We start from the raw sequence: 121896 nt of genomic DNA on the forward strand, positions 1-121896 counted from the left end.
CGCTCCTGCGCTCTGGCCACGATCCTGCGCTCTGGCCACGCTCCTGCGCTCTGGCCACGCTCCTGCACTCTGGCATGAGGGGAGAAATTCCATGGCATTAGGCCACCAGTGTTTATCTTAATGAATCGAAGCGCATCTCCCTGACTGACCACCTGCATCTCCCCTCCTGACGCTCCTGACGCTCTCCATGAGGGAAATTAAAGTTTGGTAATTATATTATAATAAAATCTAGGGTTTATGTGACCAACAAAAAGGTGTTTGTATGAGATATTACATCAGTCTCTCTGGCTGTTAGTTGTGCGTACTAATAATACAAGTATACATACTGTATACATCGCAATGCAAGGTCCCAGCTCATTGGCAGTAATCCTGAGACACCTGTTGGCACTACGGAGGGTCATTGATGGACAATGCTTCTCTACCACCGATGGTTTCAAAACGATGAAGATGTCATTCAATGGCATAATGGAGAGTTTTGATCGACAGAACCGTTAATCTGGGATCCCAGCAAAAAGTAACATGAATGACACGGGCCATAGTAATGTATTGGCACACTAGGCAACTACCCAGGGGCCCACAATTGTAGGGGTCTTTGAGCAGGAGAAGTCGGTTCTCACACAGTCAGCATTGGCAGCATGTTCCCAGCCTGCAGCCAGACAGTGACATGCTGTCAACATGCTGATTGGTGGATGACTGGGGCTATCCACCAATCAGAATGCATAGCTGCAGCCATTAAAGCACATAGAGAGATGGGGCAGGACAAGAGGAGGGGCATGGGGCCAGGGGTGAATTGGCAATGGAAGTAACAGGGAAGCTCCCCATTGGGCCAGGAGATGGTACAGGGTGACAGACTGGTGCCGTGGTGTATTAGAGGGTAGTGTCAGGTTGATGATGTGGGTGTTTAAGGTGGACACTTTTGGGATTTTTTTCCTAGTCATTTAAAATTCCCAATCCACCCATGACAGGGAAGAGCATTGCAGGAAAAGTCTTAAGGACGACTGCCACTGGGCCCACTCAGAATGAGGCCCTATGAGGAGGGATCACGCCCCATGAGGGCTGCTTCCGCCCACTCCACCCCTGGTGCTTTCTCTGGTAATAAGGTGTCATCTATCTTGTCACCTAGAAGAATATCTGCTGTCTCTGTGCTACTTAGGAATCAAGCTAGTGCTGTCACTGTGCTCTAGGTGGGGCCCCAGTGACATCACTGGGCAGGGTTACAGTATCCCCTGCACATCCCCCTCCCCCTTCACAAGTATATGCAGACCTGCACACATGGCCCATTTCCGCTGCACACGCACACGCACAAACACACACGCTCACTAATTTCCCAGTTGCAGTGAGGAGAGGCTGCAGTGGGCTTGCTGGGACTTCTGGTTTCACAACAGCTTGCCTATCTCTGGTAGATGCAGATTAATTACCATTAACTCTAAGAATCCCGGAGAGATCCAGATGGGGTAACAAAGAGCGTCAGTTGCCACAGTAACGCATGTCATCACTTTCAGCTGCTGCTTTACACGAGGTAATTGCTGCGCGCCGACAGCGGCTGACAATGAAGAGCTTATTATGAAGTCTCTCATACATGATGTTCTCATTCAATGTCAAGTTCCTGAAGTCAGAGAGAAATATACTGAATAAAGGCTCAAATAGAAACTCAAATGAGAGCTCATGGTGTGTTCTATATCTATATATGCTCCTCTTAGTCACAGCCTGTTACTGCAGCACATCTGGCGGCCTGTTACGGCAGCACATCTGGCGGCCTGTTACTGCAGCCCATCTGGCGGCCTGTTACTGCAGCACATCTGACGGCCTGTTACTGCAGCACATCTGACAGCCTGTTACTGCAGCACATCTGACGGCCTGTTACTGCAGCACATCTGACGGCCTGTTACTGCAGCACATATGACGGCCTGTTACTGCAGCACATATGACGGCCTGTTACTGCAGCACATATGACGGCCTGTTACTGCAGCACATCTGTTACTGCAGCACATCTGACGGCCTGTTACTGCAGCACATCTGGCAGCCTGTTACTGCAGCACATCTGACGGCCTGTTACTGCAGCACATCTGACAGCCTGTCTGACAAGCAGTAATTGTGTCAATATAATACAATCACACTACTGTTGTAAAGCTTGTGTAATAAAGTGTTTGCACCTAATGGTGCATTGTACAAACAAGCTACCGGTTGGGGAAATAACAACTGGGGTAATGAACAATGTTGAAGCGAAATGCGTTGCTGCTTAGCTGTGTGTGCATTACAGGAAATACACACCTGTCGTGGGGTGTAGTGTCACACACAGCCACTATTGGTCAGTCACAAGTGGTGCTAGACAGAGACAGCAAATGACAAGATGCATAAAAATAAAATCAAAACATTTGATATAACAAAAACACGATTGTATCAAACAATTGAATAATATATCCCTTAAGGCAGGGGTGGCAAAAACTGTTCTCAAGATCTACCAACAGTTCCTGTGTCTCACGCCACCTGTGTATATATATATAGTAAGAATGAATGCAGCATGTTGGAAAAGTGACAGTTAGTAATGATTGCACCTGTGCACCAGCTACGTGATCTGGAAAACGTGGACCGTTGGTAGATCTTGAGGACCGGCTTGGCCACCCCTGTGGGTGTCGGGGTAACCAGGATTGAAGACAATGCATAATCCTTGTGATGCCACTGACATATAATGCACCTACACTTGCGGATGAAGGGGTATAACTGTACAGTAATGGGACACTTACACGTAGGCGAAGAGAGGATGGGTGTAGGGATTGTCTACACAGCTTTGGCCAAGCAGAGCTGACGATGCCAATGGAATTGCAAGCAACTTGTGTTCAGTCTGCGCTGGCACCAACATGTTCTCTCGTATTTATAGCTGTAGGTTCATTCCATTCTACAAATCGTCCAACTCGCAGTCACTGGGGGAAGCTTTGGTCTACAAGTTTCTTCTTACTACTCACAGCCAACATATCTTCAACTCTGCAAAGCCAACAGGTTCATCAACCAGCCCTACGCCCACCCTCTCTAAATTGTGCCTATGTGCAAATGTTCTATACTAAGTAATACATTATCAGTCCTTATAAGCTACCACTCAGCTGCAGGAAGGGCTGGGTGACTGAAGCCTGAGATATTCTGTAGCATCCTGCAGTGAAGACGCGGACATTGAGGTCCAAGAGGTAGAGATTTATCAAAGCTTGGAGAGAGATAAAGGGGGTCATTCTGGTTGACTTGCAAAGCTGCCCACAGGAACGCCCGCCCCCCACTTCCACGACAATTTTCCAAAATGATTTGATGGTCGCCAACCCAATGATAGCTTCAGTAGAAGCTGATGGGTTGCTATGGGCAACTTCTCCACCTGTCCTCTTTGGAAGGTCTGATACATCTCCCCCATAATTACAAATATCTACCTATCACTGTGTCTCGGCCGCTGACCCCCACGGATGGCAGCCACCTGGGAAACTGCTGGCTGCAGCCCCTCCATGTAATGGGCTGGGAACCTGGCACTGGGCTCTGTATCATAGTTGCCTACCATCCAGGATTCTGCAGGGGGCTCCCATTCCAGTCATACATCTCCTGCTGCCCTGCATTGTACTTTTAGTCTCCTGGATTCTTCAGATTCTGCCAGTGATGCCACTAAGGAGTTTCTTTGCAACAACAGTAATTTTCTGTAATCCCTGTGGTTTGCTGTAATCCCTGTGGTTTGCTGTGATCCCTGTGATTTGCTGTAATCCCTGTGATTTGCTGTAATCCCTGTGATTTTCTGTAGCTGCTCAGGAGTCCCTGCTGATAACTATCATTATTTCTTCTTGTGGGAACCCCTGACGGGCAATAGAGAGAGAAGCACATGATCACACAGGGTCTTCTTATCTGTGCTGGTGTGCAAGAGAGTGACTTAGGGCAGTGGTTCCCAAACTGTGTGACTGGGCACCCTGGAGTGCTGCAATGCTGGCGTGCCTCTCGTAGGTGGTCCATGACCAAGTCAAATTATTGATAGTCATAGTATTAGGTAAAAGCAGAACTAGTGGCTGCCAATCATAAACGTTGACAATCAGAAGCATCTGTACATCAACACATAACTGACCCAACGTATGACAGGTAGGGACAATTTTATTATTACTTTTTCCAAATATATCAATAAAAACTTTCATCCTGGGGGTGCCACAAAAAAATGCTAATGCTCCAGGGCACCGCCTTGCAAGAAAGTTTGGGAACCATTGACATTCAATACACTGAAACCATATTTATATTCTTACGGATGAATTCACACAAGGTCCAATTGCATTTGCATTATTGCATAGACATCACATTAATCATGTATATTGTACTGAGCAAATAGAAAATAAATATCTCAGCGAATATATAATTGCAAACAAGAAACCCCATATTCAGGATCGCCATCAGGGGAGTCCTGTCCAGGGGGTAGGGGGCAGCTCACTCCTATTGCCTGCCGACCATTATTCCCGCAACTTCTGTAATGTGAAACAGGATGCTGTGTGTCCATGGCTGCAGAGTGTGTGTTGTGTGTGTGTCCATGGCTGCAGAGTGCGTGTTGTGTGTGTGTCCATGGTTGCAGAGTGCGTGTTGTGTGTGTGTGTCTATGGCTGCAGAGTGCATGTTGTGTGTGTGTCCATGGCTGCAGAGTGCGTGTTGTGTGTGTGTCCATGGCTGCAGAGTGCGTGTTGTGTGTGTGTCCATGGCTGCAGAGTGCGTGTTGTGTGTGTGTGTCTATGGCTGCAGAGTGCGTGTTGTGTGTGTGTCCATGGCTGCAGAGTGCGTGTTGTGTGTGTGTCCATGGCTGCAGAGTGCGTGTTGTGTGTGTGTCCATGGCTGCAGAGTGCGTGTTGTGTGTGTGTCCATGGCTGCAGAGTGCGTGTTGTGTGTGTGTCCATGGCTGCAGAGTGCGTGTTGTGTGTGTGTCCATGGCTGCAGAGTGCGTGTTGTGTGTGTGTCCATGGCTGCAGAGTGCGTGTTGTGTGTGTGTCCATGGCTGCAGAGTGCGTGTTGTGTGTGTGTCCATGGCTGCAGAGTGTGTGTTGTGTGTGTGTCCATGGCTGCAGAGTGCGTGTTGTGTGTGTGTGTCCATGGCTGCAGAGTGCGTGTTGTGTGTGTGTCCATGGCTGCAGAGTGCGTGTTGTGTGTGTGTCCATGGCTGCAGAGTGCGTGTTGTGTGTGTGTTGTTAATGGCGATTAAATATGACCAAAGAAACAATAAGTGAAAAGCGTAGGTTACGTATTATGTCCGTAACCTGCGTACCCTTTATACCTAGCTACGTGCGAACAAAACGTAGCGCAGCGTAGCGTACCTTTATTGTGTATTATACACAAAAGAACCAATACCTTAATGAGAGATCCTTTCGCAGTAATCTTACTCTAATTTGCGAATATACCTTTAAGGACAGTGTCCGTAATATACCTTATCGCTATATGCGAATAAACAGACACAACCACAGTATTAAAGTAAGGAGATAAGAACTCCGTAAAAAGATGTATTTAAGTCCCTAATGGACAAAAGGGGGTTACAGAAATAGAAAATACAGGTATAACAGGTAATACAATAGACTAACAATGAATACAATAATCAGGCTCTACTGTACTTAGGGGAAGAAAACAGATACAGGATACAATCAGCCAACAATACGATAAGAATAAGTACCGTGAATGCAACCGTTTACCGTCTCATCAAATATGCGAAGCACAGTCCGGTCAGAGCTCGCTATCGTTCAGGGTTGAACTATAGCCCGGTCGAAGGTCAGGGAAAGGAAGATGTGCCGAAGTGACCAAGGCCGCCCTGGGTCACCTATCTTATAGGGTCAGAAGGGGGAGGTCAAAGGCCATTCCTATTGGTCAGAGATCGTATGTCAGGTCCACTGTGATTGGGGGTAAGATGATGCACCTGGTTTGAATAGGTGCAGGGGAGTGAACTTTTGGAGTCCTTTGTTTGTTAGTATCGTCGTCAGGGGTTGTAAATAGCAGTCAGAACCGGTTTTAAGATTCCTTTGTTATACACTTTTCAACAGAAACTGTCTTAGGAATATGGATTTTGTCCATAACTATCGGACCGTATGTATTGCGAAATATTCGCAATGACCGGAATACTGCGCATATGAAACGGAACGGAACGGTACTAAACATAATACAGACGGATGTATGCAAATGTTAACTAAGCTATGTGTGGCGTTCTAAACCTTTAACTATATTTTATTTAGTGTCAGTATGTTCTTATGAATTTATGTGTGATAGTATGGCTACGCTTCTGGTCCACTTTGTCACACAGACTCGGGTATGGAAACTTTATTTGCGCAACTCTGCGAACCAAAATGGCGGCCATACTATCCAAAAATGGCGTGTATGCAACTTGACTTTAACAGTCCACCCTTTAACAGTAAATATGAAACTGTTACAATACAAAACATTTTAAACAACAATACAGAAATTCATAATCCTAACAGAGAAATTGGGATCCATGAATTGAACATATAAGGGGAGTAAACCATCTGCTCTTGGCCGATCCAGGATCATGGATAAACGATGGGCCGCATTTATCGAACAATCTACTCAGGGTGACGAAGGATAATGTACAATTTTTGGGATAAAAATAAAAACAAGGGAGGTTACAACATATACACGTTCACAAATATGGTTTCTTTAAAGGGAGGTGGTTTCGATTCTAGGGTCATATACCAAACCCTGGTCTTCCTCTGCATCTCTCGTTCTTACACTCATGATTTCAGTACGTTTTGTCTTTCCCCGGGTCACCACCTTTAAACATTTGAACAATAGCACAAAGACTATGATGGCACCACCGATACAGAGAAGGAGTTTTCCTATGCTAGCTATGATCCCTTGCGCCCATTCTCCTAAACCAGAGAACCAGTGCATTGGATTCAACCAGGAGGTCCATTCGCTAACTTTGTTACCTATTTCTGCCAGGCTGATATTGTGTTCCCTTCTAAATTCCCATTTAAGCTGAAGAATCTCATCCATCCGATGATCGATGATTTCTTCTGGGTCTTCAGTATTGTTGGTGATATATGTACAACATTTCACCCCAAACTGTGTAGAGAGGGTGACACAATATCCTCCTGTCATAGCTGTCAGATAGTTCAACACCATCCGATGTTGGACTAGCTCTCTTTTATACGCTTGCAACTCCTTCCCAGTGTATCTAAAAGTGTCATCATAAATCTCAGTGATGTTATCTACCAAGCTGGCTAATGCTTGTATATACTTAAAATGTATGACTCCTCTGGCGGTATGGGTGATATCTAATGCAATGAGGAGTTGGATACCGAACGACTCGTGTATCATTTCAGACTGAGGAAGCCGCTGACCCTGAGGCGGAGAAACGCGTTTTGTTGCTGACCACTGACCTTTGACTACCAGGTTTACTCACCGCAGATATCGCTGCCACTACCATCCGGAGCAGCTGTTGCATGTATTGGTGTTGCAGAGCTACTACCATCTCTCCATACTGAACAGGAGAGCTCCTCTAATTCCACAGAGGCAATTGTGCACCTATAACATGGACACTTATTGAGCCGGACACACCATCTTTGAGAATTGTCTCTAACAACTATGCGGGACTGGTAACTATATAAAAAGCCTTGCCTAAAAACCATTGCCTTGAATGACTTTCTAAAATATCCAGCCTCATATTAGTTGAATATGCTTCAAAAAGCCTCTATATGTTAAATGTTGTTAGTCTTGTTTGTTTTGTCTTGCAATTGCAGAAATTCATGAAGTGCACATAAATGTATTGAAATTATTGCCTTTTATTTATTTTAAATACATTTTTTACATTGATATAAAAAAGTGTTGATTATTATAGTGCACACCATTGCGCTCCCTGATAGTACATGACAGTGTAAACTGCATGTTCTTGCCCTTTTTTTATCTCTACCAGGGGACTTTTATTTGCTCTGCTCTTGGACCTTTGCTCGCTCAGGTTGCTCGACCTTGGCTGCCTTTCAGTCTTCCCGGAACAATGCTTCTAGCGACACTTCTTCTCTTTCGCTCTCTGCACTCGGGAACTCTGGGTTACTGGCTTTCTTGCAGTGGGACGAATGTATCCAAGTCTCTCTCTCTGCGACTTTAATTGATGTAGTGCTGGTCAACAAAACTTGGTATGGTCCTTCCCAACGGTCTATCAAACAACCTGAGCGTAAAAAATTTCGGATCATAACAAAGTCTCCTGGTTTAAGATTATGACAATTCTCGGTAGGCATATCAGGGTTCAGTAAATTCAGCTCCTTTTGTTGTTTCCTTAGCTGTTTGTTTAGCTTTAGGATATACTGTACAGTTAGCTCATTGTTACATTTGAGATCATCCTGTGGGTCTATCATGACGTGTGGCTGCCGACCAAACAATATCTCGAAGGGGGACATGTTGAGCGGAGCCCTGGGAGTGGTCCTAATGCTATACAGCACAATAGGCAGTGCCTCTGGCCATAACAACCCTGTTTCAGCCATAACTTTACCCAATTTGTTCTTAATAGTACCATTCATTCTCTCAACTTTGGCGCTCGCCTGGGGACGATATGGAGTATGAAGTTTACTATTAATCCCCAGGAGTTTACACATGATTTGGAAGACCTCTCCTGTGAAATGAGTGCCTCTGTCACTCTCAATGACCTTTTGGATACCATATCTACAGACAAACTCTTGACATATTTTCTTTGCTGTAAAGGTAGCAGTGTTGGAGGCAGCGGGGAAAGCCTCCACCCAGCTGGAAAACATGTCAACACACACTAATACATATTTCAAATTTCTACAGGGTGGTAACTGTATGAAGTCGATTTGTATTACCTGGAAAGGGCCTTCTGTAGGAGGGATGTGGGATGGCTCTGTTGGGATGGCTTTTCCAACGTTCTTCCTCAAACAGGTGAGGCATGACATTGCCACTCTACCTGCTTGAGAAGCGAACCCTGGTGCACACCAGTAGGCCTTTACCAGCTTGCACATACAGTACCTTCCTTCCCAAGATGTGTCAGCCCATGGGCCGCCTCGGCTAGACTAGGAAGGTATGCCCTGGGGGCCACTGGTTTCCCGTGTCCATCTCTCCAAAGTCCGGTGGACTCTTGGCCACATCCCTTCGACTTCCATACTGCTCTTTCCTGTGGGGAACACAAATTCTGCATGTCTATCAGTTTGGATGTGGATACCATGTTCAGTGTACAAAGGTTTGTAGGATGGGTGAAAATATTTACAGGGCATGCGGCCCTTTTCGCTGCCTCATCAGCACGGCTGTTACCAAGTGACACCGGGTCCTTCTCTGATGTATGAGCTTTGCATTTGATAACAGCCACTCTGTCTGGAAGCTGGATAGCTCCCAGAAGTCTCCTAATGTATGTCGCATGCGCCACTGGTGTGCCAGCCGCCGTCATGAAATTTCGGAGGCGCCATAGGGCTCCAAAATCATGCACTACTCCGAAAGCATATCTGGAGTCGGTATATATGTTAACTGATTTTCCTTTGGCCAGTTCACATGCTCTGGTCAGGGCCACCAGTTCCGCTACTTGTGCTGAGTGAGGTGGTCCCAAGGGTTCAGCTTCCACAATACCTTCTCCATCTACTACCGCGTAGCCTGTGCACAGCTCTCCCGTCTCCGTCTGTCTATGACAGCTACCATCAGTGAATAAGGTTATGTCTACCTCACTTAATGGGCTGTCGCTTATGTCAGGACGTGCTGTAAAGGTCTGATTCAGGTAGGTCATGCAATCATGCTTGTCCTCACCCTAACTAAACTCTGCTTTACCATTTTCAGCAACATTCCCATCACCCTCCACCCTTTGTGCCTTGGAGGGCACATGAGGAAGGAATGTGGCTGGGTTTAGTGTGTTGCATCTTTTGATGGTAATATTTACTGGGGCCATCAGCGCCAGTTCCCACTTGGTGAACCGTGCTGAGGACACATGACGTGTTTGGGCAGAATTTAGGAGGGCAGAGACAGCATGGGGAGCATGAACAGTTAAATCGTGTCCCAACACCACGTCCTCACTCTTGCTTACTAGTTGTGCTATTGCGGCCACACTTCGTAAGCAAGTTGGGAGTGAGCGTGCTACTGTGTCCAGCTGGCCACTGTAGTACGCTACTGGTCGGTTGGCATCACCATGTTTTTGGACAAGTACTCCTGCCGCACACCCAGCTGATTCCGTTCCGTACAGTTCAAAGGGTTTCCCATAATCTGGCATTCCCAGTGCTGGGGCTTTTGTTAGGCTCACCTTTAGTTCCTCGAAAGCCAGCTCAGATTCCTCAGTGTGAGAGACCCGGTCTGGCTTAGTTGAGGAAACCATCTCTTGTAGTGGTAATGCCAGAATAGAGAATCCTGGGATCCAATTGCGACAGTATCCACACATGCCTAGGAACGTACGGATCTGGTGCTGGGTCTGTGGCAGTACCATGTTCTGAATCGCTTGGAGTCGGTCGTCGGTGAGGTGTCTCAGCCCTTGGGTAAGGCAGTGGCCCAGATACTTAACCCTGGTCTGGCATAATTGCAGCTTATCCTTTGATACTTTATGTCCTGTCTCTGAGAGATGCATCAGCAGCTGTCTAGTGTCATCCACTGATGACTCCAGTGACTCAGAACACAACAATAATCATCGACATATTGTATTAGTATCGAACCACTCATGGGTTGAAAGGATTGTAAACAATCATGCAAGGCCTGGGAGAAGATGCTGGGGCTGTCTATGAATCCCTGGGGGAGTCGTGTCCAGGTATACTGTACTCCTCTGTATGTAAAGGCGAACAGATACTGGCTGTCAGGGTGTAAAGGGACAGAGAAGAATGCAGAACACAAATCAATGACTGTGAAATGAGTACAGTGAGGTGGGATTTGCATTAGGATGACAGCTGGGTTTGGCACTACGGGGAATTGGCTCTCAACTACTTTGTTTACCCCTCTTAAATCCTGCACTAGTCTGTAGCCCCTCCCCCGCTCTTTTTCACAGGAAAGATGGGACTATTGGCCGTGCTGGAAGTTCTAACTAGGATTTCCTGTTGGAGCAATCGCTGGATTACTGGGTATACTCCTAGCTCAACTTCAGGTTTTAAAGGGTATTGCGGTATTTTTGGGGCTATCCTGCCTTCTTTTATGCGGATCTCTACTGGAGCTACATTTGCCATCAGCCCAGCATCCTGTCCATCTTTAGTCCAAAGGGAACTCTGTATTTGTGCTGTAATTTCAGCTACCCTAGATGGATTTGATTCTACAACAGTGGAATACAACATTAGCCTCTGAGGACTGTCCAGCATATCTTGCACTTCTTGTGTAAGATTTCTAGGAGTGTCCAGAAATACCCCATCGGGGGTGCAATAGATGACACATCCCATTTTACATAGTAAATCTCTGCCCAGGAGGTTAGTCGGGGCCGATGCAGCCAACAGGAAAGAATGTTTGGTATGCAGAGGCCCGATTGTAACCTCCGCTGGTTTCGTCAGTGGGTAATGTTGTATTTTTCCTGTTACCCCAATTGCTGCTACTGATTGGTCAGTGAAACCCAAGTGAAGAGGAGTGTTGAGAACAGATCCGCCCCCGTATCAACCAAAAAGGTTTGCCTTACTCCAGCTATATCAACCTTCACCTGAGGTTCCTCTCTAAGGTGTTGTGTCAATCTAACTGGCTGTAGGATACAGGTATGACCTGTTTCCTATTGTCTTACCTGGGTTGCCCTTAGTACAGTGTCAGCCATCAGATGGGGAGGAGGCATGTTGCGTGACCTGTCTGTCTCCTCCCATTGTCTAGGGGCTGGGTATCTCCGTGTCTCACCCTGGTGAGATCCCCAGTCTCGCTTATGTGTTTAGTGACTCCTGGGAAACACTGGGAAATTCTAACTTGCTGCCTTGTGTCATTTTTCTCCATTTCTTTTGGTAAACAACTGCTCGTTCGCCGTGCTTACAGCACATAATGAAAGCCGCCGATCCTTTTGGTCGACTCGCTTCCTCCCTAACTGGCACGTTATCACAGCGTGACCCGTTATTACCCATAATTACAGGAATAGACGTTCACAGCTAGTAGATACCGGTGGGTTATTACTTGTCTGAGAGCTCCCCAAACACTCACTTCTCAGCTTCCTAGAACAGTCCCACAATCAAGCAGGTGCGAAGGCTACGAGGTATGATACTCAATCACCAAGCTCTCAACTAGCAGCGAACTTCTAGTTGACCTACACGGTGCGGCCTAATTTTTCCAGGGCACAACAAACTTGTTTTCCTGTACCCCCAAAAATCGGATTTTCTAAAGTAGCCAATCGGATCACTGGGTTCCGATTTAGCTTCTTGTACCCTCCTAGTGGATCAAAATAGGTAGTTCCAAGGAAGGGGCAGTTCCTATGGGCACGTCGTCACGTGCACCCTGGTCCTACACTGGACTGTCCTACACTGGACTACACTGCGCTTGAGTCGTGCCGTCACACACCCGTTCGCCTCAGTTTTGTTTCACACTGGGCGCTAGTTACACCTTGGTCTTATGCTTATACTTGAAATATTTCTGTACAGAAAATCTTCCCAGGCTGGTAGCTTCTCACTAGATACTTATGCAGGTATAAATCCCTTTTAAATGGCTATAGGAATCTATTAAAATAATGCTTGAGTTGCTTGTTTTTTTTTTTGGAAAATGAACAAAAAGTAAAAAACTTATTTTCTTTTATTAATCACCGCCTTATCCACAGTATATTACTATACTGTTTTAAATAAAGCTAGTGGTTTAATACTGTTCACCTTAGAGTTCCTATGTGTGCTGCATGTGCAGTGCCAATGAACAGCCACGTGTGTACGTGCGTTGTTCACAGGCCGCCGATGAATCGGCCACCCACGTGGTCTATAGTGTATTTTCAAGGTTGCGCTCGAGTTTCGCTATACGCAGTAATTGCGCCTAAATGTGGAATAAATCCCTTAACTTCGTCCGAAAGTTACGTATCAAGATGCGAAATAAATCCCGCACTTAATCCGTAAATCACGTACAAAGATGCGAAAATTTTCCCGATATGGGCACGTGCGCGCGCACCTTGCGTAATACACAATAGACACTTTACGTTACTGTAAAAGGCTCAGAACTTATCGCCACGTGGCGGGGTCCCTGGCCCTGCAGTAACTAACACTAAAAGTTATAGTTTTGCACAGAGGGGATCCTCTATGTACTATAATAAAACACAGGCCTTTGTCTCCACATGTGCGAGCTTTATCGCACGTGGCACATATACTGTAATAAACAAGCAACTCAGGACACTATACCCCGTTAAACTACTTGTGGCAGGCAGAAGTACAGTTTACTAAACACTTAATATATGCTTTAAAACACGTGGCTTAATGTTTCACTTATTGTACTTCGGGTTCAACGCTAGCACTTCTTGAACCCCGCACCGCCGCGGACCTGGCCTATCCAGCAATGGATAATAAATACTTCCACCCTTTTGCTAGTATAGGTCAAGCCGCGCGCCTGGTACTGAGCTCCAGAATGTGAAACGGTCGGACGATGCCCCCAATTGTTAATAGCGATTAAATATGACCAAAGAAACAATAAGTGAAAAGCGTAGGTTACGTATTATGTCCGTAACCTGCGTACCCTTTATACCTAGCTACGTGCGAACAAAATGTAGCGCAGCGTAGCGTACCTTTATTGTGTATTATACACAAAAGAACCAATACCTTAATGAGAGATCCTTTCGCAGTAATCTGACTCTAATTTGCGAATATACCTTTAAGGACAGTGTCCGTAATATACCTTATCGCTATATGCGAATAAACAGACACAACCACAGTATTAACCCCTTCCCGACATTTGACGTACATTTACGTCATGATCGGGAAGTACTTCCCGACACATGGCATAAATGTACGTCATGCCATTTAACTGCCACCGCGTCTATAGACGCGGTGACAGTTTAAACATGTCTGCTGTCCCTGACAGCAGACATGTCCCTACATGCCCAGGGGGGGCTGCGATGCCGCCCCCCCCCCCCCCCCCCCCCCGTCGGCGATCGCTGTGATTGGCTGTTCAGTGTGAACAGCCATTCACAGCGTTTTCTGTGTCACCGGCGAATAACGTTCGCCGGTGACACAGGGAACGGAGGTGATTGGTGCTGTAAAGTACAGCAACAATCACCGCGGGGTGTAAGGGTGACACTGGTGTCACCCCACCTCACCCCGCCCGCCCCCAAAGGCCGTGATTGGTTCGTCGGACCGACGAACCAATCACAGCCATGGAGGGGGGTTTAAACTAACGGTGACTGCACTGCAGACACCATTCCGGTCTGGAATTGCGTGCAGTGCGGTCACCGTGCCTAGCTGCCGCAGTATACTGACCTGAACCTTGCAAAATACTTACCTGATCACTGCCTGGATCTTGCTACTTCTTTTGACTTCCTGTGCTGTGTTGTGCTGTGTTGTGCTGCTGCAGTGTCATCGAGTTATAGATAGAGAGATAGAGAGAGAGAGATAGAGAGAGATAGAGAGGGCTAGTGACAGAGAGTGCTATATTTTGTGCTGCTGCAGTGTGATAGAGTTATAGATAGAGAGATAGAGAGAGATAGAGAGAGATAGAGAGATAGTGACAGATTGTGCTATATATTTTTTATATAACTGACTGCTGCCCCCCCTTTTGTGCTGATCAGTATAAATTAACTGATCAGCAACTTTTTGGGGGCGCAGGTTTTTTTTTTATATATATATACCTGTCAGTGCTGCTGCTGCAGTGTCATAGAGTGAGAGATAGAGAGATAGAGAGAGATAGTGACAGAGAGTGATAGAGACTGCTATATTTTGTGTCTGCTGCCCCCCTTTTGTGCACCCCCAGCAACTTTTTGGGGGTGCAGGGGTTATTTTTCATATATATAACTGTCAGTGCTGCTGCTGCAGTGTCATAGAGTGATAGATAGTGAGAGATAGGCCCTTATTCTGGTCTGTGCGGCCGGAGCCGCATACGTTGCTCCGGCCGCACAAACCAATCCCCGCCTCCAATACGGATCGCCACGGCCGTCCGTACGCGGACGGCTGGCAATCCGCATGAAAATGGTGGGGCGTACGCCTCCACCATGGTGGGAGCTGCCCCCTGCATTCGATGGTCGGCGACCATCGAAGGCAGGGCCGCACGCTCCAGCAGCTCCCGCAAGCTTAGACCACACGGACAATCGTCCGTGTGAAAGCTTGTATGGGGGCTGAGAGCTGACATCCGGCGATGTCAGCTTTCCGCCCCCATCACTGGCGTCATAGCCTCATTACCATGCATACGCCCCGCGTTTGCATGGGAACGCCCATGAAACGCTGGGCGTATTCATAGGTAAATGAGGCTATTAAGCCCCTCACGCCCCTATACGCCCCCTTTGCGGCGTATAAAATTTTTGTGCGGCGATTTCCCCTGCACATGCGCAGAGTGACCTCTGCGCATGTGCAGAGCGAAAACATCGGCGGTACGGCCGCACGCGGGCCGTACCGCCCACATCAGAATAAGGGCCATAGAGAGATAGTGACAGAGAGTGATAGAGAGTGCTATATTTTGTGTCTGCTGCCCCCGCCTTTTGTGCTGATCACTATATCTGAGGTGATCAGCAACTTTTTGGGGGTGCAGAGTTTTTTTTTTTTATATATACCTGTCAGTTGCTGCCAGTTGCACTGTCAGTTGCACCAAAGGTTGTGCACCTGCTGCCCCTCACTGGTAATCAGTGTCGCATCACTGATCACCTTTTTTTTTTTTGAGGGTGCTGTGGGGTCTTTTTTTAATTTTTTTTTTACACACACTGTGATTTTGTGGGTGTCCTGTGGCCACTGTGCGCTGATCAGTGACGTACATCACTGATCAGCTTTTTCGGCACAGGGTTGATCTATTTTTCTTTTTTTTTGATCAAATTCCTGTTGCCTTTGAGCGCTGTTCAGTGACGGACGTTACTGACCAACATCTGTGCACAATTTTTGGCGCAGGACCTTTTTTTTTTTTTTTAACCCCTTCAATTTTTTTTTTTTTAACCCCTTCAATTTTTTATTTTTTTTTATTGGGATCAAATTCCTGTATAAAGTATTTTTTTTTCTGCACTACATACACACTACACACCCCCCGGGTTGAAATAAAGTTTGTACCCCCCCCCCCCTACACTATACACGTGTTGAAACATTTCACTACCAGTAACACAAAAATAAAAATGGCATCCCAAATGTCATCCCAAATGTCATCCCAAATGTCATCCCAGTCATCCAGAATAATGTATTCAGCGGAGGAGGCATATGCCATGCTTGCCTCTGACTCTGACACAGCCAGTGAGGCAAGCGGGGAATTTGAAGGATTCATCTTAAGCTCCTCTTCCTCCTCTGGTGATGAGGGACCCCCTCAAAGACGCCCCCGTAGAGCAGCTGAGACCCCCCCCCAATAATTGATCTCGTATGGACCCCACCACCAGACAATTTTGAGCCCCAGGTTCCTGAGTTTTTGGCCATGCCAGGAATCCAATTTGATTCCACAGGTCTCAGAGAAATTGACTTTTTCAAATTATTTTTCTCTGATGATTTTATAAATTTAATGGTGGACCAAACTAATTTATATGCCCAGCAGTTTATTGCTCAAAACCCCACGTCATCATTTGCTAGGTGGACCCCTGTAGATGCAGTAGAGATGATGACGTTTTGGGGTCTGGTGTTTCATATGGGCATAGTAAAAAAGCCAGAAATTAGGCAATATTGGAGTACAGATGTTCTGTACAGCACCCCATTTTACCGTATGGCCATGACTCGGGCTCGTTTTGAGATGATCCTTAAATTTTTGCATTACAACGATAATGCACAGTGCCCACCCAGAGATGATCCCACCTTTGACCGGCTATTCAAAGTCAGGCCGGTCATTGATCATTTCAGTGCCAAATTTGCTGAGATGTACATCCCTGAAAAATTTATTTGTATCGACGAGTCCCTTATACATTTTAAAGGAAGGGTTAAATTCCGCCAGTACCTTCCCAGTAAGAGGGCAAGGTATGGCATTAAAATGTATAAGCTGTGTGAAAGCACCTCAGGGTACACCCACATGTTTAGGGTATATGAAGGGAAGGATTCAAGAATTGAACCGCCAGAATGCCCCCCCTCCCTCGTAGGTGTTAGTGGAAAAATTGTCTGGGATTTAGTGCACCCCTTCCTGGATAAAGGTTATCACCTCTATGTGGATAACTTTTACACTAGCATCCCCCTGTTTAAGGCCCTTGGTTCAAGAGGTACAGCAGCTTGCGGTACTGTGCGCAAGAACCAAAGAGGCCTCCCAAAAACGCACATTGCCCAAGTAATGAGAAGGGGTGAAAGCAGGGGAATATGCACCGAAAATATGTTGTTGGTCAAATATAAGGACAAGAGGGATGTCCTTATACTGACAACAATTCACGGAGACAGTACCACCTCCGTCCCTGTACGAGGTACCAGTACCCACACCTCAAAACCTAATTGTATCCTGGATTACAATAGGTACATGGGCGGAGTGGATCTTTCAGATCAGGTACTGAAGCCGTACAGTGCCCTGCCGAAAACAAAAATCTGGTACAAGAAGCTGGCCGTGTATATCATCCAGATGGCACTGTATAACGCTTACGTGCTATTCCGTTCTACCGGCCAGAGGGGGACATTTATGCACTTTCAAGAGGAAGTCATAAAGGGCCTAATATTTGGGAACCAGCAGGCAGAGGGCCCCAGTACTTCTAGTACTGGCCCCCGTATTGTACCAGGGCAGCATTTTCCTGATGAAATCCCCTCCACTGGAAAAAAAGGGCAGGACACAAAAAAGGTGCAAAGTTTGCTATAAAAAGGGAATAAGAAAGCAAACTATTTTCCAGTGTGACACTTGCCCCGACAAACCCGGCCTATGTATAAAGGAGTGTTTTAAAATATACCACACATCTATGGATTATTAGGTTCATAATTTCACCGTGCTTCGGGGGTCTTGCTAATGCCACATAGCACCCACCATTCATTCCACCAGAATCTGAGCCGCAAAATCCAAAAATCACTCCTTCCCTTCTGAGTCCTGCCATGCACCCAACTGGTATTTTTTGGTCACATGTGAGGCATTGCCGTACTCGGGAGAAATTGGGGCACAGATTTTGGGGTGCTTTGTCTCCTTCATTCCTTGTGAAAATGAAAAATTTTGAGCCAGAACTGCATTTTTGTGTAAAAAAATTCAATTTTTCATTTTCACTGCCCAGTTGTACCACAATTGGTGAAACCCCTGGGGGTTTGAAATGTACACTATACCCCTAGATGAATTCCCTGAGGGGTGTAGTTTGCAAAATGGGGTCACTTGTGGGGGGGTTCCACTGTATTGGTGCTTTGGGGGTCTTGCTAATGCGACATAGCACCCACCAACATTCCACCAGAATTTGTGCTGCAAAATCCAAATATCACTCCTTCCCTTCTGAGTCCTGCCACTTTTTGGTCACACATGAGGCATTGCCGTACTCGGGAGAAATTGGGGCACAGATTTTGGGGTGCTTTTTCTCCTTCATACCTTCTGAAAATGAAAATTTTGAGCCAGAACTGTATTTTTGTGTAAAAAAATTTAATTTTTCATTTTCACTGCCCAGTTGTATCAAAATTGGTGAAACCCCTGGGGGTTTGAAATGTATACTATATCCCTAGATAATTTCCCTGAGGGGTGTAGTTTGCAAAATGGGGTCACTTGTGGGGGGGTTCCACTGTATTGGTGCTTTGGGGGTCTTGCTAATGCGACATAGCACCCACCAACATTCCACCAGAATTTGTGCTGCAAAATCCAAATATCACTCCTTCCCTTCTGAGTCCTGCCACTTTTTGGTCACACATGAGGCATTGCCGTACTCGGGAGAAATTGGGGCACAGATTTTGGGGTGCTTTGTCTCCTTCATTCCTTGTGAAAATGAAAAATTTTGAGCCAGAACTGCATTTTTGTGTTAAAAAATGTAATTTTTCATTTGCACAGCCCAGTTGTATCAAAATTGGTGAAACCCCTGGGGGTATGAAATGTACACTATACCCCTAGATGAATTCCCTGAGGGGTGTAGTTTGCAAAATGGGGTCACTTGTGGGGGGGTTCCACTGTATTGGTGCTTGGGGGGTCTTGCTAATGCGACATAGCACCCACCAACATTCCACCAGAATCTGAGCTGCAAAATCCCCAAATCACTCCTTCCCTTCTGAGTCCTGCCATGCACCCAAATGGTATTTTTTGGTCACATGTGAGGCATTGCCGTACTCGGGAGAAATTGGGGCACAGATTTTGGGGTGCTTTGTCTCCTTCATTCCTTGTGAAAATTAAAAATTTTGAGCCAGAACTGCATTTTTGTGTAAAAAATGTAATTTTTCATTTGCACAGCCCAGTTGTATCAAAATTGGTGAAACCCCTGGGGGTATGAAATGTACACTATACCCCTAGATGAATTCCCTGAGGGGTGTAGTTTGCAAAATGGGGTCACTTGTGGGGGGGGTTCCACTGTATTGGTGCTTGGGGGGTCTTGCTAATGCAACATAGCACCCACCAACATTCCACCAGAATCTGAGTTGCAAAATCCCAAAATCACTCCTTCCCTTCTGAGTCCTGCCATGCACCCAAATGGTATTTTTTGGTCACATGTGAGGCATTGCCGTACTCGGGAGAAATTGGGGCACAGATTTTGGGGTGCTTTGTCTCCTTCATTCCTTGTGAAAATGAAAAATTTTGAGCCAGAACTGCATTTTTGTGTTAAAAAATGTAATTTTTCATTTGCACAGCCCAGTTGTATCAAAATTGGTGAAACCCCTGGGGGTATGAAATGTACACTATACCCCTAGATGAATTCCCTGAGGGGTGTAGTTTGCAAAATGGGGTCACTTGTGGGGGGGTTCCACTGTATTGGTGCTTGGGGGGTCTTGCTAATGCGACATAGCACCCACCAACATTCCACCAGAATCTGAGCTGCAAAATCCCAAAATCACTCCTTCCCTTCTGAGTCCTGCCATGCACCCAAATGGTATTTTTTGGTCACATGTGAGGCATTGCCGTACTCGGGAGAAATTGGGGCACAGATTTTGGGGTGCTTTGTCTCCTTCATTCCTTGTGAAAATTAAAAATTTTGAGCCAGAACTGCATTTTTGTGTAAAAAATGTAATTTTTCATTTGCACAGCCCAGTTGTATCAAAATTGGTGAAACCCCTGGGGGTATGAAATGTACACTATACCCCTAGATGAATTCCCTGAGGGGTGTAGTTTGCAAAATGGGGTCACTTGTGGGGGGGTTCCACTGTATTGGTGCTTGGGGGGTCTTGCTAATGCAACATAGCACCCACCAACATTCCACCAGAATCTGAGCTGCAAAATCCCAAAATCACTCCTTCCCTTCTGAGTCCTGCCATGCACCCAAATGGTATTTTTTGGTCACATGTGAGGCATTGCCGTACTCGGGAGAAATTGGGGCACAGATTTTGAGGTGCTTTGTCTCCTTCATTCCTTGTGAAAATGAAAAATTTTGAGCCAGAACTGCATTTTTGTGTAAAAAATGTAATTTTTCATTTGCACAGCCCAGTTGTATCAAAATTGGTGAAACCCCTGGGGGTATGAAATGTACACTATACCCCTAGATAAATTCCCTGAGGGGTGTAGTTTGCAAAATGGGGTCACTTGTGGGGGGGTTCCACTGTATTGGTGCTTGGGGGGTCTTGCTAATGCGACATAGCACCCACCAACATTCCACCAGAATCTGAGCTGCAAAATCCCAAAATCACTCCTTCCCTTCTGAGTCCTGCCATGCACCCAAATGGTATTTTTTGGTCACATGTGAGGCATTGCCGTACTCGGAAGAAATTGGGGCACAGATTTTGAGGTGCTTTGTCTCCTTCATTCCTTGTGAAAATGAAAAATTTTGAGCCAGAACTGCATTTTTGTGTAAAAAATGTAATTTTTCATTTGCACAGCCCAGTTGTATCAAAATTGGTGAAACCCCTGGGGGTATGAAATGTACACTATACCCCTAGATGAATTCCCTGAGGGGTGTAGTTTGCAAAATAGGGTCACTTGTGGGGGGGTTCCACTGTATTGGTGCTTGGGGGGTCTTGCTAATGTGACATAGCACCCACCAACATTCCACCAGAATCTGAGCTGCAAAATCCCCAAATCACTCCTTCCCTTCTGAGTCCTGCCATGCACCCAAATGGTATTTTTTGGGCACATGTGAGGCATTGCCGTACTCGGGAGAAATTGGGGCACAGATTTTGGGGTGCTTTGTCTCCTTCATTCCTTGTGAAAATTAAAAATTTTGAGCCAGAACTGCATTTTTGTGTAAAAAATGTAATTTTTCATTTGCACAGCCCAGTTGTATCAAAATTGGTGAAACCCCTGGGGGTATGAAATGTACACTATACCCCTAGATGAATTCCCTGAGGGGTGTAGTTTGCAAAATGGGGTCACTTGTGGGGGGGTTCCACTGTATTGGTGCTTGGGGGGTCTTGCTAATGCAACATAGCACCCACCAACATTCCACCAGAATCTGAGCTGCAAAATCCCAAAATCACTCCTTCCCTTCTGAGTCCTGCCATGCACCCAAATGGTATTTTTTGGTCACATGTGAGGCATTGCCGTACTCGGGAGAAATTGGGGCACAGATTTTGGGGTGCTTTGTCTCCTTCATTCCTTGTGAAAATGAAAAATTTTGAGCCAGAACTGCATTTTTGTGTTAAAAAATTTAATTTTTCATTTGCACAGCCCAGTTGTATCAAAATTGGTGAAACCCCTGGGGGTATGAAATGTACACTATACCCCTAGATGAATTCCCTTAGGGGTGTAGTTTGCAAAATGGGGTCACTTGTGGGGGAGTTCCACTGTATTGGTGCTTGGGGGGTCTTGCTAATGCGACATAGCACCCACCAACATTCCACCAGAATCTGAGCTGCAAAATCCCAAAATCACTCCTTCCCTTCTGAGTCCTGCCATGCACCCAAATGGTATTTTTTGGTCACATGTGAGGCATTGCCGTACTCAGGAGAAATTGGGGCACAGATTTTGGGGTGCTTTGTCTCCTTCATTCCTTGTGAAAATGAAAAATTTTGAGCCAGAACTGCATTTTTGTGTAAAAAATGTAATTTTTCATTTGCACAGCCCAGTTGTATCAAAATTGGTGAAACCCCTGGGGGTATGAAATGTACACTATACCCCTAGATGAATTCCCTGAGGGGTGTAGTTTGCAAAATGGGGTCACTTGTGGGGGGGTTCCACTGTATTGGTGCTTGGGGGGTCTTGCTAATGCAACATAGCACCCACCAACATTCCACCAGAATCTGAGCTGCAAAATCCCAAAATCACTCCTTCCCTTCTGAGTCCTGCCATGCACCCAAATGGTATTTTTTGGTCACATGTGAGGCATTGCCGTACTCGGGAGAAATTGGGGCACAGATTTTGAGGTGCTTTGTCTCCTTCATTCCTTGTGAAAATGAAAAATTTTGAGCCAGAACTGCATTTTTGTGTAAAAAATGTAATTTTTCATTTGCACAGCCCAGTTGTATCAAAATTGGTGAAACCCCTGGGGGTATGAAATGTACACTATACCCCTAGATAAATTCCCTGAGGGGTGTAGTTTGCAAAATGGGGTCACTTGTGGGGGGGTTCCACTGTATTGGTGCTTGGGGGGTCTTGCTAATGCGACATAGCACCCACCAACATTCCACCAGAATCTGAGCTGCAAAATCCCAAAATCACTCCTTCCCTTCTGAGTCCTGCCATGCACCCAAATGGTATTTTTTGGTCACATGTGAGGCATTGCCGTACTCGGAAGAAATTGGGGCACAGATTTTGAGGTGCTTTGTCTCCTTCATTCCTTGTGAAAATGAAAAATTTTGAGCCAGAACTGCATTTTTGTGTAAAAAATGTAATTTTTCATTTGCACAGCCCAGTTGTATCAAAATTGGTGAAACCCCTGGGGGTATGAAATGTACACTATACCCCTAGATGAATTCCCTGAGGGGTGTAGTTTGCAAAATAGGGTCACTTGTGGGGGGGTTCCACTGTATTGGTGCTTGGGGGGTCTTGCTAATGCGACATAGCACCCACCAACATTCCACCAGAATCTGAGCTGCAAAATCCCAAAATCACTCCTTCCCTTCTGAGTCCTGCCATGCACCCAAATGGTATTTTTTGGTCACATGTGAGGCATTGCCGTACTCGGGAGAAATTGGGGCACAGATTTTGGGGTGCTTTGTCTCCTTCATTCCTTGTGAAAATGAAAAATTTTGAGCCAGAACTGCATTTTTGTGTAAAAAATTTAATTTTTCATTTTCACTGCCCAGTTGTACCACAATTGGTGAAACCCCTGGGGGTTTGAAATGTACACTATACCCCTAGATGAATTCCCTGAGGGGTGTAGTTTGCAAAATGGGGTCACTTGTGGGGGGGTTCCTAAATTTTAGCATCTTATGGTGCCTAGAAACCTACATGGTGCCTAAAAAATAATCTCATAAAAAGGAGGCTCCAAAATCAAGTAGGTGCTCCTTCTATTATGAAGCCTGTAGTTTGGTCAACGTGCACACTAGGGCCACATATAGGATATTTATGAAAACAAAAGAATTGGGGGAATCAATTTTTAGTCACATTTCTCTAGTAAAATCTACGGTGTTCCTTAGAAAAATGTATTAAAATTGCAAATCTGCAAAAAAAATGAAATTTTGAAATTTCACCTACACTTTGTATTAATTCCTGTGAAACACCTAAAGGGTTAACAAACTTCCAAAATGCTGTTTTGAATACTGTGAGGGGTGCAGTTTTTGAAATGGCATCATTTATGGGGGTGTCTCACATACAAGTCCCTCAAAGTCACATCAGAACTGAACTGGTCCCTAAAAAAATCAGTGTTTGAAATTTTCTTGAAAATTTGAGAATTTGCTATTCATATTGTAAGCCTCCTAGTGTCCAAAAAAATTAAAAGGAAGTTGAAATAATGATGGAAACATAAAGTAGACATATGGTCTATGTTAGTTATTAACTATTTTGAGTGGTATGATTATTTGTCTCACAAGCAGAAAATTTAACATTTTGCAAATTGCTAAATTTTCCATTTTTTTACGACATTTTGGTATTTTTCACAAAAAAACACAGACTGTATCGACCCAAATTTACCACTAATTTGAAGTACAATGTGTCACGAGAAAACAATCTCAAAATCACTGGGATAAGTAAAAGCAAAAAAAAGTTATCCCCACTTAAGTGATACATGTCAGATTTGAAAAAAAGGGCTCTGTCAGGAAGGCAAAAACATGCTGTGTCAGGAAGGGGTTAAAGTAAGGAGATAAGAACTCCGTAAAAAGATGTATTTAAGTCCCTAATGGACAAAAGGGGGTTACAGAAATAGAAAATACAGGTATAACAGGTAATACAATAGACTAACAATGAATACAATAATCAGGCTCTACTTAGGGGAAGAAAACAGATACAGGATACAATCAGCCAACAATACGATAAGAATAAGTACTGTGAATGCAACCGTTTACCGTCTCATCAAATATGCGAAGCACAGTCCGGTCAGAGCTCGCTATCGTTCAGGGTTGAACTATAGCCTGGTCGAAGGTCAGGGAAAGGAAGATGTGCCGAAGTGACCAAGGCCGCCCTGGGTCACCTATCTTATAGGGTCAGAAGGGGGAGGTCAAAGGCCATTCCTATTGGTCAGAGATCGTATGTCAGGTCCACTGTGATTGGGGGTAAGATGATGCACCTGGTTTGAATAGGTGCAGGGGAGTGAACTTTTGGAGTCCTTTGTTTGTTAGTATCGTCGTCAGGGGTTGTAAATAGCAGTCAGAACCGGTTTTAATAGATTCCTTTGTTATACACTTTTCAACAGAAACTGTCTTAGGAATATGGATTTTGTCCATAACTATCGGACCGTATGTATTGCGAAATATTCGCAATGACCGGAATACTGCGCATATGAAACGGAACGGAACGGTACTAAACATGACACAGACGGATGTATGCAAATGCTAACTAAGCTATGTGTGGCGTTCTAAACCTTTAACTATATTTTATTTAGTGTCAGTGTGTTCTTATGAATTTATGTGTGATAGTATGGCTACGCTTCTGGTCCACTTTTTCACACAGACTCGGGTATGGAAACTTTATTTGCGCAACTCTGCGAACCAAAATGGCGGCCATACTATCCAAAAATGGCGTGTATGCAACTCGACTTTAACAGTGTCCATGGCTGCAGAGTGCGTGTTGTGTGTGTGTCCATGGCTGCAGAGTGCGTGTTGTGTGTGTGTCCATGGCTGCAGAGTGCGTGTTGTGTGTGTGTCCATGGCTGCAGAGTGCGTGTTGTGTGTGTGTGTCCATGGCTGCAGAGTGCGTGTTGTGTGTGTGTCCATGGCTGCAGAGTGCGTGTTGTGTGTGTGTCCATGGCTGCAGAGTGCGTGTTGTGTGTGTGTCCATGGCTGCAGAGTGCGTGTTGTGTGTGTGTGTGTGCCCATGGCTGCAGAGTGCGTGTTGTGTGTGTGCCCATGGCTGCAGAGTGCGTGTTGTGTGTGTGCCCATGGCTGCAGAGTGCGTGTTGTGTGTGTGTCCATGGCTGCAGAGTGCGTGTTGTGTGTGTGTCCATGGCTGCAGAGTGCGTGTTGTGTGTGTGTCCATGGCTGCAGAGTGCGTGTTGTGTGTGTGTCCATGGCTGCAGAGTGCGTGTTGTGTGTGTGTCCATGGCTGCAGAGTGCGTGTTGTGTGTGTGTCCATGGCTGCAGAGTGCGTGTTGTGTGTGTGTCCATGGCTGCAGAGTGTGTGTTGTGTGTGTGTGTCCATGGCTGCAGAGTGTGTGTTGTGTGTGTGTGTGTCCATGGCTGCAGAGTGCGTGTTGTGTGTGTCCATGGCTGCAGAGTGCATGTTGTGTGTGTGTCCATGGCTGCAGAGTGCGTGTTGCGTTTGTGTGTCCATGGCTGCAGAGTGCGTGTTGTGTGTGTGTCCATTGCTGCAGAGTGCGTGTTGTGTGTGTGTCCATTGCTGCAGAGTGCGTGTTGTGTGTGTGTCCATGGCTGCAGAGTGCGTGTTGTGTGTGTGTCCATAGCTGCAGAGTGCGTGTTGTGTGTGTGTCCATGGCTGCAGAGTGTGTGTGTGTCCATGGCTGCAGAGTGCGTGTTGTGTGTGTGTCCATGGCTGCAGAGTGCGTGTTGTGTGCATGTCCATGGCTGCAGAGTGCGTGTTGTGTGTGTGTCCATGGCTGCAGAGTGCGTGTTGTGTGTGTGTCCATGGCTGCAGAGTGTGTGTTGTGTGTGTGTCCATGGCTGCAGAGTGCGTGTTGTGTGTGTGTGTCCATGGCTGCAGAGTGCGTGTTGTGTGTGTGTGTGTGTGTCCATGGCTGTAGAGTGCGTGTTGTGTGCGTGTCCATGGCTGCAGAGTGCGTGTTGTGTGTGTGTCCATGGCTGCAGAGTGCGTGTTGTGTGTGTGTCCATGGCTGCAGAGTGCGTGTAGTGTGTGTCCATGGCTGCAGAGTGCGTGTTGTGTGTGTGTCCATGGCTGCAGAGTGCGTGTTGTGTGTGTGTCCATGGCTGCAGAGTGCGTGTTGTGTGTGTCCATGGCTGCAGAGTGCGTGTTGTGTGTGTGTATCCTTGGCTGCAGAGTGCGTGTTGTGTGTGTGTGTCCATTGCTGCAGAGTGCATGTTGTGTGTGTGTCCATGGCTGCAGAGTGCGTGTTGTGTGTGTGTCCATGGCTGCAGAGTGCGTGTTGTGTGTGTGTCCATGGCTGCAGAGTGCGTGTTGTGTGTGTGTCCATGGCTGCAGAGTGCGTGTTGTGTGTGTGTCCATGGCTGCAGAGTGCGTGTTGTGTGTGTGTCCATGGCTGCAGAGTGCGTGTTGTGTGTGTGTCCATGGCTGCAGAGTGTGTGTTGTGTGTGTGTGTCCATGGCTGCAGAGTGTGTGTTGTGTGTGTGTGTGTCCATGGCTGCAGAGTGCGTGTTGTGTGTGCATGTCCATGGCTGCAGAGTGCGTGTTGTGTGTGTGTCCATGGCTGCAGAGTGCGTGTTGTGTGCATGTCCATGGCTGCAGAGTGCGTGTTGTGTGTGTGTGTCCATGGCTGCAGAGTGCGTGTTGTGTGTGTCCATGGCTGCAGCGTGCGTGTTGTGTGCATGTCCATGGCTGCAGAGTGTGTGTTGTGTGTGTGTCCATGGCTGCAGAGTGCGTGTTGTGTGTGTGTCCATGGCTGCAGAGTGTGTGTTGTGTGTGTGTCCATGGCTGCAGAGTGCGTGTTGTGTGTGTGTCCATGGCTGCAGAGTGCGTGTTGTGTGTGTGTGTCTATGGCTGTAGAGTGCGTGTTGTGTGCATGTCCATGGCTGCAGAGTGCGTGTTGTGTGCATGTCCATGGCTGCAGAGTGCGTGTTGTGTGTGTGTCCATGGCTGCAGAGTGCGTGTTGTGTGTGTGTCCATGGCTGCAGAGTGCGTGTTGTGTGTGTGTCCATGGCTGCAGAGTGCGTGTTGTGTGTGTGTCCATGGCTGCAGAGTGCGTGTTGTGTGTGTGTGTGTGCCCATGGCTGCAGAGTGCGTGTTGTGTGTGTGCCCATGGCTGCAGAGTGCGTGTTGTGTGTGTGTGTGTCCATGGCTGCAGAGTGCGTGTTGTGTGTGTGTGCCCATGGCTGCAGAGTGCATGTTGTGTGTGTGTCCATGGCTGCAGAGTGCGTGGTGTGTGTGTGTCCATGGCTGCACAGTGCGTGTTGTGTGTGTGTCCATGGCTGCAGAGTGCGTGTTGTGTGTGTGTCCATGGCTGCAGAGTGCGTGTTGTGTGCATGTCCATGGCTGCAGAGTGCGTGTTGTGTGTGTGTGTGTGTGTCCATGGCTGTAGAGTGCGTGTTGTGTGCATGTCCATGGCTGCAGAGTGCGTGTTGTGTGTGTGTCCATGGCTGCAGAGTGCGTGTTGTGTGTGTCCATGGCTGCAGAGTGCGTGTTGTGTGTGTGTCCATGGCTGCAGAGTGCGTGTTGTGTGTGTGTCCATGGCTGCAGACTGCGTGTTGTGTGTGTGTCCATGGCTGCAGAGTGCGTGTTGTGTGTGTGTCCATGGCTGCAGAGTGCGTGTTGTGTGTGTCCATGGCTGCAGAGTGTGTGTTGTGTGTGTGTCCATGGCTGCAGAGTGCGTGTTGTGTGTGTGTATCCATGGCTGCAGAGTGTGTGTTGTGTGTGTGTCCATGGCTGCAGAGTGCGTGTTGTGTGTGTGTCCATGGCTGCAGAGTGCGTGTTGTGTGTGTGTCCATAGCTGCAGAGTGCGTGTTGTGTGTGTCCATGGCTGCAGAGTGTGTGCTGTGTGTGCATGCCCATGGCTGTAGAGTGCGTGTTGTGTGTGTGTCCATGGCTGCAGAGTGCGTGTTGCGTGTGTGCCCATGGCTGCAGAGTGCGTGTTGTGTGCATGTCCATGGCTGCAGAGTGCGTGTTGTGTGCGTGTCCATGGCTGCAGAGTGCGTGTTGTGTGTGTGTCCATGGCTGCAGAGTGCGTGTTGTGTGTGTGTCCATGGCTCCAGAGTGCGTGTTGTGTGTGTGTCCATGGCTGCAGAGTGCGTGTTGTGTGCATGTCCATGGCTGCAGAGTGCGTGTTGTGTGTGTGTGTGTCCATGGCTGTAGAGTGCGTGTTGTGTGCATGTCCATGGCTGCAGAGTGCGTGTTGTGTGTGTGTCCATGGCTGCAGAGTGCGTGTTGTGTGTGTCCATGGCTGCAGAGTGCGTGTTGTGTGTGTGTCCATGGCTGCAGAGTGCGTGTTGTGTGTGTGTCCATGGCTGCAGAGTGCGTGTTGTGTGTGTGTGTCCATGGCTGCAGAGTGCGTGTTGTGTGTGTATCCATGGCTGCAGAGTGCGTGTTGTGTGTGTGTGTCCATGGCTGCAGAGTGCGTGTTGTGTGTGTGTGTCCATGGCTGCAGAGTGCGTGTTGTGTGTGTGTCCATGGCTGCAGAGTGCGTGTTGTGTGTGTGTCCATGGCTGCAGAGTGCGTGTTGTGTGTGTGTCCATGGCTGCAGAGTGCGTGTTGTGTGTGTGTCCATGGCTGCAGAGTGCGTGTTGTGTGTGTGTCCATGGCTGCAGAGTGCGTGTTGTGTGTGTCCATGGCTGCAGAGTGTGTGTTGTGTGTGTGTCCATGGCTGCAGAGTGCGTGTTGTGTGTGTGTATCCATGGCTGCAGAGTGCGTGTTGTGTGTGTGTGTCCATGGCTGCAGAGTGCGTGTTGTGTGTGTATCCATGGCTGCAGAGTGCGTGTTGTGTGTGTGTGTCCATGGCTGCAGAGTGCGTGTTGTGTGTGTGTCCATGGCTGCAGAGTGCGTGTTGTGTGTGTGTCCATGGCTGCAGAGTGCGTGTTGTGTGTGTGTCCATGGCTGCAGAGTGCGTGTTGTGTGCGTGTCCATGGCTGCAGAGTGCGTGTTGTGTGTGTGTCCATGGCTGCAGAGTGCGTGTTGTGTGTGTGTCCATGGCTGCAGAGTGCGTGTTGTGTGTGTGTCCATGGCTGCAGAGTGCGTGTTGTGTGTGTGTCCATGGCTGCAGAGTGTGTGTTGTGTGTGTGTCCATGGCTGCAGAGTGCGTGTTGTGTGTGTGTATCCATGGCTGCAGAGTGTGTGTTGTGTGTGTGTCCATGGCTGCAGAGTGCGTGTTGTGTGTGTGTCCATGGCTGCAGAGTGCGTGTTGTGTGTGTGTCCATGGCTGCAGAGTGCGTGTTGTGTGTGTGTCCATGGCTGCAGAGTGCGTGTTGTGTGTGTGTCCATGGCTGCAGAGTGCGTGTTGTGTGTGTCCATGGCTGCAGAGTGTGTGTTGTGTGTGTGTCCATGGCTGCAGAGTGCGTGTTGTGTGTGTGTATCCATGGCTGCAGAGTGTGTGTTGTGTGTGTGTCCATGGCTGCAGAGTGCGTGTTGTGTGTGTGTCCATGGCTGCAGAGTGCGTGTTGTGTATGTGTCCATGGCTGCAGAGTGCGTGTTGTGTGTGTGTCCATGGCTGCAGAGTGCGTGTTGTGTGCATGTCCATGGCTGCAGAGTGCGTGTTGTGTGTGTGTGTGTCCATGGCTGTAGAGTGCGTGTTGTGTGCATGTCCATGGCTGCAGAGTGCGTGTTGTGTGTGTGTCCATGGCTGCAGAGTGCGTGTTGTGTGCGTGTCCATGGCTGTAGAGTGCGTGTTGTGTGCGTGTCCATGGCTGCAGAGTGCGTGTTGTGTGTGTGTCCATGGCTGCAGAGTGCGTGTTGTGTGTGTCCATGGCTGCAGTGTGCGTGTTGTGTGTGTGTCCATGGCTGCAGAGTGCGTGTTGTGTGTGTGTCCATGGCTGCAGAGTGCGCGTTGTGTGTGTGTGTCCATGGCTGCAGAGTGCGTGTTGTGTGTGTATCCATGGCTGCAGAGTGCGTGTTGTGTGTGTGTGTCCATGGCTGCAGAGTGCGTGTTGTGTGTGTGTCCATGGCTGCAGAGTGCGTGTTGTGTGTGTGTCCATGGCTGCAGAGTGCGTGTTGTGTGTGTGTCCATGGCTGCAGAGTGTGTGTTGTGTGTGTGTCCATGGCTGCAGAGTGCGTGTTGTGTGTGTGTATCCATGGCTGCAGAGTGTGTGTTGTGTGTGTGTCCATGGCTGCAGAGTGCGTGTTGTGTGTGTGTCCATGGCTGCAGAGTGCGTGTTGTGTGTGTGTCCATGGCTGCAGAGTGCGTGTTGTGTGTGTGTGTCCATGGCTGCAGAGTGTGTGTTGTGTGTGTGTGTCCATGGCTGCAGAGTGTGTGTTGTGTGTGTGTCCATGGCTGCAGAGTGCGTGTTGTGTGTGTATCCATGGCTGCAGAGTGTGTGTTGTGTGTGTGTCCATGGCTGCAGAGTGCGTGTTGTGTGTGTGTCCATGGCTGCAGAGTGCGTGTTGTGTGTGTGTCCATAGCTGCAGAGTGCGTGTTGTGTGTGTGTGTCCATGGCTGCAGAGTGTGTGTGTGTGTCCATGGCTGTAGAGTGCGTGTTGTGTGCGTGTCTATGGCTGTAGAGTGCGTGTTGTGTGCGTGTCCATGGCTGCAGAGTGCGTGTTGTGTGTGTGTCCATGGCTGCAGAGTGCGTGTTGTGTGTGTCCATGGCTGCAGAGTGCGTGTTGTGTGTGTGTCCATGGCTGCAGAGTGCGTGTTGTGTGTGTGTCCATGGCTGCAGAGTGCGTGTTGTGTGTGTGTGTCCATGGCTGCAGAGTGCGTGTTGTGTGTGTATCCATGGCTGCAGAGTGCGTGTTGTGTGTGTGTGTCCATGGCTGCAGAGTGCGTGTTGTGTGTGTGTCCATGGCTGCAGAGTGCGTGTTGAGTGTGTGTCCATAGCTGCAGAGTGCGTGTTGTGTGTGTGTGTCCATGGCTGCAGAGTGCGTGTTGTGTGTGTGTCCATGGCTGCAGAGTGCGTGTTGTGTGTGTGTCCATGGCTGCAGAGTGCGTGTTGTGTGTGTGTCCATGGCTGCAGAGTGCGTGTTGTGTGTGTGTCCATGGCTGCAGAGTGCGTGTTGTGTGTGTGTCCATGGCTGCAGAGTGCGTGTTGTGTGTGTCCATGTCTGCAGAGTGCGTGTTGTGTGTGTGTGTGTCCATGGCTGCAGAGTGTGTGTTGTGTGTGTGTCCATGGCTGCAGAGTGCGTGTTGTGTGTGTGTCCATGGCTGCAGAGTGCGTGTTGTGTGTGTGTCCATGGCTGCAGAGTGCGTGTTGTGTGTGTGTCCATGGCTGCAGAGTGCGTGTTGTGTGTGTGTCCATGGCTGCAGAGTGCGTGTTGTGTGTGTGTCCATGGCTGCAGAGTGCGTGTTGTGTGTGTGTCCATGGCTGCAGAGTGCGTGTTGTGTGTGTGTCCATGGCTGCAGAGTGCGTGTTGTGTGCATGTCCATGGCTGCAGAGTGCGTGTTGTGTGTGTCCATGGCTGCAGAGTGTGTGTTGTGTGTGTGTGTGTGTCCATGGCTGCAGAGTGCGTGTTGTGTGTGTGTGTGTGTCCATGGCTGCAGAGTGTGTGTTGTGTGTGTGTCCATGGCTGCAGAGTGCGTGTTGTGTGTGTGTCCATGGCTGCAGAGTGCGTGTTGTGTGTGTGTCCATGGCTGCAGAGTGCGTGTTGTGTGCATGTCCATGGCTGCAGAGTGCGTGTTGTGTGCATGTCCATGGCTGCAGAGTGCGTGTTGTGTGTGTGTCCATGGCTGTAGAGTGCGTGTTGTGTGTGTGTCCATGGCTGTAGAGTGCAGATAAAAAAAACAGAGGTTGTGATGGAAGTCCACGCAATGTCCATCCTAGGCCATGCCCACCCCATTCGAGCCCGCAGATCTTTATCGGATGTGGTCACACCTCCGGTGCTGCAGAACTTAATTCTACACAGGGAAACGTTGGGAGGCATGAGAGTGATCACACAGTAGTGCCGCTTACACGGCATGCACACAGTAGTGCCGCTTACACGGCATGCACACAGTAGTGCCACTTACATACAATGCACACAGTCGTGCCACTTACATGCAATGCACACAGTAGTGCCACTTACATGCAATGCACATAGTAGTGCTGCTAACATGCAATGCACACAGGAGTGCCGCTTACACACAAGTGCTGCTTACACACAATGCACACAGGAGTGCCGCTTACACACAATGCACATAGTAGTGATGCTAACATGCAATGCACACAGGAGTGCCGCTTACACACAAGTGCTGCTTACACACAATGCACACAGGAGTGCCACTTACATGCAATGCACATAGTAGTGCTGCTTACATGCAATGCACACAGGAGTGCCGCTTACACACAAGTGCTGCTTACACACAATGCACACAGTAGTGCCGCTTACTCACAATGCACATAGTAGTGATGCTAACATATAGTGCTCCTGCTGCGCTGCATCCCACAAAATGTTAAGAATCCTTATTTATCTGGAGTAGAGCTAATAATTTTAATAGCATATTTACTAAATAATAAAGTCCCGTTCCTCAAAAAGCAGCAATGAGCAGAGGCCTAAAACTGTCTCACGCAGCGCAAACTCATCCAAAAACAACCTTCATACACTTACTGTACATATAGTCCTTCCTCTTCCACACACGTCTGCGCCACGGTTCCCACATATAGTAAGTGGAAGTGAAAGCAATCCTGTTGTTTAAGCATAACACAGGAGGTGTAACATGTGCTTTTAGGAATGGTGCGGGGGGAACCATGAATACATAATCTACATTGTCTCATCCCCCCGACCTTATTATTCCTGCTGTTTCGTGCAGCCTATTTAATGCTGTTAATTACATTGTTATTACATGACATACATTGTACTGTGCTTGTGGCAGTGCGTGGTCTGCAGAGAGATGCTGGCGGTTCATATCTAGCAATGACAGTGACTAATGAGCGCTGATAGGAGGGTGCATAGACTTAGACATTTCCCCTTTTATCTTACAGAAATCCACGTGCCGGCTCACGTGGGATAACATGTTTTCTGTATTTGCTTATTGTGGCACATCAGCTGTTGATCTAAAGCCTTTTCATCTTAATGAATTTGTCGATCTCACATTCGGTGCATGGGGGAATAGTCACCCGTCTGGACTGGTAATACTGACAATGTGATTTACTGTACACATGCAGAATGATGCCAGTTAGTCGCGGACAGGACATGGCTCCTAATCCTCACCGTAACATGTTCCACGCAGTTTGGGGGTCATTCTGGTTGATTTATTCGGATGCGAATTTGCATCCTTGTGAGTCAAGCAGGACCCGCCCTGCGAATGGTGGTACACCGGCCCACCAGTCACAGGGCGCATACATCCGCATGCCAGTGGGAACCTCCCGCATCTTTCACCGACCATTGAAAGATGTGGTGCGCACACGCATATATATAAAGTGACTCTCAGCTGCCCACCCACGTCACCGGGGGAGTACCATCGTTTTCACGGGAATGCCAATGAAACGCTGGGTGTTCCCATGGGCGAGTACCCCTACCAGCCCCCTCCCCCGCCCACCAGCTGCGTGATTGGTTGCGAACCCAGTGAACAATCTGTTCGCAGTGTCCGCACGCATATTGATATTGGAAAGAAAAGCAGGTGACCAATGGAGGGACTGATAGGACGGATCACCAGACGATTGGTCGGTGAGGACGATCGGCCTCACAGCTGCCTTCAGAATGGATTGTAATGGCGAGAGACTGAGTGCGGTAGCAAAGATCTACAGTAACTAGACAGTCATTAGGTATAGTAGTCCCCATATAAGGACAACAGGGTCAGAAGGTCGGTGAGTAAAAGGCAGACTGGGTACGTCCGACAGGTACAATAAAATTGACATAGTCAAATAGTTGACATTTCAATGGTCGAAACCAAAAAGTTGACACTTTTTTGTTTTTTTTTGGTGTCATTTTGGGCACAAATTCCCAAAGTCCATGTTGATGGAAGATCAGAAGTTGAAATATATGTGGATATGAATAATTGTCAGCAATGTAGACCACCGCAGATGGTGACTCATTGATGGAGGATGGGTAGACTTAAATATCATTTGTGTACCTATGATACTGAAATCCAAAAGAGCTGATTAGTTTGCCAAGAGATGAGGTATAGATTGATAAATGCTAAGACTGAGCCCAGTGGCATAGCTACGTTTTGGGCGCCGTTAGGGGGGGGGGGGCGCCCATACCCACACCCGCCCCGTCAAGCACCCCCCCGCCCCGTCGCCGTCATTTTAGCTCCGCCCCCTCCTCTGAGACCCGCGGATTGCGACATTTAATTGCCGCGATGGAGGGGAGGGGGGGGGGGGCTCCCCCTGATTCCGGGAGGGTTGCCCACCCTTCCGGGGGGCCGGGAGGGGGACCCGATTTTCAGGAGACTCCCACAAATTTCCGGGAGGGTCGGCAACCCTGATATATTATAACCATTGCTGCTTTTTATGTAGTGTGTGCTAGGGTCCATTCACCTGTCTGTGTTTAATGTTTCTGTAGGTTTAAGGAGGCTTGCTACACTAAGGGGTTTATTCTGTTTGGTACGGTGGGACCGTATATGGGCGGATCTGGTTTTTTTTTTATCTGCGCATGCGTAGCTTTCGAAATGCGCATGTGCGGGGACCTCGCACCGCTCACGGACGGGTCTCTCCGTGCGAAAAAACCTGTCTGCAAGAGTACGGTCATTGTGGGCGGCATGTGGGTGTTTTTATGGGAGCGACCGGAATAATGAGGAAAACTGGGTGTAACCATGGGCGTATACGGGGGTGTGCACACAAAATGCACGGTGCCACAGCCGCCTCTATCTGCGAATGCACCGTGCATTTTGGACCAAAAACAGGCGGACGCCAAAGACAGCTCCAGACCACCCCTAGAGATACCGTATGAGAGGCGCGGACGCCTGGGTCTGCTAATTAACGCTGATTACTACACCTGAATGTAATAAGCAATGCTGCAGCTTATTAAGTGAAAACCATGATTTCACTACCTGCAAGCCACACACAGCCCTCAAACACATTGGAAGCTTATCTTTCTACACTTCTCTACATGTAAAGGTTGGTTTCATTTTAGGTAAGATTCATTCTAAGACCTGCTTATATATGACAAGGTAGTTATTTTATAACCATCTACACACATTCAGAAAGTGTTTTTGTATACTTTAAAAAGCAGGACACTCAATTCACAGAAGTCGACATGTGTCAACTTTTTCACTGTAACACAAACATACCAGTTTTTCCTTGGAAAAATACACATAAACCACTTCTTAAGGTGGCCATACACACGCAGATTTATCTGCAGATCTGTCTGGTTGGAACAAAAACATGGTTATGGATGAGAGCAAATGACAGTTGACCATTTGCTTGGAAATGCTGGAAAACTGATAAACTATCACTCATCCATAACCATGTTTTTGTTCCAACCAGCCAGATCTGCAGATAAATCTTCCTAGTGTATGGGCACCTTAAGAGGAACAATGATGTTTTTGGACTCAATTTCTACTTGCACTGTGGCTTACGCGCAGATATACGGAAGGTGTCGGTGTGAAAACGGACGAGATCCATCTGTGCACTTTGGCGTACGCTCTGATGTACGCCAGGTATCGGTGGCTAAGAGGGTGATCCGTCCGTACACGGTGGCGTACACTCAAGTGTACGCCACTCCCCATTGTCAGTGTTTGTGACCGTCCGTGTGCAGCTGTTCTGTGGGCGGACTTTCGCTCACCTTGAGCGTACGGGAAACGTACGGTGAGATGGACCGTACGTACGTTTCACCGACCTAACCAGAATAAGGCCCTAAGTCCAGTATCACTAATTTTAAAGTAAAGGATGAGAATGGGGGAAAATCCTTATAAAATATACTTTAAAAGATGAAAATGTGAATGATGGACCCTATGGTAGAACTGTGAATGTGCATTACTCAGACAGCAAAATTCCAACCTCACTTCATTTCCTATTTCCAAGCCTGGATATGTGCGTGAAGTGGAGACCACCATGTGAAAGTGCTGTATGGGTAGCAGTGTCTATCTGTGTGAGCCATGTTATTTTTATTGCCAGAAGGTTGAGGTTGTTTGAGATAACGATGACATGGACGGATGCTACAAACAAATTGAGTGTATACATGACCAGCTAATGAATGCAGAAGGAGAGAGATAATTATAGTTGTAGGAGGTGTGTGAAAGTTCTCATGGTGATATGTTGGGGATGTTGCAGCCAATGTATAAATATAATAAAAAGCTCATGGGTGTTAATTAGGGGGGGAGTGGATTACTGAGGCTACAATGTGCACAGAGAAGTTAGATGCATGGAGAATAATGGACGTTATAGCCTTAAGGTGCCCATACACTTGTCCGATTTGTCCTATTCCGACAGATGGGGGACAAATCAGCCCAAATCAGATGTGTTTGACATCCCCTCCGACCCAATGCGGGTCCATGGCAACGGGTCCTTGCAGTGAGGGGCTGGCAGCAGGGTCCATTTGGTGGCTGGTAAGTAAGTTATGCTATTTGCCACCGGGTGGCGTGACGGGAAGCGGCTGCTGAATATGGAAACATATTTTGAAAAAACTGTCCGGATGGTGATTGGCTGAGATAATTCTCTCAGCCAATCTGATGGGAAGCCAGTCAGTGGCTTCCCATCTGATTGGCTGAGAGAATTCTCTCAGCCAATAAATGGCCGGCCAGTCTTTGAAAATATGTGTTCACATTCAGCAGCTGCTTCCCGTCCCGCCAGCCGGCGGCAAATAGCGCTACTTAGTTCCCAGCCACCAAACGGACCCCGCTGACTGACTGCCCAGCGCCGCAGGGACCCCCCCTGCCCGCCCCACGCTGCACAGACCCCGCTTCCCACCCCCACCCCCCCAACGCTGTCAGGGATATACATCCAATAAATCGCATGCAATTTGTGCTACAAGTTGATTTATAATGAAATGTAAATATACAATTTGAAGTTGAAATGACCTCGTCCCAGATGTTGTGAACTCTCTATCTGTTCTGTTATACACTTATCGATTTAAACATTTTGTGTATTATAAGTGCAAAGCTGATCCAACACAGATGCCCCTTTGTATTAGTGGTGAGTGGATTTGGTTATACTTGGATTTACTCGGTTCCTTTTACCAAGTTATCACAAATGCTGACTTTTATGATTGGCTATCGGCTGTCACGGGTTTTGGATAGCCAATAAGATACCATTTTGAGACCAGAGTAAAACCAAACTCACTCACCCCTAAGGCCCCCATACACTATGCCAACTTGTCCTAAGGACAAGTCGGCCTAATGTTGGCCCGACTTCCCCTGAGCTCCCCCGGCAGCTCCTGATAAGATTTGGCACTTGTTGTGCCATTTTTTACATGTGATAAATCGGATCGATTTATCACATGTAAATCCGGGGGAGCTGTGGGAGAACAGGGTCTGGGGGAGCTTGCAGGCGGGGGGGGGGGGGGCGTCAGGGTCCGTCTGGGGGAGCGGGGACCAGAGACCGGAGAGCAGGGTCTGGTCTGGTCCATGTGTGATGAGAGAGGGTAGTCACCTAGCGGCAGGAGAGGTGGCGGGGAGCGGGGTCCAGTCCAGCTGCAGGAGGGGAGCACGTCCAGCTGAGACTAGGTAGCGGCAGCTGCAGGCGGGGAGCACGGAGCGCACGGTGCATAATAACAGGGCAGGGCGGATGCTGATTGGCTGAGCTCTCGGCCAATCAGCGTCCGCCCAGTCTTTTGAATACCCGGACTCTGTTATTATGCGCCGTGCGCTCCGTGCTCCCCGCCTGCAGCTGCCGCTGCCTAGTCTCCAGTCCACACACTAGCTCACTACCCCTCCTGCAGCTGGACCGGACCCCGCTCCCCACCACCTCTCCTGCCGCTAGGTGACTACCCTCTCTCATCACACATGGACCGGACCCTGCTCTCCGGTCCCCACGCCCACAGACCAGCTCAATGCCGGCTGCACATAAAATTTATCTTATGTGCAGACCGTCCGACATCCAGATCTGATCCGATGCTCACGGGACCGCGCATCGGATCAGATTGGATGTCATACCCTACACGATTTGGGCAATTTCACCTGATTTCTCAGCCCGATCCTCCAGAATCGGGTGAAATCAGGCCCAAATCGTGTAGTGTATGGGGGCATTTACTTTGACTAATTGTTAAGTTAGTTATACTATTGGACAATTGATTTATTGGTCACCTGATCAAAGGAGATAAATTGTGTATGGTATAAACACTGTGCACACTATACACTTATACCCATGACAGGTACAAATGTGGTCAGGGGAAAATGGTGGAATTACTACAGTACAGTATATACAGTATATACAGATCCCAACTGGTGGTGGTACATGTAATAGAATGAGAATATGTGAGTTATTTTGTTTCTGTGCAGGGTAAATACTGGCTGCATTATTTTTACGCTGCAATTTAGATGTCAGTTTCACCACACCCCACCCAAATCTAACTCTCTTTGCACCTGTTACATCTGCCCCACCTGCAGTGAACATGGTTTTGCCCATTTTGAGAACAAATTTGTACTGTGATCAGATCTGAATAAGGGCCGGTGTGCTTGTTCCCTGTGGTGTTACCTGGAATAAAGCAGCCAGTATTTACTCTGCACATAAACAAAATAATTCACCCAAATGTAACTCTCTCTGCACATGTTACATTTGCCCCACCTGCAGGCCAGCATGTTTTTTTCCATTAAAGAAGTTTACTTTTGCAAACCAACCAGAATCACCTCCTTCTGTTGGTAAGCAGCACTACTACTGTGGGTATTATGTCACAAAGCCCTGCCCCCAATCCACACAAACTCGCAATTGGGTGCGTGGGGAGGGCAAAAATGTCATGAAATGCCGCAATTCACATCATTTTAGTCCCGCCACTTCCCCATGCATCCGCAAATTCAGGAATTTGTTTCAGCGGCTCCAGGGAGTGCGGGGGCTTTGGGGAGTATGCGGGAGACTTGCCCACCTTCCTGGGGGGGGGGAGGGGGGATGGTGCTAGGAGGGGGACACAATTTCTTCCAGGACCCTCCCAGCCATTTCGGGAGGATAGGCAAGGATGATGTTTTATTGTTAAAAAAAAAATTATAATTTAGCCCTCTTTAATACCAATATTACCAGGTTGTGGGACTAAGCAGCACTCCTGGGACACACAATGTGCTACAAATATAAAGTCAGTTTTATGCTTATTACAGCAGTTTTTTATTTTGTTCCTAAATGAACCCCCCCGCCCCATACACACACACACACACACACACACACCCTGTACAAATCCTGCATTTGCACAAGTTCCAGAGACAAACAAACTCAGTGACCTCCTCACTGCACGAATGGCGGCAATCAGATATATCCTGGCTCACAGCAAATATAGCTCACAGCAGCGTGGATATCCATTAAGGCTCTTCAAACACCAGCATTCAATAAACATTTAAACTGGAAGTGTGATTACTTTTTTAGCACTTGAAAAACTCCTTGACCTGTTGGTAGATGAAATGTATGTATCCTATATCTGGCAGCAATCTGTTCTAGATTGAATGTGTGCGCATGCTTACGAATTATTAGACATTAGACATGCCAGCATTGTACAGATTACGCGCCAGCAATGTTCTGTCAAAACCCCGTCGACGCACCTCCTCAGACTGTGGTCGCATTTATTGCAATGCAATTTTCGGTTAAGCTGAATCCGTGCAAAGTCTTCCTCCGGGTACTGCAGATAGCGGAGCAAAAATAGCTTACAATGGTCGTGATGTCAATTACACAGCAATTCGCCCCTTAGCCTTGGTCACTCCTGGGTACTTTGCGAAACTTCAGTACGACTAGTTCGGGACGACTAGCAGTTTACTAACCATTGATAGTCAATATTGATAGTAATATCAGTGACATGAAATTAAACCATCAGTACTTGTGTATTATCATGGCGCCCACTAAGCTATTTGCTTAGTGGGCTATTCTGCGTCCGCTCGCCACACTATATAAAATCAACTCCACGCCGACGTTGAAGGTCGGAGGACGCGTTCCGCCGCCCCTCGCTGTGCTTGCCACGCTTCGGGGTGGCATGGATAGTGGGGGGGAGCCTAAAACCTCATTGTATGTCATAGAATGATATAATTGTATAGGTAATGTAATGGCATCGTACACCCTATATATGTGGGAGGTGCAATGCGATGCGATCCCCCGGGGCTAAGACAGCAGTGAAATTACATAGGAATATCGGATCGTATGGTACTTGTTTCCTAGCAGGGCGCCCACTACTCTATTTACGTAGTAGGCTATTCAGGGTAAGGAAATTGGATCGCATCGCATCGTATGCCCTTAATGGCATCCAATCAGATGAGATCCAATTTATTATCTTATCCTATCTTTTTAATGGGCTAAGTCAGAGAATACATTAAAAAGATAGGATAAGATTAAAAAATCGTATGGCCTAAATACATGTGAAAGATAGGATGCCCCCCACTATCCACGCCACCCCGTAGCGTGGCGAGCACGGTTGACGCCACCCCGCCATCAACGTGAACCCGAAGCGTGGTGAGCGCAGCGAGCCCGCGAGGGGTGGCGGTACGCGTCCTCCGACCTTTTCATGCCCTACTATCCACTAGGGCGTGGAGTGAGAATAGAATAGTGTGGCGAGCGCAGCGAGCCACCGAGCCCGAAGCGTGGCGAGCGCAGCGAGCCCCGCGAGGGGACGCGGATACCTTCACAGGTAAACGCGTCCCTTCGCGGGCTTCCCAGGTGTCCGCGTCGCCATGGACACCTGGGAAGCCCGCGAGGGGACGCGTATAACTGTGAAGGTATCCGCTGCGCTCGCCACGCTTCGGGCTCGGTGGCTCGCTGCGCTCGCCACACTATTCTATTCTCACTCCACGCCCTAGTGGATAGTAGGGCATGAAAAGGTCGGAGGACGCGTACCGCCGCCCCTCGCGGGCTCGCTGCGCTCGCCACGCTTCGGGTTCACGTTGATGGCGGGGTGGCGTCAACCGTGCTCGCCACGCTACGGGGTGGCGTGGATAGTGGGGGGCATCCTATCTTTCACATGTATTTAGGCGCTTTCACCATTAAAAAGATAGGATAAGATAAAAAAAATTGGATCCCATTTCATTGTATGCCATACGATTTTTTTATCTTATCCTATCTTTTTAATGTATTCTCTGACTTAGCCCATTAAAAAGATAGGATAAGATAATAAATTGGATCTCATCTGATTGGATGCCATTAAGGGCATACGATGCGATGCGATGCGATTTCACTACGGTGCCGTATGTAGAAAATCTGGGCGCCCTGCTAGGAAACAAGTACCGATCGTATCGCACTGCCGTTATAATGGCCCATGTGATGCGATTTTCCTCCGGTGCCGTACGTAAGAAACTTGGGTGCCGTGATAATACACAAGTACCAAACCATCAACAGGAATCCAACGATGGTCCCACCCATTGATAGACATCCCTACAGAGTGGGCGGTGACGCCGGTGAGATAATCAGGGGGAGGGGCTTAGTGGCACATTGTGTACTGGGTTCTCCTGTGCCGGCTAAAGGAAAATAATCGATGGTAGAGGCCCATTAAATCTATTGATGCAAAACCATCAACCATATGTGGGTGGTTGGCGCAAAGTAGATAATGGATCCATTTTTTGCCACGATACATGTATATAAGTTGCTCGGCTGTGATCTTGCCACGGTTGTGGCAGTGAGGAGTTTTTGTCGCGCCCCACAGTACTGGGGCCTGCTCATTGTCTCAGCTGCCCTGATTTACATTTCGATGTCATTTTGCACCAAATAAATTGACATTAGTGTATGTACATGATCTATATAAATGTAATACATTCTACCAATGTAATAAACATTTCACTAAGTAAAAATGTAACTCACAAAATAAAGAGCTTACACTCGTTAGGAGATGAACGAGTCTCCAATCATTAGTGTTGTAGTATAACAATATGAAACTTGTACTGAATGAAGGGGTGTCCTATAGGTGTAGCGTGCGGGTATAACCATCTGTACCCCTCTGTGTGCTGTGTTCCTTCTCGTTCTGCCTTCCTGCATATTTCTCCCTCCCTAGTCCTGTATAAATATCTCTCGCTTCGTTTACAAATGTTAAAACCTAATAATTTTTTTTTTAATTGACAAAATGCTGGCACAGATGTGCTTCCAGCAAGCAGAAATCCAGCGCAGACACAGCTGCAACACCCCCCCCCCCCCCCAGCTCCTATGAATGTGTCTATAGTCTTCAAGGAAAACAAACTCGGTGACCTCCTCTCTGCACAGATCTCAGCACTCAGATAAGTTCTGCCTCTCAGCAAATGTGTGCACAGCCTCCAGCAAATCTCTTCACTACTATCCATAAACAAGCGGCCTGTGATAAGCATATCACAGACAAGTGGGAATTTTTATTTGTTTTAGCACTTTAAACCCATCGCCCTGTGGATGGAATGTAGGGTTCTCCTGTATCGTGAGGTATCTGGAGGTATTCTGTGTATGCAGCCGTTCTGTCGTCTCGCAGTCTTCCCGGGATCTCTGCTTAGATAGGTGATCAGAAATAGCATCTGATAGCCGCGGCTGCAGTTACACCGTGATTGGTAGCTGACATTGATACGGTCACCAGATCGACGCTATCTAGATCGACACGCATTGGGTTAACAAGGCTACGACTGACAGGGTCGGAAGGTCGATACAAGCATTAGGTCGACAATGGGAAGGTTGACTTGAGTTTTTCAAGGTTTTTTTAAATTGGGTTGACCCCAATGACCCATACCCAGCTGACAATGGGGAGGACTCTGTGATCCGCTGCGGAGTCTGAAGACGCAGCATCAGATCACCATCGGACAGCCATTGGTCACCTGAGAATGGTGTCTCAGACTCTGAGAGCTATTCCGAGCTGATATTCGCAGGCCAGGCGATCATTGACAACAGCGCATGCGTACAGATCGTAGCACGCATGCCCAACGCCATCCCAAAATCCAGAAATTATTTTAATGACTTTCGCATGCAAGTTGAGTAACAGGAATCCGGCATTTGGGGGGCGGTACCCGGACATTTTCTGGGAGTGACAGGGAAAATGAAAGGCGTGTCCAGGGGTTTTCAGGTGAGACGTCAGATCTCTGTGTTGCAGTGCAGCCACCAGAAGTTACCCCACATGATCATGGTCACAAGGGCCAAAATCTAATAGCCGCCAGATGCTGAGGGGCCCATTCATATCCCGCACAAAGGCCCGTCCTCTCTAGCACCTCTGCAGATACGGGCAACAGCGAGATTTAAAGTTTTGTCATTTTTTTATTGAAAGCAAATCAGGCAGATTTTACCGTAAAAAAAAACAAAATGCAGATTTAAAAATCTGGCTGCGGCTTTGCGTCTCATGGGTAATTCCGCATGGGACAAGTTCTCCTTATCAAATCAGCCCACCTCCTGATTCCTATTGGCTAGTTTCTTATGAGAACCAACCGCAGGGGCAGAGGTTCCAAAAGGTCTCTGTGGAAGCAGAACTACTGAGCGTGCGCGGTGACCACACAGGCGCGCCAGCCATTGCTGGAGAGGGTTTCAGAAGAACCCTCTGCCCGCCTAATAGGATTCAACGGGCTAACGCCATGTTCCTGCAGGTCACGCAGCCCCTCACCTGACATCACGTGCTTGGGGGTGAGCCCGCTCCCTGCTCCGCAGTGTACGCCGACTCTCATCCTCCCAGCACACTATCCTGCAAATTGTGAAATGTACAAATAAAGTAGAAGACATTGGAAACATAAAAATGTAACACATGAAATAATAAAGGTTCTGTGTCCCCCTTATACCCGGGAGATGGAGAATAATTAATAAATGATTAATGGGCATTGTGAAGTGATAGCACGCAGGGGCTTTAAAGTGGTCCGACTAAACGCCAGCACAAAGGACTCCGCAGAAGCAGAACATTCGCTCCAGTTCCCTCCTATGAATGTGCCTATAGCTCTCAGGAAACAAACTCAATGACCTCCTCTCTCTACACAAAGATCTCAGCGCTCAGATATTTGCTGGTTCGTGCCAAGTATTTGCATAGCTTACAGCAGTTTGTGATCGTTTTACTGCTATCCATTATATCGTTATAAAAAACTACCCCCCCCCCCCCCCCCACAAAAAAAAGAAAAAAACATTTAAACTCGAAGTGTCCTTTTTTTTATTAAGCTTGTGCAGTAAACTCACTGACCTGCTTATGGAATGTATGGAGGGTCCGATGCAGAAAGGGCCTGATTCTGGTTCTTTCGCAAAAGTAAATTCTCTCTCTAATGGACAAAAACATGTGCACTGCAGGTGGAGCAGATGTTTACATGCTTGTTGCCCAAGAGGGGCATTACATGCTTGTTGCCCAGGGGGCTCCATCCAACCATCCCGGCTCATGCCCCTCTCCCCACACAGCAGCACTGTCATGTGCAGGTCCCACTGGCAGCGACTCCCGGGCCCAACCCCAGGCTGCGCAGCGCCACAGGCTCCCTCACCCCTCTGGCAACTCTCGGCCATTACAAATATGGCGCAGATTCAGGAGCCATTCTGAGCTTGTGGCCAGGCAGCCAATCACCGTGGCTGCTTGTACTCTAGCACTGATTGGCTCAGAATGGCTGAGAGCCGCCAGAGGGGTGAGGGATGCCTGTGGCGCTGCGCTCCACTCTTGTAGCCTCTCAGCAGCGGCAGTCAGGGTGGGAAAAGCGCAGCAGGGGATGTGGGCAACATATTTCTTAAAGGTACCACTCCGTACCCCCTTACTTGCACCACTGACAGAGAGTTATATTTGGGTGAGTTCTTTTGTTTCTGTGCAGGGTAAATACTGACTGCAATATAGATACCCAAATCTAACTCACTGCACGGTACATCTGCCCCACCTGCAGTTCACATGATTTTGTCCAGTAGCCCAAGGTTGCCTACCTGACCCTCTCTTTCAGGGAGAAAATGCTCTGTTTATTGACTTCGGGCTGAATGTATGATTGCCATCACCTGTGGTGAGCTAGGTAATTGATAAGAAAGGTGTTTCACCACAGGTATACTTGCCTACTTTCAAATTCACCCCTCCAGGATAAGCCCGGAGAGGCAACACGTCAGGGGGGCGGGAGCAAGGCTGACATCACTTGGCCCTGCCCCCCATGCTGGAAAAGTATGTGATTCGTGGGCCGCGGAGAGGGGGCGGGGCTTAAATGAGATTGCGTCATTTTAGCCCCGATCCCTCTCCGCGGACCTGTGATTTCCAGTAATAAAACCAGCGGGCATGGGGGGGGGGCAGGGGCAATTACCACAAAGCGGGAGACTTGCCCACCTTCCCGGGAGGCGGACCCAGGGCCTGTGCAAGGCACCGGAGCGCCCCAGGCGAGTCGGGGTGGGGGCGCCCCGGTGCCGGGGGGAGGGAGGGGGGGTTGTATCTGTGTAAAAAAATTGCTGCCCCGGCATCCCTGCAGTGCTCCTGGAGCGGTCAAGGGTGTCCGTGCCGTAGGGGTACCTGCGGCGCCGTCATGTGTATAAAGCTGGCTGCGGCCGGCGGGGTCCCTGTAGTGAATAGCAAATAACTAGCGCTTCCCGCGCCGCCGCGCGCATAGCGCTAGTTATTTTCTATTCACTACAGGGACCCCGCCGGCCGCAACCAGCTTTATACACATGACGGCGCCGCAGGTACCCCTACGGCACGGACACCCCTGACCGCCCCAGCACTGCAGGGACACCGGGGCAGCAATTTTTTTACACAGTTCGTTGGGGGTGAGGGGCGAACTGCCGCCCTCCAGGTGGCGGCGCCCTAGGCAAATGCCTTGAGCTGCCTAGTGGTGGCGCCGGCCCTGGGCGGACCTGATTTCCGGGAGGCTCCCGGCCATTCCGCGAGGGTAGGCAAGCCTGACCATAGGTGATGTCATCCTAAATTAAAAGGGAAGTCCAGGAATAGAGCATTGTGTCCCTCCTGGAGAGGAGCATGTTGGGAGGTATGGAAAAATTACATGAGCTTGTTAGTTTGTGCTTTATCTCTCTCTCTCTCTCCCTGTGAAATATTAGTACATCATGCTTGCCTTCCTGACCCTCTCCTTCTGGGAGAAAATGCTCTGTTCCAGGGCTTCCCTGGTAATGTATGATTGCCAGCACCTGTGGTGACACCTTTCTTATCAATTACCTAGCTCCCCACAGGTGCTGGCAATCATACATTATCCATACCTCCCAGCATGCCCCTCTCCAGGAGGACACAATGCTCTGTTCCTGGGCTTCCCTGGTAATGTATGATTGCCAGCACCTGTGGTGACATCTTTCTTATCAGTTACCTAGCTCCCCACAGGTGCTGGCAATCATACATTATCCATACCTCCCAGCATGCCCTTGTCCAGGAGGACACAATGCTCTGTTCCTGGGTTTCCCTCATAATGTATGATTGTCAGCACCTGTTGTGACACATTTCTTATCAGTTACCTAGCTCACCACAGGTGCTGGCAGTCATACATTATCCATACCTCCCAGCATGCCGCTCTGCAGGAGGAGACAATGCTCTGTTCCTGGACTTCCCTGGTAATGTAGGATTGCCAGCACCTGTGGTGACATCTTTCTTATCAGTTACCTAGCTCCCCACAGGTGCTGGCAATCATACATTATCCATACCTCCCAGCATGCCCCTCTCCAGGAGGACACAATGCTCTGTTCCTGGACTTCCCTGGTAATGTAGGATTGCCAGCACCTGTGGTGACATCTTTCTTATCAGTTACCTAGCTCCCCACAGGTGCTGGCAATCATACATTATCCATACCTCCCAGCATGCCCCTCTCCAGGAGGACACAATGCTCTGTTCCTGGACTTCCCTGGTAATGTAGGATTGCCAGCACCTGTGGTGACACCTTTCTTATCAGTTACCTAGCTCCTCACAGGTGATGGCAATCCTACATTATCCATACCTCTCAGCATGCCCCTCTCCAGGAGGACACAATGCTCTGTTCCTGGACTTCCCTGGTAATGTAGGATTGCCAGCACCTGTGGTGACATCTTTCTTATCAGTTACCTAGCTCCCCACAGGTCCTGGCAATCCTACATTATCCATACCTCCCAGCATACCCCTCTCCAGGAGGACACAATGCTCTGCTCCTGGGCTTCCCTGGTAATGTATGATTGCCAGCACCTGTGGTGACACCTTTCTTATCAATTACCTAGCTCCCCACAGGTGCTGGCAATCATACATTATCCATACCTCCCAGCATGCCCCTCTCCAGGAGGACACAATGCTCTGTTCCTGGGCTTCCCTGGTAATGTATGATTGCCAGCACCTGTGGTGACATCTTTCTTATCAGTTACCTAGCTCCCCACAGGTGCTGGCAATCATACATTATCCATACCTCCCAGCATGCCCTTGTCCAGGAGGACACAATGCTCTGTTCCTGGCTTTCCCTCATAATGTATGATTGTCAGCACCTGTTGTGACACATTTCTTATCAGTTACCTAGCTCACCACAGGTGCTGGCAGTCATACATTATCCATACCTCCCAGCATGCCGCTCTGCAGGAGGAGACAATGCTCTGTTCCTGGACTTCCCTGGTAATGTAGGATTGCCAGCACCTGTGGTGACATCTTTCTTATCAGTTACCTAGCTCCCCACAGGTGCTGGCAATCATACATTATCCATACCTCCCAGCATGCCCCTCTCCAGGAGGACACAATGCTCTGTTCCTGGACTTCCCTGGTAATGTAGGATTGCCAGCACCTGTGGTGACATCTTTCTTATCAGTTACCTAGCTCCCCACAGGTGCTGGCAATCATACATTATCCATACCTCCCAGCATGCCCCTCTCCAGGAGGACACAATGCTCTGTTCCTGGACTTCCCTGGTAATGTAGGATTGCCAGCACCTGTGGTGACACCTTTCTTATCAGTTACCTAGCTCCTCACAGGTGATGGCAATCCTACATTATCCATACCTCCCAGCATGCCCCTCTCCAGGAGGACACAATGCTCTGTTCCTGGACTTCCCTGGTAATGTATGATTGCCATCACCTGTGGTGACACCTTTCTTATCAGTTACCCAGCTCCTCACAGGTGCTGGCAATCATACATTATCCATACCTCCCTGCATGCCCCTTTCCAGGAGGACACAATGCTCTGTTCCTGGACTTCCCTGGTAATGTATGATTGCCAGCACCTGTGGTGACACCTTTCTTATCAGTTACCTAGCTCCCCACAGGTGCTGGCAATCATACATTATCCATACCTCCCAGCATGCCCCTCTCCAGGAGGACACAATGCTCTGTTCCTGGACTTCCCTGGTAATGTAGGATTGCCAGCACCTGTGGTGACACTTTTCTTATCAGTTACCTAGCTCCCCACAGGTGCTGGCAATCATACATTATCCATACCTCCCAGCATGCCCCTCTCCAGGAGGACACAATGCTCTGTTCCTGGACTTCCCTGGTAATGTAGGATTGCCAGCACCTGTGGTGACACCTTTCTTATCAGTTACCCAGCTCCTCACAGGTGCTGGCAATCATACATTATCCATACCTCCCTGCATGCCCCTTTCCAGGAGGACACAATGCTCTGTTCCTGGACTTCCCTGGTAATGTATGATTGCCAGCACCTGTGGTGACACCTTTCTTATCAATTACCTAGCTCCCCACAGGTGCTGGCAATCATACATTATCCATACCTCCCAGCATGCCCCTCTCCAGGAGGACACAATGCTCTGTTCCTGGGCTTCCCTGGTAATGTATGATTGCCAGCACCTGTGGTGACATCTTTCTTATCAGTTACCTAGCTCCCCACAGGTGCTGGCAATCATACATTATCCATACCTCCCAGCATGCCCTTGTCCAGGAGGACACAATGCTCTGTTCCTGGCTTTCCCTCATAATGTATGATTGTCAGCACCTGTTGTGACACATTTCTTATCAGTTACCTAGCTCACCACAGGTGCTGGCAGTCATACATTATCCATACCTCCCAGCATGCCGCTCTGCAGGAGGAGACAATGCTCTGTTCCTGGACTTCCCTGGTAATGTAGGATTGCCAGCACCTGTGGTGACATCTTTCTTATCAGTTACCTAGCTCCCCACAGGTGCTGGCAATCATACATTATCCATACCTCCCAGCATGCCCCTCTCCAGGAGGACACAATGCTCTGTTCCTGGACTTCCCTGGTAATGTAGGATTGCCAGCACCTGTGGTGACATCTTTCTTATCAGTTACCTAGCTCCCCACAGGTGCTGGCAATCATACATTATCCATACCTCCCAGCATGCCCCTCTCCAGGAGGACACAATGCTCTGTTCCTGGACTTCCCTGGTAATGTAGGATTGCCAGCACCTGTGGTGACACCTTTCTTATCAGTTACCTAGCTCCTCACAGGTGATGGCAATCCTACATTATCCATACCTCCCAGCATGCCCCTCTCCAGGAGGACACAATGCTCTGTTCCTGGACTTCCCTGGACACCACCTACAAGGCTCTCTCCTCCTCCACAGCTCCCTACCTCTCTTCACTGATCTCTATCCACACTCCCTCCCGTCCTCTTCGCTCCATCGCTGACCGCCGACTGACCTCTCACCTAATCACCTCCTCCCACTCCCGTGTCCAAGATTTCTCTCGCGCTGCCCCCCTGCACTGGAACAACCTCCCGCCACCCATCAGGCTATCTGATTCCCTTACCTCCTTCAAGCGCTCCCTCAAAACCCACTTTTTTCGACTAGCCTATCCCTCCTCCTAACCTCTTTTGATCCTCCTATCCTGCCTCCGTTCCCCTCCGTTCCTACTTATCCTATTGTACTTCGTTCGTCCACCCACCTATTTTTAGTATGTTAACTCTTATGAGCAGGGCCCTCCTTCCTCACGTACTCACCCTACCTCATTACCTCACCTGTGCTCCTGTCCTGTTCTTCCCTTCCTCTACTTCATCTTCGGTCTCCTTGACTATTTTGACACCTACTTCTGAACTGATGCTGATTTTAGTTCTACTAGCTATACCCCTATTTATACTGTATCTTTCTACACACCCTGTACGTTACCTTGTAATTTGTTTTTGTTTTTTTGTTTGCTATGTACGGCGCTGCGGACACTTTGTGGCGCCTTATAAATAAACGTACTACTACTACTACTACTACTAATGTAGGATTGCCAGCACCTGTGGTGACACCTCTCTTATCAGTTACCTAGCTCCTCACAGGTGATGGCAATCCTACATTATCCATACCTCCCAGCATGCCCCTCTCCAGGAGGACACAATGCTCTGTTCCTGGACTTCCCTGGTAATGTAGGATTGCCAGCACCTGTGGTGACACCTTTCTTATCAGTTACCCAGCTCCTCACAGGTGCTGGCAATCATACATTATCCATACCTCCCTGCATGCCCCTTTCCAGGAGGACACAATGCTCTGTTCCTGGCTTTCCCTCATAATGTATGATTGTCAGCACCTGTTGTGACACATTTCTTATCAGTTACCTAGCTCACCACAGGTGCTGGCAGTCATACATTATCCATACCTCCCAGCATGCCGCTCTGCAGGAGGAGACAATGCTCTGTTCCTGGACTTCCCTGGTAATGTAGGATTGCCAGCACCTGTGGTGACATCTTTCTTATCAGTTACCTAGCTCCCCACAGGTGCTGGCAATCACACATTATCCATACCTCCCAGCATGCCCCTCTCCAGGAGGACACAATGCTCTGTTCCTGGACTTCCCTGGTAATGTAGGATTGCCAGCACCTGTGGTGACATCTTTCTTATCAGTTACCTAGCTCCCCACAGGTGCTGGCAATCATACATTATCCATACCTCCCAGCATGCCCCTCTCCAGGAGGACACAATGCTCTGTTCCTGGACTTCCCTGGTAATGTAGGATTGCCAGCACCTGTGGTGACACCTTTCTTATCAGTTACCTAGCTCCTCACAGGTGATGGCAATCCTACATTATCCATACCTCCCAGCATGCCCCTCTCCAGGAGGACACCATGCTCTGTTCCTGGACTTCCCTGGTAATGTATGATTGCCATCACCTGTGGTGACACCTTTCTTATCAGTTACCCAGCTCCTCACAGGTGCTGGCAATCATACATTATCCATACCTCCCTGCATGCCCCTTTCCAGGAGGACACAATGCTCTGTTCCTGGACTTCCCTGGTAATGTATGATTGCCAGCACCTGTGGTGACACCTTTCTTATCAGTTACCTAGCTCCCCACAGGTGCTGGCAATCATACATTATCCATACCTCCCAGCATGCCCCTCTCCAGGAGGACACAATGCTCTGTTCCTGGACTTCCCTGGTAATGTAGGATTGCCAGCACCTGTGGTGACACCTTTCTTATCAGTTACCTAGCTCCCCACAGGTGCTGGCAATCATACATTATCCATACCTCCCAGCATGCCCCTCTCCAGGAGGACACAATGCTTTGTTCCTGGACTTCCCTGGTAATGTAGGATTGCCAGCACCTGTGGTGACACCTTTCTTATCAGTTACCCAGCTCCTCACAGGTGCTGGCAATCATACATTATCCATACCTCCCTGCATGCCCCTTTCCAGGAGGACACAATGCTCTGTTCCTGGACTTCCCTGGTAATGTATGATTGCCAGCACCTGTGGTGACACCTTTCTTATCAGTTACCTAGCTCCCCACAGGTGCTGGCAATCATACATTATCCATACCTCCCAGCATGCCCCTCTCCAGGAGGACACAATGCTCTGTTCCTGGGCTTCCCTGGTAATGTATGATTGCCATCACCTGTGGTGACACCTTTCTTATCAGTTACCTAGCTCCCCACAGGTGCTGGTAATCCTACATTATCCATACCTCCCAGCATGCCCCTCTCCAGGAGGACACAATGCTCTGTTCCTGGGCTTCTCTGGTAATGTATGATTGCCAGCACCTGTGGTGACACCTTTCTTATCAATTACCTAGCTCCCCACAGGTGCTGGCAATCATACATTATCCATACCTCCCAGCATGCCCCTCTCCAGGAGGACACAATGCTCTGTTCCTGGGCTTCCCTGGTAATGTATGATTGCCAGCACCTGTGGTGACATCTTTCTTATCAGTTACCTAGCTCCCCACAGGTGCTGGCAATCATACATTATCCATACCTCCCAGCATGCCCTTGTCCAGGAGGACACAATGCTCTGTTCCTGGCTTTCCCTCATAATGTATGATTGTCAGCACCTGTTGTGACACATTTCTTATCAGTTACCTAGCTCACCACAGGTGCTGGCAGTCATACATTATCCATACCTCCCAGCATGCCGCTCTGCAGGAGGAGACAATGCTCTGTTCCTGGACTTCCCTGGTAATGTAGGATTGCCAGCACCTGTGGTGACATCTTTCTTATCAGTTACCTAGCTCCCCACAGGTGCTGGCAATCATACATTATCCATACCTCCCAGCATGCCCCTCTCCAGGAGGACACAATGCTCTGTTCCTGGACTTCCCTGGTAATGTAGGATTGCCAGCACCTGTGGTGACATCTTTCTTATCAGTTACCTAGCTCCCCACAGGTGCTGGCAATCATACATTATCCATACCTCCCAGCATGCCCCTCTCCAGGAGGACACAATGCTCTGTTCCTGGACTTCCCTGGTAATGTAGGATTGCCAGCACCTGTGGTGACACCTTTCTTATCAGTTACCTAGCTCCTCACAGGTGATGGCAATCCTACATTATCCATACCTCCCAGCATGCCCCTCTCCAGGAGGACACAATGCTCTGTTCCTGGACTTCCCTGGTAATGTATGATTGCCATCACCTGTGGTGACACCTTTCTTATCAGTTACCCAGCTCCTCACAGGTGCTGGCAATCATACATTATCCATACCTCCCTGCATGCCCCTTTCCAGGAGGACACAATGCTCTGTTCCTGGACTTCCCTGGTAATGTATGATTGCCAGCACCTGTGGTGACACCTTTCTTATCAGTTACCTAGCTCCCCACAGGTGCTGGCAATCATACATTATCCATACCTCCCAGCATGCCCCTCTCCAGGAGGACACAATGCTCTGTTCCTGGACTTCCCTGGTAATGTAGGATTGCCAGCACCTGTGGTGACACCTTTCTTATCAGTTACCCAGCTCCTCACAGGTGCTGGCAATCATACATTATCCATACCTCCCAGCATGCCCCTCTCCAGGAGGACACAATGCTCTGTTCCTGGGCTTCCCTGGTAATGTATGATTGCCAGCACCTGTGGTGACACCTTTCTTATCAGTTACCTAGCTCCCCACAGGTGCTGGCAATCATACATTATCTATACATCCCAGCATGCCCCTCTCCAGGAGGACACAATGCTCTGTTCCTGGCCTTCCCTGGTAATGTATGATTGCCAGCACCTGTGGTGACACCTTTCTTATCAGTTACCTAGCTCCTCACAGGTGCTGGCAATCATACATTATCCATACCTCCCTGCATGCCCCTTTCCAGGAGGACACAATGCTCTGTTCCTGGACTTCCCTGGTAATGTAGGATTACCAGCACCTGTGGTGACACCTTTCTTATCAGTTACCTAGCTCCCCACAGGTGCTGGCAATCATACATTATCCATACCTCCCAGCATGCCCCTCTCCAGGAGGACACAATGCTCTGTTCCTGGGCTTCCCTGGTAATGTATGATTGCCAGCACCTATGGTGACACCTTTCTTATCAGTTACCTAGCTCCCCACAGGTGCTGGCAATCCTACATTATCCATACCTCCCAGCATGCCCCTCACCAGGAGGACACAATGCTATGTTCCTGGACTTCCCTGGTAATGTATGATTGCCAGCACCTGTGGTGACACTTTAATTATCAGTTACCCAGCTCCCCACAGGTGCTGGCAATCATACATTATCCATACCTCCCAGCATGCCCCTCTCCAGGAGGACACAATGCTCTGCTCCTGTGCTTCCCTGGTAATGTATGATTGCCAGCACCTGTGGTGACACTTTAATTATCAGTTACCCAGCTCCCCACAGGTGCTGGCAATCATACATTATCCATACCTCCCAGCATGCCCCTCTCCAGGAGGACACAATGCTCTGCTCCTGGGCTTCCCTGGTAATGTAGGATTGCCAGCACCTGTGGTGACACCTTTCTTATCAGTTGCCTAGCTCCCCACAGGTGCTGGTAATCATACATTATCCATACCTCCCAGCATGCCCCTCTCCAGGAGGACACAATGCTCTGCTCCTGGGCTTCCCTGGTAATGTATGATTGCCAGCACCTGTGGTGACACCTTTCTTATCAGTTACCTAGCTCCCCACAGGTGCTGGTAATCATACATTATCCATACCTCCCAGCATGCCCCTCCGTGACCTCCCTCACTGTCAGACTGTCAGCTTGCAGATATTCTCTGTCTCTCAGCCCAGGGCGTTGATCATTTTACTGCTGCACATTATATCTTTCTATACATCAGCTTACAATAAACATTTCAATTGGAGGTGTCAATCTTCTCACATTAAACTCCTTGAACTGTTGAGTTAACGTCTGGGGCTCCTATTTCTGCAGGTATGCAGTCTCTGGAGCCGTCCTCCCAGGGCCGTCTTAACAGCAATGTAGGCCCCGGGCAAAGCTATTGTAAACTTCAGGTAAGTACAGGTTTAGTTTCTTACTTGATGTCGACTCGGATGACTCCAGAGGTAAGTATTCTCCACAAAGGATCCCGAGAAGGTTTAAAATAATTTATTATGACTAGAGACAGGATTATATGCATTTGCATATTTGCATATGCATTTGCATATTTTGCCCATTCTCACTGGTTATTGCATATTTTACCTAAAATCTAGTGATGGTGCATATTTTAGGCCCCGTCCTCTTCCCACCTGCGAGTTACAGCACTGCTTTGCCCTGCTGCTGCTGGCCAGGTAGTGGTAGAGTGTGCATGCTGGGGCAATATGTCCACAGTGTGGGGAACCTTGGATGTACACTGACACTGCTCTAGGCTGCCAATCCATGTTGATAAAAGTCAGTGGGGTGGATGCCATTACGGAACTCCTGAACCTTTGCCTGCCCCTGGCCTGGGACTTTACACCAAGAGACAGACTTCTGCAGCAGAGGAGGTGGGGGGAAGGGTTGTGACATCATGCGGCGCAGAGGAAATTTCGTGTCACAGTGAATATGCAGCGCAGGTAGGAAGCCTTCCAATGCGCCGCCCTCACACACTATGCTCATATTTGGTCCATCGGTGCTGGAGATGCGGGTCCGTGTAGTTGGTGCAAGATGAGCTTTGGACGCTGTAGTCTGCTGTAGCAGCCAGGAAGAAAAAAAATCCTGTGTACAGCACTAGACATCTGCAGATGCTGTGGGCCTATTTTTGAGGTTTATTTGCAACTAATTGTATGCAGATTTTAAAATAAATAAGTTAAAAATTACTTTTTTTATTATTAAATGTAGCATATTTTAACACTTTTTATGCATATTTTATGTATTTTTCATGCATATTTGCATGCATATTTCAAGCTTTTTATGTTGCATATAATCCTGTCTCTAATTATGACCTTTCCAAGACGGAAGTACAGCAGATTACAAGTAAACAAATACAGTTTCAGAACAATCGATATGCACAGCAGCAATCCTTAACATTAGATCAACAATACAATACACGGGTAGTTTTTTATTAGGCCGGAACATGCACTTCTCCGCCGTCACTCTCCGTCCACTACGATTTCCTCAATTAACCAGATATAACACCTTACCGTATTTACTGAAACTGAGAGATGCAATTAATACAAACGTTTAGTGGCAATGGACAGGGTCTCTAGCAATGTCTATTGCAATAATCTTAGTACAAGTTATTTCAGTTACTATAAACGTTCAATTAAAAGGTATCCTGTCTATTGCCACTCTATTATTGCGCAATAATATCCTACCTCTTCCTATGGAGATAGTCCTAAACTCAGCTTATTTTCTCTACCTATAGGATTCTGTCCCAAGAACACTTTCCAGACCCTGTTAACACAGGTAACTATAACTGTACTAACATGCCCACACAATTACAAGTTACAATTCTTAACTTACACTCTAAGCTTACTATAAAGGAGCGCTCCACATACTAGTTACTAACTTTGGTCACTGGGATAGTCCAATTCCTACTTTGCTCAGTCCCAATACAAAGCCAGTTCTGGATATATATAAGTATGTGAGAGTTGTTCACGGTGCACCGACTATGGGGGAAATTTACTAAAGGAAATTTGTAAAAAAATAGGTGTATTTGTATCCCGAAATACACTTATTTTTGACATTTACTATCCCGAAAATACGGCAATTCATACACATATTGATGTGCTATCAATACGAATACGAGTTGCCGTATTTTCGGGATAGTAAATGTCAAAAATAAGTGTATTTCGGGATACAAATACACCTATTTTTTTACAAATTTCCTTTAGTAAATTTCCCCCTATGAGTTAATACTGACGTTACAGAATTTCTGTTTGCTAAATATGGCCGAGGTTATAGGACTCTAGAACCGTTGCCGGGCTCGGCTGCTGAAGTTGCTAGGCAACCGCCAAATGAAACTTATTCAGGTGAGGCTGCCGTGAGTTTACTGTCCCTCTCGGTATATCCTTTAGGAGCTGTCCCTTGATCCTGTATTAAGCTGCGTAGATGCTGTTGAGGGTGTCCCCTGACGCTCCAACGTCGGGTTTAACCCTCTGAGTAACTACTGCTGCGGGTGTCCCCTGACTGTCCTTAGTCGGGTTTAACCCTCTGTGTCATTACTGTCGCGGGTGTCCCCTGACTATCCAAAGTCGGGTTTAACCCTTATATCATTTAACAATAATGAAGCTGAATCTGTAGAGGAGAGCTGACAATGCAGTTTATATCTAGGAATTAATTTTACTCCTCTGGAGACACTGTTGTCATAAACCAATGTCCTGATTTTCACTGTACACAGACTGGATTATTATTTTATATGGGTGATGAACCCAGAGAGGTGATTCCTAGTTATGTCTGTACCATATTCTGAGCATCCTTTCCTTTTCAACTTGTTGCAAGTGTCTTTCTACTGCCCAATGGTAACTGAGCGTTGATGTGGGCGGAAATCCCTGGATGTACAATTCTGACAGCTAATGTCTCTCTAACCACTGTAGTGTCCCCCTGTCAGGAAGGGTGCCACCAGTCTGAAATACTGTGTAATCTGCTCCTATAGATGTATCCGATTCTCTCTCTGCGCTAGGTTCACTGCCTTTAGCTAAACTGACAGTCTTTCTTTTTCACTACTGCGGCTGGCAGAGGGTGTCTGTCACTATCCTACAGCGACTCCCTTTTCTCAATGATAGGCTGCCTGTGAGGGGGCTGGCTGGAGGCTGCCTCAGGCTACAATGGGTATAATCTGCTTGGTAACTTGCAGAGGTTAGCCGGGGGAGGTGTTTGGCTATACCTGGGCTGGAGTAACACTCACCGCGCCCCTCTCTCCTTCAGCTCTGCTGCAGGTCCCGCCTTGACGTCTGCCTCTGTTGATGCCGCTCCGCCCAGCGATGACGCTGGGCCTTCCTGCCGGCTTGAGTGCCGCCGGAGCCGTCGGAGATGATCCCGCCTGTGAACACCGGGTACCGGCTGAACTACCGCTGCACACCGGACGCCTGGGAGACACCGGATCCTTCAGGTGAGCACGGCAACTTCACCCAGCATCGCTCTCCGCCTCTTCTACGCTGCGTAGCTCTGCCAAGTCTGTCTCTCCCTCAGAGGCTCTCCTCAGCCGTTAACGGCTGTCCCCTTATATAGATTCCTCCTCGCGCTTCCCCATTTGCCCGCTCACAGCGCGAGCTAAACAACTTTATTAAAACTGTACTTTTGCCAGTCTCCGTTAACCCCTCGGAATGGGGCATTTGAATCAGTCCCCTGGCTGTTTTCCACCAAAGGTTCAGTCCATCTCTCCTCGGAGAGGGATGTCAGTAAATAGGTGGCAGAAAAAGCCATTTAGGTCGGCACAGGGAACATCCATTGCCTTCTGTGGAGGCTGTTACACATACTTATTTACATTAAAGTCTATCCTACCCTCTGAGAGGGTATTTAGGAGGTCCATTAATTAACCAGGATTGCAGTGACAGTGGTTATTGGCTCCCATGGAGCTGGAATAAATGTATCACAACAAACAGCATTTTATGTGAGCATTAACCCATAAAACATTACATGTTTCTTTCCTATTTGCGGTATGGGCATTACACTTTCCCCCGCTGAAGCTTGCTGGTCCTCCAGCACCATGTTAACACCACAATCACTACTATGAATGATAACATAACTTACAAAGGTTACATGTACATGAATTTGGGGAGCTTTTTGTCAACTCAATCACGGTATCTCCAGGGTAGGACCCCCCGAGTGGTTCGGGTGGACCTTCTCAGCTTCATTGACTCGTCAGCTGTCTGATCATCCAGGCCCCCCATCTGATCCGCCTCGGGTCCAGAGGACAAGACAGCGGATTCACCCAGGGGAGCAACAAATTCCCCGCCTGGACATACATGAGCAGGTTCAATCACAGAATTTATGCGGGTGTTAGGGGAAGTTACAACCCGACTCCCATAGATGGGCCAGAACATTTGCAGCATCTCATTGAAGAATTGCTGTTCATCAGTCTCTCCAGGAGGATTCAGGCTCCCACTTGTCTCTGGTAGAATTCTTGGTGCATCAGACTCGGACTGATAGCATCTCTTAAGTTGGTTCCGATGAACGTTACTGGCCACAGTTTCGCCTTCCTTGAGCACTTGATAGACATCTATATTGACGTTTGAATTGTCGATGACTCGATACGGGGTTCTTTCCCAGAAGGAATCCAGTTTGCTGTGGCGTCGATTATTCCTTTTCCAGACAAGATCGCCTACATTTAGCGGTTCAGCTTTGGCGGTTTCATTGTAACCCTTGGTCTGCCTATGTTGAGCTTGTTTAGTCGACCGCTCCACGATGTCGTAGGCCGCCTGTAATCTCCTTTGGTGCTCTTGTACCCAATTACTCGGTGGCAGTCTCTCTGGGCTAACCTCGGAAGGGACATCTAGTTCAAGATCGGCGGGCAATCTCCCCTCCCTTCCAAAGAGCAAATAATAAGGAGTGAATCCGGTGGTGCTGTGTTCCGTATGGTTGTAAATAAACGTGATTTCTGGTAATAAGGTGGGCCAATTATTTCTTTCCGCCTCGGGTATTGCTCTTAAGATATTGATCAAGGATCGATTCATCCTCTCACAGGCTCCGTTTCCCTGCGGGTGGTAGGCTGTAGTGCGTAATTTTTTGCATCCATATAGACGGCACAGTTCCTGGAAGAGTCTAGATTCAAACGCTGGCCCTTGATCTGTTAGAATCCTTTTGGGGTACCCATAGGGTCGCACAAACGCCCTCCACACAATCTCAGCTGTGGTGCTGGCCGATAGGTTCTTAACAGGTAAGGCCACGGCATACTTGGAGAAGTGGTCGATGATAGTGACAGCATATTGGTACCCACTTAGGCTGGGTTCAAGCTTCACGTGGTCAATCGAAATGAGCTCTAAGGGTTGATGACTGAGAATGGAGTGCAAAGGGGCCTTTTGTGTCCCGGACGGGGGTTTCTTTATCGCGCAGGTAGCACATTTTCGGCACCACTCCTCTATGTCTTGCTGCATGCCCACCCAATAGAACCGTTGACGGATGGTGGTTTCCATCTTCTCAGTGCTAAAATGTCCGGAGCAGTCATGGTATGCACGAAGAATGTCATTTCGTTGCCGGCGGGGAATGAGGACTTGTGCTATAGGCATGTGAGTCTTTGGGTGAATGGTGGAGCGGATTAAGAGGCCTCTCCGGTAGTGGATCTTATCCCGTTGTCTCCACAACTGGACCAACTCCGGTTCAGCTTTTTGGCGCTCCTCTTTATTCCAACTGCGCCTAGAGGATAACAACATTTGTAGCTCCTGGAACACGGGGCTGTCTTGCTGTATCCGTTCCCATTTAGCCTCTGCATCGGCATCATCCAGAATGATCTCATTGCTTGTGCAGATCAGTTGGGGCCGAGACCGTGGCTCATGTCTGCAGGCGAGCAAGGTGTAGAAGGCCGGCATCTCTAGATCCTCCCATACATCCGCCTCATCTTCCTCCAGGCTTTCCTCATTAGGCATCCGGGATAGGGCATCGGCATTGTTGTTACTCTTTCCACTCCGATACTTAATGGTAAAGTTATAGTTGGCCAATCTCGAGTACCACCGTTGCTCTAACGCTCCCAATTGGGCGGTGGAAAGGTGAGCAACGGGATTATTATCAGTATAGGCCACGAATGGGGTGGAGAACAAATAATTCTTGAATTTCTCCGTCACAGCCCACACCAATGCCAGTAATTCTAATTTGAAAGCACTGTAATTAGCGTCATTTCTTTCTGTCTTTTTTAGACTTCTGCTGGCACAGGCAATGATGCGCTCCTGGCCATGTTGTCGCTGGGACAGAACCGCTCCTAGTCCCAAGTAGCTTGCGTCCGTGTACAGGAGGAAAGGCTGATTAAAGTCTGGATAGGCCAACACGGGCGTTTTAGTCATGAGCTCTTTCAAGGCGTCGAACGCCTTCTGTTGCCACTCAGTCCATTGAATTGCGAGATGTTTGCTGGTATGTTTTTTGTCGACTCCGCGTAGCAATTCGTGAATGGGGTTCACCACTTGAGCAAAGTTTTGTACGAATCTGCGGTAATACCCCACAAATCCGAGGAAGCTCCGTACTTCTCTTACATTGGTGGGCACGGGCCAATTTTTGATAGCTTCAATCTTTTCTGGGTCCGGAATTACGCCAGCGGCACTAACGACATGCCCCAAATATTTGACACTTTCTTTCAACAGATGGCACTTTGCGGGTTTGACTTTTAATCCGTACTCGGCCAAGCGTTTAAAAACTTCGTCTAGGTGCGCTAGATGTTCATGGTAGGTTTCAGAAAAGATTATGATATCGTCCAAATAGAGTAGTACCATATCAAAGTTTCTGTAGCCTAGACAATGTTCCATTGCTCTTTGGAATGTTCCGGGGGCATTGCATAAACCGAAGGGCATGCGATCGAACTCATAGAGTCCCATAGGCGTGGTGAAAGCCGTTTTTTCTCTATCTTCCTCAGCCATCTGTATTTGCCAGTACCCAGACGTGAGGTCAAGTGTCGAAAAGTATGTGGCGGCTTTCAAGGCAGTGAGGGCCTCTTCAATGCGCGGCAAGGGGTAGGCGTCTTTGTGCGTGATCTGATTAAGTTTACGGTAATCTATACAAAAGCGCAGGTTCCCATCTTTCTTTTTGACAATTACGATCGGTGCCGCCCACGGGCTATGGCTCTCGTGCACCACCCCTGAGGCCTTCATCTCCTCCAACAGCTTCCGAACGGGTTGGTACAGAGCAGGTGCGATAGGGCGATACCTCTCTTTAATGGGAGCTGCATTCCCGGTGGGTATATGGTGCCGAACAGTCTCCACTTTCCCGAAGTCAGCGGGATGCTTACTGAAAGTGGGGGCGTTTTCTTTAATTATCCTCAGTACGCCTTCCTTGAGTTCCAAAGGAGTCTGTTCCTCCCCTATGTGGATTTCTTTCCACCATGGTTGTTCCTCTCCTCTGGTAGCTACATCTTCCTCGGCCTGCATCAGGTTCAATGTCACCGAGTCGTAGATGTCCTGAAAACTAACCCAGGATAACTGAGCCAGGGTGTAGTTCCGATGTAGCCTTACGACATAATCATGGGGATTCAGAATCCGTACAGGGACTCGGCCATCTGTCACCGTCACCAGAGCCCTAGCGATGATGATATCCGTTCGACTGGGCACAGCACAGGGTTCCACAATAGCATCATAGGGTCTTCCCGAGGGACCACACCTGGCCTTGCCCCAAATAACAGTCTCGGAATTTGGCCTGAGAATGATAGCTTTTGGATCGGTGGTCTTGACTTTTCCCACATTTCCTTCTGCATTCAAAAAGCTTCGTTGCGCCTGGAGGACTTTGATCACTCTCTGTAGGGGTGGCTTCAATGGCTGGGGTACTTGACGGACTTTAAAGGTTAAAGCTTCAATAAGTGCCTCTGGGCAATGCGCCAAAATGTTCATGCCGATGATGACGTCTGGGACGGTGGTATCGGCGACATCCGTAATGATGAACCCCTGCTTGGAGAGGATGGCTGGTCCTACTTGAAATTCAAATTCACAATAGCCAGTGCATGTGATGTCAAGGCCATTTCCTGCCAACAGTCTCAGCCAGGTTGGGGGCGGTGGTGCAGGGTGACTTAATCCCCAGAAATGTCTGTACGTCTCACTCTGAATGGTGGATACCTGAGAACCGGTATCAAGGGTAGCGGAAAACGGTATGCCCCCAATTTTGACTGATATGATGGGGCATGGTCCAATATACTGCTCACACCAGCCCTTGGGTTTGTGACCTATTGAAGGGGTGGGCCCCGAGGATCGGCCTCCATCCTCGGGGTCGGCACGTTTAAACTCTCCTCTTCTCTGCAGAATCTTTCAACGTGTCCTGCCCGACCGCATCTACGACAGATCGGTCTACCCTGTGAGTCAAATTGGTCAGACGCTCGCCTTCCCTGGCCTTGTCCACTGCCCTGCCACTCAGTTCGGGGTCGTCTGGGCCCGGAGCGCCAATTACCCTCGGTTCTTCCTGAGGGTCCTTTGTTGGTCAATCTCTGCATATCCCTTCTCATATGAGCCATTTCAGAGACTAACTCTTCCAGCTGTCCTTGTAAGTCAGGGGCTGGGGCTTGTACATATTGAGCAGCTGGGGGCGCCTTTCTGGTACGCCCCGTCGATCCTCGATGCTCGTCTTCCTCGCTTGCATCCTTTTCCTGGTAACCAGGGAGCTCTGGAAAAGACAAGTCTGATTTCGGTACTGTTCCAATTAGCTTAATGGCCTCCTCTTTAAAATCTAGGAAGGAGACTCCCATCTTCTGTAGCCTTAGTAATTTCAACTGGGATTTGATATTTCCACAATGCACTCCTTCGATGAGGCGGCTTATCAGTGTATTATCTACATCCAAGATCTCTGTGCTATTGACGGCCTTAATATCCTGATACGCCTCTAGTACCCCTAAAGCGAAATCCCGTAAGCTCTCCGTGGGCTTCTGTCTCCTCGCGTAGAACCTGGACTTTAGTTCGGATAATGGTGTGATCTCGAACGTGGTAGATAACCTCTTGAACACGTGCTCCGCGGTTTCCTTTTCGGTGTCCGGCCAAGACAATACTTCCCGTAAAGCCTCTCCTTTTAATTGTCCCATTACAATTTCGACATGTTGTTCTGTCGTGAGGGTATAAATCTTAAGTATGGATCGCATTTTATTCCTAAAGTCCGTAAATGTAGCAGTCTCCTTTCTTGGACTTTCCCCGGAATAGGTAGGCAACCAAGGGGTTCCAAAGTAGTACGGCATGGTGACTGTACTTCCACCTGTTGCACCACCTTGACCAAGCGCAGGGTCAGCTAGAGGGCCAGCCATGACTGGACCAGGTATAGAGTCTGACGAGGAGCTAGCCACCACCGGTGGTTCTTGTTGTCCTTGGCTCCCTGATGCCTTTTCTCTCTGTGCTTCTTCATCCGCCATTTTCCCGGTCAGATCCTGTTCGTGTGACGCCAAATGTAAACTTCAGGTAAGTACAGGTTTAGTTTCTTACTTGATGTCGACTCGGATGACTCCAGAGGTAAGTATTCTCCACAAAGGATCCCGAGAAGGTTTAAAATAATTTATTATGACCTTTCCAAGACGGAAGTACAGCAGATTACAAGTAAACAAATACAGTTTCAGAACAATCGATATGCACAGCAGCAATCCTTAACATTAGATCAACAATACAATACACGGGTAGTTTTTTATTAGGCCGGAACATGCACTTCTCCGCCGTCACTCTCCGTCCACTACGATTTCCTCAATTAACCAGATATAACACCTTACCGTATTTACTGAAACTGAGAGATGCAATTAATACAAACGTTTAGTAGCAATGGACAGGGTCTCTAGCAATGTCTATTGCAATAATCTTAGTACAAGTTATTTCAGTTACTATAAACGTTCAATTAAAAGGTATCCTGTCTATTGCCACTCTATTATTGCGCAATAATATCCTACCTCTTCCTATGGAGATAGTCCTAAACTCAGCTTATTTTCTCTACCTATAGGATTCTGTCCCAAGAACACTTTCCAGACCCTGTTAACACAGGTAACTATAACTGTACTAACATGCCCACACAATTACAAGTTACAATTCTTAACTTACACTCTAAGCTTACTATAAAGGAGCGCTCCACATACTAGTTACTAACTTTGGTCACTGGGATAGTTCAATTCCTACTTTGCTCAGTCCCAATACAAAGCCAGTTCTGGATATATATAAGTATGTGAGAGTTGTTCACGGTGCACCGACTATGAGTTAATACTGACGTTACAGAATTTCTGTTTGCTAAATATGGCCGAGGTTATAGGACTCTAGAACCGTTGCCGGGCTCGGCTGCTGAAGTTGCTAGGCAACCGCCAAATGAAACTTATTCAGGTGAGGCTGCCGTGAGTTTACTGTCCCTCTCGGTATATCCTTTAGGAGCTGTCCCTTGATCCTGTATTAAGCTGCGTAGATGCTGTTGAGGGTGTCCCCTGACGCTCCAACGTCGGGTTTAACCCTCTGAGTAACTACTGCTGCGGGTGTCCCCTGACTGTCCTTAGTCGGGTTTAACCCTCTGTGTCATTACTGTCGCGGGTGTCCCCTGACTATCCAAAGTCGGGTTTAACCCTTATATCATTTAACAATAATGAAGCTGAATCTGTAGAGGAGAGCTGACAATGCAGTTTATATCTAGGAATTAATTTTACTCCTCTGGAGACACTGTTGTCATAAACCAATGTCCTGATTTTCACTGTACACAGACTGGATTATTATTTTATATGGGTGATGAACCCAGAGAGGTGATTCCTAGTTATGTCTGTACCATATTCTGAGCATCCTTTCCTTTTCAACTTGTTGCAAGTGTCTTTCTACTGCCCAATGGTAACTGAGCGTTGATGTGGGCGGAAATCCCTGGATGTACAATTCTGACAGCTAATGTCTCTCTAACCACTGTAGTGTCCCCCTGTCAGGAAGGGTGCCACCAGTCTGAAATACTGTGTAATCTGCTCCTATAGATGTATCCGATTCTCTCTCTGCGCTAGGTTCACTGCCTTTAGCTAAACTGACAGTCTTTCTTTTTCACTACTGCGGCTGGCAGAGGGTGTCTGTCACTATCCTACAGCGACTCCCTTTTCTCAATGATAGGCTGCCTGTGAGGGGGCTGGCTGGAGGCTGCCTCAGGCTACAATGGGTATAATCTGCTTGGTAACTTGCAGAGGTTAGCCGGGGGAGGTGTTTGGCTATACCTGGGCTGGAGTAACACTCACCGCGCCCCTCTCTCCTTCAGCTCTGCTGCAGGTCCCGCCTTGACGTCTGCCTCTGTTGATGCCGCTCCGCCCAGCGATGACGCTGGGCCTTCCTGCCGGCTTGAGTGCCGCCGGAGCCGTCGGAGATGATCCCGCCTGTGAACACCGGGTACCGGCTGAACTACCGCTGCACACCGGACGCCTGGGAGACACCGGATCCTTCAGGTGAGCACGGCAACTTCACCCAGCATCGCTCTCCGCCTCTTCTACGCTGCGTAGCTCTGCCAAGTCTGTCTCTCCCTCAGAGGCTCTCCTCAGCCGTTAACGGCTGTCCCCTTATATAGATTCCTCCTCGCGCTTCCCCATTTGCCCGCTCACAGCGCGAGCTAAACAACTTTATTAAAACTGTACTTTTGCCAGTCTCCGTTAACCCCTCGGAATGGGGCATTTGAATCAGTCCCCTGGCTGTTTTCCACCAAAGGTTCAGTCCATCTCTCCTCGGAGAGGGATGTCAGTAAATAGGTGGCAGAAAAAGCCATTTAGGTCGGCACAGGGAACATCCATTGCCTTCTGTGGAGGCTGTTACACATACTTATTTACATTAAAGTCTATCCTACCCTCTGAGAGGGTATTTAGGAGGTCCATTAATTAACCAGGATTGCAGTGACAGTGGTTATTGGCTCCCATGGAGCTGGAATAAATGTATCACAACAAACAGCATTTTATGTGAGCATTAACCCATAAAACATTACATGTTTCTTTCCTATTTGCGGTATGGGCATTACACTATGCATTTGGGGCCCCTCCACACCCATTCATGGGAAAAACTGTAAACAAAAAAAACCCATAACACTCCCGTCCTGTGGTCCTGCGCCATCTCTCCACATGCTTCCATGCCATGAATGGCTGTCAGCACTGTGATTGGTGGATAGCTCCAGCCATCCACCAATCAGCACGCTCACAGTCATTCACTGGCTGCAGGTTAGGAGGCAGGTAGAGAATGCTGGACTCTGACTGGTAGGTAGCTCCAGCCATCCACCAATCAGCATGCAGACAGCCATTTACTGACTGGCTGCAGGCTGAGAAGCAGGAAGAGAATGCTGGACTCTGATTGGTGGGTAGCTCCAGCAATCCACCAATCAGCATGCAGACAGCCATTCACTGTCTGGCTGCAGGCTGAGAAGCAGGAAGAGAATGCTTGACACAGATTGGTGGATAGCTCCAGCCATCCACCAATCAGCATGCAGACAGCCATTCACTGTCTGGCAGCAGACTGAGAAGCAGGAAGAGAATGCTGGACTCTGATTGGTGGGTATCTCCAGCCTTCCACCAATCAGCATGCTGACAGCTATGCACTGTCTGGCTGCAGACTGAGAAGCAGGAAGAGAATGCTGGACTCTGATTGGTGGGTAGCTCCAGCCTTCCACCAATCAGCATGCTGACAGCCGTTCACTGTCTGGCTGCAGGCTGAGAAGCAGGAAGAGAATGCTGCCTGGTCCCGCTGTGTGTGTGATTCCCAATCATGGCGACCTGGCAGCATTATCTGCTGTCTCCCAAGAAGCTCAGGAGGCAGATGCCCACAACCTAATCTGCCCCTGCTCAAAGGCCCCTAGCTAAGGTAACAGGTGATTGTATATTACATGTACATTTATGGACACCAGTCGTTGTCCTGGATTGTATCCTCTGTTCTGAGAACGCTTTCTTTCTAAGAAGATGTCCTGTTTCCAGCAAATATTTTTGTTTTTCCCCACATCACAGAACATTCCTCCTCTTTCTGGAAATGTTATATTACTTCTTTTCCCCAGAACACTTTCTCTTTTCCTGAACATTATTTATTGTTGTACGCAGCAAATGTCATGATTGGTGTTGGCACTTGCAGCACCTCCCTGCCAGGAGTAACAGATTCGTCAGTCACCGGCTTTCCCCTTCCTGTACGCATGTCGCAGAATCGCATGAAGCATTAGATACACGCCCACATAACGCCCATGACACCCCCGCAGGCCACAGTGGTTATGTGCAATCACTTTACCACTGCCTCATTCCCTCCCCAACATGCCCTATGTCATCGACAACAGATGCGGGCAGGTTCCGCCTGACTCAGAATTAAACGGATGCAGACAGATAAGACAATGTTCTCTATTTCTAGAATATGACCTCTGTTTCCAGTAGGACGTGAATTCTATGGAGGTGGGAGGAATGTACCGCAGGGGCGTGTTTGGCCAGGAGAGAAGTGTCCTCAAGCTGAACTTTCACTGAACATAAAATAAACTTATTTAAATTGATAAGAGCATAGTTTTCTCTTTGTATTTGTTAATGTAACTCCTTAGCATTACTTCTTTGGCAGTCTTGTGCTTTCTATGGGACCTCCCAAGACTTTCCGCTAGTCTCCAAACCTTCAAGCATTCCTGGAGAACTTCCAGAACTGCCCACATAACCTCCATAAGCTATCCTACACAATTACATATGTTCTCTTATACACTCGTACATCCTACTGACCCCAGACCAACATTGCTGGGTGACTGGATCAAAGAGCCCACCAAGAACCTTTGCAATCTGGCTGGACTATTATGCAATAGGTAGATGTTTGCTCTGTGTATCAATGCCTGTCCTCCTATGGATTGCATGCATCTGAGCAGGACCCTCTGACCTATACTAGTGGGTGGACTGAGGGGGACCTGATGACGCTGAATTGAGTCATCATATCATCCCCGCAATACAAGCCTGTTTTAATGGCACTGTACAGCGGAGGTGGAGCCACAGTTGTGCAATAGTATGACCACGCCCCCGAGCAGCCAATCTTCCCCCATGGCTACGCCCCTCATGCACCGACCAGGTTGCCACCTCCAGAAGGAGCCATAAAAACCGTTAAGTATGCTCTGACCTAGGTCTATCTGTAATTATCTAGTCTTCGTTCCCAATTGTAACACTCAATGGAACAAGCTGCACTATAGAAAAGTAACTTATAATATTAATAATAGCTGTATATCACATACACCAGTCGGATGGTGGTAAAACCAACAGCACTTAGTATTCTGGCGACTGCAGAAACTTTCCTGCTACACAAAGGGAAGGTACTGTACGTACGAGTTTTGTGTGCTGAGCTCGACTAATGGAAAGGAAAGATGGGTCACCGGGGACATGTGTTATAGTGAGATAAATAGGAAGACAGTGTAAATCTACTGAGCTGCTGGCATTGCAGAGCTGCCTGATAAGACCAGCCAGTAATCCCATCCTGCGCCAGTATAGCCAATGTGTTATCTAGGCATCAAGAGCTGCTCACCGGAGAAATGGCGTATACAATACAGCGCTAACGCTGATGGGCAATCTATTGGTATGGCTGCATTTCTCAGCGGTTTGCTATCCGGCATAGAGGTGATCATTGCAGCACTTGTGGGTCTCACACAGGGGTGTGCTTGGTGTGAAGCACCTCAGCCAATAATCTGATTGGACAGTGGGCACTTGTATATTTTTGGCACTTGTATATTTTTCGCTGTAATGTTGTTTTTCTACATTTTTTTTGCTGCGCCTATTAAAAAAAATAAAAACAAAAATGTTTACTTTTTTTTTCTGTTTTCTTCATATGTTCTTAGCTGCTCTAAACTTAGCCTTTACGTGAGAAAACACAACACCACTGCCACGCAGAAGTGCAAACAAATACAGTACATACTAAATACACAAATGCGCCCTAACCTTAGACTAACAGAGAAATCGCATTTCTTAGTGTTCTCTATACCATAGTGTTCACTGTACTGTAGAGTTCTCTATCTGTACCGTAGTGTTCTCTGTACCGTAGTATTCTCTATACCATAGTGTTCTCTATACCGTAGTGTTCTCTGTACCGTAGTATTCTCTATACCATAGTGTTCACTGGGGTTGGGATCATTTGGTCTATTGCATTATGGTCGAAAGTCATTAGGTAGAATCCATTAGGTCGACATGCTAAAAGGTCGACATGACTCTAGGTCGACATGGGAAAAGGTCGACATGATTCTAGGTCGAAAGGTCATTAGTTCGACAGGTCATTAGTTCGACAAGGTCATTAGTTCGACATTGTCTATGTCGACATTCACAAGGTCGACATGGGGTTTTTCACTGTTTTTTTACCTGAATGTCAACACAGTCGACATGGACACAGTTTAAAGTGCACTGCATCCCCTCGCATCGCTCGCTGCGCTCGCTATGCATCGGCCACGGTGCCTCGCTACGCTCGGCACACTATTTTATTCTCCCACCACGCCCTAGTGGATGGTAGGGCATGAAATACCGCCTGTCGGCACATGTTGGCTCAAAAAACAGTGAAAAACTCCATGTCGACCTTGTGAATGTCGACATAGAGAATGTCGAACTAATGACCTTGTCGAACTAATGACCTGTCGAACTAATGACCTTTCGATCTAGAATCATGTCGACCTTTTCCCATGTCGACCTAGAGTCATGTCGACCTTTTAGCATGTCGACCTAATGGATTCGACCTAATGACTGTCGACCATAATGCAGTAGACCAAATGACCGCATCCCGTTCACTGTACTGTAGAGTTCTCTATCTGTACCGTAGTGTTCTCTGTACCGTAGTGTTCCCTGTACCGTAGTGTTCCCTGTACCGTAGTGTTCTCTGTACCGTAGTGTTCTCTGTACCGTAGTATTCTCTATACCATAGTGTTCTCTATACAGTAGTGTTCTCTGTACCGTAGTATTCTCTATACCGTAGTGTTCTCTGTACTGTAGAGTTCTCTACCTGTACCGTAGTGTTTTCTGTACCGTAGTGTTCTCTGTACCGTAGTGTTCTCTGTACCGTAGTGTTCTATGTACCGTAGTATTCTCTATACCATAGTGTTCTCTATACCGTAGTGTTCTCTGTACTGTAGTATTCTCTATACCGTAGTGTTCTCTGTACTGTAGTATTCTCTACACCATAGTGTTCTCTGTACTGTAGAGTTCTCTATCTGTACCGTAGTGTTCTCTGTACCGTAGTATTCTCTATACCATAGTATTCTCTGTACTGTAGAGTTCTCTATACCGTAGTATTCTCTACACCTTAGTGTTCTCTGTACCGTAGTATTCTCTATACCATAGTGTTCTCTGTACCATAGTGTTCTCTATACCATAGTGTTCTCTGTACCGTAGTATTCTCTGTACCGTAGTGTTCTCTATACCGTAGTATTCTCTATACCGTAGTGTTCTCTGTAGCGTAGTGTTCTCTACACCGTAGTGTTCTCTATACCATAGTGTTCTCTATACAGTATTCTCTTTACCATAGTGTTCTCTATACCATAGTATTCTCTGTACCGTAGTATTCTCTGTACCGTAGTGTCCTCTATACTGTAGTGTTCTCTATACTGTAGTGTTCTCTATACAGTATTCTCTATACCATAGTGTTCTCTATACTGTAGTGTTCTCTATACTGTAGTGTTCTCTATACAGTATTCTCTTTACCATAGTGTTCTCTATACCATAGTATTCTCTATACCATAGTGTTCTCTATACCGTAGCATTCTCTGTACCGTAGTGTTCTCTTTACCCTAGTGTTCTCTATACAGTAGTGTTCTCTATACCGTAGTGTCTCTCTATACAGTGTTCTCTATACTGTAGTGTTCTCTATACCGTAGTGTTCTCTATAGAGTATTCTCTGTACCGTAGTGTTCTCTGTACCGTAGTGTTATCTATACCATAGTGTTCTCTATACCGTAGTGTCTCTCTATACAGTGTTCTCTATACCGTAGTGTTCTCTATACCGTAGTGTTCTCTGTACCGTAGTGTTCTCTGTACCGTAGTGTTCTCTGTACCGTAGTGTTCTCTGTACCGTAGTGTCCTCTATACCGTATTATTCTCTGTACAGTAATTTTCTCTATACCGTAGTGTTCTCTATACCGTATTGTTCTCTGTACTGTAGTGTTCTCTATACCGTAGTGTTCTCTGTACGGTAGTGTTCTCTATACCGTAGTGTTCTCTGTACCGTAGTGTTCTCTGTACAGTATGCTCTGTACCGTAGTGTTCTCTATACTGTAGTGTTCTCTGTACCATAGTGTTCTCTGTACCGTAGTGTTCTCTGTACCGTAGTGTTCTCTGTACCGCAGTATTCTCTATACCGTAGTATTCTCTATACTGTAGTATTCTCAGTACCGTAGTGTTGTCTATACCGTAGTGTTCTCTATACAGTATTCTCTGTACCATAGTACTCTCTATACCGTAGTGTTCTCTGTACCCTAGTGTTCTCTATACCATAGTGTTCTCTATACTGTAGTATTCTCTGTACCGTAGTGTTCTCTGTACCGTAGTGTTCTCTATACCATAGTGTTCTCTATACCGTAGTGTTCTCTGTACCGTAGTGTTCTCTGTACCGTAGAATTCTCTATACTGTAGTATTCTCTATACTGTAGTATTCTCAGTACCGTAGTGTTGTCTTTACCGTAGTGTTCTCTATACAGTATTCTCTGTACCATAGTGTTCTCTATACCGTAGTGTTCTCTGTACCCTAGTGTTCTCTATACCGTAGTGTTCTTTGTACAGTAGTGTTCTCTATACCATAGTGTTCTCTATACTGTAGTGTTCTCTATACCGTAGTGTTCTCTGCACTGTAGTGTTCTCTATACTGTAGTGTTCTCTATACCGTAGTGTTCTCTGTACCGTAGAGTCCGATGCGGTGTTGCGGGTGGTGACTCAGCGTTACAGAGGCGCGGACAACGCAAACCATTTGCAGGGCAGGCCACAATGGTTGCACGACATCACGCAGCCGCTGCAACCCAAAAGATGGTGGCCCAACGACTGGCTCACAAAATGAAGGGATTATCTACATTGGTAAATTTCCGTTGCTTGAATGTATTTATGTGTAAGTCTGTTTGTTCTTTTATCGCTATTCTGATTTAAAATATATATATATATTCTTTGAGTGAAATGCGTCAATGCCTTGCATTTATTTCTTTTTTATTTTTTTTTAAATAAATTTCATTGTCTTTTAGACATTCATTTCCAAATGAGATAGCTTTCATATTGAGATTTAGATATGAGAAAAAAGCAAATAGAAAGTAAATCCATGACGTAAAAGTTAATAGACTGAAAAATATAATAAAGAAACAGCTTCGTAAAATCTTTACTGGTTCTCCAGCCAGCAATAAGACAGACGCCGGCTACAATTGCAGCATGGAGCATATCTATGTAGTGTTTGCAGAGCTTGCTCCAGGCCCGGTACACAGACTGTGTGCACTGACAGAGAAGTCCCAATGCACTCACTGACCTACAGCTGTGTGTAATGTTCTCCCGTGTCGCTGACTGCAGGTTCCCATGCAGAAAGTTATCGATCTCCGTCCTGACCTTTACCTGTAATAAACTGAGTGATAACGCTGTATTTATGGAACGAGACACAGAAAGCAAAGTGCAATAAAGGACCCCAATGACCCCTTTCCCTAATCTTGCCCTTCTGGTTTCAGAATGTGCTTATCTATTGGAAATTTAGGACATTATTTAATAAATATTTGTGGTTGGAGGCGGCTGCTGTGCTGGCGGTGCAGTGCTCCATTCACCCAAATTCCTATCAGTGGTTATCTGCAGTCAGGATCGGACTGGCCCGCAAGGGAACAGGGGAAACCGCCTGGTGGGGCCCACTGCCTCAGGGCCCCCTGCCTCCTCTAAGGATCAGGTGCCAGACTGTGCACTTGAATTATATATTATACATATGTTTCATTTATGCTGCACAGGACTGTGGTGTATTCTCTACAGTGCATTGCTGCTATTAATCTATCTGGTACATTATCGTGTCTGCACTACCACTGTTATCTCTCTCTCTCTCTCTTTCTGCATGAATGTATATATATATATATGTGTGTATATATATATATATATATATATATATATATATATATATATATATATATATATATATATATATATATATATATATATATATATATATATATATATAGCAAAGTCCAATAGACCGGCACCCTCCTCAACACAGCAACTGCCGCGGTGCTTCCAGCAATAATAACTTACAGCAACTCCAGATGCGAGCACCCACGGTCTTAGAAATAACGGCAACCACAGACAAGGTATCTGCAAGCTTTCGGGCCTTTATTAGCCCTTCGTCAGGCAACACAAGATAAAACATACAAGACAGTGCTCACCTTAAATACATGTGTAGCTTACACCTGGTGTCTCGTCGCCCAGCCCCCGGCATGTGTGTCAGGAGGAAGTTCCGGGTGTTACCTCACAGAACCTCCCCTCCACACAACTATCCGGCGGTAACCATGGAGACAGAGACACTCACAGTTCTGTGAACCAGTCTCACCTCCATTACAATGTATGGAGGAGTTCGTGTCGACAGTTCTGTGTTGATTACATACAAAAAACAAATATATACAAAAAATATATACAAAAGTGTCGCATAAATGTAGTGATAATCTCTACAAACAAGAGCATATATAGAGTGCAGTCAAAATATAATTTAAATACATAAAGGTATAGCGAGCAAAACAACGGGATTTTATATTGGGACAATTGTAGCATATACAGTCTAAAGTGACACTGTTAGTTAGAAAAAATGTTCATGTTTAATTGGTCATTCAGCCCTTTAGGTTTGACGGTCTCCAGTAAAAAAATCCACTTAGACTCAAGACGCAGGAGGCTTTTGTGCCTATCACCACGTCTTTTGTCTTCAGGGACATGATCTATGATTACATGCTTGAAACTTGCCAGATTATGCTTCAATTCAAAGAAATGTCTGGCAAGGGGCTGGTCAGAAGTTTTGCCACCCAATGCTGCCCTGATTGTAGTGCGGTGCATAGCCATTCGCTCCTTAAAGGGGCGAATGGTTTTGCCTATGTAACATAAGCCACACGGGCATTTCACCATATATACAACGTAAGCTGTACTACAGGTCACAGCGTGTCTAATCATGTAACGTTTCCCTGAGTGGGGATGGTAAAAGTATTTGGTTGCTATCATGTGTTGACATGTCGTACAGCCGACACATTTATAGCATCCTGGTTCGCGTCTGCCGTGTGTGCAGAGTGGGGATACCTATTTAAAAGACACTACAGACTTGCTGCTCAAATTGGGGGAGATTGGTGATGTTCCAGAGGGTACGTGGCTATGCACCCTGGACATCACCAGTCTCTACACCAACATCCCCCATGATGGGGGTTTGTTAGCTGTTGAAAAACTGTTATTGAACAATCCTCTCTATGAAGGTCCAAATTTGGATTTTTTTCTGTCTCTTCTTAAAGTGGTACTCACTAAGAACTATTTTTTGTTTAACAACCGGTACTACTTGCAGGTAAGCGGGTGTGCCATGGGATCCCCCGTGGCCCCCGCTTACGCCAACACGTACATGGTTGATTTAGAAAGGGATTTTTTCTTTTCCCGTGAAGTGAGAGACAGTGTAATTTTTTACAAACGTTATATTGATGACGTGCTCCTCTTTTGGAGGGGGCGTCCTGAAGACTTTGAAAAAATGGTTTTTGACATCAATCAGAGGGATTGTTCAATTAAATTTACCTATCAGATGAATCTTGAGCAAATAGCATTTCTTGATGTTATGATTTCTGTATCTGAAGGCAAGATTTCCACGTCCTTGTTTTCAAAACAAACTGATAGAAACATGATACTGAGGGCAGACAGCTACCATCCTCCTGCCACCATACGTAGTCTCCCATACTCGCAGTACCTGAGAGCAAAGCGGATCACCAGTGAGACTGCAGCAGTAGACACAACCTTTGAAATGATGACGAATAAATTTAAAGATCGTGGGTACCCTGATAATATTCTAGAGGGAGCACGCAAAAAGGTTGGGGGTGTAACTAGGGAACAAGCCCTTAAGAATCCTAGTCATACTGCTGCCCAAGGTGGTAGTGAGCGGATACACTGGGTACAAGGCTTTACAACAGCCAGTAGTGATATTAATTATTGGAGTAAAAAATTGTGGCCAGTCGTACAGAATGACACTGAACTTAGACAATTGAAACATTCTAAAATTATGCCCTGTTATAAGAAAGGTAAAAGTATTAGGGACTGGTTAGTACACAGTGACATCAGTGAACATCTACAGACTGACAAAAGGATTCGCAGACGCGAACCAGGATGCTATAAATGTGTCGGCTGTACGACATGTCAACACATGATAGCAACCAAATACTTTTACCATCCCCACTCAGGGAAACGTTACATGATTAGACACGCTGTGACCTGTAGTACAGCTTACGTTGTATATATGGTGAAATGCCCGTGTGGATTATGTTACATAGGCAAAACCATTCGCCCCTTTAAGGAGCGAATGGCTATGCACCGCACTACAATCAGGGCAGCATTGGGTGGCAAAACTTCTGACCAGCCCCTTGCCAGACATTTCTTTGAATTGAAGCATAATCTGGCAAGTTTCAAGCATGTAATCATAGATCATGTCCCTGAAGACAAAAGACGTGGTGATAGGCACAAAAGCCTCCTGCGTCTTGAGTCTAAGTGGATTTTTTTACTGGAGACCGTCAAACCTAAAGGGCTGAATGACCAATTAAACATGAACATTTTTTCTAACTAACAGTGTCACTTTAGACTGTATATGCTACAATTGTCCCAATATAAAATCCCGTTGTTTTGCTCGCTATACCTTTATGTATTTAAATTATATTTTGACTGCACTCTATATATGCTCTTGTTTGTAGAGATTATCACTACATTTATGCGACACTTTTGTATATATTTTTTGTATATATTTGTTTTTTGTATGTAATCAACACAGAACTGTCGACACGAACTCCTCCATACATTGTAATGGAGGTGAGACTGGTTCACAGAACTGTGAGTGTCTCTGTCTCCATGGTTACCGCCGGATAGTTGTGTGGAGGGGAGGTTCTGTGAGGTAACACCCGGAACTTCCTCCTGACACACATGCCGGGGGCTGGGCGACGAGACACCAGGTGTAAGCTACACATGTATTTAAGGTGAGCACTGTCTTGTATGTTTTATCTTGTGTTGCCTGACGAAGGGCTAATAAAGGCCCGAAAGCTTGCAGATACCTTGTCTGTGGTTGCCGTTATTTCTAAGACCGTGGGTGCTCGCATCTGGAGTTGCTATATATATATATATATATATATATATATATATATATATATATAACTCCCACAGGCTAACCCTTCCATCCTGCAGCCTAACCTCACCCCTAGGCCCTTATTCAGATCTGATCACAGTACAAACTTAATCTCAAAATGGGCAAAACCATGTGCACTGCAGGTGGGGCAGATGTAACATGTATAGAGAGAGTTACATTTGGGTGGGGTGTGTTGAAACTGATATCGAAATTGCAGTATAAAAATAATGCAGCCAGTATTTACCCTGCACAGAAACAAAATAAGTCACACAAATCTAACTCTCTCTATACATGTTACCCTGCAACCTATCCCTCCTCCTAGTGCCTATGCATCCCCTCCCATAGCCTAACCCTCCCCTAGTGCCTAACCCTCCCAACCTGCAGCCTAACCCTCCCCCTAGTGCCTTACCCTCCCACCCTGCAGCCTAACCCTCCCCCTAGTGCCTAACCCTCCCAACCTGCAGCTAGGCCCTCCCCCTAGTGCCTAACCCTCCCATCCGGCAGCCTAACCCTCCCCCTAGTGCCTAACCCTCCCACCCTGCAGCATAACCCCCCCCCAGTGCTTAACCCTCCCACCCTGCAGCCTAACCCTCCCCCTAGTGCCTAACCCTCCCATACTGCAGCCTAACCCTCCCCCTAGTGCCTAACCCTCCCACCCTGCAGCCTAACCATCCCCCTAGTGCCTAACCCTCCCACCCTGCAGCCTAACCCTCCACCTAGTGCCTATCCCTCCCACCCTGCATCCTAACCGTCCCCCTAGTGACAAACCCCCCCCCCCACCCTGCAGCCTAACCCTCCCCCTAGTGCCTAACCCTCCCACCCTGCAGCCTAACTCTCCCCCTAGTGCCTAACCCTCCCATCCTGCAGCTAGGCCCTCCCATCCTGCAACCTAACCCTCCCCCTAGTGCCTAACCCTCCCATTCTGCAGCTAGGCCCTCCCATCCTGCAGCCTAGCCCTCTTCCTAGTGCCCAACCCTCCCATCCTGCAGCTAGGCCCTCCCATCCTGCAGCCTAACCCTCCCCCTAGTGCCTAACCCTCCCATCCTGCAGCTAGGCCCTCCCATCCTGCAGCCTAGCCCTCTTCCTAGTGCCTAACCCTTTAATCTTGCATCCTAACACTCCCCCTAGTACCTAACCCCCACCCTGCAGCCTAACCCTCCCAATCTGCAGCCTAGCCCTCCCCCTAGTGCCTAACCCTCCCATCCTGCAGCCTAGCCCTCCCATCCTGTAGCCTAGCCCTCCCCCTAGTGCCTAACCCTCCCATCCTGCAGCCTAGCCCTCTTCCTTGTGCCTAACCCTCCCATCCTGCAGCCTAACCCTCTTCCTAGTGCCTAACCCCCACCCTGCAGCCTAACCCTCCCAATCTGCAGCCTAACCCTCTTCCCAGTCCCTAACCATAACCCTCCCCTTTCCCAGCCTAACCCATATGTGTTAGGCTGTGCAAAAGCTGGCGATTCCCTGCAGAAGTCTATGGGCTTCTTCCCGCAGCGCTGTTTGAGGGATCCATCAGGGATCCCTCCCAGCATGCCCTGCGGCCGGCGCGTCACAGACCTGGAAGTCCAGTGCCGGCATCGCATCGCAAGGGACAGCACTTATCGCAAGAGCTGTCCCTTGCGGTGTTGATAACAGCATATGTTACAGCATATGCCGTTATTAATAATGCGATGCCCGGCGAAGGGGGGCTGCGGATGTTACAACATCCCGCCCAAATAACCTTATTTAAAAAAAAAACTCCATCAATTTAAAAAATCGCTTTAGGCCCCTCCCCCCCCCCCCCCCCCCCCCCGGGATTATGGGCCCTGAAGCTCCTGAGCACTAGCGATACATATTGGCGGATCCTGCCTACAGCTGTCAGCATTAGCAGCACAGTGCAGGTGCACCATACTTCCAGGGGAAACCCGGGGAGGAGACTCTCTGCAGCTTTTCCGAGAGGCAGGGCTTTCTGTCATTAAGCCCCGCCCCCTTTACTGTAAATGCAGCGATTTGCTGTTCTTTAGGGAAGGGGTGGTATTAAATTACGTGATTTGCCTGGATCCGCCTCTGTGCTCAGGTGTTGTCTACAAATCAGACTGCCCTACAAGACCCAGAATAGGGGCAAAGACAGATAGTGCAAAAGGAGCCCAGAAACCCTCTCCAGGCCACTGCTAGCCAGGCTGCGCAGAAAAGGAGCCACCCTTCCCTATCGCGGGGAGGTATTGACATGCTAGGCAGCCACACCCTGTGTAGTTTTGCTTTTTTTTTTTTAAGAAACACTGCAACTGATACTGAATCAGACCCTACTTTTTTCTTTCCTCACTAGGAGAAGCCAGGAGAGGAGACCAGATAGTACGTGTCCGGGGGTGGGACACGTACTATCAAGTCCCGCCCCCCCTTGGCAGTCAAACATGGCAATTTGCGGGTCCACAGATTGAGGAGGGGCTAAAATGACGCAAAATTATGCGATTTGTGTAATTTTAGCCCCACCCCCTCATCCCAGACCCACAAATCCAGGTATTTTGTACAGCAGAGAAGGGCGTGTGGGGCAATGCAGGAGAATTGCCCATCTTCCTATGGGGCAGGGAAGTGGACCCGATATTTGGGAGCCTCCCTGCCATTCTGGGGTATGATACAACCTGTGTAAGGGCCTATACATTCATTGTGATTGTAAATTACCCAAAACCTTAAAGATATCTCATCAACTGAAATAACGACATGGACACAACCACGTTAGCTTTAAAAGGTCATTAATATTTATTATGTGGAATGACCCTCACAATTTATAAAATGGTGGCGACTGAAACGCCCCAACTAAAAACATGGTGGCGACTGAAATGCCCCATCTAAAAATAGGCATAATCTGCATTGTGAAACTCCTCCCCCCCCCCAATTGCAAGGGTGTGTGGGTGGCGGCTTCCAGTCTGACACGAGGGAGTCAAATTATTTAAATTCTCCTTATATACTCCACCTACAGTACACCCCTTAACCAATGTCGAACTGAGGCATGAAGGGCCCACTGGGAAATGCAGAGATAGGGGCCCTTGTTTAGGGGGTGTGGCCAGATGCCACAGAGGCAGAGAGTGCATGGCCTGGGCCATAGTAATGCTGCTAGTGCATGCTTGGTAATGTAGAAGATTAATACTGACAATGCATTGTAGGAAATACACCATAGTGCCAAGAGGAGGCGGGCCCCCTGGTAGTGTGGCCCACCGGGGGTTTCCCCTGTTCCCCTGTGGGCCAGTCCAACCCTGCCCTTAACTCCCTGATAGGCTAACAATAACCAGCCACAATTTGCCTAGCAAGCACTACTGTATATCACTATTGCTCAATCACACAAATATAATATCTTGTGCCAGTGCAGCCCTCATATTATCTAGGCGGTGATCATAACTATATCAGTAGAACACAATGTAACAGTGAACAAACGTGTCCCATAGATGAGTATTTAATAAACTCTCCAGCTTGCACAAGAACCCTGACATCCCTTATTATCATGTACAGAAAATGGCCATATAATTGGTGGTTTCTGCAATTACTCAGATCCAAAGGGAAATTATGATAAATTAAACACCGGAGGAAGCTAAAAGGAATATAAAGTAGTGTGCAGGGTTGGACTATGGGTCGTTACATATGTGGTTTGTCAGCGCTCAAGATACTAAACAAGATACTATTGTGCGAAGGGGCTGGTAAATCAGATAGGGTTAACTCCTACCTGACTGGCCCTATGGGTGTAAGGGAAATCCTTGGGGTCTCCACTTCTTCTGTAAGGATCAGGTGCCAGACTGTGCACTTGTATTATACATTATACATGTTACCGTATACTGCACAGGACTATGGTGTATCACCTACAGTGCATTGCTGTGATTAATCTGGTACATTATCATGCATACGCTACAGTATAATAATGTACCGTTTTTTAACAGTCTGTACCGGCTAAAATTAAGTGCACCGATAGTACCGATTTTTTAATGCTCTGGCTGAGGGACTCTGGGAGATGTAGTTAATAACATCGCCGACTGCTCCCCAGGGAGTGTGGGGGAGCGGCCGGCCAGGACTACATCTCCCAGTGTGCATACCGATTTTTGTGTCAGAATTGTTGGACAGTACGATACTGGAAGCGGATGAAAAAAGGGGGTGGCCTCTGCTAAATGGGGCTTGGTCTCACAGGGGTCCCCACGAGCCATGTCCCTGTTTCCCAGAATCGGGAATGTCCTGCCAGAATTGGGACCGTTGGGGGGGTATGTGTAAGTTTGCTACAGGAACGATGTCCAAGTCTTCATCCCATTTGGTAGCTGCACCTAGGGTGACCAACTCATCTCTTTAATCCGGGACACATATTAATTACACAGGTTCTGTGGCTGTATTTCACCTGGTTTTAAACTTCCACAGAACCTGTGTAATTAATATGTGTCCCGGATTAAAGGGATGAGTTGGTCACCCTAGCTGCACCTGATCCTAGGGATGGTCATCAATGAGTTATCCCTCCGCTCTTCTACTCACAGGCAATGGGCCAATCAGAGATGAGGGTGGGGCTTCATAGGTCATGTAGGGGGCAGGCCGAGAGTCTGCGTCCTGGGGACAGGAATAAGGAAATAAGACAGCAACGCAGGAATTGCCATCAATGGTTACCATCGATGGACCATGCCTTGATGGTGTAAAACTATTCATTGGGGCATTGATGGTTGCCCCTACTTATAGTTCAGTGGGGGTGTGGCTTTGGGGGTGTTAGGGGGCGGAGCTGTGCTCAGTGTCTCAACACCTAGAAGAAAAAAAATTGATAGCTCTGTTTTATCGATGGTGGAAAAACATCTGGTTCTGCCCTTCGATGATAGACCATCGATGATGTGATCTGTGCCATCCATTTGATCTCCGACATTTAGAGCAAAATCATCGGCTACTGGTGGTTAACCATTGGTGGTTGTTGGTCATCGATGGACAGCCCAACCTGACCCTAATCCGTGCTTAGTGTGTCCTAAGCGGTCATTAATCTTGTTACATTGTGTGACTATCAGCAAACTACAGCTGGATGTGGTTCCTGACAGTCAGTATATTGGGTCTGTCTTACACTATGCCTTTATGCACCAAACATGGTCCTGACGCCATGACAACTGAAACGGCATCTCCCTGCCCTGCGCTCCTATCAGCAGCGTATTCCCTGGCTGTCCCATGTGCCCACGCCTGTGTACTGGACGCATCTTGCTCTGTCGCCCTGCGTTACAAAGTCCCTGCCTCTCTCTCTCCTGCTGCTGCTGCTGCTGGAAATAAACACGTCCAGAAATCATCTGCCTCAGTTCACAGAGGAACCTCCCTTTCCAGTGAGCATTGTTCTTTCTGACAATGAATTTTGTTGCCCTGAGATACAAAGTTATCGTATCCAAGAGCAACAGACATAAATAAATATGCATGGCAGATAAATTCAACTTAGGGCCTTATTCAGAGACGGACGCAGGAGACCTGCAGCTTAAAGATTCCAGGTTATCGGAAATCTGTGGCTGCGTAAGGCCAGTTACACAAGCGCAAAATGGGCATCCGGCATGGAGGGAGTGGTAAGGGGGCAGGGGGAGGCCGGCGTTCCCGGAAATGTGGCTCCATTTTGCCTTAAACAGAGTCTCCTGATGTAATAGCTTCCCCTACAAAAGACCCAGTAGAAATGTCGACCAGGCGTATAAGCCAAATCTCCAATGTGATCCCTGGAGGACATGTGTAATCCACAGAGGTCTGGTACCTTTTAGCTGTCTGGGCTTGAAACAAAGTATACAGTATTAAAGATTCCCCTGTACTGACGCGTTTCGGCGCTATCGGTGCCTTCATCTGGTTATATGGAAGTTATCAAGTTGCAGGTTTTTATATTTGCAGAGTATGACAGAGGAGTGCGACACTGCAGGACCTCGGGGCTTGTGGGGGCCTAAACGCATGTGTATTATCGTGGTGGAATATTGCGGCAACGAAATGCGTCAATTAAATAAGGACAATGGTCTTACATTGCTGGATGGGTAATTTACGGGGTGCAGAGTATCAGAGTATCACACTACCCATGTGTGTTTTATCCTATTTAATAAAAAGAGAATGATACTCCTCACCTCTATGGGGGGTTAGATGTGTTTTTGCATGTCGATAGCCACTAAATGGTGCCTGAAGGACATCGAAAGTTTTTGTCACATCTTCCAGTCAGTGTTTTGATAGAATATGATGATAAGTGGTCAAAAAGCTGACATGACGGCCATTTGCATCACTGTGACATCACGGACCCTGTTGCTGAGTGTGACGTCATCAGTGCTTACAGTGCATCTCTACAAAGCATGTCGGGCAACCTGTCAGTCCCTCACTGTCTCTGCTGGGAACAACCTCCCTGATAAAAGACAATAAGTGGAGGAATTGTCATGTTTACTTCACAATGATCTGGTGGTATACCTTGTTCTGGGCTGTGAAGTAACCTGGAGTCAGGATATAAGATAATCAGTCTGTATTATAAGGACATATGAGGTAACTGTTACTGATTTGGGAATACCGGTGCGTCCATTGTATGAGAACACCAGCTGTTACTGTCCACCCTTACATGCTGCTATATTATATGCTGCTGCAGAATGCTGACGCACCCCTTTGTTTCCCTATGGCAGTATGTAGGGATCGCTCTGACTTAGCATCTTCCCAGGTGCACAGAGAGATCTAGCAGGAGAGAGGAATCCGCACGTGTACAGCTGGAAATGCTGACTTGCTGCGATCCAGGTGACTCAGAGGGGGAGGGGGCGGTATAGTGGCCCCACGCATTTCATGCATCCTCATTAACCCAACATTTCTCCATATGTGGGTGGAGGCGTTAGCTTTTCCATGTGTGTGGAGAGATGTTTTCCCTGGCACACAGATCCTAGGATTCCACATTTCTCTGCAAGTAAATATTGTGCTCACCAAGGATTCACTGGTACCCTGGGCGTCTCACTAGCACTGCCAATGCCGACCCCACCCAGCAGTAGGAGCCCGGGGACATGTACTGTGGCCAGTGGCTTCAGCTTGCTTTCCTGATATGATGGCGTGTGTGAGCCCCGCAGTCAGCCTGCGCCCTAGGCAAAACTACAGCTTACTGCTGCCACCAGCACCCACATGCCAATACCGACATTCCGGAACCTCAGGTGACCCAGGGCCATCTTCACGTATGGGCTCAATGAGCAGCTGCCCAAGGGCCCCCAATTCATCATGCCATTCAGAGCGTCCAGCCAGCATTCTCTCCTGCTTCCCAGCCTGCAGCCAAACAGTGAATAGCTGTCTGCATGCTGATTGGTGGATGGCGGGGGACCTATCCACCAATCAGAGTCCAGCATTCTCTCCCGCTTCCCAGCCTGCAGCCAAACAGTGAATAGCTGTCTGCATGCTGATTGGTGGATGGCTGGAGCTACCCACCAATCAGAGTCCAGCATTCTCTTCCTGCTTCTCAGCCTGCAGCCAGGCAGTGAATAGCTGTCATCATGCTGATTGGTGGATGGCTGGAGCTATCCACCAATCAGAGTCCAGCATTCTCTCCTGCTTCCCAGCCTGCAGCCAAACAGTGAATAGCTGTCAGCATGCTGATTGGTGGATGGCTGGCGCTATCCACCAATCAGAGTCCAGCATTCTCTCCCGCTTCCCAGCCTACAGCCAAACAGTGAATAGCTGTCATCATGCTGATTGGTGGATGGCTGGAGCTATCCACCAATTAGAGTCCAGCATTCTCTCCTGCTTCCCAGCCTGCAGCCAAACAGTGAATAGCTGTCAGCATGCTGATTGGTGGATGGCTGGCGCTATCCACCAATCAGAGTCCAGCATTCTCTCCCGCTTCCCAGCCTACAGCCAAACAGTGAATAGCTGTCATCATGCTGATTGGTGGATGGCTGGAGCTATCCACCAATCAGAGTCCAGCATTCTCTCCTGCTTCCCAGCCTGCAGCCAAACAGTGAATAGCTGTCAGCATGCTGATTGGTGGATGGCTGGCGCTATCCACCAATCAGAGTCCAGCATTCTCTCCTGCTTCCCAGCCTGCAGCCAAACAGTGAATAGCTGTCAGCATGCTGATTGGTGGATGGCTGGCGCTATCCACCAATCAGAGTCCAGCATTCTCTCCCGCTTCCCAGCCTACAGCCAAACAGTGAATAGCTGTCATCATGCTGATTGGTGGATGGCTGGAGCTATCCACCAATCAGAGTCCAGCATTCTCTCCCGCTTCCCAGCCTACAGCCAAACAGTGAATAGCTGTCAGCATGCTGATTGGTGGATGGCTGGCGCTATCCACCAATCAGAGTCCAGCATTCTCTCCCGCTTCCCAGCCTGCAGCCAAGGACGAGGACATTCGATGTCAGCTACCACCGAATGATTTCTCCAGCGCTTGCAGATCTGAGACGCCATCTCGGGATGGCGAACATGTAGTTCGCCGTGCCCGCTTGCACCAAGCGTATACACATGTGCATAACTGCGCATGCGCAGATGCCAAAGATCGGCCCCCTGTGCGGACGCGTGGGGGACCAATTAAATCAGAATATCCCCCTAAGATTAACCAGGATCCCCCCTCAGAGTGATTCTTTATTTTGTGATAGACTCAGTAGTGCCCCTCAGATTCTAGAGCTCCTCCGCAGCTGCCTAATGATCAGCGGCAGCTGCAGCCCCGACCATGAAGCGCAGGGGGGATCATTAACACATATATACATACATGTTGTCATGCATGTTATATACGTATGTGCTGGATCGATCAACCAGGGATCGCCAGTGCAGAGATCATCAGCATAAGCCCACCCCCTGTGTTCTCCAATTGGCTAGTTTCACAGCAGCCTGGTGGGGGGTCGGCTTAACATTGTTTAATGGCTCATAATGATTCATAGACCGGCCCTGTCTATAGGGACATAGGAGGAAAACACAAGGCCAGGCACCAGTAATAGCATAGAAGTCCCACCGAGTCACAAGTCCAGAAGGGAAGCTATGTGTTATACCGAAGCTGTCTCCGTTAGCGCCTCTACATAGTGAGACTGAACATACCACCAGTAATGAATATTTTCTGGTTACAAACAGCAGCGTCATGTTCTTGGCACGGTCTGACTGCATTATCTGCCAAGTCCCATCGTGCTCCCCAGAAAGGTGCAGACGGACAGATCCCTATTGGAATCCGCCTTTTACCCAATAAACTGTTTTGTCTGATTTTCCTGATGTGAGAAGTGATGTGAATACGGCCCACCAGCCGCTCAGTTATGTGATCATATAATATTCTCGTAAGAATAACGAGCAATAATATCACGCACAGACGATGAGCCTCAACTGCGCTACATATGTCCTTGGAGATAATTTCAACCATTGCAAAACCACCTACTGTCCTGGCTGCCTGGCATTTGTAGCAGAAGGCGAAGCGTTTACTGGCGGCATTATCTACGACGTTCAGATCCAGGGATGTATACAGTGCACTCACCATAGACCTAGTATCTAAAGTCAGAGGATTATTTACAAAGCTGAAAATAGCCGCCAGTATATATGCATAAGCACGCGGATTACATGTGTCACGGGATCATACCATGTATAAAGCATGTGCTACAAATGGGACACGTGCAATAATGCCGACCCTGATGTCCCCTTAATTAAGATGCAGTCACCATGTCGACTGTCAGAATGTCAACCTCAGCATGTCGGCAGTTATGATATCGACATTGCCGATATGTCGACATAGACATCTGCAAAAAATGTGAACATCTGAAATGTCATTGTGTGTAATGCCGACATACTACTGAAGGCCGACATTAGGGTTATGCTTTAGAGGAGAGCGCTAGGGTTAGACTGCTGTGTGAGAAGCATACTCACCGCCGGAACCACCGGATCTGATGACATCACACACAGCTGCATCATCATTGCTGAACGGAGGGAATTGATCGCCGCCCACACTAAGATTTATTATGCTTGGTGAAGCGATAAAGCGAATGGAGATAAATTACCAGCCAATCAGCTCCTAACTGGCTTTGAAAATGACAGTTAGGGACTGACTGACTGGCTGCTGCATTATCACATTTTCACTTTATCACTTCACCAGGCTTAATAATAAATCTGAATCCGGAGACCATAATATTTCACTGAAAATCTGAGAATGTCGGCATTTTATCGGTATCAACATGCTGAGAGACAATGTGGTCAATGTTGGCATATTAAACATGTCGGCAATCGGACCATGTTGACATGATGTACATTTGAACCCCGCCCCCCTCTTTCCTTGCTCTTATACTTTGTTAATAAGGTTGGAATAGAGTAAGATCTGAAGGTAAGTTATTCCTGACCCCTGACAATTCCAGGTCACCCAGGACGATGTAACGGCGTACAGTGGCGGTAATATAGCACTTGGAATGCAGATGAGCTCTGTTTCTATGGAGAAGCTGTTATATACGGTTATGTTATATAGGGCCTTATTTTGGTTCATTCTTTCTGTCAAAATCCTTCTTAGATGGACAAAACCATGTGCACTGCAGGGGGGGCAGATGTAACATGTGCAGAGAGAATTAGATTTGGGTGAGTAATTTTGTTTCTGTGCAGGGAAAATACTGACTGCTTTATTTTTACACTGCAATATAGATCTCACTTTGAAGTAAAACCCCACCCAAATCTAATTCTCTCTGCACATGTTACATCTGCCCCACCTGCAGTGCACATGGTTTTGCCCATCTAAAAAGGATTTTGTCAGAAAGAATGAACCAAAATAAGGCCCATAGTGATAACAATCCGGTGTATAGAGCGGGCAGCGAGAGTACTGACGTCATAAGTCAGAGGCCTGGGAGAGTTATTGTCACATCAGCATTGTATTATTGGCATAGCTGCCTACCCTCCTGCATTCTGCAGGAGATGCCCTGACATAGCAGCAATCTCCCTCTCTCCCTCATTAGTCTAGCAATCTCCCTTATGTCACCTAGCCCACATTACACTGTTACATCATAGTTACCTCTCCTCCTGCATTCTGCAGGAGAAACCCTGACATAGCAGCAATCTCCCTCTCTCCCTCATTAGTATAGCAATCTCCCTCATGTCACCTAGCCCACATTACACTGTTGCACCATAGTTACCTCCCCTCCTGCATTCTGCAGGAGACTCCCTGATATAGCAGCAATCTCCCCCTCTCCCTCATTAGTCTAGCAATCTCCCTCATGTCACCTAGCTCACATTACACTGTTACATCATAGTTACCTCTCCTCCTGCATTCTGCAGGAGACTCCCTGACATAGCAGCAATCTCCCTCTCTCCCTCATTAGTCTAGCAATCTACCTCATGTCACCTAGCCCACATTACACTGTTACATCATAGTTACCTCCCCTCCTGCATTCTGCAGGAGACTCCCTGACATAGCAGCAATCTCCCTCATTAGTCTAGCAATCTCCCTCATGTCACCTAGCCCACATTACACTGTTACATCATAGTTACCTCCCCTCCTGCATTCTGCAGGAGACTCTCTGACATAGCAGCAATCTCCCTCTCTCCCTCATTAGTCTAACAATCTCCCTCATGTCACCTAACCCACATTACACTGTTACATCATAGTTACCTCCACTCCTGCATTCTGCAGGAGACTGCCTGACATAGCAGCAATCTCCCTCTCTCCCTCATTAGTCTAGCAATCTCCCTCATGTCACCTAGCCCACATTACACTGTTACATCATAGTTACCTCCCCTCCTGCATTCTGCAGGAAACTCCCTGACATAGCAGCAATCTCCCTCTCTCCCTCATTAGTCTAGCAATCTCCCTCATGTCACCTAGCCCACATTACACTGTTACATTTTTTGGGGAAAAAGAAATTAGAGATAGATACATTTACATTGAATCATCAGCACCATTTCCCAGCACTTTACCAAGTTCAGTATCTCTTACTAACTGCTTTCGGGCTCATCTACATTTGGATATACAGTAAGTAATGTTACTAGATTCCTTTCAGATGCAGTAGTACTCACCCACGCTTCTAGGTGCCACGTTCACAATCTCTTTTCACAATCTCTCCATATATGGAACTAGACACGCCCTTTGGGTGGATCATGACACGCCCCCTCAATGGATGCCATGCAAAATTCTATTACCAACTATAATCTCCCTGAAACAAGTTTTCAACAAGTGTATGTTTATGCTTCATTAACTACTGTACACATCAGATCCCTCTGAATACATCTCTATATGAAACGTCATCTATCCGTCCACCTTGTTTTCCCATTTCTGATTGGCTATCACACTGTCTACATGTGTGTGGGAGAGGGACCCTCATCTGTTCCTGCTTTGTAATGGATAACAGTTCTCTGTATGATAAATGTACATAACAAAGGGCGATAAACCTGTCTAACATTAGTTACTGTTCCTGACAAATTCTCAAAGCGTCTTTCTAGCAAATCCTGAGTTTTGTGCTTTATTGTTAAATTGTTATTTCTCCAATTAGTATTATGCTACTTTTCTATTAATACTCACTTCATTGTTTGGATGTAATTACTGTCAGAGCAAATAGAACTGAGGGCGGAATTAGGATTGTAAAGGACGACATCATGGAAAACATCGTCTAGCAGGATTCTGGGAATGGAATATAATACATCGGTCTAAAGCCGGTCGCGTGTGCAAGGGATGCTGGGACGTGTACAGGGGTTTAACCGTAATTAGAGAACCGCTGTTGCCGACTCATATACTATAACTGGTATACGAATGGCTCAAAGACGACACTGAGTAGGGAGACAGACAATACAATAGGTCAACATCAAAAGGTCAACATTGACAATTGCTCGACATCCAATAGGTCAACCTAGACAATAAGTCGACACACACTTCCATGTCGGTTAGGACCCATAGATGACTTAGGACCAATGATCAGTGGCAGAGGTATCATCTATCTCATCATTGGCAGAGAAGTGTTGCTTAGCCAGGCCCCCATTTCCGATTGGTCCACAGCATTTTCATGATCCAATACCGAGATACCCATTCATGGTTTCCTGTCATCAATGCACCAATGGAGACTGTCAATGGTGATCCATCCAATGTCCATCTCCGGAGGCTTCTCCTGGGTGCCTGAGTGTATGGGAAGTGGAGCCAGGTCCTACTGATCTTTAGCAGCTTGGAAGACCTGAGTGAGGGGCTCCGGATTGGTGGACCATAGTCACTGCACCCTACCTTAAATTTTGTTATGGGGCTTGGCAAATCCATGTTCCTCCCTTGTGTCTTGCTATCGTTATCTATGTTCTAACGGGTACATTTACTAACATGGGAGTTCTATTGAAGATGGGATGTCGCCCATAGCAACCAATGCAATTTTATCTATTATCTTCTAGAAGTGCTAAATAAATAAGAAGTAGAATCTAATTGGTTGCTATGGGCAACATCCCATCTTCATTACAACCCCATTTTAGTCAATTTACCCCTAAGGGATCAGAAAATGAGAAGTAAGTATTAACGCTATCATTCCCAGGGACCGGTGACCGCAGCATTAACGCTCTCATTTCCAGGGACCGGTGACCCCAGTATTAACGCTCTCATATCCAGGGACCGGTGACCGCAGCATTAACGCTCTCATTTCCTGGGACCGGTGACCGCAGCATTAACGCTCTCATTTCCAGGGACCGGTGACCCCAGTATTAACGCTCTCATTTCCAGGGACCGGTGACCGCAGCATTAACGCTCTCATTTCCAGGGACCGGTGACCCCAGTATTAACGCTCTCATTTCCAGGGACCGGTGACCCCAGTATTAACGCTCTCATTTCCAGGGACCGGTGACCCCAGTATTAACGCTCTCATTTCCAGGGACCGGTGACCGCAGTATTAACGCTCACACTTCCAGGGACCGGTGACCCCAGTATTAACGCTCTCATTTCCAGGGACCGGTGACCCCAGTATTAACGCTCTCATTTCCAGGGACCGGTGTCCCCAGCAATAACGCTCTCATTTCCAGGGACCGGTGTCCCCAGCAATAACGCTCTCATATCCAGGGACCGGTGACCCCAGCAATAACGCTCTCATTTCCAGGCACCGGTGACCCCAGTATTAACGCTCTCATTTCCAGGGACCGGTGACCCCAGTATTAACGCTCTCATTTCCAGGGACCGGTGACCGCAGCATTAACGCTCTCATTTCCAGGGACCGGTGACCGCAGCAATAACGCTCTCATATCCAGGGACCGGTGACCCCAGCATTAACTCTCTCATTTCCAGGGACCGGTGACCCCAGTATTAACGCTCTCATTTCCAGGGACCAGTGACCGCAGTATTAACGCTCTCACTTCCAGGGACCGGTGACCCCAGTATTAACGCTCTCATTTCCAGGGACCGGTGACCCCAGTATTAACGCTCTCATTTCCAGGGACCGGTGTCCCCAGCAATAACGCTCTCATTTCCAGGGACCGGTGTCCCCAGCAATAACGCTCTCATATCCAGGGACCGGTGACCGCAGCAATAACGCTCTCATTTCCAGGCACCGGTGACCCCAGTATTAACGCTCTCATTTCCAGGGACCGGTGACCCCAGTATTAACGCTCTCATTTCCAGGGACCGGTGACCCCAGTATTAACGCTCTCATTTCCAGGGACCGGTGACCGCAGCATTAACGCTCTCATTTCCAGGGACCGGTGACCGCAGCATTAACGCTCTCATTTCCAGGGACCGGTGACCCCAGCATTAACGCTCTCATATCCAGGGACCGGTGACCCCAGCATTAACGCTCTCATATCCAGGGACCGGTGACCCCAGCAATAACGCTCTCATTTCCAGGGACCGATGACCCCAGTATTAACGCTCTCATTTCCAGGGACCAGTGACCCCAGTATTAACGCTCTCATTTTCAGGGACCAGTGACCCCAGCATTAACTCTCATTTCCAGGGACCGGTGACCCCAGTATTATTAGTAGAGTTAGAAGCCGGAGCTCTTATACATCTTTGGTGATAGATCCCCTAAGTGTTCACTACTATAAAATCCGAGTATTTTTGGAGCGAGCAGAAGCTGTTTCTGAAGCCTGAAATGTGTGAATCGGCTCCAGAGGGCGTCTGTAAAAAGAAATGTCAGTCAGAATGATACGCACCTATAAATATACTGAAGGTGTTTACAGACGGACTGGAACTGTTCCCGCATTTGAAAGCAGGAGAAGTAACGCGGGAGAAGTAACGCAGAAGAAGTAACGCGGGAGAAGTAAAGCAGGAGAAGTAACGCAGGGAAAGTAACGCGGGAGAAGTAACGCGGGAGAAGTAACGCAGGAGAATTAACGCGGGAGAATTAACGCGGGAGAAGTAACGCAGGAGAAGTAACGCAGGAGAATTAACGCGGGAGAAGTAACGCGGGAGAAGTAACGCGGGAGAAGTAACGCAGGAGAATTAACGCAGGAGAATTAACGCGGGAGAAGTAACGCGGTAAAAGTAACGCGGAAGTAGTAACGCGGGAGAAGTAACGCGGGAGAAGTAAAGCGGGAGAAGTAACGCGGGAGAAGTAAAGCATGAGAAGTAACACAGGAACAGTAACGCGGGAGAAGTAAAGCATGAGAAGTGAAGCAGGAGAAGTAACGCGGGAGAAGTAACGCAGGAGAAGTAACGCGGGAGAAGTAAAGCAGGAGAAGTAACGCAGGGAAAGTAACGCGGGAGAAGTAACGCGGGAGAAGTAACGCAGGAGAATTAACGTGGGAGAAGTAACGCAGGAGAAGTAACGCAGGAGAATTAACGCGGGAGAAGTAACGCAGAAGAATTAACGCAGGAGAAGTAACGCGGGAGAAGTAACGCGGGAGAAGTAACGCAGGAGAATTAACGCGGGAGAAGTAACGCGGGAGAAGTAACGCGGAAGTAGTAACGCGGGAGAAGTAACGCGGGAGAAGTAAAGCGGGAGAAGTAACGCGGGAGAAGTAAAGCATGAGAAGTAACACAGGAACAGTAACGCGGGAGAAGTAAAGCATGAGAAGTGAAGCAGGAGAAGTAACGTAGGAGAAGTAACGCAGGAGAAGTGAAGCAGGAGAAGTAACATAGGAGAAGTAACGTAGGAGAAGTAACGCATAAACAGTAACGCAGGAGAAGTAACACAGGAACAGTAACGCGGGAGAAGTAAAGCATGAGAAGTAGCGCGGGAGAAGTAACGCGGGAGAAGTGAAGCAGGAGAAGTAACGCAGGAGAAGTAAAGCAGGAGAAGTAACGTAGGAGAAGTGAAGCAGGAGAAGTAACGTAGGAGAAGTGAAGCAGGAGAAGTAACGCGGGAGAAGTAAAGCGGGAGAAGTAACGCAGGAACAGTAACGCAGGAGAAGTAACACAGGAACAGTAACGCGGGAGAAGTAAAGCATGAGAAGTAACGCGGGAGGAGTAACGCGGGAGAAGTGAAGCAGGAGAAGTAACATAGGAGAAGTAACGCAGGAGAAGTGAAGCAGGAAAAGTAACGTAGGAGAAGTGAAGCAGGAGAAGTAACGTAGGAGAAGTAACGCAGGAGAAGTAACGCAGGAACAGTAACGCAGGAGAAGTAACGCAGGAGAAGTGAAGCAGGAGAAGTAACGTAGGAGAAGTAACGCAGGAACAGTAACGCAGGAGAAGTAACGCAGGAACAGTAACGCAGGAAAAGTAACGCGGGAGAAGTAACGCGGGAGAAGTAACGCGGGAGAAGTAACGCAGGAGAATTGAAGCAGGAGAAGTAACGCAGGAACAGTAACGCAGGAAAAGTAACGCGGGAGAAGTAACGCGGGAGAAGTAACGCGGGAGTAGTAACGCGGGAGTAGTAACGCGGGAGAAGTAACGCGGGAGTAGTAACGCGGGAGAAGTAACGCGGGAGAAGTAACGCGGGAGAAATAACGCGGGAGAAGTGACGCGGGAGTAGTAACGCGGGAGAAGTGACGCAGGAGAAATAACGCGGGAGAAGTGACGCGGGAGTAGTAACGCGGGAGAAGTAACGCGGGAGAAGTGACGCGGGAGTAGTAACGCGGGAGTAGTAACACGGGAGTAGTAACACGGGAGAAGTAACGCGGGAGAAGTAACGCGGGAGAAGTAACGCGGGAGAAGTAACGCAGGAGAAGTACTGTAACGCGGGAGAAGTAACGCAGGAGAAGTGACGCGGGAGTAGTAACACGGGAGTAGTAACACGGGAGAAGTAACACGGGAAAAGTAACGCGGGAGTAGTAACACGGGAGAAGTAACGCGGGAGAAGTAACGCGAGAGAAGTAACGCGGGAGTAGTAACACGGGAGAAGTAACACGGGAGAAGTAATGCGGGAGAAGTAACGCGGGAGAAGTAACACGGGAGAAGTAACGCGGGAGTAGTAACACGGGAGAAGTAACGCGGGAGAAGTAACGCGGGAGAAGTAACGCGGGAGAAGTAACACGGGAGAAGTAACACGGGAGAAGTAACGCGGGAGTAGTAACACGGGAGAAGTAACACGGGAGAAGTAACGCGGGAGTAGTAACACGGGAGAAGTAACGCGGGAGAAGTAACGCAGGAGAAGTACTGTAACGCGGGAGAAGTAACGCGGGAGAAGTGACGCGGGAGTAGTAACACGGGAGTAGTAACACGGGAGAAGTAACGCGGGAGTAGTAACACGGGAGTAGTAACACGGGAGAAGTAACACGGGAGAAGTAACACGGGAGAAGTAACGTGGGAGTAGTAACACGGGAGTAGTAACACGGGAGAAGTAACACGGGAGAAGTAACACGGGAGAAGTAACGCGTTCTTTCCATGAATTGGGAAATATTGGGAAATCATTACTGACTTAGGCTGGATATCTCCCACATTTGTAAGGGCAATCTCAGATTTAGGGGTAAATTTACTTAAGCTCCGAAAAATGATGTAGCCTATAGTAAACAATCAGATTCTGTCTATCATTTCCTGGGATGCAATAGAGAAATGAATACAGAACCACATTGGTTGCTACGAGCAACATCACTTGTCATTTTTTAGACGTATCATTAGATTTATAATTATGTCCTGTAAATGTTCCATTATTGTAGTATTGTGACTGCCCACCCTAGGCATCGCCGTACAGTATGGCCGGCTATACTATCTGCAGTGCCCACCCTAGGCATCGCCGTACAGTATGGCCAGCTATACTATCTGCAGTGCCCACCCTAGGCATCGCCGTACAGTATGGCCGGCTATACTATCTGCAGTGCCCACCCTAGGCATCGCCGTACAGTGTAGCCGGGTATACTATCTGCAGTGCCCACCCTAGACATCGCCGTACAGTGTAGCCGGCTATACTATCTGCAGTGCCCACCCTAGGCATCGCCGTACAGTATGGCCGGATATACTATCTGCAGTGCTCACCCTAGACATCGCCGTACAGTATGGCCAGCTATACTATCTGCAGTGCCCACCCTAGGCATCGCCGTACAGTATGGCCGGCTATACCATCTGCAGTGCCCACCCTAGGCATCGCCGTACAGTGTAGCCGGGTATACTATCTGCAGTGCCCACCCTAGACATCGCCGTACAGTGTAGCCGGCTATACTATCTGCAGTGCCCACCCTAGACATCGCCGTACAGTATGGCCGGCTATACTATCTGCAGTGCCCACCCTAGGCATCGCCGTACAGTGTAGCCGGGTATACTATCTGCAGTGCCCACCCTAGACATCGCCGTACAGTGTAGCCGGCTATACTATCTGCAGTGCCCACCCTAGACATCGCCGTACAGTGTAGCCGGGTATACTATCTGCAGTGCCCACCCTAGACATCGCCGTACAGTATGGCCGGGTATACTATCTGCAGTGCCCACCCTAGACATCGCCGTACAGTATGGCCGGCTATACTATCTGCAGTGCCCACCCTAGGCATCGCCGTACAGTGTAGCCGGGTATACTATCTGCAGTGCCCAACCTAGGCATCGCCGTACAGTATGGCCGGGTATACTATCTGCAGTGCCCACCCTAGGCATCGCCGTACAGTATGACCGGCTATACTATCTGCAGTGCCCACCCTAGACATCGCCGTACAGTATGGCTGGCTATACTATCTGCAGTGCCCACCCTAGGCATCGCCGTACAGTGTAGCCGGGTATACTATCTGCAGTGCCCACCCTAGGCATCGCCGTACAGTATGGCCAGCTATACTATCTGCAGTGCCCACCCTAGACATCGCCGTACAGTATGGCCGGCTGTACTATCTGCAGTACCCACCCTAGGCATCGCCATACAGTATGGCCGGGTATACTATCTGCAGTGCCCACCCTAGACATCGCCGTACAGTATGGCCGGCTGTACTAACTGCAGTACCCACCCTAGGCATCGCCATACAGTATGGCCGGGTATACTATCTGCAGTGCCCACCCTAGACATCGCCGTACAGTATGACCGGCTATACTATCTGCAGTGCCCACCCTAGACATCGCCGTACAGTATGGCCGGCTATACTATCTGCAGTGCCCACCCTAGGCATCGCCGTACAGTGTAGCCGGGTATACTATCTGCAGTGCCCACCCTAGGCATCGCCGTACAGTATGGCCGGCTATACTAAATGCAGTGCCCACCCTAGACATCGCCGTACAGTATGGCCGGCTATACTATCTGCAGTGCCCACCCTAGGCATCGCCGTACAGTGTAGCCGGGTATACTATCTGCAGTGCCCAACCTAGGCATCGCCGTACAGTATGACCGGCTATACTATCTGCAGTGCCCACCCTAGACATCGCCGTACAGTATGGCCGGCTATACTATCTGCAGTGCCCACCCTAGGCATCGCCGTACAGTGTAGCCGGGTATACTTTCTGCAGTGCCCACCCTAGGCATCGCCGTACAGTATGGCCGGCTATACTATCTGCAGTGCCCACCCTAGGCATCGCCGTACAGTATGGCCGGCTATACTATCTGCAGTGCCCACCCTAGGCATCGCCGTACAGTATGGCCGGCTATACTATCTGCAGTGCCCACCCTAGGCATCGCCGTACAGTATGGCCGGCTATACTAACTGCAGTACCCACCCTAGACATCGCCCGTACAGTGTAGCCGGGTATACTATCTGCAGTGCCCACCCTAGGCATCGCCGTACAGTATGGCCGGCTATACTAACTGCAGTACCCACCCTAGACATCGCCCGTACAGTGTAGCCGGGTATACTATCTGCAGTGCCCACCCTAGGCATCGCCGTACAGTATGGCCGGCTATACTATCTGCAGTGCCCACCCTAGGCATTGCCGTACAGTATGGCCGGCTATACTATCTGCAGTGCCCACCCTAGACATCGCCCGTACAGTGTAGCTGGGTATACTATCTGCAGTGCCCACCCTAGGCATCGCCGTACAGTACAGCCGGCTATACTATCTGCAGTGCCCACCCTAGACATCGCCCGTACAGTGTAGCCGGGTATACTATCTGCAGTGCCCACCCTAGGCATCGCTGTAGAGTATGGCCGGCTATACTAACTGCAGTACCCACCCTAGGCATCGCCGTACAGTATGGCCGGCTATACTATCTGCAGTACCCACCCTAGACATCGCCGTACAGTATGAATGGCTATACTATCTGCAGTGCCCACCCTAGGCATCGCCCGTACAGTGTAGCCGGGTATACTATCTGCAGTGCCCACTCTAGGCATCGCCGTACAGTATGGCCGGCTATACTATCTGCAGTGCCCACCCTAGACATCGCCCGTACAGTGTAGCCGGGTATACTATCTGCAGTGCCCACCCTAGGCATCGCCGTACAGTATGGCCGGCTATACTATCTGCAGTGCCCACCCTAGACATCGCCCGTACAGTGTAGCCGGCTATACTATCTGCAGTGCCCACCCTAGGCATCGCCGTACAGTATGGCCGGCTATACTATCTGCAGTGCCCACCCTAGACATTGCCGTACAGTATGGCCGGCTATACTATCTGCAGTGCCCACCCTAGACATCGCCGTACAGTATGAACGGCTATACTATCTGCAGTGCCCACCCTAGGCATCGCCGTAGAGTATGGCCGGCTATACTAACTGCAGTACCCACCCTAGGCATCGCCGTACAGTATGGCCGGCTATACTATCTGCAGTGCCCACCCTAGACATCGCCGTACAGTATGGCCGGCTATACTATCTGCAGTGCCCACCCTAGACATCGCCGTACAGTATGAATGGCTATACTATCTGCAGTGCCCACCCTAGACATCGCCGTACAGTATGGCCGGCTATACCATCTGCAGTGCCCACCCTAGACATCACCGTACAGTATGGCCGGCTATACCATCTGCAGTGCCCACCCTAGGCATCGCGTACAGTATGGCCGGCTATACTATCTGCAGTGCCCACCCTAGACATCGCCGTACAGTATGGCCGGCTATACCATCTGCAGTGCCCACCCTAGACATCGCCGTACAGTATGGCCGGATATACCATCTGCAGTGCCCACCCTAGACATCGCCGTACAGTATGGCCGGATATACCATCTGCAGTGCCCACCCTAGACATCGCCGTACAGTATGGCCGGCTATACTATCTGCAGTGCCCACCCTAGACATCGCCATACAGTATGGCCGGCTATACTATCTGCAGTGCCCACCAAGGACATTGCCGTACAGTATGAATGGCTTTACTATCTGCAGTGCCCACCCTAGACATCGCCGTACAGTATGGCCGGCTATACCATCTGCAGTTCCCACCCTAGACATCGCCGTACAGTATGGCCGGATATACCATCTGCAGTGCCCACCCTAGACATCGCCATTAAGTATGGCCGGCTATACTATCTGCAGTGCCCACCCTAGACATCGCCGTACAGTATGGCCAGCTATACTATCTGCAGTGCCCACCCTAGACATCGCCGTACAGTATGGCCGGCTATACTATCTGCAGTGCCCACCCTAGGCATCGCCATACATTATGGCCGGCTATACTATCTGCAGTGCCCACCCTAGACATCGCCGTACAGTATGGCCGGCTATACTATCTGCAGTGCCCACCCTAGGCATCGCCGTACAGTATGGCCGGATATACTATCTGCAGTGCCCACCCTAGACATCGCCGTACAGTATGGCCAGCTATACTATCTGCATTGCCCACCCTAGGCATCGGCGTACAGTATGAACGGCTATACTATCTGCAGTGCCCACCCTAGACATCGCTGCACAGTATGGCTGGCTATACTATCTGCAGTGCCCACCCTAGACATCGCCGTACAGTATGGCCGGCTATACTATCTGCAGTGCCCACCCTAAGCATCACCATACAGTATGGCCGGCTATACTATCTGCAGTGCCCACCCTACACATCGCCGTACAGTATGGCCGGATATACTATCTGCAGTGCCCACCCTAGACATCCCCGTACAGTATGGCCGGCTATACTATCTGCAGTGCCCACCCTAGGCATCGCCGTACAGTATGGCCGGCTATACTATCTGCAGTGCCCACCCTAGACATCGCCGTACAGTATGGCCGGCTATACTATCTGCAGTGCCCACCCTAGGCATCGCCGTACAGTATGAGCGGATATACTATCTGCAGTGACCACCCTAGACATCGCCGTACAGTATGGCCGGCTATACTATCTGCAGTGCCCACCCTAGACATCGCCGTACAGTATGGCCGGCTATACTATCTGCAGTGCCCACCCTAGACATCGCCGTACAGTATGGCCGGCTATACTATCTGCAGTGCCCACCCTAGACATTGCTGTACAGTATGGCCGGCTATACTATCTGCAGTGCCCACCCTAGACATCACCGTACAGTATGGCCGGCTATACCATCTGCAGTGCGCACCCTAGACATCACCGTACAGTATGGCCGGCTATACTATCTGCAGTGCCCACCCTAGACATCGCCGTACAGTATGGCCGGCTATACTATCTGCAGTGCCCACCCTAGACATCGCTGCACAGTATGGCTGGCTATACTATCTGCAGTGCCCACCCTAGACATCGCCGTACAGTATGGCCGGCTATACTATCTGCAGTGCCCACCCTAAGCATCACCATACAGTATGGCCGGCTATACTATCTGCAGTGCCCACCCTACACATCGCCGTACAGTATGGCCGGATATACTATCTGCAGTGCCCACCCTAGACATCCCCGTACAGTATGGCCGGCTATACTATCTGCAGTGCCCACCCTAGGCATCGCCGTACAGTATGGCCGGCTATACTATCTGCAGTGCCCACCCTAGACATCGCCGTACAGTATGGCCGGCTATACTATCTGCAGTGCCCACCCTAGGCATCGCCGTACAGTATGAGCGGATATACTATCTGCAGTGCCCACCCTAGACATCGCCGTACAGTATGGCCGGCTATACTATCTGCAGTGCCCACCCTAGACATCGCCGTACAGTATGGCCGGCTATACTATCTGCAGTGCCCACCCTAGACATCGCCGTACAGTATGGCCGGCTATACTATCTGCAGTGCCCACCCTAGACATTGCTGTACAGTATGGCCGGCTATACTATCTGCAGTGCCCACCCTAGACATCACCGTACAGTATGGCCGGCTATACCATCTGCAGTGCGCACCCTAGACATCACCGTACAGTATGGCCGGCTATACTATCTGCAGTGCCCACCCTAGACATCGCCGTACAGTATGGCCGGCTATACTATCTGCAGTGCCCACCCTAGACATCACCGTACAGTATGGCCGGCTATACTATCTGCAGTGCGCACCCTAGACATCACCGTACAGTATGGCCGGCTATACTATCTGCAGTGCCCACCCTAGGCATCGCCGTACAGTATGGCCGGCTATACTATCTGCAGTGCCCACCCTAGACATCGCCACACAGTATGGCCGGCTATACTATCTGCAGTGCGCACCCTAGACATCGCCGTACAGTATGGCCGGCTATACTATCTGCAGTGCCCACCCTAGGCATCGCCGTACAGTATGGCCGGCTATACTATCTGCAGTGCCCACCCTAGACATCGCCACACAGTATGGCCGGCTATACTATCTGCAGTATGCACCCTAGACATCACCGTACAGTATGGCCGGCTATACTATCTGCAGTGCCCACCCTAGGCATCGCCGTACAGTATGGCCGGCTATACTATCTGCAGTGCCCACCCTAGACATCGCCACACAGTATGGCCGGCTATACTATCTGCAGTGCGCACCCTAGACATCACCGTACAGTATGGCCGGCTATACTATCTGCAGTGCCCACCCTAAGCATCGCAGTACAGTATGGAAAACCGGACACCATTTTCTGCTGGAATCTGCCTCCCGCACTCACTACCTTCTGCCAATCAGCTCCTACCTGCCATGTCACAGGCTGGGTTTGAAAATTGGAAGGTAGGAGCTGATTGGCTGGCTGTTTATCACTCTCCCCTTTATCCCTTTTGAAGCTTAGTACATCTGGCCCTACAGTGCCATCGTAGGACACTGTCATATATGCTTCATAATTCATTTTGCTGTGCATCACATGTTGTCAAACACAATGTTTCATCCAGCGAGTTGTCCAGCCCTGGTGTTACTGAAAGGCCGCAGCCCTACTTGTGTGTGTATAAAGATAACCGTATTTGAAGTGCCATTGAGCGGAGTTGAGATGAGGCGCGGTGCCGGGTTCCCTACACCGCATTATAATAGAATAAAACGCTACCTTTTGTTCTATATCTCATTGCATAATGTATTATGGTGATTACGTGCGACAGCAATCGCGGTTTCCCTTTGACGTCCAGAGCGCTGGACAATTCTGAAAACACTATATTTATTTATAGAAGGCCGGGTTGGCCAGGTGCGGATAAATCCTTACAATGAGATCTATGTATAGCCCTCACCCTCTGTAGGATTCTGTATATCATCAGCACTTTCCATCGCTGCTGATCTGTAATGGTTATTACATAATGTAAGCATTTTGTGATCGCAGGTGATACTCACAGAGGCACCTGCCAGGCGATGTCCTGAGCCAGCACTTGGATCTTAATAACATGTCTACTGGATTAGGGGATTTTCTTACAAACTCCATACACTCGTTCCAGGCTTGCCAGCTTTTGCAGAGCCCCTCCAAGAGGTAGGGGTCCGCAGCTAAGGGCTGTGGCCAGTTACCACACGGTGAGACCAGCCGGCCCTTATTCTGGTTCACTCGCAAAGGCAAATTCCTTCTCAAATGGACAAAGCCATGTGCACTGCAGGGGGGCAGATGTAACATGTGCAGAGAGAGTTACATTTGGGTGAGCTATTTTGTTCCTGTGCAGGGAAAATTATTTATTTTTACACTGCAATATAGATCTCACTTTGAAGTGAAACCCCACCCAAATCTAATTCTCTTATTAGAGTTACATCTGCCCCACCTGCAGTGCACATGGTTTTGTCTATTTGAGAAGGAATTTGCCTTTGCGAGTGACCCAGAATAAGGGCCATAGAGACTTGGGCACATAGCCAGATTAAGGGGTACACATGGGATAATGTACCCCAGGCCCCCATCTGTCAGGGGTCCCTCAGGCCAGAGCCCAGTGACGTCACTAGCTCTCTTCCCGCTATAGTCCCGTTAGAGGAACAATTGCTGTGTTTTCTTATGTGAGGGAGGTTGTTGGGGTTTTTGCATTTGTTTAACAGCATCTAGCTGACAACCTGTTTATCTCATGTGAATGCCGTATAGATGGGCTTCAGTTACCTGGATAACAGAACTGAGCTGTGCCAGGTGTGTGGAGTAAATAATGGTTTATAATGACTGTTTTCCAGCTTGCGGGTCAGAATGTGTTTGTGGAAAGAGAAACGATCAGCTCTATAATCAGAGGCCAGACCTGCAATATTATATACATATAAATGACAGGGGTACGGATAAGATACCTGGGCGGTAATTACGGCTTTTCTCCAAATCTATCTCCAGGTAACATCCACCATTCCCACTGTGGAGCATTTCTGGGATGTCAGGATTATAGACTTATAATAGCAAGTTTGCTTTACAGATCATAAATTACCATTAGTATCATGCCAGCTCAGGTGGCAAGCTGCTGTGCCCGGCTACTGCCAGCTTATCTCTACGTGTGTGCAAGGGCACGCCCGCAGGTTTTCAGACACACCCAAAATGCCAACTTCCTGTCAGTCAAGCTCCGGCCACATTGTGTTTATGATCAATACAGCTGGAGCCGCTCTCTTTGTTTTCGCTAGTGCGTGCCGGCCACTGTATCTGGTGGCTGGCGCACCCCCGAACGGCGTCGCGCGACCGTCTCCCACACCCGCGCATCCATTGCCGATAATGGGGCACGTGAGCGTCTAAGACGTACGCATGCCACATTTGCCGGCAGGGGCTGGCGATCAGTGCGCCAGGACCCGCTGAGATGAGAGCGGCTCCACCTGTACGGATTTCCTGCTGCTATATTCTCTCACACATGAGCAATGTATACGGTGCCCATGGGCAGTCGCTCAATTATCACGCGATTCGCAAATTCTCTATAGAATGATCCACACGGAATTAGAATCAGTAAGAAAGAATTAAACACTATTACTTAAGCTAGGTACACACTGGGCGATATCGATATCGTTACCGTATAATGTGCATATCATCCCCTGTGTACGTTCAATATCGTTACCGATGTGCGCGGCCATGGACCAGCAACTGCAGGTACAGAGGGGGATGGGTGACGTCACTGACTAATATGGTGAAGGATATCAATCAGTATGTATGCACTATATCGTTTACCAGCCGTACATCAGTGACATGGGGGGAATTTACTAAAGGAAATTTGTAAAAAAATAGGTGTATTTGTATCCAGAAATACACTTATTTTTGACATTTACTATCCCGAAAATACGGCAATTCGTATTCATATTGATGTGCTATCAATACCAATACGAATTGCCGTATTTTCAGGATAGTAAATGTCAAAAACAAGTGTATTTCTGGATACAAATACATCTATTTTTTACAAGTTTCCTTTAGTAAATTCCCCCCTTTGTGTTTAATACTGACATGTTTTAATGGCAATCCTGTTAAAAGCATAAAAAAGCAGAGTAAAAGAAAACAAACAATAACCTAGTGAAGATGGTGGATGAAAAAGGCAGAAGGAGCAGAAGTGGATTTTCCATAAGGCAACCTAGGCTCCTGCGGCGCTAGGGTGGCCAATCCCGGGATCGGCGGGATCCCGGGATTTGGCCCCCAAAACGCCGGGATTTCATTACCGGGATTGGAGTTTCCAATACGGGATTGGAGTTTCCAATCCCGGGATTTTGGGATTAGACTGCGCATGCGCTAATTCCAGGCAGCGTTTGAGCATCGCTCAGACGCTGCCCGGCTTCTCCCATACCCGGCGTGCGGCCTGCGCAGCGTGACGAGTTCAGAGGTCATGCTGCGCAGGGCACAGCCGCACAGCCCGCCTCAGCCGTCCACCCACCCAGCCAGCCTTCCCGGCTCCCGGCCACCCCGCCTACCAACCCGGCGGCAACCCAGCCAGCAGCCCTCCCTCCTGCCCACTCAGCATACCTGGCTCCCGGCTACCGGCCACCCAATCAGCAACCTCCGGTAATGTAAGTAAATAGCGGGCGTCCAAGGCGTTTTTTATTATTAGGGATGCCATTAGCGGGATACCGGGAATCCCGGGATTGAGCATTTTTCAATCCCGAATCCCAGGATTGAAAAAATGCCACGGGATTGGCATCCCTACTCCTGCCTATGGCCCAGAAGGTCCCAAGGGCCCCATAAAGATATCCTGGCCATCCAAAATGTTCCCAGAAGAGCATTGCGTGACTACCCTGTGACATCATAACATCACATAGACCCGCCCACACTCCCAAAGTCCCTTTCATGTTCTTTCATAGGATAAAAACTATTTGGTCTCATGCACTGTATGTGGGTAGTCAGGTTACTTTACATGTGACACAGGGATTAGGCTACTTCCAATAGACAATACACATTACATGAGAGAGAGGCGCTAACTCAAGACGGTGGAGGAGCGTAAGGTGCGAGCATCAGTATAAAAGAGATGTTGGGGGGGCAAAAAAAGGCAAGAGAAAAAAGGGGGCAGAGGGTAAAATTAAGAGATAAAAGAGTTGGAGCTATATACAAAAAAGAGGTGAGAGATAAAAAGGGAGGGGGAGGAAGTGAAAAAAAGAGAAGAGGGGAAAATTAGGAGGAGCCAGAGAGAGAGAGAGAAGGTAAAAGAGGGGTAATAACAGGAAATGTTGGGGAAGAGAGGCGGGGCAGAAAGATGAGAGGGAGAGAGAGACACTCTGGGAAAAGGGGTACTGACAAGGTGGGAGAAACAGAAACATTAGGTTGGAGAAGAAAGTAAAGAGAAATATGATAACAGAGGGGAAGAGAGAGGGGGGGGGGGGGGGGGAGACAAAAGAAGGTGAAGTTGTACGATGGGAACATGGGGGGACCGGGGTCAAAACTCCTATGCACAACGAATATCGTCAACATGCATCAGGTCGGCAAGTGATGGGTCCAGAATACTAGTATATATTAATAACACAAGACGAATAAAGGGGCTACCCAGCAATAGATCGCATTAGGAGATACGAATATGAGATATATTCAGGTTTGATGGAATCTCTCCTCCGCATAACCTGACGTCATCTCTTCATTTAAGCAGCAGAAATATGTACAGAGAATGACAGCTGCAGCGTTGTCTGACTCACCCGCTCAGCATCTCAGTCACACAGGTAACAGCGGCACAGCGAGGATTCTGCCTATCAGGATTATATACTGGGGATTTGGTGTCTGTGTGAGATTGTGCAGAAATATTATAAGATTACCATATTAACTGCAAATGAAGGGCCTGATTCGGAGTGGAATGTGGGGGCGATGACCGGTGCAATGGAGCCATGTGTTTCATATGCACATTGCTGTTTGTGGAGAGAGGCAGTATAGATTTGGAGACACAGTCTCTTAAATATTGGACGTTCCTTCTACCCCATTCACCTCAATGTGACAGTTATCTGTTGCCAGTTATCAAACACCCCCCCCCCCCCCCCACACACACACACACACCGTTCAAACATGCTCTGGTCTCACCTATTCTTTAAAAACCCATCCTTACCCTTCCTTTTAGCTAACACCCTATCTCTCCTCTGCCGTTCTCCTCCTCTAGACTACTTGAGTGGCTTATATACAGCCGTCTCATTAGCTACCCCTTTGACAATTCCATTCTCAATTGTCTGACAGTCCGGCTTTCGCCCACTCCACCAAAACTGCTGTGGTTAAAGTCCCCAATGACCTGCTCTCCTCCAAGGCCAAGGGTCACTTCTCATCACTTATTCTTGTGGATCTCTCTGCTGCCTTTGACACGTGGATCATCCTCTCCTCCTCTGCACCCTTCAGACTACTGACTTCTCCAGCACTGTACTGGCCTGGTTCACCTCTTACCTCACCAACCACTCCTTCTCAGTCTCTGCCTCCGGCTCCACCACACCCCTTTCATCCTACTTGTCAGGGTCCCTCAGGGTTCTGTCCTAGGTCCCCTTCTCACTGTACACCTCTACCATGGGTGCTCTCATAAACTAATTTGTTCATGTTGAGCATTCTCTAAAGCTCAACATGGACAAAACTGGAACTCGTCCTCTTTTCTCCATCCAGAGTCTCCACCCCCACCACCCCACCCCCATTATCTTAATCTCTGTGGTTGGGTGTGGATCAGTTGGTCACCAGCAGGTTGTTAGACAGTCATTAAACATAGAAACGAAGAAAGATAGAATGTGACGGCAGATAAGAACCATTTGGCCCATCTAGTCGGCCGCTCATTTATCCTTCAGGTAATCTCAACCCTTGTTAATCCTTATTTCTTTGTAAGGATATAATATGCCGATCCCAAGCACGTTTACATTGTTCTACTGTCTTAGCCTCGACACCATTAGGTCGACATGCATTTAGGTCGACATGCAGGAATGTCGATAATGAGTCTAGGTAGACATAGGTTAGGTTGAAAGGGTCATAAGGTCAACAGAGTCATTAGGTCGACAAGGGTTAGTCAAAGGTCAACATGTTTTTTTTTTACCTGAATGTTCGGGCACACTATTTTATTCTCCCACCATGCACTAGTGAATGGTAGGGAATGAAATACCGCCTGTCGGCACATGTCGGCTCAAAAAGCAGTAAAAAACCCCATGTCGACCTAACCCATGTCGACCTAATGACCCTGTCGACCTAATAACCCTGTCGACCTAACCCATGTCGACCTAAACTCATGTCGATCTTCTTGCATGTCGATCTAGACACATGTCGACCTAAATGCATATCGACCTAATGGTGTCGACCTTATGACTGTCTACCAACATGCTTGTGACCCAATGACCGTATCCCCTGTGAACAACATCATCAATTACATTGGGCCCTATATTAGCTCCACCACCATATATAACATATTACATTGGGCCCTATATTAGCTCCACCACCATATATATCATATTACATTGGGCCCTATATTATCTCCACCACCATATATAACATATTACATTGGGCCCTATATTAGCTCCACCACCATATATAACATATTACATTGGGCCCTATATTAGCTCCACCACCATATATAACATATTACATTGGGCCCTATATTATCTCCACCACCATATATAACATATTACACTGGGCCCTATATTAGCTCCACCATATATAACATATTACATTGGGCCCTATATTAGCTCCACCACCATATATAACATATTACATTGGGCCCTATATTAGCTCCACCACCATATATAACATATTACATTGGGCCCTATATTAGCTCCACCACCATATATATCATATTACATTGGGCCCTATATTATCTCCACCACCATATATAACATATTACATTGGGCCCTATATTAGCTCCACCACCATATATAACATATTACATTGGGCCCTATATTAGCTCCACCACCATATATAACATATTACATTGGGCCCTATATTATCTCCACCACCATATATAACATATTACACTGGGCCCTATATTAGCTCCACCATATATAACATATTACATTGGGCCCTATATTAGCTCCACCACCATATATAACATATTACATTGGGCCCTATATTAGCTCCACCACCATATATAACATATTACATTGGGCCCTATATTAGCTCCACCACCATATATAACATATTACATTGGGCCCTATATTAGCTCCACCACCATATATAACATAGTACATTGGGCCCTATATTAGCTGCACCACCATATATAACATGTTACATTGGGCCCTATATTAGCTCCACCACCATATATAACATATTACATTGGGCCCTATATTACCTCCACCACCATATATAACATATTACATTGGGCCCTATATTAGCTGCACCACCATATATAACATATTACATTGGGCCCTATATTACCTCCACCACCATATATAACATATTACATTGGGCCCTATATTAGCTCCACCACCATATATATCATATTACATTGGGCCCTATATTAGCTCCACCACCATATATAACATATTACATTGGGCCCTATATTAGCTCCACCACCATATATAACATACTACATTGGGCCCTATATTAGCTCCACCACCATATATAACATATTACATTGGGCCATATATTAGCTCCACCACCATATATATCATATTACATTGGGCCCTATATTAGCTCCACCACCATATATAACATATTACACTGGGCCCTATATTATCTCCACCACCATATATAACATAATACATTGGGTCCTATATTAGCTCCACCACCATATATAACATATTACATTGGGCCCTATATTAGCTCCACCACCATATATAACATATTACATTGGGCCCTATATTAGCTCCACCACCATATATATCATATTACATTGGGCCCTATATTAGCTCCACCACCATATATAACATATTACACTGGGCCCTATATTATCTCCACCACCATATATAACATAATACATTGGGTCCTATATTAGCTCCACCACCATATATAACATATTACATTGGGCCCTATATTAGCTCCACCACCATATATAACATATTACATTGGGCCCTATATTAGCTCCACCACCATATATAACATATTACATTTGGCCCCAATATTAGCTCCACCACCATATATAACATATTACATTGGGCCCTATATTAGCTCCACCACCATATATAACATATTACATTGGGCCCTATATTAGCTCCACCACCATATATAACATATTACTTTAGGCCCTATATTAGCTCCACCACCATATATAACATACTACATTGGGCCCTATATTAGCTCCACCACCATATATAACATATTACATTGGGCCCTATATTAGCTCCACCACCATATATAACATATTACATTGGGCCCTATATTAGCTCCACCACCATATATAACATATTACATTGGGCCCTATATTAGCTCCACCACCATATATATAACATTACATTGGGCCCTATATTAGCTGCACCACCATATATAACATATTACATTGGGCCCTATATTAGCTCCACCATATATAACATATTACATTGGGCCCTATATTAGCTCCACCATATATAACATATTACATTGGGCCCTATATTAGCTCCACCACCATATATAACATATTACATTGGGCCCTATATTAGCTCCACCACATATATAACATATTACATTGGGCCCTATATTAGCTCCACCACCATATATAACATATTACATTGTGTCCTATATTAGCTCCACCACCATATATAACATATTACATTGGGCCCTATATTAGCTCCACCACCATATATAACATATTACATTGGGCCCTATATTACCTCCACCACCATATATAACATATTACATTGGGCCCTATATTAGCTCCACCACCATATATATCATATTACATTGGGCCCTATATTAGCTCCACCCCCATATATAACATATTACATTGGGCCCTATATTAGCTCCACCACCATATATAACATACTACATTGGGCCCTATATTAGCTCCACCACCATATATAACATATTACATTGGGCCATATATTAGCTCCACCACCATATATAACATATTACATTGGGCCCTATATTAGCTCCACCACCATATATAACATATTACATTGGGCCCTATATTAGCTCCACCACATATATAACATATAACATTGGGCCCTATATTAGCTCCACCACCATATATAACATATTACATTGGGTCCTATATTAGCTCCACCACCATATATAACATATTACATTGGGCCCTATATTAGCTCCACCACCATATATAACATATTACATTGGGCCCTATATTAGCTCCACCACCATATATAACATATTACATTGGGCCCTATATTAGCTCCACCATATATAACATATTACATTGGGCCCTATATTATCTCCACCACCATATATAACATATTACATTGGGCCCTATATTAGCTCCACCACCATATATAACATACTACATTGGGCCCTATATTAGCTCCACCACCATATATAAAATATTACATTGGGCCCTGTATTAGCTCCACCACAATATATAACATATTACATTGGGCCCTATATTAGCTCCACCACCATATATAACATATTGCATTGGGCCCTATATTAGCTCCACCACCGTATATAACATATTACATTGGGCCCTATATTAGCTCCACCACCATATATAACATATTACATTGGGCCCTATATTAGCTCCACCACCATATATAACATATTACATTGGGCCCTATATTAGCTCCACCACCATATATAACATATTTCATTGGGCCCTATATTAGCTCCACCACCATATATAACATATTACATTGGGCCCTGTATTAGCTCCACCACCATATACAGTATAACATATTACATTGGGCCCTATATTAGCTCCACCATATATAACATATTACATTGGGCCCTATATTAGCTCCTCCACCATATATAACATATTACATTGGGCCCTATTTTAGCTCCACCACCATATATATCATATTACATTGGGCCCTATATTAGCTCCACCACCATATATAACATATTACATTGGGCCCTGTATTAGCTCCACCACCATATATAACATATTACATTGGGCCCTATATTAGCTCCACCACCATATATAACATATTACATTGGGCCCTATATTAGCTCCACCACCATATATAACATATTACATTGGGCCCTATATTAGCTCCACCACCATATATAACATATTACATTGGGCCCTATATTAGCTCCACCACCATATATAACATATTTCATTGGGCCCTATATTAGCTCCACCACCATATATAACATATTACATTGGGCCCTGTATTAGCTCCACCACCATATATAACATATTACATTGGGCCCTATATTAGCTCCACCATATATAACATATTACATTGGGCCCTATATTAGCTCCACCACCATATATAACATATTACATTGGGCCCTATTTTAGCTCCACCACCATATATATCATATTACATTGGGCCCTATATTAGCTCCACCACCATATATAACATATTACATTGGGCCATATATTAGCTCCACCACCATATATAACATATTACATTGGGCCCTATATTAGCTCCACCACCATATATAACATACTACATTGGGCCCTATATTAGCTCCACCACCATATATAACATATTACATTGGGCCATATATTAGCTCCACCACCATATATAACATATTACATTGGGCCCTATATTAGCTCCACCACCATATATAACATATTACATTGGGCCCTATATTAGCTCCACCACATATATAACATATAACATTGGGCCCTATATTAGCTCCACCACCATATATAACATATTACATTGGGTCCTATATTAGCTCCACCACCATATATAACATATTACATTGGGCCCTGTATTAGCTCCACCACCATATATAACATATTACATTGGGCCCTATATTAGCTCCACCACCATATATAACATATTACATTGGGCCCTATATTAGCTCCACCACCATATATAACATATTACATTGGGCCCTATTTTAGCTCCACCACCATATATAACATATTACATTGGGCCCTATATTAGCTCCACCACCATATATAACATACTACATTGGGCCCTATATTAGCTCCACCACCATATATAACATATTACATTGGGCCATATATTAGCTCCACCACCATATATAACATATTACATTGGGCCCTATATTAGCTCCACCACCATATATAACATATTACATTGGGCCCTATATTAGCTCCACCACATATATAACATATAACATTGGGCCCTATATTAGCTCCACCACCATATATAACATATTACATTGGGTCCTATATTAGCTCCACCACCATATATAACATATTACATTGGGCCCTGTATTAGCTCCACCACCATATATAACATATTACATTGGGCCCTATATTAGCTCCACCACCATATATAACATATTGCATTGGGCCCTATATTAGCTCCACCACCGTATATAACATATTACATTGGGCCCTATATTAGCTCCACCACCACCATATATAACATATTACATTGGGCCCTATATTAGCTCCACCACCATATATAACATATTACATTGGGCCCTATATTAGCTCCACCACCATATATAACATATTTCATTGGGCCCTATATTAGCTCCACCACCATATATAACATATTACATTGGGCCCTGTATTAGCTCCACCACCATATATAACATATTACATTGGGCCCTATATTAGCTCCACCATATATAACATATTACATTGGGCCCTATATTAGCTCCACCACCATATATAACATATTACATTGGGCCCTATTTTAGCTCCACCACCATATATATCATATTACATTGGGCCCTATATTAGCTCCACCACCATATATAACATATTACATTGGGCCCTGTATTAGCTCCACCACCATATATAACATATTACATTGGGCCCTATATTAGCTCCACCACCATATATAACATATTACATTGGGCCCTATTTTAGCTCCACCACCATATATAACATATTACATTGGGCCCTATATTAGCTCCACCACCATATATAACATATTACATTGGGCCCTGTATTAGCTCCACCACCATATATATCATATTACATTGGGACCTTTATTAGCTCCATCATGTATAACATATTACATTTGGCCCTATATTAGCTCCACCACCATATATAACATATTACATTGGGCCCTATATTAGCTCCACCACCATATATAACATATTACATTGGGCCCTATTTTAGCTCCACCACCATATATAACATATTACATTGGGCCCTATATTAGCTCCACCACCATATATATCATATTACATTGGGCCCTATATTAGCTCCACCACCATATATAACATATTACATTGGGCCCTATATTAGCTCCACCACCATATATAACATATTACATTGGGCCCTATATTAGCTCCACCACCATATATAACATATTACATTGGGTCCTATATTAGCTCCACCACCATATATAACATATTACATTGGGCCCTATTTTAGCTCCACCACCATATATAACATATTACATTGGGCCCTTTATTAGCTCCACCACCATATATATCATATTACATTGGGCCCTATATTAGCTCCACCACCATATATAACATATTACATTGGGCCCTATATTAGCTCCACCACCATATATAACATATTACATTGGGCCCTATATTAGCTCCACCACCATATATAACATATTACATTGGGTCCTATATTAGCTCCACCACCATATATAACATATTACATTGGGCCCTATATTAGCTCCACCACCATATATATCATTTTACATTGGGACCTTTATTAGCTCCATCATGTATAACATATTACATTGGGTCCTATATTAGCTCCACCACCATATATAACATATTACATTGGGTCCTATATAAGCTCCACCACCATATATAACATATTACATTGGGCCCTATATTAGCTCCATCATATATAACATATTACATTGGGTCCTATATTAGCTCCACCACCATATATAACATAGTACATTGGGCCCTATATTAGCTCCACCACCATATATAACATATTACATTGGGCCCTATATTAGCTCCACCACCATATATAACATATTACATTGGGCACTATATTAGCTCCACCACATATATAACATATTACATTGGGCCCTATATTAGCTCCACCACCATATATAACATATTACATTGGGTCCTGTATTAGCTCCACCACCATATATAACATATTACATTGGGCCCTATATTAGCTCCACCACCATATATAACATATTACATTGGGCCCTATATTAGCTCCACCATATATAACATATTACATTGGGTCCTATATTAGCTCCACCACCATATATAACATATTACATTGGGTCCTATATTAGCTCCACCACCATATATAACATATTACATTGGGCCCTATATTAGCTCCACCACCATATATAACATATTGCATTGGGCCCTATATTAGCTCCACCACCATATATAACATATTACATTGGGTCCTATATTAGCTCCACCACCATATATAACATATTACATTGGGCCCTATATTAGCTCCACCACCATATATAACATATTACATTGGGCCCTATATTAGCTCCACCACCATATATATCATTTTACATTGGGACCTTTATTAGCTCCATCATGTATAACATATTACATTGGGTCCTATATTAGCTCCACCACCATATATAACATATTACATTGGGTCCTATATAAGCTCCACCACCATACAGATGGCGCCGGCCTTATTATTGCCGCCTGGACGCCATGGCGGAGGTTCTGGCGCATCGATATTTTTATGGCGCTGGCGTCCGCCAAGCGACATGGTTGCTCGCCATGTAATACAATCTGCCACCACTGGGTGGCTAATGCTCCATCAAGATACAGTCGGAGTGATTCCTCCATTCGCCGTATTACTATACTGTATGAGAAGCTCGTGCGCGATTAGACGCTCATGCACGATGAGGTGCTCGTGGGAAATGATAAAGTACAGTACAGTACAGTAAAGTAAATTAAAATGAGACACTAGTGAACGTACAATACAGTACAAGTGAGCAAATGGAGGAGGCGCTGAAGTCAAAGTGCCTCCTGCCTTTCCAGAGTTGGACGGTATCGACTTGCGCTAAAATAAAGTACAGTACTACAGTACATGACAGCACTAATCTATGAAAGGACAAACTCAGACAATCCATGAAAGAACTACAGGTATCAGACGCTGGCGGGCCGTCCTCGGGGTTCTCGCAAGGGGGGCGTCTCAGAGGCTGCAGGGGTACTGGTTTTGCCATCACATCCTGCCACGGATTACATGACAGTACAGTAGTCTAGTGGTTAGCTGCGAGGCAAACCAAGCAGGAGGCCCGAGTTCGATTACGGAGGGGAGGGGGTTGTAAGATAATTTTGATGTTTATTTATTTATTTATTCATTTATTCATTCATTTATTTATTTATTTATTTATTTATTTATTTATAAATGCACAGTAATCAATAAAGCTAGCGTAGACCACTAAATGTGTACTGAAGGATTCACAAGCCGAGTCCTGACAGACCAGACTTCACGGAGGTTCAGGCGCATCTGCGGCCGAATCTAGATAGTACACTCGGGAGATTTAGCCGCTAATGCGACTGAACCTCCGCGAGGACCAAGAGTTACAGTATGAGTTGAAGCGTCCAGTGCGAGGTTTGCCGGGGGTGACTGGTTTAAGAAAGCCCTATTTCACACGCTGCAATACTGTATTGTCTCTTGCGAGGAGTAATGAAGTCAAGCGCCTCCTCCCCTCCCCCCAGGGGTGGAGGGGGTCGGCTAATACAGGTCATTACACTTCAACATCTCCTGCAGAGCAAAGAATCCACGAAGGGGCGGGCCGTGCCGTCCTCGGGGTTCTCGCCAGGGGGGCGTCTCAGAGGCTGCAGGGGTACTGGTTTTGCCATCACAACTGCTGCTCCTCCTCCTCCTGCCACGGTTTACATGACCGTGCAGTAGTCTAGTGGTTAGCTGCGCGGCAATCCAAGCAGGAGGCCCGAGTTCGATTACGGAGGGGAGGGGGTTGTAAGATAATTTTGATGTTTATTTATTTATTCATTCATTTATTTATTTATAAATGCACAGTAATCAATAAAGCTAGCGTAGACCACTAAATGTGTACTGAAGGATTCACAAGCCGAGTCCTGACAGACCAGACTTCACGGAGGTTCAGGCGCATCTGCGGCCGAATCTAGATAGTACACTCGGGAGATTTAGCCGCTAATGCGACTGAACCTCCGCGAGGACCAAGAGTTACAGTATGAGTTGAAGCGTCCAGTGCGAGGTTTGCCGGGGGTGACTGGTTTAAGAAAGCCCTATTTCACACGCTGCAATACTGTATTGTCTCTTGCAAGGAGTAATGAAGTCAAGCGCCTCCTCCCCTCCCCCCAGGGGTGGAGGGGGTCGGCTAATACAGGTCATTACACTTCAACATCTCCTGCAGAGCAAAGAATCCACGAAGGGGCGGGCCGTGCCGTCCTCGGGGTTCTCGCCAGGGGGGCGTCTCAGAGGCTGCAGGGGTACTGGTTTTGCCATCACAACTGCTGCTCCTCCTCCTCCTGCCACGGTTTACATGACCGTGCAGTAGTCTAGTGGTTAGCTGCGCGGCAATCCAAGCAGGAGGCCCGAGTTCGATTACGGAGGGGAGGGGGTTGTAAGATAATTTTGATGTTTATTTATTTATTTATTCATTCATTCATTTATTTATTTATAAATGCACAGTAATCAATAAAGCTAGCGTAGACCACTAAATGTGTACTGAAGGATTCACAAGCCGAGTCCTGACAGACCAGACTTCACGGAGGTTCAGGCGCATCTGCGGCCGAATCTAGATAGTACACTCGGGAGATTTAGCCGCTAATGCGACTGAACCTCCGCGAGGACCAAGAGTTACAGTATGAGTTGAAGCGTCCAGTGCGAGGTTTGCCGGGGGTGACTGGTTTAAGAAAGCCCTATTTCACACGCTGCAATACTGTATTGTCTCTTGCAAGGAGTAATGAAGTCAAGCGCCTCCTCCCCTCCCCCCAGGGGTGGAGGGGGTCGGCTAATACAGGTCATTACACTTCAACATCTCCTGCAGAGCAAAGAATCCACGAAGGGGCGGGCCGTGCCAGACGTGCTTCCAGAGCTGGCGGGCCATCCTCAGGGTTTTTTCTATTGGAATACAGTGTGTACAGTATTTTGTAGAATGATATTTAATAAAACTATACAGTACAGTATGTCCTAGCGATTTAGTATCTCCAAACTCTTTTAAATAAAGTTTTGGGCGCATGATGAAAGTCATGTGTCTAGGACCCCCGCGCCGAAATTTTGCGTCACCTGTGCTTTATTGTACTGTATGCTGTGCACCACTGCATTGTACAGTACAATGGCGGAGCGCAGAGAGGGCCCGTACAGCACCCGGGAGCTGAGGCACCTTGTGCGCTGGAGAGACAGGACTCTCTCCAGCAACAAGGAGAAAATGAAGGCCTACAGAAAGACCCGCAGGGCTATCCTTAGGGACACTGGCCGTCAGCGGTCTATCCGCTCCTTAGAGCGGCGCTGGAGTGACCTGGTCAGGAGGGATCCTGAGAGACTTCAGGCCATCAGGCGCTGTAAGCACAGTACTGTACCGAGGGGGGTACAGGGAGGGGGGGTTGGCGGCTCTAGAGAGCACCGTCGATATGGTCTGTGTGGGCCCTGGGCAGCAGACCATATCAACGGCGCACTTTCACAGTACGGGATGCGGTCATAATGTCGAATGACATAATGTCGAATGTCAAAATGTCGACACCACAATGTCAAATGTGTAAAAATGCCCTAAGCATCGCGAGCGAAGCGAGCGATGCGAGGGTCCGATTCACTATGTCAATAGTGTCCATGTCGACACTGTTGACATTTCGGGCCAAAAAAAACCCAAAAGAGCAATTCGACATAACCCCAGTCAACATTATGGCAGTCGACATTTTTGAAATGTCGACATTAACCCATGTCGACATTTTTACACATTTGACATTGTGGTGTCGACATTTTGACATTCGACATTATGTCATTCGACATTTCAATCCACACCCTACAGTACATGTACTGTACAGTACACCATAAACAATTGGGGCTGTGTGTGAATAGGGATCAACAATGCGGTGTACTGTAGGAAGGAAGAGGAGGATGAGGTGGAGCAGCAGGAGGACCAGGAGCCAGGCAGTGAGTACAGTGGTCCGGTGGAGGGGGTGCTTTGTGGGATGCGGAGGTGGGGGTTGGCTGTTGAAGTGGTTGGAAGTGCAGGTGGTTCTGGAGGAACTGAAGATGCCGTTCAGCGAAGGCATTCACTTTGGGGTGCACTGCATTGAGTGTCACGCAGCCTTTGGGCCTTTGCTGGTTGTACAGTACATATGTACACATCCCAGCATGCCACTTTTTGTATACAGTACAGTATGATGGATTGTTAAAACTGTGGCATGGCATGCTGGGTGGGATGTGTACAGTACTTCCACAACAATTGGAGGGCCATGACTTTGACACAACCGTTCTATGGAGTTCTAAAAGTAGAAGGGAATTTACTGTACAGTACAGTACGTTTACAATGTTTTTTTTTTTTTTTTTTAATGCAGCATTACTAGGCCACACCCGGGAAGAAGAGGCGGTTCCCCTCGACACCGAGGAGGAAGAGGAGGATGAGGTGGAGCAGCAGGAGGACCAGGAGCCAGGCAGTGAGTACAGTGGTCCGGTGGAGGGGGTGCTTTGTGGGATGCGGAGGTGGGGGTTGGCTGTTGAAGTGGTTGGAAGTGCAGGTGGTTCTGGAGGAACTGAAGATGCCGTTCAGCGAAGGCATTCACTTTGGTGTGCACTGCATTGAGTGTCACGCAGCCTTTGGGCCTTTGCTGGTTGTACAGTACATATGTACACATCCCAGCATGCCACTTTTTGTATACAGTACAGTATGATGGATTGTTAAAACTGTGGCATGGCATGCTGGGTGGGATGTGTACAGTACTTCCACAACAATTGGAGGGCCATGACTTTGACACAACCGTTCTATGGAGTTCTAAAAGTAGAAGGGAATTTACTTTACAGTACAGTACGTTTACAATGTTTTTATTTTTTTTTATTTTTAATGCAGCATCACTAGGCCACACCCGGGTAGAAGAGGCGGTTCTCCTCGACACCGAGAAGGAACAGGAGGAGGAGGTGGAGCAGCAGGAGGACCAGGAGCCAGGCAGTGAGTACAGTGGTCCGGTGGAGGGGGTGCTTTGTGGGATGCGGAGGTGGGGGTTGGCTGTTGAAGTGGTTGGAAGTGCAGGTGGTTCTGGAGGAACTGAAGATGCCGTTCAGCGAAGGCATTCACTTTGGTGTGCACTGCATTGAGTGTCACGCAGCCTTTGGGCCTTTGCTGGTTGTACAGTACATATGTACACATCCCAGCATGCCACTTTTTGTATACAGTACAGTATGATGGATTGTTAAAACTGTGGCATGGCATGCTGGGTGGGATGTGTACAGTACTTCCACAACAATTGGAGGGCCATGACTTTGACACAACCGTTCTATGGAGTTCTAAAAGTAGAAGGGAATTTACTTTACAGTACAGTACGTTTACAATGTTTTTATTTTTTTTTATTTTTAATGCAGCATCACTAGGCCACACCCGGGTAGAAGAGGCGGTTCTCCTCGACACCGAGAAGGAACAGGAGGAGGAGGTGGAGCAGCAGGAGGACCAGGAGCCAGGCAGTGAGTACAGTGGTCCGGTGGAGGGGGTGCTTTGTGGGATGCGGAGGTGGGGGTTGGCTGTTGAAGTGGTTGGAAGTGCAGGTGGTTCTGGAGGAACTGAAGATGCCGTTCAGCGAAGGCATTCACTTTGGGGTGCACTGCATTGAGTGTCACGCAGCCTTTGGGCCTTTGCTGGTTGTACAGTACATATGTACACATCCCAGCATGCCACTTTTTGTATACAGTACAGTATGATGGATTGTTAAAACTGTGGCATGGCATGCTGGGTGGGATGTGTACAGTACTTCCACAACAATTGGAGGGCCATGACTTTGACACAACCGTTCTATGGAGTTCTAAAAGTAGAAGGGAATTTACTTTACAGTACAGTACGTTTACAATGTTTTTATTTTTTTTTATTTTTAATGCAGCATCACTAGGCCACACCCGGGTAGAAGAGGCGGTTCTCCTCGACACCGAGAAGGAACAGGAGGAGGAGGTGGAGCAGCAGGAGGACCAGGAGCCAGGCAGTGAGTACAGTGGTCCGGTGGAGGGGGTGCTTTGTGGGATGCGGAGGTGGGGGTTGGCTGTTGAAGTGGTTGGAAGTGCAGGTGGTTCTGGAGGAACTGAAGATGCCGTTCAGCGAAGGCATTCACTTTGGGGTGCACTGCATTGAGTGTCACGCAGCCTTTGGGCCTTTGCTGGTTGTACAGTACATATGTACACATCCCAGCATGCCACTTTTTGTATACAGTACAGTATGATGGATTGTTAAAACTGTGGCATGGCATGCTGGGTGGGATGTGTACAGTACTTCCACAACAATTGGAGGGCCATGACTTTGACACAACCGTTCTATGGAGTTCTAAAAGTAGAAGGGAATTTACTTTACAGTACAGTACGTTTACAATGTTTTTATTTTTTTTTATTTTTAATGCAGCATCACTAGGCCACACCCGGGTAGAAGAGGCGGTTCTCCTCGACACCGAGAAGGAACAGGAGGAGGAGGTGGAGCAGCAGGAGGACCAGGAGCCAGGCAGTGAGTACAGTGGTCCGGTGGAGGGGGTGCTTTGTGGGATGCGGAGGTGGGGGTCAGCTGTTGAAGTGGTTGGAAGTGCAGGTGGTTCTGGAGGAACTGACAATGCCTTTGGTGTAGGACTTCACTTTGGGGGGGCTCTGCGCTGGGTGTCACGCAGACTTTGGGCCTTGCCTGTTTGTACAGTACACTACTGTAGGTGGGTGGTGCCCGCTTGGAGATGGTGTGTAGACATTTCAATCTACACCATTAGGACCTTCTTCTATGGAGTTGTACTGTACAGTACATGTTCAGTACAGTACCTGTAAGTAGGCAAATGATGTTTTTTTTCCTGTACTACTGTATTTTCCTTTCTCCACTCAGACATCATTGAGGTGGAGGCCATGGAGCTGGAGGAAGATGAGGAGGAGGACGATGAAAGTGGTAAGAATTACTGTAGTACTGCACTGTAACCAGAGGTGTAAAAGTGATGGGCAACTGGTTTCCAATGGTAGAGGGAACTGAGTTCCGCCTCTGACACAGTCCTGAACAGTAATTCCAATAGAAAAGCCTGTCCCACCCACCAGCTTCTTCTTTTGGCATGGCATGCTTTATTTTATGGCATACTGTACAGTACAGTACGACCACCACCGTTGAAGTGAAGAAGGGCCACTAAGTGGAACAGGTTCTGTACATGCTGTATTGTAATGCTCACTTTTTCTCCCACTACAGTGCCAATCGTCCATGGGGGCCCAAGACACCAACTGCGGATAAGCCAGCACAGGCCAGGATCAGACTCGCAGGGGCCTGGCCCGGGTCCCGGCCCCAATTATAGAGGTACAGTTACAGTACAGTATGTCAGTGGTTGGGATTGCTTTTGTAGAATAATAATACAGTACAGTACAGTACTTACCGTACAGTACACTATAGTAACGTTAACATTTTACTTCCCCACCACAGAACAACAACAGAGGGCTCAGCGGCTCAGGGCGCTTGAGGCGGTGCGGGTGCTGATGCACCAGTTCATTGATTTCATTTTCCAATTTTTAGTTCGTTTAATTTAATTGTTATTCTGGCGTTGTTTCTTTTTTTTTCATACTGTATTTATAAATATTTTATTGTTACTCCAATGTATCCTTGTCTTTTTTCCAGCGTGAGACGATACTGTACAGTAACTTATTGTATGCTACTGCAAATACTGAATACTGTAGTAAACACTTTTATTGACAGCAGATGGATGATATGGCATACAGTACAATCAGTGGGGAAAAGGTAGCAAGGTACAGTACAGTACAGAATAGAAAAAAAAAAAAAATCACACACAGATTATTTTTTTTTTTTTATTTGTTTGGGGTGGGGGTTCAGCAAGACACACAAATACAGTAAAACAGACTGTCTACAGTACAGTACATTGCACCGAATCAACATTTTTCTACTTGTTATCCACATGTACAGTACAGTAAAATACTTTTATTGACAACAGATGGATAATATGGCATACAGTACAATCAGAGGGGACAAGGTACAGTTCAGTAGCAAGGTGCAGGACAGAATAATAAACAAAAGGTACTGTACAGCAGTGGTGCAGGTAGAATTTTTTTCTTGGTGGTACAGTACTCATGGGCTCTACCAAATACTGTATGGGTGTGGCCATGTGTCATGAGTGTTCGTGGTCACACAAAGCTAGAAGAGTGACTAAGGGCCTTATTCGAATTTACTCTTTCTGACAAAATTCTTCTTAGATGGACAAAACCATGTGCACTGCAGGTGGGGTAGATTTTACTATTGCAGAGAGAATTAGATTTGGGTGGGGTTTTACTGTACTGTACTTCAAAGTACAGTACAGTAAGCTCTATATTGCAGTGTAACAATAAAGCAGTCAGTATTTTTCCTGCACAGAAACAAAATACTGTAACTCACCCAAATCTAATTCTCTCTGCTCATTATACTGTACATCTGCCCCACCTGCAGTTTTGTCCATCTAAGAAGAATTGTGACAGAAAGAGTGAATGCGAATAAGGCCCTAAATGACAATA

General features: G+C 47.5%; 1 protein-coding gene across 1 annotated transcript; it reads left to right on the forward strand.

Moving 5' to 3' along the window:
- Nucleotides 1-65616: 65616 nt before the first annotated feature.
- Nucleotides 65617-120990, forward strand: LOC146026905 (uncharacterized). The gene is made up of 6 exons (XM_083157954.1): nt 65617-65744; nt 105537-105724; nt 119786-119884; nt 120245-120304; nt 120593-120697; nt 120821-120990. Exons 1-6 carry the CDS (start codon nt 65617-65619, stop codon nt 120922-120924), a joined length of 684 nt encoding a protein of 227 aa, XP_083014080.1. The 3' UTR covers nt 120925-120990.
- Nucleotides 120991-121896: the final 906 nt, after the last annotated feature.

Source organism: Crinia signifera, chromosome 8 (assembly GCF_055691185.1).
Source record: "Crinia signifera chromosome 8, ASM5569118v1, whole genome shotgun sequence".
Taxonomy (NCBI): Eukaryota; Metazoa; Chordata; class Amphibia; order Anura; family Myobatrachidae; genus Crinia; species Crinia signifera.

Excerpts from the sequence above, each read along its gene's own strand:
- LOC146026905 (XM_083157954.1), top strand. The coding sequence starts at position 65,617 with ATGACGCTGGGCCTTCCTGCCGGCTTGAGTGCCGCCGGAGCCGTCGGA. Across the intron at positions 65,745-105,536 it reads GGAGACACCGGATCCTTCAG|TCCGGCTTTCGCCCACTCCA; the intron begins GTGAGCACGGCA and ends ATTGTCTGACAG. Across the intron at positions 120,305-120,592 it reads GGAGGAGGACGATGAAAGTG|TGCCAATCGTCCATGGGGGC; the intron begins GTAAGAATTACT and ends CTCCCACTACAG.